Source organism: Oncorhynchus kisutch, linkage group LG6, assembly GCF_002021735.2.
Source record: "Oncorhynchus kisutch isolate 150728-3 linkage group LG6, Okis_V2, whole genome shotgun sequence".
In the NCBI taxonomy this organism is placed as follows: Eukaryota; Metazoa; Chordata; class Actinopteri; order Salmoniformes; family Salmonidae; genus Oncorhynchus; species Oncorhynchus kisutch.
In genome coordinates this window covers 48,333,958-48,478,136 of record NC_034179.2, presented here as the reverse complement: position 1 = coordinate 48,478,136, position 144,179 = coordinate 48,333,958, and the positions used below count along the sequence as shown (strand labels likewise).

General features: G+C 42.2%; 4 protein-coding genes across 17 annotated transcripts in view; 1 reads left to right on the top strand and 3 right to left on the bottom strand.

The window, feature by feature from the left end:
- Window positions 1-31,197: 31,197 nt before the first annotated feature.
- Window positions 31,198-33,292, bottom strand: LOC109892163 (ATP-sensitive inward rectifier potassium channel 1-like). The gene has a single exon (XM_020484599.2). The coding sequence runs from the start codon at window positions 33,290-33,292 to the stop codon at window positions 32,147-32,149; it is 1,146 nt and encodes a 381-aa protein (XP_020340188.1). The 3' UTR covers window positions 31,198-32,146.
- Window positions 33,293-54,330: 21,038 nt separating this feature from the next.
- Window positions 54,331-64,004, bottom strand: LOC109892936 (gastrula zinc finger protein XlCGF64.1-like). Its single transcript, XM_020485843.2, has 2 exons — window positions 63,716-64,004; window positions 54,331-55,632 (listed from the first exon to the last, which is right to left on the bottom strand). Exons 1-2 carry the CDS (start codon window positions 63,906-63,908, stop codon window positions 54,869-54,871), a joined length of 957 nt encoding a protein of 318 aa, XP_020341432.1. The 5' UTR covers window positions 63,909-64,004; the 3' UTR covers window positions 54,331-54,868.
- Window positions 64,005-72,916: 8,912 nt separating this feature from the next.
- LOC109892934 (BRCA2-interacting transcriptional repressor EMSY) lies at window positions 72,917-107,315 on the top strand. Of its 13 annotated transcripts, none has more exons than XM_020485842.2 (21): window positions 72,917-73,510; window positions 74,741-74,814; window positions 76,381-76,477; window positions 76,621-76,720; window positions 76,857-76,931; window positions 77,056-77,231; window positions 77,444-77,599; window positions 77,830-78,089; window positions 78,558-78,801; window positions 84,595-84,813; window positions 85,003-85,152; window positions 85,348-85,521; window positions 89,790-89,926; window positions 93,679-93,852; window positions 94,961-95,165; window positions 95,526-95,693; window positions 103,173-103,331; window positions 103,850-104,013; window positions 104,294-104,857; window positions 105,568-106,002; window positions 106,129-107,315. In XM_020485842.2, the coding sequence occupies exons 3-21, from the start codon at window positions 76,408-76,410 to the stop codon at window positions 106,327-106,329; spliced, it is 3,831 nt and encodes a 1,276-aa protein (XP_020341431.2). In that variant the 5' UTR covers window positions 72,917-73,510; window positions 74,741-74,814; window positions 76,381-76,407; the 3' UTR covers window positions 106,330-107,315. The 13 variants fall into 13 exon arrangements, with proteins under 13 accessions (XP_020341431.2, XP_020341425.2, XP_031682694.1 ...); XM_020485836.2 differs by having other exon boundaries at window positions 76,369-76,477; XM_031826834.1 differs by lacking the exon at window positions 72,917-73,510 and adding an exon at window positions 73,716-73,909 and having other exon boundaries at window positions 76,384-76,477.
- Window positions 107,316-132,220: 24,905 nt separating this feature from the next.
- Window positions 132,221-144,179, bottom strand: part of LOC109892932 (transforming growth factor beta activator LRRC32-like) — a 12,331-nt gene continuing 372 nt past the window's right edge. The window contains exons 1-3 of one of the 2 annotated variants that reach the window (XM_020485828.2): window positions 143,512-144,179; window positions 142,003-142,099; window positions 132,221-137,614 (exon numbers count right to left, since the gene is read on the bottom strand). The exon at window positions 143,512-144,179 is cut by the window's right edge and continues 97 nt beyond it. In XM_020485828.2, the coding sequence (XP_020341417.1) occupies window positions 135,692-137,614; window positions 142,003-142,095 (2,016 nt within the window). In that variant the 5' untranslated portion in view covers window positions 142,096-142,099; window positions 143,512-144,179 and the 3' untranslated portion in view covers window positions 132,221-135,691. The remainder of the gene's footprint in view (window positions 137,615-142,002; window positions 142,100-143,511) is intronic. The other variant, XM_020485829.2, reaches the window with a different exon arrangement.

Here is a 144,179-nt window from a genome sequence, read left to right as displayed (position 1 = left end):
GTAATACTTTTAGCTAATGTAGCTATTCTGTGAGGATCGATGCTGGAGATGAGAAGCAGGTACAGGGAGTTAACATTTAATAAACAACGGACATGAAGCAGAACAGGAACAGCGTCTGGAAAGGGGAAAAATAACAGATATAGAGGGGGTAATCAACAAAGTAATGGAGTCCAGGTGAGTCGAATATCGCGCAGCTGCGCGTAATGATGGTGACAGGTGTGCGTAATGAAGGGCAGCCTGGAGCACCAGAGAGGAAGAGCGGGAGCAGGAATGGCAGTATCCCCCCCTCTAGGGGCAGCACCCGGGATCCCACCTGGGTGAGCCTGACGGGCCGGTTGAGCCATGGACACTGCACAAGCTGACTGAGGCATAGACGCCCGACAAGCTGGCATAGAAGCCCGACAAGCAGAGCCATAGGAGCCTGGTTAGCCGGCTGAGGCGTGGTAGCCTGACGATCCGGCTGAGGCGTGAAAGCCTGAAGGGCCAGCTGAAGCATTATGTGGGGTGGGTGCCTGCCTAGCCCACAGAGGCAAGAAGGCCTCTCGGGCCAGCTAAGGCATGGAAGCCCGATGAGCAAACTGAGGCACCCCCAGTTCCATCGGCGACAACACCGGGACCCGACGTCACCAATCAAAACAAAAATAAAAAAACTCCCTGATGCTTCCTTTAGGGGTGTCAGCCTTCTGTGATGCTCGACACTGGAGACAAGAAACAGGAACAGAGAGTAACATTTAATTTAACGGACATGAAAAAGAACAGAAACAGAGTCTGGACAGGGGAAAAATAACAACATCCATGCTGACAATGGGAACAAAGTGAGGAGCAGACAGATAGAGGGTTAATCAACAAAGTAATGGAGTCCAGGTGAGTCCAAAATTGTGCAGCTGCGCGTAATGATGGTGACAGGTCTGCGTAATGAAGGGCAGCCTGGTTTCCTCGAGAGCCAGAGAGGGAGAGCGGGAGCAGGCATGACATATTCTCAAATAAGTCCAGCCAATATTGTCTTCCTTTGAATCATCCACTGTCAATCAATATCACTGACTGGGCAACAGCCAAGATTGTATGTGTATGGCATGCTGATGCTGATGCTGACATTACTGCCACCTTGTGAAAAAGGCAAGCCTAATCAAAGTGGGAAGTCTGCACGTTGATCTACAACTGAACAAATTTAACTAAACTGTGCCCTGTGGTAGCAAAACATATCCAGAAAGCAACCTATAGTCTGCTCACTGTAAACCACACATTACATACATTTTTTGGTCATTTAGTAGACACTAATCCAGAGTGATTTACCGTCATTGTATTCAAGTAAGGTAGATAAGCAAACCACATCTCAGTCATTGCAAGTGAAACCTTCCTCAGAAAATTAGCTATCAACCACACCAAGAACGCTGTATCAATGCTTCACCACACAGTCACATACCTGTATTTCAACTGCTACTTTGATAAGAGACAATATGTCAAGATGTCTTCTTTTCAGATGATTCCCCATAAAAAACAATATGTGTGGAGTTGCAAAGAAAGGGCACACAGTTGAAGTTGGAAGTTTACATGCACTTAGATCTTGTTCTTCAACCACTCCACACATTTCTTGTTAACAAACTATAGTTTTGAAAAGTCGGTTAGGACATCTACTTTGTGCATGACATAAGTAATTTTTCCAACAATTGTTTCCTGACAGATTATTTCAGTTATAATTCACTGTATCACAATTCCAGTGGATCAGAAGTTCACATACACTAAATTGACTGTGCCTTTAAACAGCTTGGAAAATGCCAGAAAATTATGTGATGGTTTTAGGAGCTTCTGATGGGTCAATTGGAGGTGTACCTGTGGATGTCAAGACCTACCTTCAAACTCAGTGCATCTTTGCTTGACATCATGGGAAAATCAAAAGAAATCAGCAAAGACCTCAGAAAACAAATTTGTAGACCTCCAAAATTCTGGTTTATCCTTGGGAGCAATTTCCAAACACCTGAAGGTACCACGTTCATCTGTACAAGCAATAGTATGCAAGTATAAACACCATGGGACCACGCAGCCGTCATAACGCTCAGGAAGGAGAAGCGTTCTGTCTCCTAGAGATGAAAGTACTTTGTTGCAAAAAGTGCAAATCAATCCCAGAACAACAGCAAAGGACATTGTGAAGATGCTGGAGGAAAAAGGTGCAAAAGTATCTATATCCACAGTAAAAAGAGTCCTATATCGTCATAACCTGAAAGGCCGCTCAGCAAGGTAGAAGCCACTGCTCCAAAGCCGCCATAAAAAAGCCAGACTACGGTTTTCAACTGCACATGGGGACAAAGATTATACTTTTTGGAGAAATGTCATCTGGTCTGATGAAACAAAAATAGAACTGCTTGGCCATAAAGACCATCGTTATGTTTGGAGGAAAAGGGGGGAGGCTTGCAAGCCAAAAAACACCATCCCAACCATGAAGCCCTGGGGGGGCAGCATCATGTTGTGGGGGTGAATCGCTGCAGGAGGAACTGGTGCACTTCACAAAATAGATGGCATCATGAGACGGGGAAAATATGGATATATTGAAGCAACAACTAAAGATGTCAGTCAGAAAGTTAAAGCTTGGTCGCAAATGGGGCTTCCAAATGCACAATGACCCAAAGCATACTTCCAAAGTTGTGGCAAAATGGCTTAAGTAAGGACAACAAAGTCAAGGTATTGGAGTGGCCAATACAAAGAGCTGACCTCAATTCTATAGAAAATATGTGGGCAGAACTGAAAAAGTGTGTGCGAGCAAGGAGGACTACAAACCTGACTCAGTTACACCAGCTCTGTCAGGAGGAATGGGCCCGAATTCACCCAACTCATTGAGGCGGAGGTGTTGCTCAACATTTACGATAACAAATTTCAATTTACAAAAAAAAAAAAGACGTTTTTGTCTTTTGAGCATCTAGTCATGAAATCTATGCAGCCTACTCAATCACTGTTTACAGGCCACCTGGGTCGTATACAGCGTTCCTCATTGAGTTCCCTGAATTCCCTTCGGACCTTGTTGTCATAGTAGATAATATTCACATTTTTGGTGACTTTAATATTCACATGGAAAAGTCCACAGACCCAGTCCAAAAGGCTTTCGGAGCCATCATCGACTCAGTGGGTTTTGTCCAGCATGTCTCCAGCAACTGATCCTAGCCCCCCGACACATAAACTACTGCAGCATAAATACTGGAGGATGAGACAGGAGGGGTCAGGAGACACTGTGGCCCCATCCGAGGACACCCCCGGACAGGGCCAAACAGGAAGGATATAACCCCACCCACTTTGCCAAAGCACAGCCCCCACACCACTAGAGGGATATCTTCAACCACCAACTTACCATCCTGAGACAAGGCAGAGTATAGCCCACAAAGATCTATACTCGGCCTTGTCTCAGGATGGTAAGTTGGTGGTTGAAGATATCCCTCTAGTGGTGTGGGGGCTGTGGTTTGGCAAGGTGGGTGGGTTTATATCCTTCCTGTTTTGCCCTGTCCGGGGGTATCATCGGATGGGGCCATAGTGTCTCCTGACCCCTCCTGTCTCAGCCTCCAGTATTTATGCTGCAGTAGTTTGTGTCGGGGGGCTAGGGTCAGTTTGTTATATCTGGAGTACTTCTCCTGTCCTATTCGGTGTCCTGTGTGAATTTAAGTGTGCTCTCTCTAATTCTCTCTTTCTCTTTCTTTCTCTCTCTCGGAGGACCTGAGCCCTAGGACCATGCCTCAGGACTACCTGACATGATGACTCCTTGCTGTCCCCAGTCCACCTGGCCATGCTGCTGTTTTCAACTCTCTTGAGACAGCAGGAGTGGTAGAGATACTCTTAATGATCTATATAAATACATTTGATTCGATTTGATTTGACAAAATAAATCAAAGCTGAAATAAATCACTCTCCACTATTATTCTGACATTTCACATTCTTAAAATAAAGTGGTGATCCTAACTGACCTAAAACAGGGAATTTTTACTAGGATTAAATGTCAGGAATTGTGTAAAACTGAGTTTAAATGTATTTGGCTAATGTGTACGTAAACTTCCGACAGCCTTCTAAACTTACTGGTAATTGAGGACATTTTTAGGAGTTTGGGGATTTTTATTTACATGTAAAACATATAGAATCATAAAAGAAGAATGTGTGAGATGTATTACATCTGCATATGCTAGATTTGTTTTGCACATTGCACCACAGACGCCTCCAGCCAATTCCTCCACACCTCCTTTCTCACGAAATCTCTGATCTCGCCCTGCAGTTAGAATCCTGTTAATAAATGATAAGAGAACAGTGATTATGGGCCTAGTGATAAAATGTAGTTTACTAAAGTTCAATCAGGAAGGCTGGTCTGAATGCTCATTTAACTTCATCATAACATAATTCACTCTCTTTACTATTACACAGGCATAGTGGGAATTAATATAAATATATAATCATCAACATAGCGTCTCGCTCTTCTCCTCTTCCTATTAGCCATGTGGGAAATGCCATTCATCTGTTTACCTTTAGCCTATTAATAAAACGGCACAATAATACACATTCTGCATGCTTGCTGTTTAACCTATGGGCTCACTCTTGCAATTATCACTTTCCCACCTCTATCAATAGGTGTAAATCTTGGGATGTATTTAAACATCCACTTACCCATGTTCGCTCACTTGCTGTTTTTCAGCAAAAGTCTTCGACAACCATCCACCTCCCCAGCACCACCAATTATAATAACCTTAAGGCCCGTCATTGGAACTCCTTTCGATGCCAGCTGCCCAGCAAAGGACTGCCTGTCATCAGCTTCTGGCTCTAAGGAGCATACCCCAAACTATTTAATAAAATTCCATATTGCATCCTGTCTCTGTTGTTCATTCCATTAACCTCTCTGAGCACGGAACCCGGTAGCGGGCTGAAATTCCACAACATACGGTGATTGCTACATAAATAGTCATATTAAACATTCATGAAAATACAAGTGTCTCAAATGTATCGAAAGCCTAGAATCGTGCTAATCCAACTGCGTTGTCAGATTTAAAGAAGGATTTACTGCGAAAGAATACGATGCGATTATCTGAGGATAGAGCCCCATAAAAAATAAAAAATAAATCAACCAGCACAGGCGTAACATAATCACAAACTGCATTCAAATAAATTGTTTACCTTTGACGATCTTCGTCTGTTTGCAATCCCAATGCTCATTGTTACACAATGAATGATCTTTTGTTTGATAAAATCCGTTTTTATAGCCTAACACGAAACATTTTGTGAACGGCTTGTGTCGTGAATTCCGTCTCATTCCATTTTTGACGACAAATTTGAGGGTAAATACCCACACAAAACGTGACTTTTCCAGTCATGTTTAGTTTAATTGCAATCAAGTGGTTTGTTTGCAACACAACCAAACCTGATGGGCCATTTCGCGGGACGTATTGACTGAAAGAAACCGATTTGAAGACAACAAGTAAGGACAGCACTGTGCACCAATGATAAGACCACTGTTGATTGACTGTCTTTTAACCCAATGACCACTGACCATCTTTAAATCTAGCTGGGTAGATAGCCAATGAGCTGAGGTAAACGGCAATATGCAATGGTTATGTGTTGCAAGACCAACCCATGTAGTAAACTCCGGCATAATGAGAGTCATTCGCTAATGAAGTTTTATACCGGAAGGAGCTACACAGATTACGCACAGCATTGTTTGGTAAACGCTCAGATTCAGCTGTTTATATATCAATCAGTATGGCGACTAAGTCAGGGAAAGCAAAATCGAAGTCTAGATATACAGGTGTACACACAATTTTAGAAGAAATTGATCGGAAAAGTGAGACAGAGATTGTTGTAGGACGATTAATTTAGCGATTCCCAAGTGGATGAATATTTTTTGAAAGGAGAGGACAAGTTTTGGATTGGTAAGTTCTTCTCATGCTAATGCCCTTGTTTGAAATTAATAATATAAAATATTATTTGTGATTTTTTTTCAATTTTAGAAGCAATATAGAAAAATGTAATGTAATGAAATGTGAGATGCGTGTTTCTGCCGCCCCACCCCAACCCACATGAAATAGCCTATTTGAGGCTGTTGAGGGGAGGGCAGGCCCACAACAATGGCCAAAGTGAAATCGAGACAGGTAGATACAGCTGGTCTGTTGTAATATAATAAAGACAGTAGATCTAGCTGGTGTCATAATATAATAGAGACAGTAGATCTAGCTGAAATGTCAATATATAAAAGAGACAGTAGATCTTGCAGGTCTATAATAATATATTCAACCTTATGTTCCCTGTACTCTATATACCTGTTGATACTCATTTTACAGCAAAAACTGCAAAGAAATTGACAAAGAAATGTACTTGTGTCCTGAACACAAAGCGTTGTGTTGGATTTGCCCCAAACATAACACAACACATCATTGAGTACCACTCTTAATACTTTCAAGCATGGTGGTGGCTGCATCATGTTATGGGTATGCTTGTCCTTGGCAAGGACTAAGGTTTTTTTTAAGGATAAAAAGAAACGGAATAGAGCTAAGCACAGGGAAAATCCTAGAGGAAAATCTTGTTCAGTCTGCAGTCTACAAATTCACCTTTCATCAGGACCAAAAACTAAAACAAGGCCAAGAATTCACTGGAATTGCTTACCAAGATGACATTGAATGTTGCTGAGTGGCCTAGTTACAGTTTTGACTTAAATCGGCTTGAAAATCTATGGCAATCAGGGCTGTCCATGACAACAACAAAAAACGGCTATGGGATGAGGTCCTCCACGTTATTCAACGCCTTGACATTACCCAAGGGGCGTCACCTCCAACTAGCGGAGAATTCTCTAACACGAGTTGACCCAGCACCCTAGCTCATCCAGCAGTCCACCCAGGTCAGCGATGCCCTGTTGTCCCTCCCGGACAAATATGATGGGACTCTATCTAAATACCGTGGTTTCCTACTCCACTGCTCCCTTTATTTCACCAATCAGATGGAAGCCCCCACCCCCAAGAGGTCCATGGTTATTTCCCTGCTGACGGATGGGCGTTGGAGTGGGCCACGGCTGTCTAGGAGAGAGGAGAGCTGGGTTCCACAGGAGGGCAGAGAGGGGGGTGAGCGCCTACTCCGATTACAGTAGGTAGGCCAGACTGCTGCGGAGTACGCCCTCACCTTCCGGATAGTGGCAGTGCTTCTATATCTGCATTGCTTGCTGTTTGGGGATTTAGGCTGGGTTTCTGTACAGCACTTTGTGACATCAGATGATTTAAGAAGGGCTTTATATATTAGCTGTGAGGGCCAAGATACCTATGCATTTACTTCTGTTCGCTATACATATCGGGGGATGCTATCACAAGGACATATTGTTCTTTCTCACGATTCCTGAGCATGAAACGGCACAGAGGATGTTTAGTGTGCTGTGTGGCTATATTGACGAAAAACTGATTCCCTAGGATCGAATTGTGGGCTCCATCTATGGTGGGATGGTGGGCAGGCCTCTGCACTCTAGTTAAAGAATGTGTCTCCCTCTGCTATGTGGATGTATTGTATGAAACAACGAGAGCAACTGAGCTGAGCACAGAACTCTGAGATATACTGCAGCAGGTAAATTTGAATGTAAACTACATTAAAACACATCCAATGCATGCAAGCCTGTTTGCAAAACAATGTGGACATATGGAATCAGAGCAGGACAATGTTTTATTTGATGGTTATCGAGGGGGAAAGATGTTGGTAAGACTTTTTGCACTGAGAGAGGAACTGTTGTCATTAACAATAGATGGAAAAAAAATATATTTACAGATTTACAGACAAAACAGACTTAGGTGACTTTTTGTGTAATGAAAGGAAAATATGTCTCTTTGCCTATATAACAGACATATTTGGGAAACTGAACAAATGCAAATAGGCAGGGGAAAAACAAAAACATTCTACAGATGAGTGACCAAAACAGTCGATTCATAGGAAATAATTTTTATTGGAGAGAGTCTTTCAAAAGAGATCCATGCCCCCTTCCCTCAGCTATGTATGTTTCTAAAACAAAACAACATCTGTAAGTGAAACTGAACAGCTGTCGAGCTGTCATGTGACCGAATGCATTCACAGGTCACAACAGAGGAGTTGTAGATGTTCCAAAAGTCTGCATCAGTGGCTTCCCACTGTGCTCAGACATCAGTTCAACATCTAGATTTTATTTACATTTGATTGAGTTGTCAACCAACCATGAATTCATCTTTTTGAAAATCCAATCATTTTCCCACGTTGATGTAACGTCATAACTTTATAAATTTTTGTTGTTGAAATTATGTTGATTCAACCTGTCTTTGCCAACCGGATTGTAGGCTGCACGTGGAAGCCCGGAAATGCTAAAAGTGTTATCTTATTGAAGTTACCGGATGAATAAATGTAATGACCGCCACAGCCCTACTACTGACCACAACCAAAAAACTAATGACCATAACTACTGACCACAAAAAGTACTGACCAACACTACTGACCACAACTATACCCCACAACCACCAAACTATTGAACCACAACCACACAACTACTGACAGCAAACTCCCAATTACTAACCACAACCACACCAATACTGACCACACAACTACAGATCACAACTACTGACCAAAACTACTGACTACAACCAAACAACTACTGACCACTACTAGGCTACTGACCACACGACTACTTTCTCTGTCTTTTACCAAATATAGACTAACTAGCTAGCATGCCATCCTTCAATCTAATCTACAAATATATCTAAGTAGGTAACTAGCAAGACAGGAATACAGGAATGTTTTCACTGTGGGTCAATAAGAAAAACTCACAATTTCGCCCAGTGCTGTCTCAATCCACCATTTTAGAATGTCAAAACTCAAGTCTCAATGGCTTGATGGTAATGAAAATGGCTTTCACCCCAATGGTGTATTCAGAAAGTATTCATACTCATTCCTTTTTTCCACATTTTTTTACAGTACATTACACTCTTATTCTAAAATTAATGAAATGATTATTTTTTCATCAAAACCCCATAATGACGAAGCGAAAACAGGTTTTTAGAAATTTTAGCAAATGTATAAAACAGAAATACGTTATTTACATAATAATTCAGACCCTTTCCTTTGAGACTTGAAATTGTCACGCCCTGACCTTAGAGATCCTTTCATTCTCTATCTTTGTTTGGTCAGTGTGTGACTTGGGTGGGAAAGTCTATGCTTTCTGATTCTTTGTTTTAGGCCGGGTATGATTCTCAATCAGGGACAGCTGTCTATCGTTGTCTCTAATTGGGAATCATACTTAGTCAGCCTTTTTTCCTTTTCTCATTTGTGGGTTGTTGTCTTTGTTAGTGGGCATGTATAGCCTTACAGAGCTTCACGTTCATTTTGTTGTTTATTGTTTTGTTGGCGACATTTAAAATAAAATAATATACGCTTACCATGCTGCGTGAATCAATAAGGTAGAAACTGATCCGCTCCCTAAGACCCGCCCTGACCAGCCCTGAACCTAACGGTCGGCGATCTAAGGAGTGCACGGGGAAAGGTGTGTCTATCTGCACCAACGGAATACCCAACTTATGGGCGAGTCCGTGATCCATAAAACTCCCAGCTGCGCCTGTCTCGACTAGCGCCTTATGCTGGAGAGAGGGAAAAAACGCAGGGAAAAAATCTAATAAAAACATGTGACCAACAGGGAGCTCTGGGTGAGTTTGGTGCCTACTCACCTGGGGTGGCCGAGAAATGTTCTGCCTGCCATCTCGACTCCCAGACGGACTCCTCCAGCACCGGTCCGAAGTGTGTCCTCTCCGGCCGCAGTAGGTGCAGGAGGAGCCTCCTCTCCGGTCCCCCTAGATGCAGCTCCTCCCAACTCCATCGGAGTTGGAGCGGGAGGGCTGGGAGGTGGAACTGACAGGACCCCCTCTGAACACCCGCGGGCAGCTAGCAGGTTGTCCAGTCGGATCGACATGTCTATAAGCTAGGGAGGGAGAGTGTGGTGTCCCGACAAGCTAGCTCCCTGCGGACGTCCTCCCGGAGGCTGCATCGGTAATGGTCCATCAGGGCCCTGTCATTCCACCCTGCACCAGCAGCCAAGGTCCGGAACTCCAAGGCGAAGTCCTGCGCGCTCCTCGTCTCTTGTCTGAGGTGGAACAGTCGCTCACCCTCCGCTCAGCCCTCCTGAGGGTGGTCGAACACGGCCCGAAAACGGCGGGAGAACTCCGGGTAATGGTCCCGAGCCGAGTCTGGGCCGTTCCAGACAGCGTTGGCCTATTCCAGGGCTCTACAGGAGCTCAAACAGGAGACGAGAAGTCTCACACTCTCCTCACCCGAGGGAGTTGGACGAACGGTAGCCAGGTAGAGCTCAAGCTGGAGCAAAAAACCCTGGCACCCAGCCGCCGCTCCATCGTACTCCCTCGGGGGCGCGAGACGCAACGTGCCAGAACCAGACGATGACGTTGGAGGAGTGGGTTGCGTCGTCTGTGGGGGAGCTGGGGTGGATGTCAGGAGACCACTCCTCTCCCATCGCTCCCATCCTCTCCATCATTAGGTCCATCGCCAAACCAATCCGATGGAGGACAGTTGTGTGATGGAGGCCGCTCTCCTCCATCGATGGAAGAGTGGTGGTCGCTGCTCCTGCTGACTCCATTGCTGGTGCGGGCTTCTGTCACGGCTTCTATAAGTAGTGGGTGGAGGAGTCAGGCGCAGAGAGCAGGGTAGTTCAAAAGATGTGGATCTTTTGAACTAAAAAACAGAGACGGTCACGACACACACACAAGGGCGCTTAAAGACCCAGTCCAAACAAACAGGACGAAACTGATCGGAAAAATGAATACCACAATACCACAAAATAATCACACACCATAAACAGAAAAACAAGCCCGCACAAAAGCCGGCGGGCCTACTGGGTTTAAATAGCCCACAACCAAAACCTAAACATGAAATAATCTGTCTGTAAACAATTGTTGGAAACATGAGTTGTGTCATGCACAAAGTAGATGTCCTAAAGTGACTATGCATAGATAATGCCGTAGCAGAGAGAACAGTCTATGACTTGCGTGACAGGAATCTTTGGAAATTTGGGCCTTCCTCTGACATCGCCTAGTATATAGTTCCTGGATGGCAGGAAGCTTGGCCCCAGTGATGTACTGGGATGTACGCAATACCCTTTGTAGCGCTGAGCAGTTGCCATACCAGGCGGTGATGCGATCTGGGGACTCAGATTGGGTTCAAGTCTGAGCAGGACATTCAGAAACTTGTCCCGAAGCTACTCCTGCGTTGTCTTGGCTGTGTGTTTAGGGTCGTTGTCCTTTTGGAAGGTGAACCTTCCGCCCAGTCTGAGGTCCTGACAGCTTTGGAGCAGGATCTTTACATCAACGTTCTCTCTATACTTTGCTCCGTTCGTCTTTCCCTTGATCCTGACTAGTCTCCCAGTCCCTGCCGCTGATAAACATCCCCACAGCATGATGTTGCCACCACCATGCTTCACTGTAGGGATGGTGCCAGGTTTCCTCCAGACGTGACGCTTGGTGTTCAGGCCAAAGAGTTCAATATTGGTTTCATCAGACCAGAGAATGTTATTTCTCATGGTCTGAGTCCTTTAGGTGCCTTTTTGGCAAACTTCAAATGAGCTGTCGTGCCTTTTATTGAGGAGAGGCTTCCATCTGGCCACTACCATAAAAGCCTGATTGGTGGAGTGCTTGGTGGTTCCAAACTTCTTCCATTTAAGAATGATTGAGACCACTTCTTGGGGACCTTTAATGTTGCAGAAATGTTTTGGTACCCTTCCCCAGATCTGTGCCACGACACAATCCTGTCTCGGAGCTCTACGGACAATTCATTCAACCTCATGGCTTGGTTTTTGCTCTGACATGCCCTGTCAATTGACAGGTTTGTACCTTTCCAAATCAACTCCAATCAATTTAATTTACCACAGACTCCAATCAAGTTGAAGAAACATCCCAAGGATGATCAATGGAAACAGGATGCACCTGAGCTCAATTCTCATTGCATAGGTTCTAAATACTTATGTAAATAAGGTATATCTCATTTTTATTTTTAATACATTTGCAAAAAAATCTAAACCTGTTTTTGCTTTGTCATTATGGGGTATTGTGTTTAAATTGATGATGAAAGAAATGTAGTTAATACATTTTAGAATAAGTATGTAACATAAACAAATGTGGAAAAAGTCAAAGGGTCTGAATACTTTCCGAATGTGCTATAGCTCCTAATAATGACTTAACCTTAAACCAACTAAATTGTAGATATTCATATACAAAGATTGAAAGCGTTTAATGAGAGAACTAAAAGGTGTGAAACATTAAAATATTGTCTCAATTACATTGTGTAATTTGTTGACGGTTCCTAACTAGCCCCGGAGATACATAAAGTCAATGTCAGGTCGCACACCAGCCGTCTGAAGCTAACTGGGCAAATAATTTGACTAACTCTTCCCACTCGCTAACACACATGAGACACCCACATCAAACCACACCCCGGAACCAGGAAAGATGAGAGCAGCAGGCCAGAGGAGCACTTAGAGCAGCAGCAGCCAGGGAAAAATGGTAGGGAAGAGGATGATTTAGGTGACCCAGACACAGGCCCAAAACAAGTTAAGCTAGTCCAGTATCCCACTGACTGTTTTGGATTTCAAAACTAAAGACAAGACTCAGAGAAAGAGTCAGACACAAGAGTAGATGATGGAGAGAGACACCAGACAAGACAGAGACGGAAACAGAAGAATAGGATATCAAATCAAATTGTGTTAGTCACATGTGCCGAATACAACATAAAAAATACAGATAAGAATAAGAAATAAAAGTAACAAATAATTAAAGATCAGCAGTAAAATAGCAATAGCGAGACTATATACAGGGGGGTACTGGTACATAGTCAATGTGAAGGGGCACCGGTAAGTTGGGGTAGTATGTACATGTGGGTAGAGTTATTAAAGTGACTATGCATAGATGATAATAACAGAGAGTAGCAGCGGTGTAAAAGGAGGGCGATGCAAATATTCTGGGTAGCCATGATTAGGTGTTCAGGAGTCTTATGGATTGGGGGTAGAAGCTGTTTAGAAGCCTCTTGGACCTAGACTTGACGCTCCGGTACCGCTTGCCGTGTGGTAGCAGAGAAAACAGACTATGACGAGGGTGGCTGGTGTCTTTGACACATTTTAGGGCCTTCCTCTGACACAGCCTGGTATAGAGGTCCTGGATGGCAAGAAGCTTGGCATCCAGTGATGAACTGGGCTGTTCGCACTAACCCTCTGTAGTGCCTTGCAGTCGGAGGCCGAGCAGTTGCCATACCAGGCAGTGATGAAACCAGTCAGGATGCTCTCGATGGTGCAACTGTTGAACCTTTTGAGGATCTGAGGACCCATGCCAAATCTTTTCAGTCTCCTAAGGGGGAATAGGTTATGTCGTGCCCTCTTCACGACTGTCTTGGTATGCTTGGACCATGTTAGTATGTTGGTGATGTGGACACCAAGGATCTTGAAGCTCTTAACCTGCTCCACTGCAGCTCTGTCGATGAGAATGGGGGCGTGCTTGGTCCTCTTTTTCCTGTAGTCTACAATCTTCTCCTTTGTCTTGATCACATTGAGGGAGAGGTTGTTCTTCTGGCACCACATGGTCAGGTCTCTGACCTCCTCCCTATAGGCTCTCTCATTGTTGTCGGTGATCAGGCCTACCACTGTTGTATCATCGGCAAACTTAATGATGGTGTTGGAGTTGTGCCTGGCCATGCAGTCATGAGTGAACAGGAAGTACAGGAGGGGGCTGAGCACGCACCCCTGGGGGGCTCCAGTGTTGAAGATCAGCGTGGGAGATGTGTTGCTACCTACCCTCACCACCTGGGAGCGGCCCGTCAGGAAGTCCAAGATCCGGTTGCAGAGGGAGGTGTTTAGTCCCAGGACCCTCAGCTTAGTGATGAGCTTAGTGGGCACTATGGTGTTGAACACTGAGCTGTAGTCAATGAATAGCATTCTCACATATGTGTTCCTTTTGTCCAGGAGAGAAAGGGCAGTGTGGAGTGCAATAGAGATTGCATCATCTGTGGATCTATTGTGGCGGTATGCAAATTGGAATGGGTCTAGGCTTTCCTGGATAATGGTGTTGATGTGAGCAATGCCCAGCCTTTTAAAGCACTTCATGACTACAGACATGAGTGCTACGGGTCGGTAGTCATTTAGGCAGGTTACTTTAGTGTTGTTGGGCACAGGCTCTATTATGGTCTGCTTTAAACATATTGGTATTACGGACTCGGACAGGGAGAGGTTGAAAATGTCAGTGAAGACACTTGCCAGTTGGTCAGCGCATGCACGCAGTACACATCCTGGTAATCCATCTGGCCCTGCGGCCTTGTGAATGTTGACATGTTTAAAGGTCTTACTTACATCGGCTGCAGAGTTCGTGATCACACAGTCTTCCGGAACAGCTGGTTCTCTCATGCATGTTTCACTGTTATTTGCTTACTAGGGCGTATAGATGTAGTTTAGCTCGTCTGGTAAGCTCGTGTCACTGGGTAGCTCTTGGCTGTGCTTCCCTTTGTAGTCTGTAATGGTTGGCAAGCCCTGCCACATCCGACGAGCATCAGAGACGGTGTAGTACAATTCGATCTTAGTCCTGTATTGACGCTTTGCCTGTTTGATGGTTAGTCGGAGGGCATAGCGGGATTTCTTATAAGCTTCCGGGTTAGAGTCCCGCTCCTTGAAAGCGGCAGCTCTAGCCTTTAGCTCAGTGCAGATGTTGCCTGTAATCCATGGCTGTTGGGTGTGGTATGTACATACGGTCAATGTGGGGGGACGACTTCATCGATGCACTTATTGATGAAGCCAATGATTGATGTGGTGTACTCCTCAATGCCATCAAATGAATCCTGGAATATATTCCAATCTGTGCTAGCAAAACAGTCCTGGCTTGGCATTTGCTTCATCTGAGCACTTTTTTATTGATCTAGTCACTGCTTTAATTTTTGCTTGTAAGCAGGTATCAGAAGGATAGAATTATGGTCAGATTTGCCAAATGAAGGGCGAGGGAGAGGTTTGTATGTGTCTCTGTGTGTGGAGTAAAGGTGGTCCAGAGTTTTTCCCCTCTGGTTGCACATTTAACATGCTGATAGAAATTTGGGTAAACGGATTTAAGTTTCCCTGCATTCAATTCTCCTGCTACTTGGAGCGCCGCTGGTTGAGCGTTTTCTTGTTTGCTTTTGGTGGAATACAGCTCATTCAATTCTGTCTTAGTGCCGGCCTCTGACTGTGATGGTATGTAAGCAGCTACGAAAAATACAGATTAAATCTCTCTAGGTAGATAGTGTGGTCTACAGCTTATCATGAGATACTCTACCTCAGGCGAGCAATAGCTCGAGACTTCCTTAGATATTGTGCACCAGCTATTATTTACAAAAATACATAGCCCGCCTCCCCTTGTCTTACCAGACGCAGCTGTTCTATCCTGCCGATAGAGCGCATAACCAGCCAGCTGTTTGGTGATCGTGTCGTCGTTCAGCCACAACTCCGTGAAGCTTAAGATATTACAGTTTTGATTGCACATTTGCTAGCAGAATGGAAGAAAGTTGGTGTTTATTCGATCGCCTACGAATTCTCAGATGGCAGCCCACCCTTTGACCCCTTTTTCTCCACCTCCTCTTCACACAAATGAGGGGGATCTGGGCCTGTTCCCAAGAAAGCAGTATATATTTCGAGTCGGGCTCGTCAGACTCGTTAAAGGAAAAAAAGGATTCTGCCAGTCCGTTGTGAGTAATCGCAGTCCTGATGTCCAGACCTTATTTTTGGTCATACGAGATGGTAGCGGCAACATTATGTACAAAATCAGTTTAAAAAACGAGTTACAAAAAATGCAAATAAACTAACAAAAAAACACAATCGGTTGGGGACACCTAAAATGTCTGCCTTCTTCTCCGGTGCCATATGATGGAGAGAGACACCAGTAGAACAGAACAGGCCATAACAGGAGACGATAGACAAAGAAGATAGTGACAAACAAGAGCCTGAGACAGCAACAAGCAAGACACAGAGAAAGTGACAGAAGAGGGCAGATGGAGAGAGAACAGAGGTGGGTTGAGCACACAGTAGACTAACACTTCAAGCTCTATAGATTCTAATTGATTTATTTGCACATATTATTACAGGTGAAATACAGACAGTGGAAAAAGTAATAGTTTACAAATAATTTGCAGGTGAGGTGAAAAAGCCAGTGAAATTGCTATTAAAACAATTGTTCACTTTGACACTTTTTACAACCGGCACAGGATGAGGGTAGACGAGAGACAGCAACATAGAATACTAAGATACAGCAACAGAAGAAGACAGACAAAGAGACTGCATCAGACGACACAGAGAAAGCTATGGAGAGGAGGGGTGAGCACATAGTCTACTATCACTTAAAGCGTCGGGCCATGCAAAACGAACTCGCCCAATGTTGCAAATGATAGGGAATAAGCAATCACGATGAGGCATCGCCAGCTGTGAACTCTATAGCACGTTTCAGACAACCACAGTGAATGTGACTGTACATCAAATGTTGCAATGTTAAAACATTTGATACAATTTTTTTCCTACACGATCACTTTTCTAACTCTTAATTATTGTCTACTATGTTGGTATGCATAACCTTTTCATTTTATCAACACACTCGTCACTCCCATTTAACAACTTAAATCACTTTGGCACAGTAAGCATCCAGTCACTCATTGATAATGTTGCATTGCATACAATGTTGCATACAATGTTTTGAAAGGGCGATCATTTTCATCGAATACAATCAAAGTTAACATAAGCCCTAGAAATGTATAGACATGCTCAATTTAGGCATATTTTCTTAACAACGAGATGTTGCACTCCAAAGAGAACTTGAAATAACATGATAAATTAATAATCAAAAGAAAACAGTGTTTATTAGGCTTGTGGTTATAAGTATTTACGCATATCATGTGAAATAGGCCTCGTGAAATCATTGTCAAAAGTGCAAGAGATACTGTTGCATGTAGGTCTAGATTATTTCTGGATTGATCATATAGAAATATCAAAACATTCTACTCCAAAGCCATTGTATGCGGCACAGGAAACACTGACTTGCTGCTTTTTTCTATTATTAAGGACAGTTCATGAGGTCTCCTAAATATCTATCGACTAGGTGGGACTCTTGTGACTAAAGAGGCGTCATGTATTGCTTGTATTTGAGTAGGAGTAAAATGTCTCTATTCTCAGCATTTACGACCAATTTGCTGCTTTGTGGGACGCTTTGTGGATACAGGTCCTGTCCTTGGACTGAATGGTGTTTAACAATGATATTTCCACAAGAGGGCAATGTTGACTATTAATTTTTTATCCTGAATGCCCTTGACTCTCTTATGCCAGGTAGTGGGATAGATAACATTTAAAAATTCAATAAATTATTTATATTTATTTTGGCGGGTTTCTATGAGACCAGATTTATCAAAGTTAACTTCCTGTGAACCACTACTGTGTCTATAGAAAAATATTGTCAAGCCAGGTGTGAGAGCCGTCACCGATCCAGAGAACTGGGTGATCTCGCTCTCCGAAGCCGATGTGAGAAGGGTCTTTTATCAGGTCAATACCCGCAAGGCCACAGGCCCAGACGGTATTCTAGGGTGCATTCTCAGAGCATGTGCAGAACAGCTGGCAGGCATATTCACGGCAATTTTCAACCTCTCCTTGTCCCAGTATGTAATCTCCACGTTTTAAGATTACCACAATCATTCCTGTTCCTAAGAACTAAGGCTTCATGCCGACAATGATTACCACCGTAATCATGAAGTGCTTTGAGAGGATGGTTATGGCACACATTAACTCCACAATCCCAGCCACCCTAGACCCACTCCAATTTGCATAGCACCCTAATAGAGCTATAGATGACGCAATCTCAATTGCTCTCCACACTGCCCTCACCCAACAAGATAAGAGGAATACCTATGTTAGAATGCTGTTGAGTACAGCTCAGTATTCAACACCATTATCCCCTCCAAGCTCGTCACTAAGCTTAGGACTCTGGGTCTGAACACCTCACTCTGCAACTGGATCCTGGACTTCCTGACGGGCCGACCCCAGGTGGTGAGGGTAGGCAACATCATCTCCACCACGCTGACACTTAACACAGGGGCCCCACAGGGGTGTGTGCTTAGTTCCATATTTTACTCCCTGTTCACCCACGACTGTGTGGCCACGCACAACTCAAATCAAATCCAATTTTATTTGTCACAAATTTTATTTGTCACATACACATGGTTAGCAGATGTTAATGCGAGTGTAGCGAAATGCTTGTGCTTCTAGTTCCGACAATGCAGTAATAACCAACAAGTAATCTAGCTAACAATTCCAAAACTACTACCTTATAGACACAAGTGTAAGGGGATAAAGAATATGTACATAAAGATATATGAATGAGTGATGGTACAGAGCGGCATAGGCAAGATACAGTAGATGGTATTGAGTGCAGTGATGGCCTTCTGGATGATAGCGGGGTGAACAGGCAGTGGCTCGGGTGGTTGTTGTCCTTGATGATCTTTATAGCCTTCCTGTGACATCGGGTGGTGTAGGTGTCCTGGAGGGTAGGTAGTTTGCCCCCGGTGATGCGTTGTGCAGACCTCACTACCCTCTGGAGAGCCTTACGGTTGTGGGCGGAGCAGTTGCCGTACCAGGCGGTGATACAGCCCGACAGGATGCTCTCGATTGTGCATCTGTAGAAGTTTGTGAGTGCTTTTGGGGACAAGCCGAATTTCTTCAGCCTTCTGCTGTCTGTGTGGGTGGACCAATTCAGTTTGTCTGTGATGTGTACGCCGAGGAACTTAAAACTTACTACCCTCTCCACTACTGTTCCATCAATGTGGATAGGGGGGTGCTCCCTCTGCTGTTTCCTGAAGTCCACAATCATCTCCTTAGTTTTGTTGACTTTGAGTGTGAGGTTATTTTCCTGACACCACACTCCGAGGGCCCTCACCTCCTCCCTGTAGGCCGTCTCGTCGTTGTTGGTAATCAAGGCTACCACTGTTGTGTCGTCCGCAAACTTGATGATTGAGTTGGAGGCGTGCGTGGCCACGCAGTCGTGGGTGAACAGGGAGTACAGGAGAGGGCTCAGAACACACCCTTGTGGGGCCCCAGTGTTGAGGATCAGCGGGGTGGAAATGTTGTTGCCTACCCTCACCATCAGTGACCTATGTTACATAACAACAAAGGGAGACCAGGCATTACTTAAATAATTGCACCTATTCGGTGCATTTTGAGAAGTGTAACTTGGAAAAACTTGATGTCATAATGGGTACATGTTCATTGTCATAAAAAACATGTTTTCCCACCTAGTAAGTGCCTATTAAGTGCCAAATGAAGTAGTATGGTTAACGATTTCATCCTAAATCAGCCAAAAATCCCCTTGTGACAGGGGGAATGGAAGATTGTTGTATGCAACAGGGAGGAGCAACTGAATGTGAGCTTAATGATAAACAAATTGTGTTTAATAAAACATTTCTAGCCTGTCTATCTATGGGTAATAGGGTTGACGTGTCATGCTTGACACGCTCAGTTATCCACCACAAAACACCAGAAAAGAGTAGAACCGGCTCACCTGCTTTTACACTATGATTTGACAATACGATTTATAATGTTTCTTTAAAATGAAAAAATGAATAGTTTTACCATATTAGTAAAACAAGAGTTCAGTTCACATAACAGGGATGACCTTAAAATGAGGGACAGATGTAAATGAATCACAAATCGCATGAAATAAATAATAATATTCAACAAAAGAACTTGGGCTTTACAATGATGGCAAATCTTTTTTTGAAATGTTGTGGTTAAGTGTGTTCAAATCTTCCTAGAAATAACAGACGGTGCATTACTACCGGAGGTTTATCCGGGGTTTTGGCCAGGTGGCGGCGCCTATTACCTCACTGCTGAAGGGCTGGCCGGTGCGTTTACGGTGGTCCGCCAAGGCAGATGGAGCTTTCAACCATTTGAAGGCGCTGTTTACGGACACGCCCGTGTTGGCGCATCCGGACCCTTCGTTAGCATTCATAGTGGAGGTGGATGCGTCCGAGGCTGGGGTTGGAGCCGTGCTGTCTCAGCGCTCGGGCATGCCACAGAAGCTCCGTCCCTGCGCTTTCTTTTCTAATAACCTGGGTCCGGCGGAGCGGATCTATGATGTGGGGGACCGGGAGTTGCTGGCTATGGTAAAAGCCCTGAAGGTGTGGAGACACTGGCTTGAGGGGCCTAAGCACCCTTTCCTCATCTGGACTGACCACCGCAATCTGGAGAATATCCGGGCGGCAAGGAGACTGAATCCGCGTCAGGCTAGGTGGGCCATGTTCTTTATCCGATTTAGATTTACGATCTCTTATAGACCAGGTTCCCTCAACACTAAGGCCGACGCGCTGTCCCGTCTCTGACACTGAGGACCGGTCCATCGATCCTACTCCCATCCTTCCAGCTTCTAGGCTGGTGGCTCCGGTGGCATGGGAGGTGGACGCAGACATTGAGCGGGCATTGCGGTTGGAACCTGTGCCTTCACAGTGTCCGACTGGTCTCAGGTACTTGGTGTCCGTGATCAATTGTGTCGGTGGGCTCACACACTACCTTCTTCAGGTCATCCGGGGATTGCGAGGACAGTGCAGGGTCTTAGGGGGAAATACTGGTGGCCCACCTTAGCCAAGGATGTGAGGCTCTATATCTCCTCCTGTTCGGTGTGCGCCCAGAGTAAGGCTCCTAGGCACCTTCCTAAAGGGAAGTTACAGCCCTCCCGCTTCCACAACGGCCCTGGTCTCATCTATCGGTGGACATTCTTACTGATCTTCCCCCATCTCAGGGGAACACTACCATTCTGGTCGTTGTGGATCGAAGTCCTGCCATCTCCTCCCATTACCTGGTCTCCCTACGGCCCTACAGACTGCGGAGTCTATTTACCCACGTCTTCCGGCACTACGGGGTGCCGGAGGACATCGTATCTGATCGAGGTCCCCAGTTCACATCCCGTGTTTGGAGGGCGTTTATGGAGCGCCTGGTGTCTCGGTCAGCCTGACCTCTGGTTATCACCCCGAGAGTAATGGGCAGGTGGAGAGTGTGAACCAGGAAGTGGGTAGGTTTCTGTGGTCGTATTGCCAGGACCAGCCAGTAGAATGGGTGAGGTACGTCCCATGGGGGGAGTTGGCCCAGAACTCACTCCATCACTCCTCCACGAACATGTTGCCATTCCAATGTGTGCTGGGCTACCAGCCGGTCCTGGCTCCGTGGCATCAGAGTCAGACCGAAGCTCCTGCTGTGGAGGAGTGGGTACAGCGCTCTAGGGAGACCTGGCGGGCAGTCCAAGACACTCTCAAGCAGGCTGGTGGATGGCAGAAGAAGAGCGCTGACCGCCACCGCAGTGAGGCCCCTGTGTTCGCACCAGGGGACAGGGTCTGGCTCTCAACCTGAAACCTGCCCCTCCGCCTGCCCTGCCGGAAGCTGGGGCCGCAGTGTGTGGGGCCATTTAAAGTCCTGAGGAGGATAAACGAGGTGTGTTATAGATTGCAACTTCCCTCTTACTATCGCATTAACCCCTCGCTTCATGTGTCTCTCCTCAGGCCGGTGGTAGCTGGTCCCCTACAAGAAGGAGAGGTGCCGGAGGTCCCTCCGCCCCCTCTGAGTACCTTGAGGACTGCGAGGGGTACGGTCCGGAGGAGAGGTGCTGGGTACCGATGGGGGACATTTTGGATCCTAACCTCTTGAATGACTTCCACCGCCTCCACCCGGATCGCCCTCTGGATCGCCCTCCGGTTCGCCCTGGAGGCCGGGAATCGGCGCACTGCGAGACCCGCGCGTCGGGGGGGGGGGTTCTGTCACGAGTCCCGCCGAAGATGGTGCGGGCGGCGCACGGTGGTCGTCGTCGCCGGCCTACTAGCTGCCAGCGATCCCCTTTTCTGTTTCATTTAGTTGTGTCAGATTAGTTGCACCTGTTTCGTGATTAGGTTTTGGTTGTGGGCTATTTAAACCCAGTAGGCCTGCCGGCTTTTGTGCGGGCTTGTTTTTCTGTTTATGTTGTGCGATTATTTTGTGGTATTGTGGTATTCATTTTTCCGATCAGTTTTGTCCTGTTTGTTTGGACTGAGTCTTTACGCACCCTTGTGTGTGTGGCGTGACCGTCTCTGTTTTTTTGGGAAAATAAAGATCCACATCTTTTGAACTACCCTGCTGTCTGCGCCTGACTCCTCCACCCACTACTTATAGTAGCCGTGACAATACCGCTCAGGAAGGAGACGCGTTCTGTCTCCTAGAGATCAAATCAATCCCAGAACAACAGCAAAGGACCCTGTGAAGATGCTGGAGGAAACAGGTACAAAACAAATCAAATCAAATCATCAAATCAAATTTTATTTGTCACATACACATGGTTAGCAGATGTTAATGCAAGTGTAGCGAAATGCTTGTGCTTCTAGTTCCGACAATGCAGTAATAACCAACAAGTAATCTAACTAACAATTCCAAAAAAAACTACTGTCTTATACACAGTGTAAGGGGATAAGGAATATGTACATAAAGATATATGAATGAGTGATGGTACAGAGCAGCATAGGCAAGATACAGTAGATGGTATCGAGTACAGTATATACATATGAGATGAGTATGTAAACAAAGTGGCATAGTTAAAGTGGCTAGTGATACATGTATTACATAAGGATGCAGTAGATGATATAGAGTACAGTATATATGTATACATATGAGATGAATAATGTAGGGTATGTAAACATTATATTAGGTAGCATTGTTTAAAGTGGCTAGTGATATATTTTACATCATTTCCCATCAATTCCCATTATTAAAGTGGCTGGAGTTGAGTCAATAGAAAATTTGTTGACAGAGGTGAAAAAGCTTGTGCGAGTAAGGAGGCCTACAAACCTGACTCAGTTACACCAGCTCTGTCATGAGGAATGGGACAAAATTCTACTTATTGTGGGAAGCTTGTGGAAGACTACCCAAAATGTTTGACCCAAGTTAAACAATTTGAAGGCAATGATACCAAATACTAATTGAGTGTATGTAAAATTCTGACCCACTGTGAATGTGATAAAATAAATAAAAGCTGAAATAAATAAATAATTCTCTACTATTATTCTGACATTTCACATTCTTAAAATAAAGTGGTGATCCTAACTGACCTTAGACAGGGAATTTTTACTTTGATTAAATGTCACAACATGTGACAAACAGAGTTTGTGACAAACTGAGTTTAAATGTATTTGGCTAAGGTGTATTACCTCAATTACCTCGACTAACCTGTTCCCCAGCACATTGACTCGGTATCTGTACCCCCTGTATATACTGTAGCCTCGTTATTGTTATTTTATTGTGTTACTTTAGTAAATATTTTCTTAACTGCATTGTTGGTTAAGGGTTTGTAAGGAAGCATTTCCCGGTAAGGTCTGCACCTGTTTTATTCGGTGCATGTGACAGATACATTTGATTTGATTAATATAAGGAATTTTAAAAGATGTATACTTTTTATTTTGATACTTAAGTATATTTAAAAACAAATACTTTTAGACTTTTCCTCAAGTAGTATTTTACTGGCTGACTTTCACTTTTACTCTAGTAACTTTCTATTAAAAGGTATCAATACTTTTACTCAAGTATGACATTTGGTACTTTTCCACCTCTGTGTAAATGTGATATTTCAATTATTATTTTTATTTTTTACATTTAATAAACTTTCTATAAATCTGTTTTTATTGTGCCATTATGGTGTATTGTGTGTAGATTGATGATGGGGAAAAATATTCAATACATTTTAGAATAAGGCTGTAACCCAAACAAAATGTGGAGAAAGTGAAGGGGTCTGAATACTTTCCGACTGCACTGTATTTTAACAAATCAAATTGTATTGGTCACGTACACATATTTAGCAGATGGGATTGAGGGTGCAGAAATATCTAACAATTCACAACAATACACACAAATCTAAAAGTAAAAGAAAGGAATGAAGAAATATATCAATATTAGGACGAGCAATGTCAGAGTCCGGAGTATGTACAGTATATATAATATATAACATGCTGTGCCTTGAGGAACTCTCAGGTACATAGCTGTGGGAAGTAGGGGTGCTGAGGGTGCTGAACAACATAAATATATTTCTCTGTCAAATAATTCATGCTAAGATAGCAAGAGTCAGTGTCTAGAATGTGTTTCATAAGACACCTGTTCTACAACACCTTGGGAGTGGCACGTAGCCTAGTGGTTAGAGCGTTGGCCCAGTAATGGAAAGGTTGCTGGATTGAATCCCAGACGGGAGGGTAAAAATCTGTCGTTCTGCCCCTGAACAAGGCAGTTCATTAACCCACTGTTCCCTGGTAGGCTGTCATTGTAAATAAGAATTTGTTCTTAACTGACTTAGTTAGTTAAAAAAATCTTGCTACGAAAATAGCTTGCAACTCAGTTTAAAAGTTTAATTATGTAAATACATGTTACCATGGAAATGGTATCATCTGTGAATTGAAAGCCTGGTCTTGAGTCAGCTCAGCTGTCCTAAAACAAAATATTCTATAACTTTCCAGTCTCGTCTCTCCTTATGTTCGCTGTTAGAGCATTTCTGGAGACAAACCCCAGAATTTGCTCCTGAGTGGCGCAGTGGTCTAATGCACTGAATGTCAGTGCAAGAGGTGTCACTACAGTCCCTGGTTCGAATCCAGGCTGTATCACATCCGGCCGTGATTGGGAGTCCCATAGGGCGCTGAACAATTGGCCCAGCGTCGTCCGGGTTTTGACTGGGATAGGCCGTCATTGTATAAGAATTTGTTCTTATCTGACTTGCCTAGTTAAATAAAGGTCAAACTAATAATAACCCTACAACAGGTATAGGCTACATGTGGACATTGCACAAACAATGCCCAGCTTGAGTGTAGATACATCACAAAAAAATTTATGAGTGTGTTACAAAGACCAATTTCTTTGCTGTAAATATCATATTGAGGTGCTTATAAAGACAGCATGCCTACACGTACCTAGTAAATACAAATAAGTTGTCTGTAGAGTATAACTTCAACTGTCTAACCAGAACTGGAACGCATTCTATTTGTCTATTTTGCCAAATCTAAGGACTTGGCTGTCTAACCACACATTGACATGCACAGCCCTCTGAGTGAGGTTCTGTCTTCAAGTTTCGAGTGGGTGATGAAGTCCCTTCCATCTATGTAATGGTTTACAGGTTGTGGACAGGTGCAGTCAGGTTGCAGGAAGGGTGGAGTGAATAACACTTCATCCTGGATATGACAGAGTTTGCCTCATGGGTCCAGCAGGCAGTGTTCAATAACTACAGGCAGATGTGAGATGCAGTTGGCTGGCACTCTTATCATACCACTCTGTAGGTTACTGAAAAATGGAAAGCTTCCTCCAGGAGTCAGTAGCATACAGAGTAATATTGCTATTGAATGTAATTGCTGAACTTATTAGGAATAGTTGATGTGTGACATATATTGAAAGGGTGATATTACTAAACACTTGTAGTGTCTTATTAGTAATCACCTTTCGTCACTTCTGAGGTGTTTACCAATGCCTGATTGCATTGCAGCATAGATCAGCGCCTATATTGGACCCAGCTTCAATACCACAGAGAAGGACTGTTACCATACAGTGGTTACCATACAGTCATGGAAGCCAACAATAAATGCATGGTTGAACAGCCAATCAGAGATCCTGATTTACAGCTAATCACAAGGGATACATGCCAGCAGAGTACTGACTGGCAGACACTACTCAATTGGGCCCATGAGTAGTCCATTGGCACAGTGGAAGGGGGCACCTCCTTACAACATACAAGACACACATCACAGATTACATTATCAATGGTGCTTAGGTGTATTCCAGGACATAAAGTAGTTTGACTGTTGAGCAGATCAAATGTGACCAAGTTGATTCAAGTGTCTTCCATTACTCTGAAGCAGGACTGGGGTCTGGCCTCAGCCTTCTGTAACAGCACCTGATATGGTAGTCAGTGGCATATACTCATGGATGCCAAGGGAAGCCAGGCTTCTCCAAAAATGTTATCAATAAAAAAAGATTCATGTATCTTTCGTCTCTCTGTGTTTCATAATTTCCCTTCAATTCGCAAGAGCCTGAACGTACACCACATGACCAAAAGTATGTGGATTGCTCGTCGAACATCTTATTCCAAAATCATGGGCATTAATATGGAGTTGGTCCCCCCTTTGATGCTCTAACAGCCTTCAATCTTCTGGGAAGGCTTTCCACTAGATGTTGGAACATTGCTGCAGGGACTTGCTTCCATTCAGCCACGAGAATCAGTGAGGTCGGGCACTGATGTTGGGTGATTAGGCCTGAGTTCCAATTCATCCCAAAGGTGTCCGATTGAGTTGAGGTCAGGGCTCTGTGCAGGCCAGTCAAGTTCTTCCACAACGATCTCGACAAACCATTTCTGTATGGACCTCGCTTTGTGCACGGGGGAATTGTCATGCTGAAACAGAAGAGGGCCTTCCACAAACTGTTTGCATAAAGATGGAAGTACAGAATTGTCTAGAATGTCATTGTATGCTGTAGTGTTAAGATGTCCCTTCACTGGAACTAAGAGGCCCAGCCCGAACAATGAAACAGCCCCAGACTATTATTCCTCCTCCACTAAACTTTACAGTTGGCACTATTTATTCGGGCAGGTAGTGTTCTCCTGGCATCCGCCAAACCCAGATTCGGCAGTCAGACGGTTAAGCGTGATTCATCACTCCAGAGGACGCTCCAATGGCGGCAAGCTTTAAACCACTCCAGCTGAAGCTCGGCATGCGCATTCTGATCTTAGGCTTGTGTGCAGCTAATTGGCTATGGAAACCCATTTCATGAAGTTCCTACCGAACAGTTCTTGTACTGACATTGCTTCGAGAAGCACTTCAGAATTTGGTAGGGAGTGTTGCAATCAAGGACAGATGATTTTTACGTGCCATATGCTCCAGCACTCGGACGTCCCATATTGTGAGCTTGTGTGGCCTACCACTTTGCGGCTAAGATTTTGTTGCTTCTAGACGTTTCCAATTCATTACAAACAGTTGACTGGACAGCTCTATCAGCGCTGAAATGTTATGAACTGAATTGTTGGCATTCTTTGTTTAAAGTCACTAAGCTCCACAGTAAGGCCATTCTACTGCCAATGTTTGTCTATGGAGATTGCATGGCTGTGTCCTCGATTTCATACACATGTTAGCAACAGGTGTGGCTGAAATAGCCAAATCCACTCATTTGAATGGATGTCCACATACACTGTATATACAAAAGTATCTCACCGGAGAAAGCATCCGAGCAAGTAAAACAGCGCCCCTCTTTCTCAGGATGTGTAGACCATTTATCTGAAAAATAATATGACATTGTTGCCACCCAAAGATTTAATGCAACGGAAGCCAGCTAGCATTTGGCCTCTCTTGATAAACATAAATAAATAAAATAATAGCAAATCAGCATTGAGCTAAACTGCATGAGGTCAACTGTGAATGGTCCTGGCGCACCAAAAAAAAAGTGTTAAGAGAAGCCAGTTTGGATTTGGCTTCACACTAATCACATCACATTAAAAGAAGAATGTAATTTACAGAAAAAAATTGAATTGTTGAATCTCATTGGGTCGTTGTCCTCTGATGGCTAGTTAGCTAACTTATATCGTCCCTTTCCATGGATGGAAATAGGGATTTGGACTGGTTTTACTTAATTCTCCGTACTGGCCAGTAATTATAATGGTGATTCTAATCCAACCATAAATTCATACATTATGCCTCTGGCTTGAGAGGATGGAAGTTCAATATGTAGCTAGATATAGTAGGCTAATGTTAACTAGCTGGCTTGGCGCATTGTTGCCCATGAAAGGAAGTTAGGCTAGTGTGCAAGCATTTTAGCTAGGTAGCCTAGGACAATAAAAACTAAAAGCGTGTACTGTATGACAGAGTCATAGACCGTTTCGGCTATATGAAAGCGAGGAGGATGTCATTGGCGTTTCTCTACAAGTAGGGTGAGTCAACATGTTTTTTCTACTTGCACGCAAGCAGACAGACACGCACACACATCAGTACCATGGACAGCCACATCATATTTAGCTTACGTTGACTGGTTGTTTTTGGTATCTTTTAGTTTCTTAAACTACTTTATTAAACAAAGCATAGGTGATTTGATGACATTGAAATATTGAAGTTGAAATGATTGGCATTCTATGTTGGAATAGTGGAATAGTGGAGTCAGAAACTTTTTTTAAACAATGGTTGTTTAGTAGTCGGAAAATGTCATTAACTATGCTGAAGGTTATGTAACTGTTTGTTACATGCAAAATGCTTTGTGGACTTCACTGGGCAGATTTTGCTTTCCCCGGTTTTGTGATGAAACAAAGGCGTGGTTGAATTTATTCTGCCAATGTGTCTTCTTATTGTCTCGTCCTTAGGCCTCTACTGTATATCACGGTGGCAAGGCATATGAACAAACACGTTATAGAGCCAGCCACGCAATCATCACAACACATAGGTTGTATGGCTTCTTATTTTTTTACCTGGCTTGGCTTCCCCAGTGATTTTACCCACTCACCGCTACTGATGGTAGGGGGGTTCCCACAACACTGCTGATCAACAAATCCACCAGGTTTTGTAAGTAGCCTGTGAATTAAATTAAATTTCATAGCTCAATAAACACATAGTGAGAAAAATAACTTCCTCTAGTTTATAAGTGATTTATTTGCTAATAGAGGGACTGTAACTACAGAATACATTCAGGCCGGTGACGCTGACACTGTTACTATGCAACCAGTTGTGTACGTTGCTGAATGCTTGCTCATAACATTTGGCTATTTGCTGCCAGAGCCATAGCAATAAAATCAACCATTTATCGGATCATCAAGAACTTCAAGGAGAGCGGATCAATTGTTGTGAAGAAGGCTTCAGGGCGCCCAAGAAAGTCCAGCAAGCGCCAGGACTGTCTCCTAAAGTTGATTCAGCTGCGGGATCGGGACACCACCAGTATAGAGCTTGCTCAGGAATGGCAGCAAGCAGGTGTGAGTGCATCTGCACGCACAGTGAGGCAAAGACCTTTGGAGGATGGCCTGGTGTCAAGAAGGGCAGAAAAGAAGCCACTTCTCTCCAGGAAAAACATCAGAGACAGACTGATATTCTGCAAAAGGTACAGGGATTGGACTGCTGAGGACTGGGGTAAAGTTATTTTCTCTGAGGAATCGCCTTTCCGATTGTTTGGGGCATCCGGAAAAAAGCTTGTCCAGAGAAGACAAAGGTGAGCCCTACCATCAGTCCTTTGTCATGCCAACAGTAAAGCATCCTGAGACCGTTCATGTGTGGGGTTGCTTCTCAGCCAAGGGAGTGGGCTAACTCACAATTTTGCCTAAGAACACAGCCATGAATAAAGAATGGTACCAACACATCCTCTGAGAGCATCTTCTCCCAATCATCTAGGAACAGTTTGGTGATGAACAATGCCTTTTCCAGCATGATGGAGCACCTTGCCATAAGGCAAAAGTGATAACTAAGTGTCTCGGGGAACAAAACATCAATATTTTGGGTCCATGGCCAGGAAACTCCCCAGACCTTAATCCCATTGAGAACTTGTGGTCAATCCTCAAGAGGCAGGTGGACAAACAAAAACCCACAAATTCTGACAAACTCCAAGCATTGATTATGCAAGAAGGGGCTGCCATCAATGTGGCCCAGAAGTTAATTGACAGCATGCCAGGGCGGATTGCAGAGATCTTGAAAAAGAAGGGTCAACACTGCAAATATTGACTCTTTGCATCAACTTCATGTAATTGTCAATAAAATTCTTTGACACTTATGAAATGCTTGTAATTCTACTTCAGTATTCCATAGTAACATCTGACAAAAATATCTAAAGACACTGAGCAGCAAACCTTGTGAAAATTAATGTTTGCGTCATCCTCAAAACTTTTGGCCACGACTGTAGTCTTTGTTAGACTACGTTTAGTTGTTGGTCTGAGCTTTCCTGGGCACGTAAGTCGCCTGATATTTGGAGTAGAGAGAACATGTTGGTCTCATTAGAAAGCTAGGATTCATTACTATAAAACTCTAAATGTGTTTTTGGGGTCAATGTGACTGATTATGTTAGAGCAAGTCACAAATAAATAATCCATACCCAACCCTCCAGTAAGTCGTGATGAACTCACTTACAAAACTCAATTTTGGACGAGACTGACTATGAACAAAATTATCTTCATTTTACACTATGTAGTACACTTTAACACTAGAATGAATGTTTCTGACTCATATCAATGCACAAAGGCCACTTAAACCCAGATAAATTGGTTCTAAGGGGCAGTTACCTTTTTAAATGGCACATGGTTACATCTGTGTCTTTGTTTTAAGTCCAGTGCCTCAGGCTATTGTTACATTTGTATCATTTGAGGCATGTGCATCAAGAGCAAAGTAATTTGTATCATTTTACTTTTTCTGTGAAAACCATTAGCACAGACAAGTCTGATTAGGCTAAGCCAGAGTCATTTATTTCTTAATATAGGTCTCTGGTAGGGCTTACCTATGCCACAGCCTCTGTCATAGAAACAAACAGAGCATGGCTTTGTGTCCGCGGTTTCACTTTTACATTGCAGAAAACACTCGTCTGTAGCCCAATCATTCAAAACTAAAGACCTAATTTACCTGACCTACATGTTTCTACTTTCTGGCTCAGACTCCCAGGACGCTCTTAACGGGTACACACAAATTAATCATCATAAGTAAGGAACTATCAAAACTATGAAAACATTTCAAATAATCCCTATTTAATCTATAAATAACGTGTCTCACAGAAAATACATGATTAGCATTACTGATCAGATGGAGGTCTTTACCACTAAATTAATTAATTTTAGGTGTGCCGAAGAATTTTCTATCCCATCATGGTGTGCCACGGTTTGGAAACCACTGTTTTAGTCCATTCCATTGGTCCTGAAGTGAAATCTCCACTCAATCGGGGCCCTGTGCCATGCAAAACGAACTCGCCCATGGTCAATGAGCATCATCACTATCTTTCCTTTGTGGTACATCAAGCAATTATTATTACCAGCTGAGATAAATGTTGATGAGTTGATTTTACTCCTGGCTCAGAGTTTGTCTGGGCATTGTCTTAACATCATTTTAAAATCTACTCTGAGCTGTGTTTTTTTGTTGTCTTAAAACAGGATTCATAGGACCTTTTCTGAGATGCTTTGTGGGATACAGGCCCATGTGTCAGAAAGGATAATACTCAAGGCATTGTCAAAAAACATTTATTTATTCTAACCAGGAATGCTGCTTTCCCTGAGAACAAGTAACTCAATATTACAAAATAAGACATCTACACAATGTAGATTAGTCACATTAATATTCCCAGTCAGTGCAATTAGCAGCTATTCACAGTATTCTAAAGGAATTAAGGCATACATGATGAATCTGTTATGGCACATAATATGTACTTTGTCATTCCAGTTAAGAAAAAGACTATGTAATGACTCTAGGGAAGCAAGTTCTACCCTATTGTTATTCCCCCCATCTCTGACATATTTCATTAAAACAGGCTCAGGTCATAAGCTTCTCATGAATACCCCCTGTGCTTTACTCTCTCTCCCACTCTCTCCTTCAGGTCATGACCAAAGCCCTTTTTAATAGTTACTGTACCTAGTACAATAGTTACTGTTTGTATGTCACAAAGGTGCTTTGAGTGTAATGAGCTGTTCTTACCAAGAGTTTAGCTCCTACCAGAGCTTGAAAACACCAGTTCAACATTGACAAGAGCGAACCTCTCAACACATAGCAATGTTTCCAGGGATCATTGATTTCTTCGGTCTTTTGCATTGTATGTCATTTTTTTAAACAACACATAAAGGCTGATATTTTGTCTTTTAAAGGCATAGACATAAATAATACTGAGTTGTTCAATCTTAACTCAAGTGTAATACCCAATGCTCACATGAAGCAAAGTAAAGATTTGCACCATATCCAAGGTGTACATTATTCTTTGGCTCACTGGTTATTAGAACTGGGGCTACCTGCTCATTCTCTATGACTCACTATGAGCCCCTGACCCCAATATGAGCTTTCTGTCAATCACATCGGACTATAGAGAGGACATGAATACTCTCATAAACAAGTGCTTAATCCATATCTCTCTCGGCGAGCCACGTCCCACATCCAGGGGGCTGCTGTCTGTTAGTCTGTGGTTTCCTCCGGCTCACATTTCTGTGATATCCATTGTGTCTTGAATGTCAATCACCTCGAATCCGGGGTTGTCAATACCTAGCTTCCTGTGGTGGTTGTTTTGGTTATTGTTGTGATTGGTTTGGTCTGGATCACTCTGAAAGCATTGGACACAGTGTGGGGTCGTCACCGGCACGGTTCTGGAGAAGTTGGAGAAGTCCACATGGTACTTGCCTGTCTTGGTGCGGGAGATGATGGGCAGGAAGCTGTATCCCCATTGGACCTCCTGGGGAATGAAGGAGGTACGTACCTGGCAGGCGGAGCTGGTGGACTCTGCCATCCCGTCCAGGAAGACCACCAGCTCAAAGTCCTGCTGCTGGAGGGTGTCCGCTGACATGTCGTAAAATGGACTGGCCTTGTCGATGATGTGGTACAATGTCAGCGGGCAGACAAAAAACAGGTTGTCCTTGCCAGCGTCCACTGCAAAGTCAATGCCTACCTGGTCGAGAATTATAGTCTCACCTTCCGGCGTGACAGTTGTCCTAAGCAGCTTGCCGTAGATTTGGCTCCCAATTAGCAAGGTCTTGCGGAGGTTGGCCACTCGGATAAGCAGGCACAGGCTGCCCTTCTTCAGGCAGATGACAGCTGTGTTACTGAAGGTCACTGTCTTTGCCCTCTTCTTGGGAAGGGAGATCTTGGCCAGGATCACTCCACACATGAAGCAGTTGACAAAGACACCAATGAGGGATTGGACGACAATGAGGGCCACGGTGCCAGGGCAGTGCCCAGTGAGTGCCCGTCCACCATAACCAATTGTTGTCTGGGTCTCCAAGGAGTACAGGAAAGCCGTGGTGAGTCCATTGACATTGTCTATACAACGAACGTGGCTGTCTGTGCGGTTCTGTCCAATCAGATCACCATTGCTCTTGGCAATCCAGTACCACAGAAGGCTGAAGACGAACCAGCTGCCTGTGAAGGAGGCGACGAAGAGGAGGAGGACGAAACGCCAGCGGATCTCCACAACTGTCGTCCAGAAATCCCCCAGGTAGGCAAATTGGTTGTGGTACTCGATGTTGCCAAACTCAATGTTGCAGCGGCCATCTTTGGTCACCAGACGAGTCCGGCGGATTATGCGCTCCATCACGTGGTCGTGGATGTGCCTCTGGACGAACTGGAACATCCTGGAGCTTTGGGAAAAAGTGTATAAGACCGGGATAAACCACAATGGAGAAACCACAACTAGCAAACACTAATTTAAGTTGGTTATAGAAAATGAACATCAATAAAATGAATATATATATATATATATATATAAATTATTATTATAACTTAAGTGTTGTTTATCTCAGTTGTTTCATAAAACACCTCGTCAGCAATAGATTTGAAAATGTATCTTTGATATTCCACTCATTTATATTCCTAACAACACATATTACATTGGTCTTAGACATATTAGAAAAAAACAAAACATTTTGAGTGTCTCGGAGATTAAATAATTGATTTCACAGTTACTCACCCTACAAAGTGGTGAGGGTACATTTGTGGTTCTAATTGTACCACTTTTGTTCCACAAAACTAATCCCTGGCAGCAGTTCCACTGAAGGGAAACCAGGCAATAGTAATGACCTTGCACTTTAAAACTTGCTGGCCTACATGACTATGGCAACACAATTAAATGTTTAACATAGGTCACTCATCCTCTAATAAAACTCAATGAGGCAACACTATTCCTGCCATTAAAAGACCATAGCCTTTTTTCAAAATTAGAAAAGTGAAAACGTTCACCCTCCTCTCCTATTCAGCAAACAAAAACATCTCACTTGATGAAAAATCCCATAACAATACTTAAGAAATAGATCACTGTCACACTGTCGGTCTGTCTGAACAGCAGAAAATCCATTTCACGTACCTGCTAAGTGAAACCATGGGCCAAACTGCAGAGACGGGATCGGTCTGGGACCTCACACTCCTCAGAGTGAGTTGCAATGTAGGCGTTGCAAAGGTTTTAATCCACATGGAAATGTCCTAATCCCAGCCACATGCCACGGTGTACAGCCCTCATACAGACAGACAAGAGAGGCAAGTCGGAATGTTACGACAGTGCGTCACTTTTTTAGCTCTTAGACCCAAGTCAACATCCCACCACACTCTCCTCCAGAGTCCCCAGTATAGCCACTCATCCCCAGTCAGTGTTGTGGTTGGCTGTGGCTCCCTCCCCCTGACCTGGTGGCTCATTGTACATGGTATCCACCACCACCACCACCACAAGTGAAGGCTCAACACCAAAAATGTAGTATTCTGGATTCCATGGCGCACAGTTTGCCAGAAGGCACACAATAACTATGGCAGACAGACGGTGCACTCATGCTGTTGTTGTTTTCAACTCCACTGAGAACATTAGAGCTTTGCGTTGAGGCCCACACATTTTTTTTCCACTAGTCCCCAACCACCCCTCCTCCTCAAAACTTCAGCCCTCTTAGTATTTGCATCAGAATGAAGTATGCTGGAGTGGCAGGGAGCAGTGGGCGATATTCCAGTGGCAGAATGAGTTTGGAAAAAAACATCTCTCAACTGTGGAACACATAGTCGGATTGGCCATCTGGCAATTCTGGCAAATGCCAGAAAGGCCAGACCATCTTTTATTGGGGTGGGCTGGTCAAATCTTTTTTATAAATAAATAAGACTGATTTTTAGGATGTCTCATGGTCACCACAGATGCAAAAGTGTGACATAAGCGGATGCATCCAATGAAAAAAACGGATTCATCAAATTGTATTAGTCACATGCGCCGAATATAACAGAATATAACACCTTACAGTGAAATGCTTACTTACGAGCCCCTAACCAACAATGCAGTTTAAAAAATATATAAAAATATGAATAAGAAAAATAAATACATTTTGAAGTAACAAGTAATTAAAGAGCAGCAGCAAAATAACAATATCGAGACCATATACAGGGGGGTACCGATACACAGTAAATGTGCGGGGGCACCGGTTAGTCGAGGTAATATGTACATGTAGGTAGAGTTATTGTGAATATGTGAATATGCATAGATGATAACAACAGAGTAACAACAGAGTAGCAGCGGTGTAAAATAGAGAGGGGGGGTGTAAATAGTCTGGGTAGCCATTTGATTAGATGTTCCACCTGGTATAGAGGTCCTGGATGGCAGGAAGCTTTGCCCCAGTGATGTACTGGGCCTGTACGCACTACCCTCTGTAGTGCCTTGCAGTCAGAGGCCGAGCAGTTGCCATACCAGGCAGTGATGCAACCAGTCAGGATGCTCTCGATGATGCAGCTGTCGAACCTTTTGAGAATCTGAGAACCCATGCCAAATCTTTTCAGTCACATGAGGGGCAATAGGTTTTGTCGTGCCCTCTTCACGACTGTCTTGGTATGCTTGGACCATGTTAGTTTGTTGGTGATGTGGACCCCAAGAAACTTGAAGCTCTCAACCTGCTCCACTGCAGCCCCGTTGATGAGAATGGGGGCGTGCTCGGTCCTCTTTCCTGTAGTCCACAATCATCTCCAGTGTCTTGATCACGTTGAGGGAGAGGTTGTTGTCCTGGCACCACATGGCCAGGTCTCTGACCTCCTCCCCATAGGCTGTCTCGTCGGTGATCAGACCTACCACTGTTGTGTCATCTGCAAACTTAATGATGGTGTTGGAGTCGTGCCTGGCCGTGCAGTCATGAGTGAACAGGGAGTACAGGAGGGGACTGAGCATGCACCCCTGAGGGGCCCCTGTGTTGAGGATCAGCATGGCGGATGTGTTGTTACCTACCCTTACCATCTAGGGACACCCAATCAGGAAGTCCAGGATCCAGTTGCAGAGGGAGGTGTTTAGTCCGAGGGTCCTTAGCTTATTGATGAGCTTTGAGGGCACTATGGTGTTGAACACTAAGCTGTAGTCAATGAATAGCATTCTCACATAGGTGTTCCGTTTGTCCAGGTGGGAAAGGGCAGTGTGGAGTGCAAGAGAGATTGCATCATCTGTGGATCTGTTAGGGCAGTATGAAAATTGGAGTGGGTCTAAGGTTTCTGGGATAATGGTGTTGATGTGAGCCATGACCAGCCTTTCAAAGCACTTCATGGCTACACACATGAGTGCTACAGGTCGGTAGTAATTTATGCAGGCTACCTTGGTGGTCTGCTTAAAACATGTTGGTATTACAGACTCGGACAGGAAGAGGTTGAAAATGTCAGTGAAGACACTTGTCATTTGGTGAGTGCATGCTCACAGGACACGTCCTGGTAATCCGTCTGGCCTTGCGGCCTTGTGAATGTTGATCTGTTTAAAGGTCTTACTCACATTAGCTGCAGAGAGTGTGATCACACAGTCTTCCAGAACAGCTGGTGCTCTCATGCATGTTTCAGTGTTATTTTTGCTTACTAGGGCGTATAGATGTAGTTTAGCTCGTGTCACTGGGCAGCTCTCGGCTGTGCTTCCCTTTGTCGCCTGTAATGGTTTGCAAGCCCTGCCACATCCGACGAGGGTCGGAGATGGTGTAGTGCAATTAGATCTTAGTCCTGTATTGATGCTATGCCTGTTTGATGGTTCGTCGGAGGAAATAGCGGGATTTCTCATTATCTTCCGGGTTAGAGTCCTGCTCCTTGAAACCCGCAGCTCTAGCCTTTAGCTCAATGCGGATGTTGCCTGTGATCCATAGCTTCTGGTTGTGGTGTGTACGTACGGTCACTGTGAGGACGACGTCATCAATGCACTTATTGATTAAGCCAATGACTGAAGTGGTGTACTCCTCAATGCCATCGGAGGAATCCCGGAACATATTCCAGTCTGTGCTAGCAAAACAGTCCTGTAGCTTAGCATCTGCTTCATCTGACCACTTTTTTATTGATCTAGTCACTGGTGCTTCCTGCTTTACTTTTTGCTTGTAAGCGGGAATCAGGAGGATAGATTTATGGTCAGATTTGCCAAATGTAGAGTGAGGGAGAGCTTTGTATGCGTCTCTGTGTGTGGAGTAAAGGTGGTCCCTCTGGTTGCACATTTAACATGCTGATAGAAATTTGGTAAGACCGATTTAAGGTTCCCTGCATTAAAGTCCCTGGCCCCTAGGAGTGCCACCTCTGGTTGAGCCTTTTCCTGTTTGCTTATGGTGGAATACAGCTCATTTAGTGTGATCTTAGGGCCAGCATCAGTCTGTGGTGGTATGTTAACAGCTACGAAAAATACAGATGAAAACTCTCTAGGTAGATGGTGTGGTCTACAGCTTATCATGATATACTCAACCTCAGGCAAGCAAAACCTCAAGACTTCCTTAGATATTGTGAAAAAGCTGTTATTTACAAAAATACAAAGTCCCCCACCCTTGTCTTAACAGACGCCTCTGTTTTATCCTGCCGATATAGCGTATAACCAGCCAGCTGTATGTTGATAATGTCATTGTTCAGCCACGACTCCGTGAAGCATAAGATATTACAGTTTTGAATGTCCCGTTGGTAGTTTAACCTTCGCGTAGGTCATCGATTTTATTTTCCAAAAATTGCACGTTTGCTGGGCAGAATGGAAGGCAGTGTGGGTTTATTCGATCGCCTACGAACTCTCAGAAGGCAGCCCGCAATCCGGCCCCTTTTTCTCTGCCTTCTCTTCACGCAAACGAGGGGGATCTGGGCCTGTTCCCGGGAAAGCAGTATGTCATTCACGTCGGGCTCGTCAGATTCGTTAACGTAAAAAAGGATTCTTCCAATTCGTGGTGAGTAATCGCAGTTCCAAAGTTATTTTTGGTCAAAAGAGACGGTAGCAGCAACATTATGTACAAAATCATTTTAAAAATAAATTACAAACAACGCAAAGAAACAAACTAAAAACACAACTGGACAGAATCACGTAAAACATCAGCTTGAAAGATTGTGGATTTTTTTTTTTATGCTAATTATATTTCTGCGACGGCGCGGACTTCAACCTTAATAGAAAAACAACAGCATTTGGTTTTCTGTGTTCACAACAATGCTTAAACCACATCAGAGGACAACTTTTGAGATCGGGGAAAAATGTAAGAGACTTTGATTCTTGTTTCTCGAGTGTCGTTGCCCTTTAATTCAGGGTGCATGCCCTACACTCATCACAGTTTGCAATTCAAATGCCCACTTGTAGTGCCACTGGACAGAAAAAAACAAGTCAGTTAACCTTTATTTATTGTAATTTAAATTAGGATTGTAGTAGTTAAGTGTTGCGTTAGCTAACTCAATCTTTATTTCAAATAATTTTGGTGACTTCATAGAAATTGCTAGCTAGCACGCTCAGCAAAATAAAATCTATATAAATATACAGCCTCGTGTCATATACTGTCTCGTGTCATAGTCACATCATGAGATTTGTAAATGAAAGAGGAATATAATAATATGAATCTAATGGAGTTTCCCCATCTAGAGTATTTCTGGGCAGCTGTCGTGGAAATTTCCTGTATTTACCAAATCATGAGAGCAAACCACGCATAATTTATTGTTCAGCTTTGTCTCCTAAACTATGTTATTTTCTCAAACTCAGAACCATGAATCAATCCTCCATATCAACAGGCATATATCAAATCCATCCTATCTTGACAAGATCACAGAGACACATTGACTGGCACACAGACATTGTGGAGCCAAGAGATACACGCTTGACCTCTCCCCTCTCTCCGGCCCAAATAACTTAGTCTTGACAGAGAACAGATACTGCAACCCCGCCACAGTATTATACAAACACATTCTGATGAGAAGTAACTTACAAACATATGATGAATATAAAACATCTTACCTATGTTACCAACTAATTCTGATTATTCCCCAACACAGCACAAAAATGTCCTTATCCAGATGGTGTGACAAAGGCATTTCCTAACAGACCTGCTAACTTTCTTTGTTGTTACTTTTAGGGTTGGAACCAACATGCAGTACCTCCAGCAGGCAAAGAGGCAAGAACATTCGTCCGCCAGCTCAGGGAAAAATTACACTATTCACAGCCCTGTGTAATGTTCAATGTAATTACATTGCTGAACTTTTTGAAACTTTATGTATTTGTATTGTTGTGAAAATGTAAAAATCAAAGGAAATGTATGGTTTAAACATGTCTTTAATGTTTATTCGTATTAGCTCTTAGTGATCATTCCAAGTGTTATTACATTTGTGTTTACATCATAATGACCAAAGATGTGTGACTTTATATGATATAAGGCATTTATGTATGTGTTTTGTCATTCATAAGGGGTCTGATTTTAAAGTAAGTACAGCATCATGCGATATAGTGTCTTTATGGATGTGTTATAAAAGACCGAAGGTGTCTCACTTCAAACAAAGTATTACAGGGGATTATATAGGTTACTAACATCTGCTGATTTATTAAGGACAGCCACAAAGTCCTAAATAATTTGACGTGTTGGTGCACCAGATCTTCCGTGCATTTGGGCGGAATTGTCTGGGAATGAGATTAGGTTTAATGTGACTAAGATGACCTCACTTTAGTGTGTGTGCCATCCTTCATCACAACATGGCACCCTTTATAAAGCACATGTTTATGTCATATTTAACATAAGTGGGTTATGTCACTTTTGACATTGGTGATTAATGTAACACAGTTATGCCACATTTATGAACCCTTTATAAAGCATGACATACAGTTATAGATGCTTTGTAATACATTAATGTAGTGCTTATGAAGGCTTTATAAACTGAACGTCATTTAAAGCTGGACTGAATGTGCCACTATAAACAATAACATGATAATTAAAACATGATAAATTACTCATAAAATGTAGTTAGGTAACACTAAATGGCTTCACTGAATTATCTGCTGATGTTGAAGAAATACTCAAATAAATTATACTTTTTTTTACTAAGAGCTTGTGAAAACTACAGAGACAAGTATGGTAATTATCAGTTGATGTACAAAAGTATATGGACACCCCTTCAAATTAGTGGATTTGGCTATTTCAGCCACACCATTTGCTGACCGGTGTTTTAAAATCGAGCACACAGCCATGCAATCTCCATAGACAAACATTGGCAGTACTGAAGGGCTCAGTGACTTTCAACGTAGCTTCGTCATAGGATGCCACCTTTCCGACAAGTCAGTCTGTCATATTTCTGCGCAGCTAGAGCTGCCTTTTTTTTGTCCTTGAATGCACTGAAGTCAGAAGTCAGATATTTCCCAGCTCCGAGTTCCCAGTTGTTTTTAACACGCATTAAACAAGATTATGCCAAAGTCTCCAGCCATAAAATGACTAGAATTGTATGAAATCCGTTTATAAAAGGCCCAAAAAAGTGCCTCTACTCAACTGCTCAATGCCACTACGCAAATGATATGATATGCATGCAATGCTTTATTATAAAGGTGTTTTGTTTTATCTCTTGCATTCCGGTACCTCAGAACTCTCCAGGTCACCCCCTCTCGTGCTCACTTTTTGTTCAGGCACATTAAGCACTGAGAGTATACCATTAAAAGTGAAAGAAGTGAGTGAGGGAAAATAGTTTCCACAGACTAGACTAGACAGTATTGAGTTTGTGGTTGAACCGTTAAGAAGAAGGTCAGGTGGAGATTTTCAAATGGGTGTGACAGCATAGTACAGTTGGAAGTTTGCATACACTTAGGTTGGAGTCATTAAAACTCGCTTTTCAACAACTCCACAAATGTATATGTTAACAAACTATAGTTTTGGCAAGTCAGTTAGGACATCTACTTTGAGCATGACACAAGTAATTTTTCCAACAATTGTTTACAGACAAATTATTTCACTTATAATTCACTGTAGAAGTTTACATACACTAAGTTGACTGTGCCTTTAAACAGCTTGGGAAATTCCAGAAAATTATGTCATGGCTTTAGAAGCTTCTCATAGGCTATTTGACATAATTTGATACATTTGGAGGTGTACCTGTGGATGTAATTCAAGGCCTACCTTCCAAATCAATGCCTCATTGCTTGACATCATGGAAAAATCAAAAGAAATCAGCCAAGACCTCAGAAAATAATTGTAGACCTCCACAAGTCTGGTCCATCCTTGGGAGCAATTTCCAAATGCCTGAAGGTACCACGTTCATCTGTACAAACAATAGTACGCAAGTATAAAAACCATGGGACCACGCAGCTGTCATACTGCTCAGGAAGGAGAACCGTTCTGTCTCCTAGAAATGAACGTACTTTGGTGTGAAAAGTGCAAATCAATCCCAGAACAACAGCAAAGGACCTTGTGAAGATGCTGGAGGAAACGGGTACAAAAGTATCTATATCCTCAGTAAAACAAGACCTATATCGACATAACTTGAAAGGACGCTCAGCAAGGAAGAAGACATGGCTCCAAAACTGCCATAAAGAAGCCAGACTACGGTTTGCAACTGCACATGGGGAAAAATATTGTACTTTTTGGAGAAATGTCCTCTGGTCTGATGAAACAAAAATAGAACTGTTTGGCCATAATGACCATCCTTATGTTTGGAGGGAAAAGGGTGAGGCTTGCAAGCCAAAGCCACCATCCCAACCGTGAAGCATGTGGTGGCAGCATCATGTTGTGGGAATGCTTCGCTGCAGGAGGGACTGGTGCACTTCACAAAATAGATGGCATCATGAGACAGGATAATTATGTGGATATACTGAAGCAACATCTCAAGACATCAGTCAGGAAGTTAAAGCTTGGTCGCAAATGGGTCTTCCAAATGAGCAATGACTCAATTATACTTCCAAAGTTGTGGCAAAATGGCTTAAAGACAACAAAGTCAAGGTATTGGAGTGTCCATCACAAAGCCCTGACCTCAATCTTATAGAAAATGTGTGGGCAGAACTGAAAAAACATGTGCGAGCAAGGAGGCCTACAAACCTGGCTCAGTTACACCAGCTCTGTCAGGAGGAATGGGCCAAAATTCTCCCACCTTATTATGGAAAGCTTGTGGAAGGCTACCCGAAACGTTTGACCCAAGTTAAACAATTTAAAGGCAATGCCATCAAATACTTATTGAATGTATGTAAACTTCTGTCCCACTGGGAATGTGATGAAAGAAATAAAAGCTGAAATAAATCCTTCTCTCTAATATTATTCTGACATTTCACATTCTTAAAATAAAGTGGTGATCCTAACTGACCTAAGATAGGGATTTTTTACTAGGATTAAATGTCAGGAATTGTGAAAAAGTGAGTTTAAATGTATTTGGCTAAGGTGTATGTAAACTTCTGACTTCAACTGTATGTGTTAACACCTGCTATGGACGTTTGAGACAGCAGATAGGCTCTTGGCCCCAGGAAGTGGTGTAGGGTGAAGTTGCCTGTAGATGCAGAACTGCAGATTTTTACCTTGTCAGCTTGGGGATTTGATCTAGCAACTTTTCGGTTACTGGTCCAACACTCTAACCACTAGGCTACCTGAGCTCAAACCTTACTGTTGGGATGTCATAAGAATGCCCCTGCTTCGTTTCCAATGGGAAAAATTCAGAGGAAAAGCAGATTGAAGTTTCCTCGCCTGTCTGTGTGTTATTTTAAAAAACAAGGGTCATTTTAAGATGTCAGGCCTGAAATTCCGTTTAGCCAACTCCACACAGTAAGTCACTACCCAAACCAGATCAAACCAGACGCATCTGGTTTCAAGGGGCCAAGATGCATCATGTGATCTTCTACTGCAATCTAGTGGACGAACTGGGAAATTGCATGAGCTCTGATTACGTCAGTGAAAAGGTTATGACTTCAGCTTTCTCCTCATATGTATATCAATCCTGTAAGTTGAAAAATTAAAGCCATGCACAAGTGTGTACATGTGACCGTGTGTGTGCGTGCGTCCCTGCATGTTTGTGTGTGTCTAATCCTGGAACACCCCAAATGTTGTGAACTCCATCTACACAGTGGGTATACCAATGTAGGATTAATTTAAATCACCCGATTGTTGCAGGAAATATCCTGCACAGAAGTTAATACAAACTTGTAGTGTATTTGAGGAATAAAGGCTTCTAAAGTACGTCATTTCCACTTTAACATTCAGACTTGATTTGCCCTAGCAAAAAAATGTATCAACCCCCACAAAAATGTCCATAAATTATAATCCACATGATAATTCACATTTCCTGTGGCTGCATGGTTATTTTCCTGCTGTGAGAAAATGCTCAAATTAAGATCCTACATCAGTAGATAGACCTCCTATATAGCAAATGTGTAATCCTTTTCCCGGTCTGCAGCAGATACACCCACCTAGAATATGATTGCCAATACAGTGCCTTGCAAAAGTACACACCACCATTGGAATTTTTCCTATTTTGTTGCATTATAACCTGTAATTTAAATCTATTTTTATTTGGATTTCATATAATGGACATACAAAAAAAAAAGAGGAAAAAAAAGAAAAGAAAAGTGGTGCGTGTATATGTATTCAACCCCTTTGCTATGAAGCCCCTAAAGAAGATCTGGTGCCACCAATTACCTTCAGAAGTCATATAATTAGTTAAATAAAGTCCACCTGTGTGCAATCTAAGTGTCACATGATCTCAGTAGCAATACACCTGTTCTGAAAGGCCCCAGAGCAACACCACTAAGCAACACCACTAAGCAACACCACTAAGCAACACCAAGATTGGCAAAATCGCCACTGGCGCCATGTGCTCTTCACAGATGAAAGCAGGTTCATACTGAGCACATGTGACAGACGTGACAGTCTGGAGACGCCGTGGAGAACGTTCTGCTGCCTGCAACATCCTCCAGCATGACCGGTTTGGTGTGGGTCAGTCATGGTGTGGGGTGGCATTTCTTTGGGGGGCCGCACAGCCCTCCATGTGCTCGCCAGAGGTACCCTGACTGCCATTAGGTACCCAGATGAGATCCTCAGACCCCTTGTGAGACCATATGCTGGTGCGGTTGGCCCTGGGTTCCTCCTAATGCAAGACAATACTAGACCTCATGTGGCTGGAGTGTGTCAGCAGTTCCTGCAAGAGGAAGGCATTGATGCTATGGACTGGCCCGTCCGTTCCCCAGACCTGAATCCAATTGAGCACATCTGAAACATCATGTCTCACTCCATCCACCAACACCACATTGCACCACAGACTGTCCAGGAGTTGGCGGATGCTTTAGTCCAGGTCTGGGAGGAGATCCCTCAGGAGACCATCCGCCACCTCATCAGGAGCATGCCCAGGCGTTGTAGGGAGGTCATACAGGCACGTGGAGGCCACACACACTACTGAGCCTCATTTTGACTTGTTTTAAGGACATTACATCAAAGTTGGATCAGCCTGTAGTGTGGTTTTCCAATTTAATTTTGAGTGTGACTCCAAATCCAGACCTCCATGGGTTGAAAAATTTGATTTCCATTGATCATTTTTGTGTGATTTTGTTGTCAGCACATTCAACTATGTAAAGAAAAAAGTATTTAATAAGAATATTGCATTCATCCAGATCTAGGATGTGTTATTTTAGTGTTCCCTTTATTTTTTTGAGCAGTGTATTTGCAGTCAGTATATTCAGCTGGTAGAACATTATGGCACGATTGAATATCGTTACAGATCTATCCAGAAAGATGCTTGTTTGGATCTGGTACTAACTGCATTATAGTTACACCCACTTATCAGAAATGTCATCATTCACTTTTCGTATCACAGATGTGCACTTTCCCAATTGCTGAAACTTAAAAGGAGACGATTGCTCAAGACCAGACAATTTAGCATTTGTTTTGCCATTCAAAAAGGACAGCTGTCATGGAAGAAGCTAACACAAGATTAGGCCACAATGTAAATCAAATACAGATTGCAAATGCTGATGAGACCAATTGTCAACCTACTGAGGCTCATGAACATTTGCTCCATATTGATGGAAAAAGTACACTGAATTGCACTAGACAACACTGCCTTATCTGTCAGAATTCAAAAGTGTTGGAATAAACATGAATGCAGGTATGAATGCATATAGTGCATTCGGAAAGTATTCACACCCCTTGACTTTTTCCACATTTTGTTACGTTACAGCTTTGTTCTAAAATGGATTAAATACACATTTTTCCTCCTCAATCTACACACAATACCCTATAATGACGCAGTGGTCTAAGACACTGCATCCCAGTACAAGAGGCGTCACTGGCCGTGATTGGGAGTCCCATAGGGCGGCGCACAATTTGGCCCAGCATCGTCCAGGTTTGGCCGGGGTAGGCTGTCATTATAAATAGGAATTTGTTCTTAACTGACTTGCCTAGTTAAATAAAGTTAAATAAATAAAAAATGACAAAGTGAAAATAGATTTTATTTTATTTTTTAAGCAATTGTTAAAAATGTAAAAAAACGAAATACCTTATTTACATAGGTATTCAGACCCTTGCTATGAGACACAAAATTGAGCTCAGATGCATCCTGTTTCCATTAATCATCCTTGAGATGTTTCTACAACTTAGGTACAAACCTGTCAATTGCAGGTTTGCAAGCCTCCCCCTTTTCCTCCAAATATAACAATGGTCATTATGGCCAAACAGTTATAGTTTTGTTTCATCAGACCAGAGGACATTTCTCCAAAAAGTACAATCTTTGTCCCCATGTGCAGTTGCAAACTGTAGTCAGGCTTTTTTATGGCGCTTTTGGAGCAGTGGCTTCTTCCTTGCTGAGCAGCCTTTCCAGTTATGTCGAAATAGGACTTGTTTTACTGTGGATATAGATACTTCTGTACCCATCTTCACAAGGTCCTTTGCTGTTGTTCTGGGATTGATTTGCACCTTTAGCAACCAAAGTACATTCATCTCTAGGAGATAGAATGCATCTCCTTCCTGAGCGATATGACAGCTGCGTGGTCCCATGCGGCTTATACTTGCCTACTATTGTTTGTGCAGATGAACATGGTACCTTCAGGCATTTGGAAATTGCTCCCAAGGATGGACCAGACTTGTGGAGGTTTTGGCAGAGTTCTTATGATTTTCCTGTGATGTCAAGCAAATAGGCACTTAGTTTGAAGTTAGGCCTTGAAATACATCCACAGGTACACCTCCAATTGACTCAAAATATGTCAATCAGCCTATCAAAAGCTTCTAAAGCCATGACATCATTTTCTGGAATTTTCCAAGCTGTTTTAAGGCACAGTCAACTTAGTGTATGTAAACTTCTGACCCACTGGAATTGTGATACAGTGAATGACGCAGTGGTCTAAGTGAAATAATCTGTCTGTAAACAATTGTTGGAAAACTGAGTTCTGTCATGCACAAAGTAGACGTCCTAACCGACTTGCCAAAACTATAGTTTGTTAACAAGACATTTGTGGAGTGGTTGAAAAACGAGTTTTAATGACTCCAACCATAAGTGAAATAATCTGTCTGTAAACAATTGTTGGAAAACTGAGTTCTGTCATGCACAAAGTAGACGTCCTAACCGACTTGCCAAAACTATAGTTTGTTAACAAGAAATTTGTGGAGTGGTTGAAAAACGAGTTTTAATGACTCCAACCTAAGTGTATATAAACCTCCGACTTCAATATATATAGAATTTATGCTTTTTAATAACAATGGAGAAAAAAAGTATGACAATCCGGTTGGAGAAGGTATACAGCCAACCGTATCCTGCATAGTAAACTAGATTGATCAGTGTCAATAAAATGACACACTAATATTATATGATGACTTCATGGAATTTTATGATGATTCATGCAGGAAAGTTAGGGGTGATACCTCTAGTTTTGGACTAACTCTAACTGTTTTGGATCTTTGTTAGGATATAGATTGTCATTTGTTTAGAAATGTATGAATAAATCTCAAGACATTAAATACATTGGGTTATTTATTATGTGCATATTTGCTTAATTCAACATATCAAACATTTGAATTGTAATAAAGGACATTCATCCAAATATACATTCTGAGTACAGATGTGAACAAAAATGACCAAGAATAACCATTAGACATAAGGTCCAGTCAATACCAAACAAATAAAATGTTGTTGGGGCGGCAGGTAGGTATTTACACTGCCAATATGAAAAGAGTAGGAGAGAGAGTACCACTACCAGACACACACATCAGCAGAAGAGACTGCCTAGAGTGTAGCCTGTTTGCCAGATAGCTAGTAGAGAGGATGGATAAGACACACCAATGTGAACACAGCACAGGGGGTAACCCAACTAACAATATCTCATGCAATAACGGTTAGAGCAACTCCGAGACAACTTCATAGAAGCAGTAAAAGAACCCGTGTGTGTATGTGTGTTTGTCCCAAAGTATTTTAGGCCATACACATTAGTCCCACAATAAATCCATTAATTCAGTTCAAACTATATCCCACATTCATAGCCACTGCAAACATTATGGCTTAGGCCTAGATTCAATCAGACCATTATGAGCAAAACCACACGATCTGGTTTTGTTTTTATGTTGTTTTAACTGGAATGATGTGGTAAAGCCTTTATTGCACAAAGAACATCTATATGGTCTTTCCCCTGTGTGATTCCTCATATGCACTCGCAGATGTCCAATATGACCGTAGCATTTCCCACATACAGTGCAGAAATAAGATTTCTTCCCTGTATGGGTCCTCATATGCCTTTTCAAAGAAGATTCCCAATTGAACCATTTGCCACAAACATGACACCTGTATGGTTTCTCCCGGTTGTGAGAAACCATATGCACCTTCCTCATATGCCGCTTTAGATGTCTGATCTGACGATAGAATTTGCCGCAGTCATTACAGCGAAAAGGTTTCTCCCATGTATATGGGTCTTTATGTGCCTTTTATAATCCCAGTTACATTTGAAACATTTGGATCAGAAAACAAGTCAGTATCTGGTGTGACCACCATTTCAAATCAAAGTTTGTCACGTGCACTGAATACAACAGGTGTGGACCTTACAGTGAAATGCTTACTTACAGGCTCTAACCAATAGCGCAAAAAAGGTATTAGGTGAACAATAGGTAGGTAAAGAAATAAAACAACAGTAAAGAGACAGGCTATATACAGCAGCGAGGCTATAAACGTAGTGAGGCTACATACAGACACCGGTTAGTCAGGCTGATTGAGGTATTATGTACATGTAGATATGGTTAAAGTGACTATGCATTTATGATGAACAGAGTAGCGTAAGAGGGGTTGGCGGGTGGTGGGTGGGACACAATGCAGATAGCCTCATGCAGCACGACACCTCTCCTTCACATAGAGTTGATCAGGCTGTTGATTGTGGCCTGCGGAATGTTGTCCCACTCCTCTTCAATGCTTGTGCAAAGTTGAGCGATATTGGCAGGAACTGAAACGCGCTGTTGTACACATTACCCAGAGTACACCAAAAATGCTCAATGGGTGACATGTCTGGTGAGTATGCAGGCCATGCAAGAACTGGGACATTTCCAGCTTCCAGGAATTGTGTACAGATTCTTGCGACATGGGGCCATGCATTACTATGCTGAAACATGAGATGGCGGTGGATGAATGGCATGACAATAGGCCTCACGATCTCTTCATGGTATCTCTGTGCATTCAAATTGCTATCGATAAAATGCAATTGTGTTCGTTTTCTGCAGCTTATGCCTGCCCATACAATAACCCCATTACCAATGAGGAACTCTGTTTACAACTTTGACATCAGCAAACCACTCTCCCACACAACACCATACACGTGGTCCGCGGTTGGATGCACTGCAGAATTCGCTAAAACGACATTGGAGGTGGCTTATGGTAGAGAAATTAACTTTCAATTGTCTGTAAATAGCTCTGGTGGACATTCCTGCAGTCAGCATGCCAATTGCACGCTCCTTCAAAACTTAAGACATCTGTGGCACTGTGTTGTATGACAAAACTCCCCGTTTTAGAGTATACTTTTATTGTCCCCAGCACAAGGTGTACCTATGTAATGATCATGCTGTTTAATCAGTTTCTTGATATACCATACCTGTCAGGTGGATGGAGTATATTGGCAAAACAAAAATGCTCTCTGACAGGGATTTAAACAAATTTGTGCACAAAATTTTAGAAAAATTTACTTTCTACACATCAAATCAAAATCAAATCTATTTATATAGCCCTTCGTACATCAGCTGATATCTCAAAGTGCTGTACAGAAACCCAGCCTAAAACCCCAAACAGCAAGCAATGCAGGTGTAGAAGCACGGTGGCTAAGAAAAACTCCATGGAAAGGCCAAAACCTAGGAAGAAACCTAGAGAGGAACCAGGCTATGTGGGGTGGCCAATCCTCTTCTGGCTGTGCCGGGTGGAGATAACAGAACATGGCCAAGATGTTCAAATGTTCATAAATGACCAGCATGGTCCAATAATAATAAGGCAGAACAGTTGAAACTGGAGCAGCAGCACAGCCAGGTGGACTGGGGACAGCAAGGAGTCATCATGTCAGGTAGTCCTGAGGCATGGTCCTAGGGCTAAGGTCCTCCGAGAGAGAGAAAGAAAGAGAGAAAGAGAGAATTAGAGAGCACACTTAAATTCACACAGGACACAGAATAGGACAGGAGAAGTACTCCAGATATAACAAACTGACCCTAGTCCCCCGACACAAACTACTGCAGCATAAATACTGGAGGCTGAGACAGAAGGGGTCAGGAGACACTGTGGCCCCATCCGAGGACACCCCCGGACAGGGCCAAACAGAAAGGATATAACCACACCCACTTTGCCAAAGCACAGCCCCCACACCACTAGAGGGATATCTTCAACCACCAACTTACCATCCTGAGACAAGGCTGAGTATAGCCCACAAAGATCTCCGCCACGGCACAACCCAAGGGACACATGGAACATTTCTTGGATCTTTATTTCAGCTTATGAAACATGGGACCAAACACTTTACATGTTGTGTTTATATTTGTGTTCAGTGTGCATTTATTTTTGCTCGTCGAACATCTCATTCCAAAATCTTGTGCATTAATATGGAGTTGGTCTCGCCTTTTTTGGAAAGGTTTTCCACTTGATTTTGGAACATTGCTGCAGGGTCTTGCTTCCATTCAGCCACAAGCATCCGTGAGGTCGTGCACTGATGTTGGGCGATTAGGCCTGGCTCTCAGTCACCATTCCAATTCATCCCAAAGGTGTTTGATCGGGTTGAGATCAGGGATCTGTGCAGGCCAGTCGAGTTCTTCCACACCGATCTTGACAAACCATTTCTGTATGGACCTTGCTTTGTGAAATGCTTTGTGCATTTCCCTTCACTGAAACTAAGGGGCCTAGCCCGAACCATGAAAACCCCAGACCATTATTCCTCCTTGACCAAACTTTACAGTTGGCACTATGCATTGGTGCCGGTAACGTTCTCCTGGCATCCACCAAATCCAGATTAGTCTGCCGGACTGCCAGATGGTGAAGTGCGATTTATCACTTCCACTGCTCCAGAGTCCAATGGTGGCGATCTTAGGCTTGTGTATGGCTGATCGGCCACGGAAACACATTTCATGAAGTTCCTGACTAACAGTTATTGTGCTAACGCTGCTTCCAGAGGCAGTTTGGAAGTTGGTAGTGAGTGTTGCAACCAAGGACAGACGATTTTTAAGTGCTGAAGCACTCAGAAGTCCCATTCTGTCTGTGAGCTTGTGTGGTCCACCACTTCACGTCTGAGCAGTTGTTGCTCCTAGACGTTTCCACTTCACAATAACAGCACTTACAGTTGACAGCTCTAGCAGGGCAGAAATTTGACAAACTGACTTGTTGGAAAGGTGGCATCCTATTAAGGTACCACATTGAAAGTCATTGAGCTCTTTAAGGGCATTCTACTGCCAATGTTTGTCTATGGAGATTGCATGGCTGTGTGCTTGATTTTATACACCTGTCAACAACGGGTGTTGTTGAAATAGCCAAATCCACTATTCTGAAGGGGTGTCCACATACTTTTTATATATACACACTACAGTTGAAAAGTTTGGGGTCACGTAGTAAGGTCCTTGTTTTTGAATGATAAAATAATTTTTGTCCATTAAAATAACATCAAATTGATCAGAAAGACATTGTTAATGTTGTAAATGACTCAACTGGCAGCTTCATTAAATAGTACCCGCAAAACACCAGTCTCAACGTTAACAGTGAAGAGGCGACTCCGGGATGCTGATCTTTTAGGCAGAGTTCCTCTGTCCAGTGTCTGTGTTCTTTTGCCCATCTTAATCTTTTATTTTTATTGACCAGTCTGAGATATGGCTTTTTCTTTGCAACTCTGACTAGAAGGCCAGCATCCCGGAGTTGCTTCTCCACTGTTGACGTTGAGACTGGTGTTTGCGGGTACTATTTAATGAAGCTGCCAGTTGAGTCATTTACAACATTAACAATGTCTTTCTGATCAATTTGATGTTATTTTAATGGACAAAAATTATTTTATCATTCAAAAACAAGGACCCCAAACTTTTCAATGGTAGTGTATATATAAAAAGTATGTGGACACCCCTTCAAATTAGTGGATTTGGCTATTTCAACAACACCCGTTGTTGACAGGTGTATAAAATCGAGCACACAGCCATGCAATCTCCATAGACAAAAATTGACAGTTGAGGACTTTTGAGGCGTCTGACTGTTTCTCAAACTAGACACTAATGTACTTGTCCTCTTGCTCAGTTGTGCAACGAGGCCTCCCACTCTTTCTATTCTGGATAGAGCCAGTTTGCTCTGTTCTGTGAAGGGAGTCGTACACAGCGTTGTAAGAGATCTTCAGCCTTTTAACATTAAATTTTTTAAACCAGGTAGGCCAGTTGAGAACAAGTTAAAAAGAAATATTAACTTGGATAAGCTAACACAACGTGCCATTGGAACACAAGAGTGATGGTTGCTGATAATGGACCTCTGTACGCCTATGTAGATATTCCAGTAAAAAAAATCTGCTGGTTCCAGCTACAATAGTAAGTTATATTAACAATGTCTACAGTATATTTCTAATCAATTTGAGGTTATTTTTATTAACTTTTTTTTTGCTTATCTTTCAAAAACACTGACATTTCGAAGAGACCCCAAACTTTTGAACGGTAGTATATACAGTTGAATTCAGAAGTTTACATACACTTAGGTTGGAGTCATTAAAACATGTTTTTCAACCACTCCACAAATTTCTTGCTAACAAACTATAGTCTTGGCAAGTCGGTTAGGACAACTACTTTGTGCATGACAAGTCATTTTTTAAACAATTGTTTACAGACAGATTATTTCACTTATAATGCACTGTATCACAATTCCAGTAGGTCAGAAGTTCATATACACTAAATTGACAGCCTTTAAACAGCTTGGAAAATTCCAGAAAATGATGCCATGGCTTTAGAAGCTTCTGATAGTTTAGTAGACATGATTTGAGTCAATTGGAGGTGTGCCTGTGGATGTATTTCAAGGCCTACTTTCAAACTCAGTGCCTTTTGCTTGACATCATAGGAAAATCAAAAGAAATCAGCCAAGACCTCAGAAAATAATTGTAGACCTCCACAAGTCTGGTTCATCCTTGAGAGCAATTTCCAAATGCCTGAAGGTACCACGTTCATCTGTACAAACAATAGTACGCAAGTATAAACACCATGGGACCACGCAGCTGTCATACCGCTCAGGAAGGAGACGCATTCTGTCTCCTAGAGATGAACGTACTTTGGTGCGAAAAGTGCAAATCAATCCCAGAACAACAGCAAAGGAGCTTGTGAAGATGCTGGAGGAAACAGGTGCAAAAGTATCTATATCCACAGTAAAACAAGTCCTATATCGACATAACCTGAAAGGCCACTCAGCAAGGAAGAAGCCACTGCTCCAAAACCGCCATAAAAAAGTTTGCCATGCGGGTAAACTTGTGCAACTGCACATGGTTACAAAGATCGTACTTTTTGGAGAAATGTCCTCTGGTCTGATGAAACAAAAATAGAACCGTTTGGCCATAATGACCATCCTTATGTTTGGAGGAAAAAGGGGGACGCTTGCAAGCCGAAGAAAACCATCCCAACCGTGAAGCACGGGGCGGCAGCATCATGTTGCGGGGGTGCTTTGCTGCAGGAGGGACTGGTGCACTTCACAAAATAGATGGCATCATGAGGCAGGAAAATTATGTGGATATATTGAAGCAACATCTCAAGACATCAGTCAGGAAGTTAAAGCTTGGTCGAAAATGTGTCTTCCAAATGGACAATGACACCGCACACTTTCAAAGTAGGGGCAAAATGGCTTAAGAACAACAAAGACAAGGTATTAGAGTGGCCATCACAAGGCCCTGACCTCAATCCTATAGAAGATTTGTGAGCAGAACTGAAAAAGTGTGTGCGAGCAAGGAGGCCTACAATCCTGACTCCGTTACACCAGCTCTGTCAGGAGGAATGGGCCAAAATTCAACCAACTTATTGCGAGAAGCTTTTGGAAGGCTACCTGAAACGTTTTAACCAAGTGAAACAATTTAAAGGCAATGCTACCAAATACTAATTGAGTGCATGTAAACTTCTGGCCCACTGGGAATGTGATAAAATAAATAAAAGCTGAAATAAATCCCTCTACTATTATTCTGAAATTTCACATTCTTCAAATAAAGTGGTGATCCTAACTGACCGAAGACAATTTTTACTAGGATTAAATGTCAGGAATTGTGAAAAACTGAGTTTAAATGTATTTGGCTAAGGTGTATGTAAACTTCTGACTTCAACTATATGTATGTATGTAATATATATATATTTTTTAAATACATTTTATTCAAAACTTTAATAGATCATTAAATAGTTTGAAAACCCTGTTTGTAATCTTTCAAATTATATAAAACTCAACCGTTTATCTTTATAGTGTTAAAGACATGGATGTCTTAAGCCAACTTTGAATGGCAGATAGCTTAGTGGTTAGAGCGTTGGGCTAGTAACCGAAAGGTTGCAAGATCGAATCCCCGAGCTGACAAGGTAAAAATGTGCCGCTCTGCCCCTGAACAAGGCAGTTAACCCACTGTTCCTAGGCCGTCAATGGAAAATTAGAATTTGTTCTTAACAGACATGCCTGGTAAATAAAAAATAAACAATTGTTTTGGGATTCAGGTCCCAAAAAATAATAAATAAATAAACACTGATCATTTCTACCATGGGCAAACATGTTTGGAAGGTTTTGTTCAAATCTACTTCAAAGGGGTGCAGCCATAACGTTTTTGAAGTCATATGGAACGACCCTTTGGTAATGCTAAGACAACTAAATATAGAGTAGATATTAAGTATTTGAGTAGGGAAACTAAAGACACAAACATTGTCTTGGTGAATTGACTACAGCCAAGGTATTTGTAGTAAGTAGAAGAAGGGATTGTGAGATTAAACTAGGAAATGGAAAACAGACTATAGGCATATACATAAGCAAAATAAAATTTTCTTTAAAATTAGATCTATTTAAAACACATCTTTATTAAAATATACATTTGCTTTTAACACAGTAATGTTTGTCCCAGAAAAGACTGTTGTATGCCGGTCATGTTTAAGAGCATCTATAAAAACATCTACCTCCCAACCTGCAGAGGATAATAGAGTTTGCAGAAACGCATTATCAATGTGATCCTCCCCAGGTTCAAAATGTTAGATTCAATGGTCAATTTTAACACACCATATTCTAGAATACAGCTGTACAACTTTTATTCATAAAAGTTTGAGACTGCTTACAAATCCTAAATATCTTCGCCAAAAACAACAAATGTGATAATGTAATTAAATAATTTGATGTTCTACATGTCCATTAGTCAACTCCTACTGATCCAAATGACACGTTCATGTTTCCTCCCATGTTTCCATCTCCTTTAATTTTCAAGATATCCGAATCCAAACTTTCTAAACCATTTTCTGAAGTCCTTGCACTGATGTGGATTTCACTTGTTTGAATTCGTTGCTGGAGCATTAGGACACAAAATAAATGTTCTCCTCTGTGTAAATCATGTAATAAAAAAATGTTCCACTCCAGTTGAAGCATTTGCTGCATTAATTGCTCCTGTGTGATTTCTCATATGCCGTAACAGGTTCCTCTTCTGCCTGAAGGATTTAACACATTCCTTGCACTGATACGGTCCCTCCCTAGTCTCACGACTGTTACCAGCATACAAACGAGATTTGCTTTTGGATGTCCCCAGGATTATATTACTCCCCTGCGTGTGAGTGATTTTATGTGATTTTAATTGGGATGCTGTGATGAAGTATTCTCCACACAAAAAGCATCTGTATGATCGCTCCCCTGTGTGCCCCCTCATATGCACTTTCAGATTTCCTATCTGACTATAGCATTTGCCACATTCACTGCAGCAATAAGGTTTTTCGCCAGTATGAGCCCTCATATGCCTTTCCAGACCAGATTTACAGTCAAAACATTTACCACAAACATGACAAGAAGAGTTTTCACCAATGTGACATGATTTCATCTTGATCTCTTCAGTTGTACTGGTGGGTGAGACCACAATTTGCATTTGGAAAAGATGTGAGGTCTGAGGTAGTTCCAGATTTTCCACAGAGGGAGTGAATATGAACTCCTTGGTATCAGACTCTAGCTCTTTAAGCTGTTCTCCCCCCTGACTAGTCCAGACTTCATGTTCCTCTTTAATCTGTGAGGGCTCTGGGTCCTCTTGCTTCAGACTGGGGCTCCACTCCTGCTCACAGTGCTGCTGCTCAGGAGAAACCTCATCTGGGAGATAGAGCTGATATAGGTCTGGAGAAAAGGAAAGAAGAATCTTTCAAAAACGATTAACTCCTTAACCATTGTCTTACATGGTTAGTTGGTACACTTATGTTCAATTTACACTGAGTGAACAAAACATTAAGAACACCTACCTAATATTGAGTTGCACCCCCTCCCCCCCTTTTGCCCTCAGAACAGACTCAATTGGTTTGGGCATGGACTCTGCAAGGTGTCGAAAGCGTTCCACAGGGATGTTGGCTCATGTTGATGCCAATGCGTCCCAGTTGTGTCAAGTTGGCTGGATGTCCTTTGGGCGGTGGACCATTCTTGGTACACACAGGAAACTGTTGAGCGTGAAAAACTCAGCAGTGTTACAGTTTGACACAAAGCGGTGCGCCTGGCACCTACTACCATACCCCATTCAAAGGCACTTAAATATTTTGTCTTGCCCACTCACCCTCTGAATGGCACACATACACAATCCATGTCTCAATTGTCTCAAGGCATCTCTAACCAGTGTCCTCCACTTCATCTACACTGATTGATGTCACTTGTTTAATCTACTTCAATAAGGGATCATAGCTTTCACTTGGATTCACCTGGTCAATCTACAGCGCATTTGGAAAGTATTCAGACACCTTGACTTATCACATTTTGTTACATTACAGACTTACTCTAAAATGAATAAACAAAATGTTTTCCCTCAATCCACACACAATACCCCATAATGACAAACAAAAAGTGTTTTTCATTTTTCTGCCAATTTAAAAATATAAAAACTGAAAGATCTTATTTACATAAAAATTCAGACCCTTTGCTCTGAGACTCAGAACTGAGCTCAGGTGCATCCTGTTTCCATTGCTCATCCTTGATATGTTTCTACAACTTGATTGGACCTAATTTGGACCTGTCTATATATATAGGTCCCACAGTTGACAGTGCATTTCAGCAGCAGGGACTGGGAGACTCGTCAGGATCGAGGGAAAGATGAACGGAGCAAAGTACAGACATCTTCAAACTGGGGCGAAGGTTCACCTTCCAACAGGACAACGAACCTAAGCGCACAGCCAAGCTAAGACAACGTAGGAGTGGCTTCAGAACAATTCTCTATGTCCTTGAGTGTCCTAGCCAGAGCCCGGACTTGAACCCGATCTAGCATCTCTGGAGAGACCTGAAAATAGCTGTGCAGTGACACTCTCCATCTAACCTGACAGAGCTTGAGAGCATCTGCAGAGAAGAAATGGGAATAACTCACCAAATACAGGTGTGCCACGCTTGTATCATACCCAAAAATAATTGAGGCTGTAATTGCTGCCAAAGGTGCTTCAACAAAGTACTGAGTAAAGGGTCTGAATACTTAAGTATTTAATCCAATTTCAAATAAGGCTGTAATGTAACAAAATTTGGAAAAAATCAAGGGGTCTGAATAATTTCCGAATGCACTGTATGTCATGGAAAGAGCAGGTGGTCTTAACGTTCTGTAAACTCAGTGTATATTGGATAAACGCTTGGCAGTGTAGTACTGTCGCTTATGTGCATTTGAGTTTGGAGCAGTCTAACCGGATGCCTATTTATCCGATTCTCCCAAAGAATCTTAAAGCCTCATACGCCTGACCTGCTGTCATGCTACACTAAAAACGTCAAATTCCTATGATTTACGATGTTAAGTAACACTAATATGTGAATGAACATTGTGAACGAATGTTTCATTTCGTCGCTAGGAAGGAACGTGAAAATAGCTTAGAATATCTGTTGGGGATCAAGTCTACCTCAAAACCCACAAAATAGGCCTTATGGTCTTTCTGGGCAGGGCCACAGGCCAGCTGTCACCAGCCTAGATGGCGGCTGAAAGATGGCTAGCTAACATTACTGTCAGCATCCAAATTTTAAACAAACTAAAAAAGTACTGTCATTTTTTTATGTTCCCGGATGCAGGCATCCACAAGTTCTATTTTATAATTAGCTAGCTAGGTTGTCTAGAGTTAGCTAAACTAGCCATGTCCCTCGATCAACCCGTCTAAATTACACAGATACAGTTGAAGTTGGAAGTTTACATACACCTTACCCAAAAATATTTAAAAAATTCAGTTTCACAATTCCTGACATTTAATCCTAGTAAAAAGTCCCTGTATTAGGTCAGTTATGATCACCACTTTATTTGAAGAATGTGTAATGTCAGAATAATAGTGGAGTGATTTATTTAAGCTTATATTTCTTTCATCACATTCCCAGTGGTCAGAAGTTTACATACACGCAATTAGTTTTTGGTAGCATTGCCTTTAAATTGTTTAACTTGGGTCAAACGTTTCAGGTAGCCTTCCAAAAGCTTCCCACAATAAGTTGGGTGAATTTTGGTCCATTCCTCCTGACAGAGCTGGTGTAACTGAGTCAGGATTGTAGGCCTCCTTGCTCGCACACACCTTTAAAATTCTGCCCACACATTTTCTATAGGATTGAGGTCAGGGCTTTGTGATGGCCACTCCAATAGCTTGACTTATTTGTCCTTATACCATTTTGCAACAACTTTGGAAGTATGCTTGGGGTCATTGTCCATTTGTGACCAAGCTTTAACTTCCTGACTGATGTCTTGAGATGTTGCTTCAATATATCCACATAATTTTCCTGCCTCATGATGCCATCTATTTTGTGAAGTGCACCAGTCCCTCCTGCAGCAAAGCACCCCCACAACATGATGCTGCCACCCGTGCTTCACGGATGGGATGGTGTTCTTCGGCTTGCAAGCCTCCCCCTTTTCCTCCAAACATAACAATGGTCATTATGGCCAAACAGTTCTATTTTTGTTTCATCAGACCAGAGGACATTTCTCCAAAAAGTACAATCTTTGTCCCCATGTGCAGTTGCAAACAGTAGTCTGGCATTTTTATGGTGGGTTTGGAGCAGTGGCTTCTTCCTTGCTGAGCGACCTTTCAGGTTATGTCGATATAGGACTCGTTTTACTGTGGATATAGATACTTTCGTACCGGTTTCCTCCAGCATCTTCCAAGGTTTTTTGGTGTTGTTATGGGATTGATTTGCACTTTTCGCACCAAAGTACATTAATCTCTAGGAGACAGAACGTGTGTCCTTCCTGAGTGGTATGACGGCTGCGTGGTCCCATGGTGTTTATACTTGCGTACTATCGTTTGAACAGATGAACGTGGTACCTTCAGGCGCTTGGAAATTGCTCTCAAGGATGAACCAGACTTGGAGGTCTACAATTTCTTCTGAGGTCTTGACTGAATTCTTTTGATTTTCCCATGATGTCAAGCAAAGAGGCACTGAGCTTGAAGGTAGGCCTACATCCAGGTACACCTCCAAATGACTCAAATGATGTCAATTAGCATATCAGAAGCTTCTAAAGCCATGACATCATTTTCTGGAATTTTCCAAGCTGTTTAAAGGCACAGTCAACTTAGAGTATGTAAACTTCTGACCCACTGGAATTGTGATACAGTGAATTATAAGTGAAATAATCTGTCTGTAAACAATTGTTGGAAAAATGACTTGTGTCATGCAAAGTAGATGTCCTAACCGACTTGCCAAAAATATCATTTGTTAACCAGAAATGTGTGGAGTGGTTGAAAAACGAGTTTAATGACTACAACCTAAATGTATGTAAACTTCCGACTTGAACGGTTGCTACCTACTTATTATTATTTTCTGACCATTTGGAACACTGTAAACACCAAATAAATGATAAGCAATACCAGAGGCTGTCCTAACAAACAAAAAAGTGTTAAACCTTTATTACACCACAGCAACGATTACAGCCAAATTTGTTTATCAGACATTGTGGTTGCTTGAGGCTTGGTGTTCACAGAATCAGTAGAAAATTAAACAAATACTCAAACAGGCAACACAAAAGCAGGATCTGTCTTATTTGTGTAGCTATATAAACATTGCATTCGCTAAGAATTCAGACCCCTTGACTTTTACCACATTGTTCCATTACAGAATTATTCTAAAATTGAGTAAATAGCCCCCCCACAATCAATCTACACACAATACCTGATTATGACAAAGCAAAAACTGGTTTTTAGAAATGTTTGCAAATGACTAGTATCAATCAACTCAAGAGACAAACAAAATCATTTTGCAATGACAAAACATAGCTAGTCCAATAACTTTTCACATAGTTCCTTTGGGAGACCCAGAATTACTGAGGCTTTGGCTAGTTGTTATGCAAAGACACATAAACACTCCCATCCACAGAATTTATGAGTTGGCCCTACTTGTTTGTAGCGAGCCCTTCTCTGATGACGACTTCTGTAAACCACCAACAAGAAAAATTGGTAAAAGCACACTAAGAAAACAGCTATACCAACCATTGAAGGATGCCGCTGCGCCTGACTAGGACCAGCAGAAATGTAGATGAGATATGCTATAAAGTTAGCTAGCAACTAAAGTAGCATCACTGACGAAAGGGGGGACACTGAATCTGTTATTTAGTTTGTCAGCTAAAAGTTTGCTTTATACCTAGCCAGCCTCACAAGTGTTTTTATATAAAGTAAACATCTAGCTATTTTCATGTTGTGCTTCGCTAATATTGTTATATAATTCTGCAAAACACAATTTGCCAACGTTAGATTACTTAGGCAGTTTTCACATATCCCCTGTAGGATTCAGACCCTGTAGCTTTTGTTTGATTGGCTAGGTCTACAAAGCATGAGTGAAATGCAATATCAGGTGAGTCACGTGGAACTTTTTTTTTGTCTGATGTAAACAAGCTAGCTATCTAGCTAGCTTACACGTATGTGCATCTCACATCACATCCTGAAACAGTTATGTATAGGTCTTGTGAAAGCACAACATTTTCTGTATAAAATGTCACCAATGCTCCCTGGAACAGAATTTCAAATGTGAAAACACCCCTAAATTGAACATGAGCTGGAGGTAGACACGAAGCCACTGTAAAGAGTAATGCCATGGTTCTATTATTGGGTAGGCTAATGTGTGGAATACATAGTATGGGATCCTGGATAGGGTGGATCCAGTTCTATTTATCCATGATATGCAGGCTCATGTCAGTGGCAGCACAGAAATTAGTGGGTTGCCCATGGCTGCTGAGATATCCAGTTTACCAAAATCAACAACTCACCTAGCAAAAGCCAAACCTGGAACCCATGGAACAACTGCATCAGAATCTGTAGATATCACAGACCTGAGATTGCTGCTCTCCAGTTCACAGCAGGCAAACCCACGCACAACGCGTTCCACCTCAGGGATCTACCGTGCGTTACCCTTACCACCCGGGCAAGTGCAATGACAAATATTTTTTTTTAGATATATAGTTAACATAAATAATACTGCTGATCAAAACATTTACCAATAATGTTTTCACTTATATGTATAAATAACTGATTTGGCAGTCTTTTTTTTTGTCACAAGAAACCTCAAGTGGGGATTTTTCAAGGCTATGTTACATGTATTGTAAGGACTATTTGATTTTCTACACATTTGCAGCGTAAAGTAGAATTGCAGAATAAACAAAAAAATAATTAATGCAAAAAGGAGAATAGAAAGGGGAGGAAAAGGTAATGAGCCATCGGTGGAAGGTTGTTCAAAAGGATACTGAAAGCACTTATCTGCCTCCTTGAATCCAGTGTAGACACCGGTGGGTGAGGGGTACTTGTTGCGGATGGTGACAACACAACTGGGTAACACTCGTCTCTAACCACATCCAAGTCGTTCGCTTTTCAATTCCCATTCCAAGACCACTCTGTAAGCCACAAATCTACAGCCACAGCTCGCTGTGCGGAAGCAGAATAAAACTAGGTTGATCTACTGATGACCATATGGGTGACTCATGACATATAGCCTATAATACTGTAATGCTGTGAAGTCTATTTATCACACACAAACTATCTGTACTTACTTTATTGACAGCTGACCATTAGCTCCCTATGGCCAAGGTCTCTTCTTCCAGTTCATTTTCAGTACACAGAAAAACATTTCTACAACTGCTCGGTTTATTAGGTTTGGAAAAGTGATTGTCAATGATTACACAGTATGGTGGGCTCGCGGGACAACGTTTTCTCGTCACCGGACAATTCTAGATTTTCCTAGGCTGGCATAAGCAGGTCCCAATCCGCACAGTAAAGACACTCGAAGTGGGCTTCACTTAGCATTGCAGGTACACCACCAGTTCCCAGATGGTGAGTCGAGCCTCAGCTGCTAGTTGAATATCTGCCTGAGCCTCTCTGCTCCGTCTCTCTCCCTCATCCTCGATCTGTTAAAGATCCTCGTCTGTGTATTCTGATTCAAATAAATAAGCCTCGCCTCCTTGTATTCGTAGTCAGACAAGTTGGTAGCGTAGTAGTTTGAAAAAAAAATATATTAGCTTGCTTGGTAGATTAGAAGCTCTGTAATTACCGTAGGGCTGGGCGATATATCAAATTAATTTGAATGTATGTTTTTCGTGTATTGATCTAAATACATGTAACCCAATTTTTTTATTTGTTTTAAATGAGAGTTTCCCGTCTCTTTTTAGTGTAGTCTCCTTCGCTCCTCCTATGCTGTGTGCACTTTCCCACTTGCACAGACATCAAGACCCTCCCCATGCCACTCACAACAAAGATGAAAGATTCACTGCTGACACAAAGCAGTTTAACTCACTATTGGCATTTGCGGTTTGATTCAACAGAATCAGTCAAATGGACACTGAAACGCTTAAGAGACATTCTTTTACTGTAATAGATGAGAACTTACCCTTTTAATGTCCCAACTCAGAAAATGTAGAACAAAGCAGACCCAACTAAAATGAGAATATCAATGAACATGTAGAAAATGTATGCTCAGTTTGTCGTGCTCTGAATTGTGATACCGCAATAACTATTTTAGCCACAGACTTGTGTGAGCTGTCTGTTTTATAAATGTGCAATGATCATAAAAATATACATTTATATAAGGAATTGGCAAACTCGATCCCACTACTTTGATAAAATAATTAAATTATTAGTGGGTCTTATGGTTGTCAAAGGCTTATATTTAGCCTAGGTATAATTCTCCATTCCCTGAATTCATTTGATTATTCCTGACTGTTTGAAATGCAGTGTATTGAACAACAAAGCTTTTTGATATCATGAATCGGCTATAAATCTGAAAGAAATCAAGATGAGTTTTAGTCCTTATTGCCCAGCCCTAGTTTACATTGGACACTTTGTGAACCTGGCTAGTACGCTTCTGATCAAACTTACACGCTGGAAAATATTGTTAGAGTTTAACAAAATGGATTATAACCTTGCAGTACAAGTAAGGTATGACACAATTTCATGTGTACAACATTAAAGACCTGCAAAATGAGACAAATTAAGTACATTTCTTCAGTTTGGGACCTTCTATAACCGGGCTTTCCAAACCTGTTCCTGGAGTGCTAGCATCTTGTAGGTTTACTACAAACCTAATATAGTACACCTGATTCTAATAATTAGCTGGTTGATAAGCTGAACTGGGCTAACTACAACTAGAGGGTAAGCTCTCCAGTTTCAGGGTTGGAGACCCTTATTCTACAACATTTCATTTACATAATATATACAGATTAGGGTCCTAAATAGTGAAATTCTCATTTAAGGTGTTTGTAATAGACTAAACGTCGCAAAAACAAATGCAGATATGAATACATGCATTTATATTGCTTCCAAAATATAATTTTTACAATATGGGGGAGTTCCAAGATGAGGCGATGTGGCTTCAAAACATCACCCCATGTCAGTCATCCAGCATAAACCATTCGATGCACATGCGTTGACACATGTTCGTTACGACTGAGTATTCACAAACCCCAGGTAGGAGATGACCTAGTTCGAATACTTTTCCTTTCATATGAGCAAAAGACGTTAAATACGTATTTTTTGTTGAAAAGACGTATTCGCAACGTCTTGTGCTCACCAAATCCCTTTCTTACATAAAGTAGGTAATCAGTGCTCTGCAAATCTGCAGCTCAAAAATGTTTATAAATTAATATTTTGCTTGGGAAACTCAGTGACGCCTTGCATAGAAGAAGCTGTGGGCCGTGGCCGTGGCCTAAAACATAGATCCTATTAAATTACCGTTAGTATTCTAATTCAATGTTACACGTTTCAAATCGTGACTCTGCACAGTAGTTGCTACAAACCTGCCCGATGTAATTTTATCTCGGGATTGAAAACCAAATCCAGTAGCCGCCGTAAACGCTTGATCTCCTCCTTCGAACTGGAAATTTCGTTCTCGTATTCTGTTATGGTTTTTTCCACTTCCACATATATCTCCACAGCAGCCGCGGTTAGTCGCTTGGTAAGAAACACATTCAACAACTGTAGTTTGGACATTTTGCAGGAGGTAAAGTAAAAAGTCGGACAGCCCGAAAAGACTAGCTAACGTTACTCAGCAAGATATGATGGAACCCAAATGTATCCACGTGACCTCAAAATGTGCCGCAAACATCGTCATGTGATCAAAATAGGGAGGTGTGGTTGTCACTAGTTACCACAGCCACAATGTCAAAATTGGCAATGTAAACATGAATGAAAAAATCTATATATATATATTTGGTCTTAATTTAAGGCTGGACATAAGGTTAACAGTATGGTTAGGGTTAGGTTTAAAATATGATTTCATGAAGATAAATTCCAGAAAGCCAAGTTGATTGGAAGGGCCTTGAGATATTTGATTATTAATCTTCAAGGTTCCCCATGAAAAGACAAAATAAGTTGTGTTTGATAGTGACAACAATGGGGACACTTTTTCTGCTTATGGTGGTATTATATGGTACCATCAATTCAGTATGTATCTCCTTTCGTTGTCCTTCATGCATTTACATTCACATCTAAGTGCTTTAACCCATGCAAGGCTGCCGGCCCAGAAGGCATCCCCTAGCCGTGTCCTCGGAGCATGTGTAAACCAGCTTGCTGGAGTGTTTAGAGACATATTCAATCTCTCCCTATCCCAGTCTGTTGACCCACTCGCTTCAAGATGTCAACACGGGGCCCCACAAGGGTGGTTGCTCAGCCCCCTCCTGTACTCCCTGTTCACCCATGACTGCGTGGCCACACACATCTCCAACTCAATCATCAAGTTTGCAGACGATGCAACAGTAGTGAGCCTGATTACCAACAATGACGAGGCCCCGGCATATGCAGTTCAGCCCATACTGGACTCGAGGCGTCGGGTGAGTGGCCTTCAGTACCTCGTGGATTGGGAGGGGTACGGCCTGGAGGAGAGATGCTGGGTGCCGGTGGAGGACGTATTAGACCCATCAATGCTGAGGGAGTTTCACCGCCTATATCCGGATCGCCCTGCGCCTCGTCCTCCGGGTCGTCCTCGAGGCCAGCGTCGGCGCGCTGCGGAGGCCGCGCGTCAGGGGGTGGGGTACTGTCATAACTTCCACCGAAGGGGGTTCCTCTCCCTGTTCGGCGGTGCTCGGGGTCGGTGTCGCCGGCCTACTAGCCATCACCGATCCATTTTTCCATTTGTTTTGTCTTGGGTTCTTTCACACCTGGTTTCATTTGCTTTAATTTCTGTGTGTTCTGTTGCCTGCTCAGGTTTGTGCGGGATTATTCGTGTCATGTTGCTCGTTGAGGTTGTGCCTCAGTTATTTTCACGTATATACCAATTGTGTATACGTTTTAAGGAGCGTTGTTTTTCCTCCTTCCGTGGGTAACTGTGTTCTCTTTTGTCATGGGCGTTTATTTGGTATTGTACTTGACCCTATTGTTGTGGACTTGCCTATTAAAAAACACTACTTGGACATCTCTGCTCTCCTGCGCTTGACTCCTTCACCTACAGTGCCTTGCGAAAGTATTCGGCCCCCTTGAACTTTGCGACCTTTTGCCACATTTCAAGCTTCAAACATAAAGATATAAAACTGTATTTTTTTGTGAAGAATCAACAACAAGTGGGACACAATCATGAAGTGGAACGACATTTATTGGATATTTCAAACTTTTTTAACAAATCAAAAACAAAAAATTGGGCGTGCAAAATTATTCAGCCCCTTTACTTTCAGTGCAGCAAACTCTCTCCAGAAGTTCAGTGAGGATCTCTGAATGATCCAATGCTGACCTAAATGACTAATGATGATAAATACAATCCACCTGTGTGTAATCAAGTCTCCGTATAAATGCACCTGCACTGTGATAGTCTCAGAGGTCCGTTAAAAGCGCAGAGAGCATCATGTAGAACAAGGAACACACCAGGCAGGTCCGAGATACTGTTGTGAAGAAGTTTAAAGCCGGATTTGGATACAAAAAGATTTCCCAAGCTTTAAACATCCCAAGGAGCACTGTGCAAGCGATAATATTGAAATGGAAGGCGTATCAGACCACTGCAAATCTACCAAGACCTGGCCGTCCCTCTAAACTTTCAGCTCATACAAGAAGACTGATCAGAGATGCAGCCAAGAGGCCCATGATCACTCTGGATGAACTGCAGAGATCTACAGCTGAGGTGGGAGACTCTGTCCATAGGACAACAATCAGTCGTGTATTGCACAAATCTGGCCTTTATGGAAGAGTGGCAAGAAGAAAGCTATTTCTTAAAGATATCCATAAAAAGTGTCATTTAAAGTTTGCCACAAGCCACCTGGGAGACACACCAAACATGTGGAAGAAGGTCAGATGAAACCTCTGGTCTGGAAAGCTCTGGTCAGATGAAACCAAAATTGAACTTTTTGGCAACAATGCAAAACGTTATGTTTGGCGTTAAAGCAACACAGCTCATCACCCTGAACACCCTATCCCCACTGTCAAACATGGTGGTGGCAGCATCATGGTTTGGGCCTGCTTTTCTTCAGCAGGGACAGGGAAGATGGTTAAAATTGATGGGAAGATGGATGGAGCCAAATACAGGACCATTCTGGAAGAAAACCTGATGGAGACTGGGACGGAGATTTGTCTTCCAACAAGACAATGATCCAAAACATAAAGCAAAATCTACAATGGAATGGTTCAAAAATAAACATATCCAGGTGTTAGATTGGCCAAGTCAAAGTCCAGACCTGAATCCAATCGAGAATCTGTGGAAAGAACTGAAAACTGCTGTTCACAAATGCTCTCCATCCAACCTCACTGAGCTCGAGCTGTTTTGCAAGGAGGAATGGAAAAAAATTCAGTCTCTCGATGTGCAAAAGTGATAGAGACACCCCAAGCGACTTACAGCTGTAATCGCAGCAAAAGGTGGCGCTACAAAGTATTAACTTAAGGGGGCTGAATAATTTTGCACGCCCAATTTTTCAGTTTTTGATTTGTTAAAAAAGTTTGAAATATCCAATAAATGTCGTTCCACTTCATGATTGTGTCCCACTTGTTGTTGATTCTTCACAAAAAAAATACAGTTTTATATCTTTATGTTTGAAGCCTGAAATGTGGCAAAAGGTCGCAAAGTTCAAGGGGGCCGAATACTTTCGCAAGGCACTGTACCTCTAAATACAATATTGCAACACTCTTTTTGTTTTCTTGAGTAAGGTGTCTCCATAATGCAGGTGTTTCATCCTAGCTCAGTGCTTTCTGTGGTGGTGGGGCAAGCCAGCAGACAATACGGAGCGTTGAACAGTGATTGGCTCAGTGTTCTGTCACTCATGGGGACACTATGTCACCACCAACTCTAAGGGTAGAGCTAGAAAATTCTAGCCCCTTGGGTGCTGCCATAGGGTTACATTAGAAGTGCCCATCCAAGAAGGCTCAAGGTCATTTGCCACAGATAAAATCTCACATCACATTTTATATACAGTGGGGCAAAAAAAGTATTTAGTCAGCCACCAATTGTGCAAGTTCTCCCACTTAAAAAGATGAGAGAGGCCTATAAATCCAGAAAATCACATTGTAGGATTTTTAATGAATTTATTAGCAAATTATGGTGGACTACAGGAAAAGGAGGACCGAGCACTCCCCCGTTGTCATTGACGGGGCTGTAGTGGAACAAACTAGAATGGATGTCACACATGCAGCTAACACAGACATATGGAAATGTCTGCTCTACCCAAAATTACAACCAATTAATTGCAGCATTACCACAAAAATGGAAGAGGCAAGTAGAAGGGGGAAAAAGTAAGGAACTTGTATGTCGGCCATCTATTAAAGAACATAAATTGTTAAAGAAAAGTGAGATAAATAAAAACATATACCAATTTTTTTCAGAGTTCCCAGTTGTTTTGAAAGCACCATAAATCCAGAGAATATCAGACTTTGATGGAAAAATTTGCCCACAAAGGATCGCCGTGCAACCTTTCTGGTGAAGTGAGTACAGCACAACAAGGTGAGTCCAAAAATGTATTGTATGCTGCTGCATAAATGATGTAATATGCCAGGGAGATATGTATACTGTAGCTAAGAAAGTAATACTAAGTGTACTGTATGTTGTGTAGTAAGGTGTTAGTAGCCCATGTGCCTCACCTTAATAATTTGGTCTATTTACCACCCTCTTAATTTAGTCTACTGTTCGGACTTGGTGGTGTACATGTAGCCTATAACCTGTTATTAGAGAAATATAATCATTGAATAATGTAAGAACTTTCATTGTCTGCTTATATACCCCCTTTATTTATCCTACGGTTCTGACTTGGTGTACAGTGAGAACACTAAGAACCGCCGATGTTCTGAATTCTGTCGCTGTACATTTTCAAAAGTGCTAAACAAATAGTTACATTGACTACGTCTGTCCTAGCTTGCTCGTTAATGTCTTAATCGAAATTAGAAACCACATTTCTTTAAGCAAGTCAGCCATATCAGCTATGTTTTTTGAGGCTAAATGAACTGTTTTGCTGCCAGACATGGCTTCGGTTATAGTCAGGTGTAGCAGTGGTAAGATGTTTGGACTGCTGTTGGGACAGCTTTATATAGGCCCTTACAATTTGTTGGGACAGCTTTATGTAGGCCCTTACCATTTGTGGGCACCGCTTGTCACCATTATAGTGCAATTAATGTATTGTTTAGTGTTGTAGCTTTGCTGGCGTACATCCCCCGGGATTTTTTTTTTTTGGGGGGGGGCCCACCAAGATTTACATGCTAAAATCGCCACTAGCTATAGCCATGGTGTGATCCATATTATATAACCTCTATATGGTTTCTCTATAGACCTGGAGGTGCAATGGATGCACGGAGAGAAGGGCCAGGGCATTGGACAGTTCTACATCCCCCATAGTGTGGCAGTAGATAACTATCAAATGAATCAAAATAGGTACTGCAATTCTCAATTAAACCATAAGGTGGGAGCACGACCACAAATGAGTTTCTGATGTTTCCTTGAGATTTACTTTGTGAATGTGCTATCTTGTGGAAAGCAGATTTCAGACTCTTGCTACTGACAATAGAATGCTAATCTATCTCATTTACATATTTCACGAGATATCAATAACCTTGAAATGGTATGCCATTGCCTGAAATCTCATGTAAAAGGCTTAAAAAAATGTATTAAAAAACTTGCTGCATGCAAGATTCGAACTCGTGAAGTAAGTATCACGAGTCAAGTAAGCAAGTCCACTACGGTACAAATGATTATCTTTACACTAATGTGCAGGTGACTTAAATTATTGGCACTTTCAAGAGGGCACGGTTAGCTGCTCTGCCTTCTCACACAAGTAGCCAACACAACAAGCCACGCCACACTCAAATTTTGTGCACAAATCTGTTTATATTAGTGAGCACAACACCACAGATGTCTCAAGTTTTGAGGGAGTGTGGAATTGGTATGCTGACTGCAGGAATGGCCACCAGATCTGTTGCCAGAGAAGTGAATGTTCCTTTCTCTATCATAAGCTACCTCCGTTGTTTTAGAGAATTTGGCAGTATGTCAAACCGGCCTCACAGGAATGGCCGTAGACCACGTGTTTGGCGTTGTGTGGACGAGCGGTTTCAGTGCCCCATGGTGATGGTGGGGTTATAGTATGGACCAGCATGAGCTACGAATAATGAACACAATTGCATTTTATCGATGGCAATTTGAATGCACAGAGATAGCGTGAAGGTATTGTTGTGCCATTCATCCGCACCCTTTGACTCGTGTTTGAGCATGATAATGCACAGCCCCATGTCGCAAGGGTCTGTACACAATTCCTAGAGGCTGAAAATGTCCCAGTTCTTCCATGGCCTGCATACACACCAGACATGTCACCCATTGAGCATGTTTGGGATGCTCTAGATCAACATGTACGACAGCGTGTTCCAGTTCCCACCAATATCCAGCAACTTCTCACAGCCATTAAAGAGCAGTGAGACAACATTCCACAGGCCACAATCAAAAGCCTGATCAACTTTACACGAAGCATATGTGTCGTGTTGCATGAGGCGGTATCTGTGATGCATATCTGTGTTCCCAGTCACATGAAATCCATATATTAGGGCCTAATGCATTTATTTCAATTGATGTAACTCAGTAAAATCGTTGAAATTGTTGCATGTTGCTTTTATATTTTCATTCAGTATAATTTGCTAGCAGAGAGGGTTGCATGATGTAATCTCTTTCCGGGCTATGGAAGATGCACTCTCTTGAGACTTTTCTACTCCGAGGCTGTTTATTCACACTGGCATATGAGATATAGTAGTGTGAGTGTGAGGTATATGTAGTGTGAGGTTAGCGCATCTGAACAGTAATAATTTGGACGGAGTTCTCAATAACTGCTATAGTTTTTTTTTGCGCTCAAAAGCAACACAGGCCTAATAAGGTAGATATATAGATGCATGCTATTTTATGTCAATCATATTGCTGTTTGAAGCCTATAACTAACTTAAAGATAATCTTCTGAAAATGGTCTTATGGTTTGTGGTCTTATGCTACCATCTATTGGAAATATATTTAGCAATTTCAGTATATTTTACCTTTTTGTAAAGTCCCTAGTGTCGATGTCTTCGCCTGCATGGAAATCGAATTAGCATTTTTTTTAAATACCTATGAAAATCCGTCAGTTTTTGATAGAGCTATTTGTTTTTAGCGTGGGGTTTGTCTCAATCCACTGCATCTGCCGATGTTGCCCTTCTGCATCTGTGGTTAAAGGTGGCAGAGCTAGAGCAGTGTTTGTCAGACCATGAGACATAGCCGGTTTGGCCTACAGAAATCTCACAAACACAACACTAATCTGAAGGTAGCCAGGCACCAGTTTAGAAAACGACATAATCTGTTTCAGTAGCTATAGTTAGCTAGCTAACAATATAGCTAGGTGTCATCATCTCAAACAACCCTACTTTTTATTTGATTAAGTCTCTACTAGGTAAAGCCCCGCCTTATCTCAGCTTACTGGTCACCATAGCAGCACCCACCCGTAGCACGTGCTCCAGCAGGTATATCTCACTGGTCACCCCCCAAAGCCAATTCTTCCTTTGGCCACCTCTCCTTCCAGTCCTCTGCTGCCAATGACTGGAAGGAACTGCAAAAATATCTGAAGCTGGAGACTTTTACCTCCCTCACTAGCTTTAAGCACCAGCTGTCAAGGCAGCGCACAGATCACTGCACCTTCCATAGCCCGGAAAGAGATTACATCATGCAACCCTCTCTGCTAGCAAATTATACTGAATGAAAATATAAAAGCAACATGCAACAATTTCACTATAGCTCATCTAATCTACCTCATCCCCATACTGTATTTATCTATCTTGCTCCTTTGCACCACAGTATCTGTACTTGCACATTCATCTTCTGCACACCCTACCATTCCAGTGTTTAATTGCTATATTGTAATTTCTTCACCACCATGGCCTATTTATTGCCTTACCTCATTTGCACATGCTGTTTATAGAATTTTCTACTGTATTATATGTTTGTTTTTCCATTTTTATTTTTAACCTTTTATTTTTCTAGGCAAGTCAGTTAAGAACAAATACTTATTTTCAATGACGGCCTAGGAACAGTGGGTTAACTGCCTGTTCAGGAGCAGAACGACAGATTTGTACCATGTCAGCTCGGGGATTCGAACTTGCAACCTTTCGGTTACTAGTCCAACGCTCTAACCACTAGGCTACCCTGCCGCCCCGTGTAGGTCGCATTTGCAAATGAGAACTTGTTCTCAACTACCAGGTTAAATAAAGGTAAAATAAATGTAGGTCGAACCCATCTATGTGAAGCTAGCCACAATAAGGATTAGCCACAGTAGTGGACTTTACTGTTAGCCTTCAAAATACAAGTATGTCATTGACAATGATGCAAATTAATACAAATCGTAGAATTATGCCATAATTGAATAGATCACACTAGAAGAGGTTGGAATGTTATATAAAATCAACAAAAGACAATAATTTGTTAATTTTATAAAACTTTGTTCAAATCACAATGGATGTATTAGACTTTAGAATTGCATTGGGGGCATACTTATTTCACTGTACAGCCTTACCTATGGAGTGTGGATCAATGGCGTGGGGTATCAGTCTACTCAGTGACACCCAGAGAACATTAGCATCGTACACTGTCGTGAATGCAAGGTCCGATCACTTCTGACACCAATGAAACAGCAGGGAGCAGGTCTCGAACCCACGACCTTCTAGCCCGAAGTCCAGCGCGCTATCGGCTGTGCTGCAAAAGCATGCTCAAGCAGCAGTCGATATCCGGGCTTATAAACCCAGGGTCGTTACAGTACCCACGCAGTCTATTGTGTGTATTGACATGCATATTGCACTGTACAGCTTTACCTAAGGATTGGGGATCAATGAAATGGGGTATCAGTCTACTCAATACCCAATATATTTTTTTCCCCAACGTCCTCCTCAAAGTTATCAGACTCAAAAACATCCACGCAGTATTGTTTCCCCTCTGGAGTAGTGTTCAATACACATTGGTTGACAAATGTGGCTCACTTCATAGTTGTTTCAGTGTCCCACAATAAGAGCTGCTCAGTGTGTGTGCTTGGCCAGTGATAACGTTCCTATAAGACGTAGAGTCGCAAGCTAGCGCGAGGACACACTCTTTGAAAGGGGGGAGTAGTGTAACGACCCTGGGTTTATAAGCGCCGATATCAACTCTGCCGCCCGAGCATGCTTTTGCGGCACAGTGGATAGCGCGCTGGACTTCGGGCGAGGGTTGGAGACCCTTCCGTTTAATTTACAGTACTTTTATTTTGAAAGCAACCCGCAAATTCCATTATTATTGCCTAATCCTTATTGTGGCTAGCGTCACAACACATAACCCGGTCCGGTCGAGCCTCATGAAGCTAACGCTGCTTATAACGTTAGCTTTGGGCAACAGGGTTTAGTAGCTGGCTAGCTATTTATTTTCAAGAACTGAAGTTGAATTTCAATAGGCGAACAAGTGGTTACCTAGATAATACTTACTCACAAGGATTCCTACATCATTGTTAAGAATAATGAAAATGACTGCAGTTTCTACTGGTCATTGTTTTCAGGCTGGTTGTATTCGTGCTAGCTAGGTACCAAGTTAAATCTAGCTACCCAACACAACATTCTATTAAACTGTGTTATTTGACGTGTATCTTTCTGACACCCAAAGACCCAAAACGGCATTCCATAAAAAGATACGTCAAATAACACTTTGATATGTTACATAAAGCTTTTAATTTTACTTGAAGTATATTTTTTGACACGCAAAGACCAAACGGCGTTTCATAGGAAAGTCGGAGCTCTATGTCGAGTTCAAAGCAACTTCGAGCTTTGGAACTCTGTTTCCAACTTCAGTTGTTCAGGACAACTGGGAACTCGGACCAAAACGAGCTCGGAATTCCAAGCCGTGAATCGGTTTTTCCGATCATAAGATCATTGACGTCAATTTTTGACCTAGTTTCTTTCCCCGAGTTCCCAGTTGTCTTGAACCCATCAATTGGAATTCCGAGTTGGATGACCGTTTTCCCAGTCGGGGCTCGTTTTTTTTTGTTTCCAGTTGTTTGAACGCATTGAAGTAAGCGATTTCTCAATTCCAGTTGTTTTGAACGCGGCAATTATACCCGAAGATGGTGGTACGAAGAACGTCAACAGTGACGTAAATGGTCCTAAAACTAGAGGTAGAAAAATCGCCTATTTGGATTGATGTCTGTGCATAACTTTATGAGTTTATTTTTAGAGGTCTTTAAATTATTATGTGTGTAATAAAAAATATTGGCGAAGGCGATTCCTAACTGGATCCATATTTGTTCGAAACAATGGTGATAATTTCCAGTTATGTGTCAATCAAATCCAGGCTTATGTTTAGACAGCATTACTTCAGGCCCAAGTGTTTTGGCGTCGTTCAATCATGGCGGAATGGAAGGTCTATTGAACTGAGGTGGATCCTCAGTAAAGAAAAACATGTATCTGCCATGTTTTGGCGGGTGCAACTGATTTTGGATTCATATGTAGCGAATCGCATGATCCTGTAATTCAGGACTGTCATAACGACGTTGTACTTGTCTCAACACTGCATGGTAAATTGGAAGACGGGAAGTTCCCTCCGAGCTAGCTGAATAACTTCGGTAACGAATCTAGCTAGCTTACTTGCTAGATTTTTTTCTGAGGGATGCTTGGACAATTTTAAATCGTTCATAACAGCAGATATGCAAACACAGTTTAACAAGATATTATACGAATATATACTGAGTTACACCCTTTAACCTGTAACTTTTCGTTCTTCTGCACTGATTGAAGTGGATTTAATAAGTGACATCAGTAAGGGATCATAGACTGACCAGGTGAAAACTGTCATGGAAAGAGCAGTTGTTCCTAATATTTTGTACACCGTGTATATTTGCTGTAATGTTTAAAGTTGGTAAGTTATATATGGCACCCTTTGGATTCGGACCGCAACTTGGATCTAGACTAGGTAGATAGCTACAGTCGTATCGGGATGTGTGAGTCTCCATATTGCAATTACAGCTTCGCTAGTGTAAAGTTTAGCAAGGAATGTTTCAACTAATCTATTCTTGGCGATATTTCTTTCGTTCTTGATTTGGAAGAAATTTGTATTTTTATAAATGTCAGTCCAGTTGCATGTGGTTCTAAAAAAAAAAACAGAAATTCAGAAATATTTTAAATCCAAGTGAGGAATGTCTCATGCATATGTGTCGGTCTTTGTTTTGGTTGCACTGTGACACGCTGTCACTTCTACGTGCGGCGGTGTCTCATAGAAACGAATAATTTCGGCAAAGATGTTGAGAAATGCGAGATGTCTGGCAGCCAAAATGACGAGGGAACTCTTGTCAGTGCAAAAGGTGGATTTAATATCTTTCTATATTATTATTGTTTCATTTTTTTTTTAGAGCCACCTGCAACTGGACACGACATTTATGGTAACATTTTCTTCAGACTCGAGATACGACAAAAGCGTTGCCAAGTAAGTTTCAAGTTAATGTCACATGCACAAGTACAGTGAAATGCCTATCTTGCAAACTCAAAACCCAACAATTCAATAATCAATAGCAATGCATTACTAGAAAAAAAGTGTATCTCCTTATTGCAGTCAAACAGCAGCCTATGTACAACCTTATATTTCTCACGGGCTTCTCCTTCTTCATTAACAAACAATGGCTCCCTTGACAGAGGTCACTTTTTAAAATGATACTTTTATCAAAAACTACAGTTTTTAGCACCCAAAGTAAAGCTTGCAGTTACACGGGACAAACCATAGGTACAAGGAAAGCATGAAATAATGGACATCGACTGGTAGACTCCACTGACACTCATCGCAACTAAACTCTGTTGGAAGGAGTTGAGTTAACTAAGCTAAGAGATCCTGAACCCAATGTCCTGTCGATCCTATTTGTGGTCCGAAGCTAGGCACTTGTAAGCTAGACCCATAGGCAAAGTTCAACCATAAATCTATGCACAAGGATGACATTTAACAATTTCCATTGAACACTTTACAAAACACATTTACTTGAATAACAGTGCAGATGCAAAGGTTGGTAACAGAATGACTGCACATACTGTCAAACTTTGCATCTGTTATTCAAGTTAATGTGTTTTTGTAAAATGTTCTGTGGAAATTGTTAAAAGTAGTCAATGTGCATAGAGTTGTATGGTTTGTTAACTTTGCAATCCTTGGATTTTGTTTGGCATACATTTTAATGGGGGAAATCAGAAGCTCACCATCATTCTGTTACTGTGTAATTGCCCCTAGGCTACTGAAAGAGCTAGCCAACTAGCTATGTCATTGATGTCTAGATGGTAACATAGCTAACCCTAATTTTTGGCTTATTTAAGCCTCTTACTGAAAGCATGGTCAGCAGGTTCCAACTCAGGGAATAAGCGTACTCATAAAATACCTTTAGGTTAATTGGCTTGTTTCAATCTAGTTTCGGACAGCAACTAGGATCTTGACGGGACATTATGTGCCCAATATCCTGTCAAGATGCTAGTTGCATTCCGAAGCTAGTATCAATCCTGATTTGGAAGCCGCTGGCCGTGCTTGTTTATAGTAACATCCAGAATTGAAGAAACTCATTCATTTTGCGGCAGGGTAGCCTAGTGGTTAGAGAGTTGGACTAGGAACCGGAAGGTTGCAAGTTCAAACCCCCGAGCTGACAAGGTACCAATCTGTCGTTCTGCCCCTGAACAGGCAGTTAACCCACTGTTCCTAGGCCGTCATTGAAAATAAGAATTTGTTCATAACTGACTTGCCTGGTTAAATAAAGGTAAAATAAAATATTTCAAATTAAGGATTTGTATTGTATGGATAATCTGGAACACATTTTTATTGTAACCCTGGACAAGCACACCTGATTCAACTTGTCAACTAATCGTCAAGCCCTGAATGAGATGGGTTTTTCCAGGGCTACAACAAAAATGTGTACCGTTTGGGATACTTGAGGATGAGGGTTGGGAAACACTGATCTAGAAGATGACATATGTGCCATGTCCTCTCCTCTTCTGCTCACTCTAAATGTAGTTGATGATTCAGCAGGTGAAACCGCATCTGACCGGCACCATGCCTGTGGTGTGGCCCACCCTCCTTGACCTGGGCAGGGATGAGTGTAAGAGAATTCTCCGTAAACTTGGTAAGACCCTTTCAACTTCTCCGGCCTCTCTGGCTTGCCTCATGCATTAAGTGACTTGTCACTTTCAAAGGACCCAAAATGTTACTGATGTTTCAGAGTGAAAGCAAAGTTGTTTTTAATGATAGCCTGTATTGCTTCAACAGAGCTGGAGGCGTACGCCGGCGTAATCAGTGCTTTGCGAGCCCAAGGCGACCTCACCAAGGACAAGAAGGACCTCCTCGGAGAACTCACTAAAGTCCTCAGGTAAACCCGCAAAGTCACTATTTTCTTTCCATTGCTAGAGGAACATAGGAAATATGGGTCTCTTTGTAAAAACAAACTTTGCCTGTGACTTAATTGCTCATTCATACTTAGCTAATTGTATGGTTGTCTCCCACAGCATTTCAACAGAGCGTCATCGTGCCGAGGTCCGTAGGGCCGTCAACGATGAGCGCCTTACCACCATTGCCTATCAGTAAGTCATGTTACCCCCCCCAAGATGATCAATACTAAAACTACATACACATTATGACTTACTACCAAATACTAGTACACTCATCAGTCCATCAATTTACCATGACAATTCTCTTTTGTCACAGCATGTCGGGTCCCAACAGCTCCTCAGAGTGGTCAATCGAGGGACGTCGGCTGGTCCCCTTGATGCCCAGACTGGTCCCCCAGACGGCATTCACCGTGACTGCCAACTCAGTGGCCAGCGCCACAGCCAATCAGAATGCTTCTCTCTTGCTGCCTGCGGAAACAGGAAATAAAGAAGGTAAGATCACCGACAGCTCAAGGTGGAAATTGCCCTTATCCACAGGTTTAGGATCAGATTACTTTACTCCTAATCATAACTGGAGGGTTATTGGAGATACAAAAATATACCTGCAGGATCAACGGAAGGGGGAGGAAGACTATAAATGATCAATGACTTATCTCTCCTTATAGTGTATTTTTATATGAAGTATGGTTGTTTGTTGTTTGCAGTGGTTGTTTGCTACTCCTACACAACCACCACGTCCACCCCCACCAGTGCCACGGCGCCCAGCGGCAGTGCAACAGCCACGGTGAAATCGCCCCGTCCGGCCAGCCCTGCCTCCAACGTGGTGGTGCTGCCCAGCGGGAGCACTGTCTATGTGAAAAGTGAGTGTCAGAACAGAGATTCCATGTTAGTTTATTCCTTTACTTTGGAAAGAACTGTTTAAGAGCATTGCATTGGTTAAGGGTTCTCTGGTGTAACACTCCTTAAACAGAACCTGCAAATCAGAACAATGCAGAACCTCTTAATGTATCAATACATTTTTTTTGTCTCAAATTCCATTTGTCTCTGTATGTTTAGTTTTTCTCTCCCTCTGTCAAACTCTCACTCCCAGGCGTTAGCTGCTCTGACGAGGACGAGAAGCCACGCAAGCGGAGGCGGACCAACTCCTCGAGCTCCTCCCCTGTGGTGCTGAAGGAGCTGGCCAAGGTTTCCCCTCCCTTGTCCAAGACCATCACCGTGCCAGTAAGCGGCAGCCCCAAGATGAGCAACATCATGCAGAGCATCGCCAACTCGCTGCCACCGCACATGTCCCCCGTCAAGATCACCTTCAGCAAGCCCACCACCCAGACTACCAACACCACCACGCAGAAGGTGAGCAGGAGAGAACTGTCTGTAATTTGTAAGAAAGCCTCTTGTTCTATAATCAGAGTCAATATAGTGAGTTGTGAGACAAATACTATAGGAAAGTTTGAATATGTTTTGTATGATCGTAATTATTGCATAATGTCTGCGAACTGGATGTGCAAGAGATTTTGTACATACACTGAACAAAAATATAAAGCAACAATTTTCAAAGATTTTACTACGTTACTGTTCATATAAGGAAATCGGTCAATTGAAATTAATTCATTAGGCCCTATGTATTTTAATTGACTGAGCTGGGGCCCCACAAAAGGGCTTCATTATAGATAGAAATACTCCTCAGCACCCCCCCCCCTCCAGACAATCCCATTTTTTATTTCAGCCTACACTTTACATGATGCGTTACTATTTTTGGTCAGTATATGAACTTGATTGTACGTGGCTGTATAACTTACTGTATAATATATGATTTGTCAGGTAATCATTGTGACGACCTCCCCAAGCTCCAACTTCGTTCCCAACATCCTGTCCAAGTCTCATTCGCACAACTACGCGGCGGCCATGTCAAAGCTGGTTTCCACCTCCATGCTGACCTCGGCCAGCCAGAAACAGACGGTGTTCATCCCGGCCAGCTCAAGTCCCTCCTTGGCCCCCAACACGATCGCTGTGACCACCGTGGTCTCCTCCAGCCCGCCTGTGCTCATGTCGACCATAGCGCAGAGTAGGTTTGAGTGTCCCGCAATATCAAATTTTACTAGTCATGTTATTGCATTTCGGGTGCAGAGAAATGCTTGTGCTCCAACAGTACAGTAGTATCTGAGTGCCTTAGTATCTAAAAACGATTCACAACAATAAATCTAAAAGTAAAAGAATGGAATATATACAGTTGAAGTCGAAAGTTTACATACACTTAGGTTGGAGTCATTAAAACTCGTTTTTCAACCACTCTACAAATGTCTTGTTAACAAACTATAGTTTTGGCATGTCAGTTAGGACATCTACTTTGTGCATGACACAAGTAATTTTTCCAACAATTGTTTACAGACAGATTATTTCACTTATAATTCACTGTATCACAATTCCAGTGGGTCAGAAGTTTACATACACTAAATTGACTCTGCCTTTAAACAGCTTGGGAAATTCCAGAAAATGATGGCATGGCTTTAGAAGCTTCTGATAGGCTAATTGACATAATTTTTGTCAATTGGAGGGGTACCCGTGAATCAAAACAAATCAGCCAAGACATCAGAAAGAAAATTGTAGACCACCACAAGTCTGGTTCATCCTTGGGAGCAATTTCCAAACACCTGAAGGGACCACGTTCATCTGTACAAACAATAGTACGCAAGTATAAACACCATGGGACCACACAGCCGTCATACCGCTCAGGAAGGAGACGTATTCTGTCTCCTAGAGATGAACGTACTTTAGTGCGGAAAGTGCAAATCAATTCCAGAACAACATCAAAGGACCCTGTGAAGATGTTGGAGGAAACGGGTACAAAAGTATTTATATCCACAGTAAAACAAGTCCTATATCCACATAACCTGAAAGGCCGCTCAGCAAGGAAGAAGCCACTGCTCCAAATCCGCCATAAAAAGCCAGACTACGGTTTGTAACTGCACATGGGGACAAAGTCCATACTTTTTGGAGAAATGTCCTCTGGTCTGATGAAACAAAAATAGAACTGTTTGGCCATATTGACCATGCTTATGTTTGGAGGAAAGAAGGGGAGGCTTGCAAGTCGAAGAACGTTATCCAAACTGAAGTACGGGGGTGGCAGCATCATGTTGTGGGGGTGCTTTGCTGCAGGAGGGACTTATGCACTTCACAAAATAGATGGTTTCATGCGGTGGGAAAATGATGTGATTATATTGAAGCAACATCTCAAGACATCAGTCAGGAAGTTAAAGCTTGGTCGCAAATGGGTCTTCCAAATGGACAATGACCCCAAGCATACTTCCAAAGTTGTGGCAAAATGGCTTAAGGACAACAAAGTCAAGGTATTGGAGTGGCCATCACAAAGCCCTGACCTCAATCCTATAGAAAATTTGTGGACAGAACTGAAAAAGCGTGTGTGAGCAAGGAGGCCTACAAACCTGACTCAGTTACACCAGCTCTGTCAGGAGGAATGGGACAAAATTCAACTTATTGTGAGAAGCTTGTGGAATGCTTCCCAAAACGCTTGACCCAAGTTAAACAATTTAAAGGAAATGCTACCAAATACTAATTGAGTGTAAACTTCTGACCAACTGGGAATGTGATGAAAGTAATAAAAGCTGAAAGAAATCACTCTACTATTATTCTGACATTTCACATTCTTAAAATAAAGTGATCATAACTGACCTAAGACAGGGATTTTTTACTAGGATTTAATGTCAGGTGTTGTGAAACTGAGTTTAAATGTATTTGGCTAAGGTGTATGTAAACTTCCGACTTCATATATATATATATATATTAGATCGAGCAAAATACAGTAGAATGGAATATATTAAATATGAGGTGAGTAAACCAGTATGTAAACATTATTAACGTGGCCAGTAATTCAATGTATATTTTAATTGAACCTTTATTTAACAAGGCAAGTCAGTTAAGAACAAATTATTATTTACAAACCCTAACCCGGAAGACGCTGGGCCAATTGTGCGCCGCTCTATGGGACTCCCAATCACGGCTGGTTGTGCTACAGCCTGGAATCGAATCAGGGTCTGTAGTGACTCCTCTAGCAATAAGATGCAGTGCCTTAGACCGCTGCACCACTCGGCAGCAGCCTCTAAGGTGCAGAGTTGCTTAACTGGGTGGAAGCTGGCGAGTGATGGCTATTTAACCATCTGATAGCCGTAAGATAGAAGCTGTTTTTCAGTCTCTTGGTCGCAGCTTTGATGTACCTGTACTGACCTCGCCTTCTGAATGATAGCAGGGGTGAACATCTTTCATATCGGATGCTGTAGGTGGGCAGGTGGTTTGTCCCCGGTGATGCGTTGGGCAGACCAAACCACCCTCTGGAGAGCTCTGCAGTTGCATGCGATGCAGTTGCCGTACCAGGCTACGCTCTCAGTTATGCATCTGTAAAAGTTTGAGGGTTTTGTGGGCCAAGCCAAATTTCTTCAGCCTCCTGAGGTTGAAGAGGCACTGTTGATTTCAATACAGAAATGGGGCTTCTCAAACATAATATATACTGATTTAAAAAGAGCGGTCCTATAAACACACCTACCCACTAACACATTTTGTTTTTGTAAATGGCAAGTTAAATGGTCAAAGACTGTCCAAATATGGCTGGACCATTTCAGATCGTCAGTGATGTGTATGCCGAGGAACTTAAAAGGTTTCCGCCTTCTCCACTGTGGTCCTTTCGACGTGGATAGGGGCGTGCTCCTTCTGCTCCTTCAGCTCTTTTGTTGACGTTGAGTGAGAGGTTATATTCCTGGCACCACTCTCCCAGGGCCCTCACCTCCTCCCTGTAGGCTGTCTCGTCATTGTTGGTAATCAGCCCTACTACTGTTGTGTCGTCTGCAAACTTGCTTGATGATTGAGTGACAGGCCTGCGTGGCCATGCAGTCATGGGTGAACAGGAAGTACAGGAGGGGGCTGAGCACCCACCCTCGTGAGGCCCCAGTATTGAGGATCAGCGAAGTGGAGGTGTTGTTTCCTACCTTCACCACCTGACGGTGGCATGTCAGGATGTCCAGGATCCAGTTACACAGGGCAGGGTTCAGACCCAGAGCCCCTGGCTGATGAGCTTGGAGGGTACTATGGTGTTGAATGTTGAGCTGTAGTCAATGAACAGCATTCTTACATAGGTATTTCTCTTGTCCAGATGGGATAGGGCAGTGCGATGGTAATTGCATCGTCTGTGGCTTTATTGGGGTGGTAAGCAAATTGAAGTGGTTCTAGTGTCAGGTAAGGTAGAGGTGATATGATCCTTAAACTAGCCTCACAAAGCACTTCGTGATGACAGAAGTGAGTGCTACGTGGTGATATTCCAATAGATGTTAAATGTGTTCCTTCCAGCATTGTACAACAGATGTCAGTTGAATTGAAGAGTTTTACTCAGGATATATTAACAGCCTTCGCCAAATTAGGGAAAGCGTTTGTTGTTGTAGCTACCAAGACCGTTTTATATACAGTACCATTCAAGGGTTGGTCAAATAGCCCTTACACAGCCTCGAGGTGTGTTTGGTCATTGTCCTGATGAAGTACAAATTGTAGTCCTACTAAGCCCAAACCAGATGGGATGGCATATCGCTGCAGAATGCTGTGGTAGCCATGCTGGATAGGTGTGCCTTGTATTTTAAATAAATCACTGACAGTGGCACCAGCAAAGCACCATCACACCTCCCCTCCATGCTTCATGGTGGGAACCACACATGCGGAGATCATCCGTTCACCTGCTCTGTATCTCACAAAGACACGGTGGTTGGAACCAAAAATCTCACATTTGGCCTCATCGGAGCAAAGGACAGATGTCTACCGGTCTAATGTCCATTGCTCATGTTTCCTGGACCAAGCCACTCTCTTCTTCTTGTTGGTGTCCTTTAGTAGTGGTTTATTTGCAGCAATTTGACAATGAAGGCCTGATTCACGCAGTCTCTGAACAGTTGATGATGAGATGTTTTTTACTTGATCTTTGAATCATTTATTTGGCCTGCAATTTCTGAGGCTGGTAAATCTAATGAACTTAGCCTCTACATCAGACGTAACTCTGGGTCTTGCTTTCCTTTGGCGGTCCTCATGAGAGCCAGTTTCATCATAGTGCTTAATGGTTTTTGCGACTGCACTTGAAGAAACGTTCGAAGTTCTTAATTGACTGACCATGTCTTAAAGTAATGATGGATTGTCATTTTCTTTTGCATATTTGAGCTGTCCTTGCAATATGTTCTTGGTCTTTAACCTTGTGGTAATCTTCTGTATGCCACCCCAACCTTGTCACAAAACATCTGATATGCTCAAACACATTAAGAAGGAAATCAAGGCACACCGGTTATTAAGGCACACTGGTTAATTGAAATGCTTTCAAGGTGACTACCTCATGAAGGAGAGATTGCCAAGTGCGTGCAAAGCTGCTCTCAAGGCAAAGGGTGGCTACTTTGAAGAATCTCAAATATAAAATATACTTTGATTTTACACTTTTGGTTACTACATGATTCCATGTGTGTTATTTCATTGGTTGGATGTCTTTACTATTATTCTACAATGTAGAAAATTATAAAAAAGAATGGGGAAAAACCCTGGAATGAGTTGGTGTCCAAACTTTGGACTGGTGCTCGTTGAACATCTAATTCCAAAATCATAGGCATTAATATGGAATTGGGCCCCCCCTTTGCTGCCGTAACAGCCTCCACTCTTTTGGGAAGGCTTTCCACTAGATGTTGGAATGTTGCTGCAGGGACTTGCTTCCATTCAGCCACAACCATTAATGAGGTTGGGCAATTAGACTTGGCTCGCGGTCAGTGTTCCAATTCATCCAAAATGTTTTTGATGGGGTTGAGGTCAGGGCTTTGTGCAGGCCAATCAAGTTCTTCCACACTGATCTCAACAAACCATTTCTGTGTGGACCTCGTTTTGTGCTCGGGGGCATTGTCATGCTGAAACAAGAGAGGGCCTTCCCCAAACTTGCCACAAAGTTGAAGAACAGAATTGTCTAGAATGTCATTGTATGCTGTAGCGTTAAGATTTCCTTCCACTGGAACTAAGGGGCCTAGCCTGAACCATGAAAAACAGCCCCAGACCATTATTCCTCTTCCACCAAACTTTACAGTTGGCACTAAGCATTGGTGTAGGTGGTGTTCTCCTGGCATCAGTCAAACCCAGATTTTTCTGTCTGACTGCCAGACGGTGAAACGTAATTCATCACTTCAGAGATCATGTATCCACTGCTCCAGAGTCCAATGGCGGTGAGCTTTACGCCACTCCATCCGATGCTTTGCATTGCGCATAGTGATCTTATGCTTGTGTGCGGCTACTCGGCCACGGAAAGCCATTTCATGAAGCTCCTGACGAACAGTTCTTGTGCTGACTTTGCTTCCAGAGGCAGTTTGGAACTCAGTAGTGAGTGTTGCAACCAAGGACAGACGATTTTGACATCCTTCAGCACGCAGCGGTCCCGTTCTGTGAGCTTGTGTCCTACCACTTTGCAGCTGAGCCGTTGTTACTCCTAGACATTTCCACATACTACACAATAACTACATTTACAGTTGACCGGGGCAGTTCTAGCACTGCAGAAATGTAACAAACTGAATTGTTGAAAAGGTGGCATCCTATGACTTTGCCACTTTGAAAGTTGCTGAGCTCTTCAGTAAAGGTATTCTACTGCCAATGTTCGTCTTTGGAGTTGCATGATTGTGCTCGATTTTATACACCTGTCAGCAACGGTGTGTGGCTGATATAGCTGATTCCATAAATTTGAGGAGATGTCCACATACTTTTGTATCCATCTATCTATTAAATACACATTTTAAACTGGAATTGTGCATCTCTGATTGGGACACTATTTCCTTTCCTCTCCCTGTACCAGGTGGCTCATCGGCAGGCGTGAAGGTGGCCTCTGCCAGGCTCCCCTCTCCTAAGACCATGGTGAGCTCTCCCACCCAGATTCTGTCCCAGTTCCCCAAGCAGCACCCGCAGTCCCCCAAGCAGCTGCAGCAGGGCTCCCCCATGGGGGCTGGCGCCATGGGCCAGGTCTCCAACACTCCCCCTAGCTCCAAGCCCATCATCCAGATCAAGCAGGAGTCAGGCGAGTACAGGGCGTAAACCCCAAACCCACTGGCGTTAGTACTCTACACTGAGTTTCCCATCTTTCTAATGAGTGTGCAATGTTTCACTTTCTGGATCTTCTCGCCTGAACTTTAAGTGTACAGAAAATCTGGGGTGAGGACAAATATGTGACCTATGTAATTACTTACTTGTCTAATTGTTCCTATAGGTGTAAAAATCATCACCCAGCAAATGCAGCCCAGTAAGATCCTGCCCAAGCCCTCCTCTGCAGGCATGCCCAGCAGCAGCTCCTCCCCCATCATGGTCGTCAGTAGCAACGGGGCCATCATGACCACCAAGCTGGTGTCCCAGCCCACAGGTGTAATTTCTCATAGAAAACTCACTAAACAGACAGAACTCTCGTCCAAACATGTATATAATACTCAATTAAGTTAATTCGTTAGAATATAAAAGCACACAGAACAACACCTATCTATAGATATTGATGTGGTGAAAGAAGACTGTGCTAAGCAAGGCCCTACTTAAATTGAGGAAAAACATTGTTTTTGTTCAGGCACCCAGGCCTCTTACTCAAGGCCCGCCATGAGCTCCACGATTGGAGCCAGGATGGCGACGTCGGCCAGTGGTGCCACCTATGTCAAGACCACCAGTGGCAGTATCATCACGGTGGTCCCGAAGACTCTAGCCACACTGGGCGGCAAGATCATCAGCAGCAACATTGTGTCTGGTGAGACTGGTATTATTATTTTTATACAGTTTAGGGGTGTGAAAGTTTAAACATTTAAACACAATTGTCATATTTCATTTAAAGACAAAATCCCAACTGAAAAACATATAAAATTCTATTCACAGTGCAGTTATCACAAAACTATCATAAAACAGGTCCCGATCAACATCATAGGAAAAAAAGTTAAATAAACAAATACTTAAAACTAGTTAGGGATAGGCGGGACGCAAATGTCTCAACTGGCCAATTGTCAGGGAAAATGCAGAGCGCCAGATTCAAATAAAGTACTATAAAACTTTCATTAAATCACACATGTAAGATAATCAATTAAAGCTACACTCGTTGTGAATCCAGCCAACATGTCAAATTTTAAAAAATGCTTTTCGGCGAAAGCATAAGAAGCTATTATCTATAGCCTGCACCATCTGCACCAGCAGTAAACAAAGGAGTTAGCATATTTCAACCCTGCAGGCGCTACACAAAACGCTGAAATAAAATATAAAACATGCATTACCTTTGACGAGCTTCTTTTGTTGGCACTCCAATATGTTCCATAAACATCACAATTGGTCCTTTTGTTCGATTAATTCCGTCCATACATATCCAAAATATCCATTTATAAAGTGCGTTTGATGCAGAAAAAAACGGCTTACAAAAAACGCAACGTCACTACAAAATATTTCAAAAGTTGCCTATAAACTTTGACAAAATATTTCAAACTACTTTTGTAATACAACTTTAGGTATTTTTAAACGTTAATAATCGATCAAATTGTAGACGGGGCAATCTGTGTTCAATACAGGAATGAAAACAAACCAGCGCCACTGTTCCTAGTTGGCCTACTTCTTCATTGCACAAAGGAATAACCTCAACCAAATTCCAAAGTCTGGTGACATCCAGTGGAAGTGGTAGGAACTGAGAACAGGTTCCTAAGAAATATCCCTTGGCAATAACAAGTCAGGGAACAGAGAGAGGCAAAAAAAACATGAACAGTTAGTCCTCAGGGTTTTGCCTGCTACATTAAGTTCTGTTATACTCACAGACATGATTCAAACAGTTTTAGAAACTTCAGAGTGTTTTCTATCCAAATCAAATATTCTTGGCATGAGTAACAGGAAGTTGAAATTGGGCACGCTATTTATCCAAAAGTGAAAATTCTGCCCCCTAGCCCCGAGGTTAAATTAACCCAACAAAGCTGTAACTTTAGGAGGAGAATATGTATATTTTTCTACTTTATTAACCGGAGCTATAATGCACGAGGGAGAGAAGCAGCAGAGTTACTCACACCATGTGGTGAGTAGCGAGGGGTGCCGGGAGGGGCAACTAAGCCGACTCGTGCTGGCAGACTAACTTATTGCTAGTTAGTTATCTCATCTGATTACATAGTGTCTGTCTTGACTGCATCAAACCGAGATAATTTAGCTAGCTTGCACTAGCTAGGCTTATTTAGACAGTACCAGTCAAAGGTTTGGACACACCGACTCATTCCAGGGTTTTTATGGAATCCTGTAGTAACCAAAACATTGTTCAATCAAAATATATTTGAGATTATTCAAAGTAGCCACCCTTTGCCTTGATGACAGCTTTGCACACTCTTGGCATTGTCTCAACCAGCTTCATGAGGGAGTCACCCGTAATGCATTTCAATTAACCTGTCTAAGACTCAACCCGTTTCGCTAGCGGAACCCCTCGCCAACAGCCAATGAAATTGCAGGGCGCCAAATATAAATCAACAGAAATCTCATAAATCAAATTTCTCAAACATACAAGAATTAGGCACCATTTTAAAGATACAATTCTCGTTAATTAGTCTGATTTCAAAAATGCTTTACAGCGAAAGCTCCACAAACGATAATGTTAGGTCACCACCAACTTCCAGCCAAAGAGAGGAGTCACAAAAAGTACAAATAGAGAGAAAATGAATCACTAACCTTTTGATGATCTTCAGGAATCCCAGGAATCGCAGTTCTACAATAAATGCTTGTTTTGTTCACTAATGTCCATTTATGTTCAAATAGCTTATTTTGTTAGGGCGTTTGGTAAACAAATCCAAAAGCGAGTTCTGGTCCAGCCGGACAAAAAGTTCAAAACGTTATATTACTGGTCGAACAAACTTGTCAAAAAAGTATAGAATCAATCTTTAGGATGTTTTTATCATAAATGTTCAATGTTCCAACCAGAGAATTCCATTGTCTGTAGCAATGGAACGAGAGATACCTCGTGAAAGCGCGTGACTGAGAATGAGGCTGCAGGCAGACCCCTTAGTCAAACAGCTCTCATCCGGCCCCCATTCACAGGAGCAGCCTGAAACAACGTTCTAAAGACGGTTGACATCTAGTGGAAGCCTTAGGAAGTGCAAAATAACCCATATCCCACTGTGTATTTGATAGGGGTGAGTTCAAAAACTACAAACCTCAGATTTCCCACTTCCTGTTTGGATTTTTTTCTCAGGTATTTGCCTGCCATATGAGTTCTGTTATACTCAGACATCATTCAAACAGTTTTAGAAAATTCAGTGTTTTCTATCCAATACTACTAATAATATGCATATACTAGCATGTGGGACTGAGTAGGAGGCAGTTCACTCTGGACACGCTATTCATCCAAAAGTGAAAATGCTGCCCCCTATCCCAAAGAAGTTTTAACAGGTGTGCCTGTTAAAAGTTAATTTGTGGAATTTCTTTCCTTCTTATCTTAGAACTACCCATCCCGGATCCGGTATATTTGTTATCAGCAACCGCTGAATAGCATAGCACAACAGTCATAACAGTCATTCATTCAATCACTAGTGAAACACAGCTTAGCCTTTTGTTAATCACCCTGTCGTCTCAGATTTTGAAATTATGCTTTACAGCGAAAACAATACAAGCGTTTAAGTTTATCGATAGCCTAGCATAGCATTATGTACACTTAGCATCAGGAAGCTTGGTCACGAAAATCAGAAAAGCAATCAAATTAACCGTTTACCTTTGATCTTCGGATGTTTTCACTCACGAGACTCACATTTAGACAGCAAATGTTCCTTTTGTTCCATAAAGATTATTTTTATACCCAAATGCGACAAACGTCGGTATTTATGTTCAGAAATCCACAGGAAAGAGCGGTCACGACAACGCAGACGTATATTCCAAATAATATCCATAATGTCCACAGAAACATGTCAAACGTTTTTTATAATCATTCCTCAGGTAGTTTTTAAAATATATATTCGATAATATATCAAGCGAGTGTGTAGGTTTTTCAATAACAACGGGAGGAACAATGGCGGCTTCACTCTGTAGCGCAAAAACTCACTCTGAGAGCCCCCACCTATCCACTTGCGCAATGTGATCTTTCACGCTCATTTTTTCAAAATAAAAGCCTGAAACTGTCTTCAGACTGACACCTTAGGGAAGCCAGAGAAAAGGGAATCTGGTTGATATCCCTTTAAATGGAGGATAGGCATGCAAACGAACAGAAGGGTTTCAAAATAAAAGGGCACTTCCTGATTGGATTTTCCTCAGGGTTTCGCCTGCAATATCAGTTCTGTTATACTCACAGACAGTATTTTGACAGTTTTGGAAACTTTAGAGTACTTGCTATCCTAATCTGTCAATTATATGCATATTCTAGCATCTGGTCCTGAGAAATAGGCGGTTTACTTTGGGAACGTTGTTTTTTCAAACATAAAAATAGTGCCCCCTAGCTTCAAGAGGTTAAAGGAACATAACGTTTTTAAAAAATATTGGGATTTACCTTAGTAGTGTTACTACTAAGTGTTGCAAAGAGAAGTAATATAACCAGTAACGTTTACAGGATTTTGGAAGCTTTCAAGGATTTTGGATAATTGTCATAACATGTAAAATATATTTTTTTATATGAAAAATAGAATCACAAAGCTGTGAAACATTATCTTATGTATAACCCATTACCATTGCTGTTTAATACAAATATTTCTGTGTGTGTTATTTTAGTACATAATATCTTTGTTGTAAATGCTTTGGGCCCTAACTAGTGAAGAAACTCATGGACACAGATATAGAAAAATATATTATTACATATTTTAAGAAGTTATGTAATTTACCAACGTTTACATAGGTTACCAATATTATCTGTTAATCACCAAAAAAGTATTAAAATTCTGATAATATTGATAAATTACCTGGTGTTTTGCAACCCTAAGTGTTACCAATTCTGACAGACAATTCTGCAACTGAATGTTCAAATTATAGTGACCTTAAAAGGTTGTGTTTTGGCAAACCTTTTAGATCTTTGCCCCTCCATTGCAGGTACAACAACTAAGATCACCACCATTCCCATGACGTCCAAGCCCAATGTTATCGTGGTGCAGAAGACTACTGGCAAAGGAACGACCATCCAGGGTCTGCCTGGCAAGAATGTGGTCACCACATTATTGAACACAGGGGTCAGTTCAACATATTTTTTATTATTAATTAAGCCATTTTGTGATGTTACATTTTTATCTAGATTGTAATGATTTATTTCAGAATCTTTCAACTGTATTGACCCGACAACTTATTTTAGGTTTACAGGTAGTTCTAGTTTAGCCTTTCCGTCTGATCAGTCTATTGCTTTAAGCTTCATATTATACGTGAATGTTTTTCATTTTAGTCATTTAGCAGACACTATTATTAATATCGACTTAGATTAAGACAAACACATCAGTCATAGTAAATCAGTGCTATTATCTTCTTGACGCTACCCATCCCGGTACCGGGATAATTGTCATCAGTAACCGCTGAATAGCATAGCGCCACATTCAAATAATATTACTAAAAAATATTCATATTCATGAAATCACAAGTGCAATATTGCAAAACACAGCTTAGCTTTTTGTTAATCCACCTGTCGTCTCAGATTTTGAAATTATGCTTTACAGCGAATGCAATCCGAGCGTTTGTGTAAATTTATCGATAGCCTCGCATAACATTATGTACACTAATCATTAAGTAGCTAGGTCACGAAAATCAGAGAAGCAATAAAAAAATATAGTTTACCTTTGATCTTCGGATGTTTTCACTCACGAGACTCCCAGTTACACAACAAATGTTCCTTTTGTTCCATAAAGATTATTTTTATACCCAAAATACCGATGTTTGTTTGTCGCATTATGTTCAGAAATACACAGGAAAGAGCGGTCACAACAACGCAGACGTATATTCCAAATAATATCCATAATGTCCACAGAAACATGTCAAACGTTTTTTATAATCAATCCTCAAGTTGTTTTAAAAATATATATTCGATAATATATCAACCGAGTGTGTAGCTTTTTCGATAACAGCGGGAGAAACAATGACCGCTTTACTCAGTTGGGCAAAACTCACTCTGAGAGCCCTCACCTATCCACTTACTCACAGACAATATTTTTACAGTTTTGGAAACTTTTGTGTTTTCTATCCTAATCTGACAATTATATGCATATTCTAGTTTCTGGGGCTGAGAAATAGGCAGTTTCAAATGGGTATGTTTTTTTTAGCCAAAAATGAGAATACTGCCCCCTACACGCAAAAGGTTAAGAAAAGACCAGTGAAAGTGTTGGTGCAAGAAAGGCAAATGACTATGGTAGCGTCAAATGTCACCCTATTCCTGATATAGTGCACTACTTTTGACCAAGGCCCATAGGGCTCTGGTCAAAAGTAGTCCACTATATAGGGAAAAGGGTGCCATTTGGTACGTATGCTAATTATGGCTGTCAAAGTAAATTTTAGCTTTAATGTATTACAATTTTAATGTCTTTCATTTTGTTGACGCCATTAATGCATTTTTCTTAGTTTGAACCCCTGAACCATCCTTATTTCAAATTCAAGCCCCGGCAGTCGATGCGCTAGTTTGACAACTAGTTTACTAGCTAGCTACTTGTTTGACTGAATGATGGATAATGCTAGTAAATGGCCAATTCTATTTTAAAACCCTACCAGATGGCTCTCTGGATAAAAAAAACAAATTAATTTGTATCTACTGCAAGGCTGAATTTGTTTAGCACCGAAGTACATTGAGTCTTTGTTATAATTTACAACCGAAACAGACGCCAGAAATACAAGTAACGTGACTAGTAGCAATGTAGGACATCTTCAGCAGGCTAAGCTAGAAGAGTATGCACGCAGGAGGCTTGTGGACAAGTCGACGAGCAGCACATAAGCAATATCCAAGTGGATAGCTACAGCTTGCAGGCCAGTCGACATTGTGGAGGATGAAGGCTTGAGGGATATCATTTGGATCTCATCGAATGACTCAACATATGAGTTACCCTCGAGCCACAAGAATTCACAAGCTGTATGAAAGCGAGAGGACTATGAAAGGAGTTGAAACATGCAGCGGCTGCTGTTCTCACTTGAGACCAATGGACTTTTTATTTATTTTTATTCTACCTTTATTTAACTAGTCAGTCAAGAATAAATTCTTATTTTCAATGGCAGCCTAGGAACAATGCCTTGTTCAGGGGCAAAACAACAGATTTGTACCTTGTCAGCTCAGGGATTTGATCTTGCAACCTTTCGGTTACAAGTCCAACGCTCTAATCACTAGGCTACCTGCCACCTACTTTGGTGAGTAACCACAACTACCTTGGGGTTACTGCCCATCACATCAGTGAAAACTGGACGCTGCATTCACACCCTCTGGCCATAATGAAGACAGAAGAGGCACAATGCTGAAACGTATGCCAAGTATTTAATGGATGTGGGAATCAGTGGGAACATTGAAAACAAAGTTACCACACTTTGCACAGACAGTGTATGGAACATGATTGCAGCTGCGAGACATCTTCCTTTTGAACACCTGCCCTGCACCATGCACAGTCTCCAAAGGGCCATCAGTGTCCCTACAGAACAGCGGGTTTGACAATGCCCTAGCCAAATGCTGAATTATTTTTGGGCATTTCAAACACAACCCACCAAACTTTGCAGAACTAGGACAACAGCAAGTTGCAAATGGGCAAAAGGAGTCGTCACTTGCACAAGATGTCACAACAAGATGGAATTCCACTTTGCAAATGGTAAAGCGTGTCCACAGAAGCCAACAACCACTGAGAGATGCTCTGGCCGAACAGAAAACGAACGTCACCATGCCAACCACAGCTGAACTGGACAAACTGCAGAAGCTGGATCCACTACTGGAGCCCTGCCGGTTATCTTTATCTCACTGTTATTGTTATAATAATATTTTGTGTGTGAGAGAGCTAGTGTGTAAATTGCGTGTGCGAGAAAGTGAGTGGTGTGCCTGTATTAGTCTCACAATTGACTGAAGTGATTTTGAATGATCTTCCATTTCAGGCATTTGACTGAACTACATTTCCTGCTCAGTGGTGTTGCCTGCTTTGTGCCTGCTTTGTGCCATCTCCTTCGGGTGATGGAGAGCTCTGATGATGTCTCTGCCTAAGTGGTAAGATTCATGCTGACATTCACAACAGACCTGGAGAAATGCAAGGAAAACACCAACCTCACATGGATGAAGATCACCACAGCACTCGACCCAAGGTTTAAGGACCTGAAGTGCCTTCCCAGCCTGACATGGGTGAGGTGTGGGCTTTGGTCAGCAACTTGCTAGAGGAAGAGAGGCCTGCACAGCAACCTGATAAAGCAACAGAGTCAGAGCCTCCAAAGAATAAAGCTGCCCTTTTCTTGAGTTATTCTGAGCCTGATGAAGAGGAGTCAATTGAGAAATATATGGGGTGTTTCAAAGCAGAATGTCCACTACAGTGGTGGTCATAGTATGCAGGTGCACACACCAGGCTGGCCTGCATTGCACCCAGGTACCTAGCAATGCCTGCCACATCAGTGCCTTGTTGTTTTCACTCTCTGGTCATATCGTACAAAAGAAGAGAGCAGCTTTATCATCATGTCAACAGGCTTGTTTGACTTTGTAACTGGCTCAGTCAAAATAAATATGAGGATGTCCGAAATGTATAGTCACAGGTTTATGTTCTGTGGAATTCATGACGTTCTTGGACAGGTTTTTGCTCTTAGTGTCCATAGAGACAGGTTTTTTTCTTAGAGCCAACCCACAATTTTTTGTGTTCGTCCCTTACATGCCTATAACTTTTTTTTTGATGGAAAAATCTTTATTTAGCACCAAATATGAGCAGAAATTAATCGCTATTCATTATTTTAATCGTTTGACAGCCCTAATCCTAATATGAATTCTTCTGTGCCTTAGGGTGAGAAGACCCTACAGGGTGTTCCGGGGTCCAAGCCAGCCATCATCACAGCCTCCAGACCCATCACCAAGATGATTGTGACACAGCCCAAAGGCATGGGTTCCGGGGTGCAGCCCACCACCACCAAGATCATCCCCACCAAGATAGTGTACGGCCAGCAGGGCAAGACCCAGGTCAGTACCAGACCAGCGACATCTCAGCCGGTGTAGGGGGAGGTTGCCCCTTGGTGCTGGGTCTTGGGTCTGTTTTGTCTTTCCCTCGACTAATGGTTAGGACTGGGGAAGGGGAAACTGATCTTATATCTGTTTGTACCCAGGGGAAACTTCACCCCGTAGAGTTTCAGCCACCCAACAAGTAGTGTCAACAAGTGTGGAGTTTGCACTCAAAGCTCCTTTGTCTTGGATATATTTAAATCTCTGTCTTGAATTACCAATACATCAAGTCAGTGGAGCTATAATTCAACAAATCATTGCTGTAGCTTTAAGATACTAAGTCCCAACTACTTTATATAGGCACATTAATTAACTGTATGATGTAAAAAAGGAACACCAGCCAGGACACTTGACGATGTTTTCATTTCTACTTTAAATTACGGAAAAAGTACAATTAAAAAAAACAATTTCCCTGGTGCCATTCTCTGATTCCAAGAACACAGGATGAGATGTTACTATCCTTTGTGCAAGCACTTCCAAGAGTTAATGAACAGTGAGCCTGGTGAAATTTGGGGAGCGCATCATCAGTAGTGTACCTTTGGTTCCTAGGGTGTTTCGGCCTTTCACACTATACACCCTCCCCAAAGGCGGCCAGCGACAGGGTGATCAATCCTACGCTTGCGTCCCATTCCCAATTAGTCATAGGAGTTGCCTTGTTGATGATAGCCAACATCCCATGGGACTATGCATGGCAGGGGCGTCCTCCTCCCTGAGTCAAGCATTGTTGACCGCATACCTCCTGGCCCTCTCACTTCGGGGCCCAGCTGGGGTCTTTCCTCTTCATCCAGAGCCACTGACTGCTGCCTTCTGCCGCCTCCGATACAGCTTTGATTGCCGAACGCTGGCTCTGGCCCTTAATTCCAAGGTCTCTAAGCAGTCTGGTTGTAGATGTTGCCACAAAACCTCTGCAGCCCACCTCCACTGGTCGGACTTCTGTGTTCCAGCCATGATGCCGTGCTTCGGCAGCTAGATCGGCATAGCGCAGATGTTTTCGCTCATAAGCCTCATCTGAGACTATTCTACGTGTGTAATATTGAATGATGTTTATTAACCTTTTATGCCTCTCCAGGTGCTGATCAAGCCCAAGCCCATCTTCCAAACAGCGGTTGTGAGCGAGCAGACCAGGCAGCTGGTGAGCGAGAACCTGCAGCAGGCGTCCCGAGTGGCCGATGTGGGTCCTGCTTACGCACAGGAGAGGGCACTCAAGGATGAGTCGGGTGCCATCGCTGAGGGCAGGTCCCCGCCTGCCGAGGACTCCCACGGAAGCGGTCACGGTACGTTGCGTCACTCTACATCACAGAGTAAGAAATCCGTAATCTAGTCTGCAGGCTAATTACGGGAACATCAGTCATGGTCAAGTTAAAACTGCTGTGTATAGCTCTTGCATTGTGGTCTCACACAGCCGTTACTACTTCAGCCGTAGTATGAATGTGTATCTATTCTCACTAGTATTCAGCTGTTCAACATTTCCCTTCACTTTCAAGTTTTAAATGGTGAAAGGTCCACTCACATAATATAATTGTTTCAGTTCTTTCCTTCTACTTGAATGCCATGTCCAAATCATCTGGAATCTAAATGGAATTAACCCAATTTGATATAAAACATGAATTGTAATGGTTGTCATCTTCGATCAGACTCCCAGTCCGTAGTGCACATCTCCAGGGGGCAGGATTGGGCTGAGCAGCACGAGGTGTCGGTGGAGTCCAGCCCAACCATCATCTACCAGGACGTGTCTACGGGTGACATGTCCCAGTCGGCCACCTCGACCATCAAGGCCCTGCTGGAACTGCAGCAGACCACAGGTGACTGACCGTCGTCATCATGACAACTATCACGCCACTTACCAGGGTTGGGGTCAATTCCATTTAACTTCAGAAACTGAATTTATTGAATTGGAATTGGCCCTGCCACTAACTCTTCTCTCTCTCATGTGAACATTACATTTTAGTCATTAAGCATACACTCTACAGGGCACGAAATTATGACTTGTGCGGGGCAAGTAAATCAAATTGTATTTATTTATTTATTTTACCTTTATTTAACCAGGTAGGCAAGTTGAGAACAAGTTCTCATTTACAATTGCGACCTGGCCAAGATAAAGCAAAGCAGTTCGACAGATAAAACGACACAGAGTTACACATGGAGTAAAACAAACATACAGTCAATAATACAGTATAAACAAGTCTATATACAATGTGAGCAAATGTGGTGAGAAGGGAGGTAAAGTCAAAAAAGGCCATGATGGCAAAGTAAATACAATATAGCAAGTAAAACACTGGAATGGTAGTTTTGCAATGGAAGAATGTGCAAAGTAGAAATAAAAATAATGGGGTGCAAAGGAGCAAAATAAATAAATAAAAATTAAATACAGTTGGGAAAGAGGTAGTTGTTTGGGCTAAATTATAGGTGGGCTATGTACAGGTGCAGTAATCTGTGAGCTGCTCTGACAGTTGGTGCTTAAAGCTAGTGAGGGAGATAAGTGTTTCCAGTTTCAGAGATTTTTGTAGTTCGTTCCAGTCATTGGCAGCAGAGAACTGGAAGGAGAGGCGGCCAAAGAAAGAATTGGTTTTGGGGGTGACTAGAGAGATATACCTGCTGGAGCGTGTGCTACAAGTGGGAGATGCTATGGTGATCAGCGAGCTGAGATAAGGGGGGACTTTACCTAGCAGGGTCTTGTAGATGACATGGAGCCAGTGGGTTTGGCGACGAGTATGAAGCGAGGGCCAGCCAACGAGAGCGTACAGGTTGCAATGGTGGGTAGTATATGGGGCTTTGGTGATAAAACGGATTGCACTGTGATAGACTGCATCCAATTTGTTGAGTAGGGTATTGGAGGCTATTTTGTAAATGACATCGCCAGAGTCGAGGATTGGTAGGATGGTCAGTTTTACAAGGGTATGTTTGGCAGCATGAGTGAAGGATGCTTTGTTGCAAAATAGGAAGCCAATTCTAGATTTAACTTTGGATTGGAGATGTTTGATATGGGTCTGGAAGGAGAGTTTACAGTCTAACCAGACACCTAAGTATTTGTAGTTGTCCACGTATTCTAAGTCAGAGCCATCCAGAGTAGTGATGTTGGACAGGCGGGTAGGTGCAGGTAGCGATCGGTTGAAGAGCATGCATTTAGTTTTACTTGTATTTAAGAGCAATTGGAGGCCACGGAAGGAGAGTTGTATGGCATTGAAGCTTGCCTGGAGGGTTGTTAACACAGTGTCCAAAGAAGGGCCGGAAGTATACAGAATGGTGTCGTCTGCGTAGAGGTGGATCAGGGACTCACCAGCAGCAAGAGCGACCTCATTGATGTATACAGAGAAGAGAGTCGGTCCAAGAATTGAACCCTGTGGCACCCCCATAGAGACTGCCAGAGGTCCGGACAGCAGACCCTCCGATTTGACACACTGAACTCTATCTGAGAAGTAGTTGGTGAACCAGGCGAGGCAATCATTTGAGAAACCAAGGCTCTCGAGTCTGCCGATGAGGATGTGGTGATTGACAGAGTCGAAAGCCTTGGCCAGATCAATGAATACGGCTGCACAGTAATGTTTCTTATCGATGGCGGTTAAGATATCGTTTAGGACCTTGAGCGTGGCTGAGGTGCACCCATGACCAGCTCTGAAACCAGATTGCATAGCAGAGAAGGTATGGTGAGATTCGAAATGGTCGGTAATCTGTTTGTTGACTTGGCTTTCGAAGACCTTAGAAAGGCACGGTAGGATAGATATAGGTCTGTAGCAGTTTGGGTCAAGAGTGTCCCCCCCTTTGAAGAGGGGGATGACCGCAGCTGCTTTCCAATCTTTGGGAATCTCAGACGACACGAAAGAGAGGTTGAACAGGCTAGTAATAGGGGTGGCAACAATTTCGGCAGATCATTTTAGAAAGAAAGGGTCCAGATTGTCTAGCCCGGCTGATTTGTAGGGGTCCAGATTTTGCAGCTCTTTCAGAACATCAGCTGAATGGATTTGGGAGAAGGAGAAATGGGGAAGGCTTGGGCGAGTTGCTGTTGGGGGTGCAGTGCTGTTGTCCGGGGTAGGAGTAGCCAGGTGGAAAGCATGGCCAGCCGTAGAAAAATGCTTATTGAAATTCTCAATTATGGTGGATTTATCAGTGGTGACAGTGTTTCCTATCTTCAGTGCAGTGGGCAGCTGGGAGGAGGTGTTCTTATTCTCCATGGACTTTACAGTGTCCCAGAACTTTTTTGAGTTAGTGTTGCAGGAAGCAAATTTCTGCTTGAAAAAGCTAGCCTTGGCTTTTCTAACTGCCTGTGTATAATGGTTTCTAGCTTCCCTGAACAGCTGCATATCACGGGGGCTGTTCGATGCTAATGCAGAACGCCATAGGATGTTTTTGTGTTGGTTAAGGGCAGTCAGGTCTGGGGAGAACCAAGGGCTATATCTGTTCCTGGTTCTAAATTTCTTGAATGGGGCATGTTTATTTAAGATGGTTAGGAAGGCATTTAAAAAAAATAACCAGGCATCCTCTACTGACGGGATGAGATCAATATCCTTCCAGGATACCCCGGCCAGGTCGATTAGAAAGGCCTGCTCGCAGAAGTGTTTCAGGGAGCGTTTTACAGTGATGAGTGGAGGTCGTTTGACCGCTGACCCATTACGGATGCAGGCAATGAGGCAGTGATCGCTGAGATCTTGGTTGAAGACAGCAGAGGTGTATTTAGAGGGGAAGTTGGTTAGGATGATATCTATGAGGGTGCCCGTGTTTAAGGCTTTGGGGAGGTACCTGGTAGGTTCATTGATAATTTGTGTGAGATTGAGGGCATCAAGTTTAGATTATAGGATGGCTGAAGATAGATGGGGGGCAATCAGTTCACATATGGTGTCCAGAGCACAGCTGGGGGCAGAGGGTGGTCTATAGCAGGCGGCAACGGTGAGAGACTTGTTTTTAGAGAGGTGGATTTTTAAAAGTAGAAGTTCAAATTGTTTGGGTACAGACCTGGATAGTAGGACAGAACTCTGCAGGCTATCTTTGCAGTAGATTGCAACACCGCCCCCTTTGGCAGTTCTATCTTGTCTGAAAATGTTGTTCAAATAATTGAAGGAGATCCAGAATATAGATTAAAAAAAGAATCACCCCAAAATCACTATCAAACAATTACTCCGATCAGATTGCAATGTCCGTACTGTGAGACGCCTAAGACAGCGCTACAGGGAGACAGGACGGACAGCTGATCGTCCTCACAGTGACAGACCACGTGTAACAACACCTGCACAGGATCGGTACATCCGAACATCACACCTGAGGGACAGGTACAGGATGGCAACAACTGCCCAAGTTACACCAGGAACGCACAATCCCTCCGTCAGTGCTCAGACTGTCCTCAATGGGCTGAGAGAGACTGGATGGAGGACTTGTAGGCCTGTTGTAAGGAAGGTCCTCACCAGACAACAACGTCAACTATGGGCACAAACCCACCGTCGCTGGACCAGACGGGACTGGCAAAAAGTGCTCTTCACTGACGAGTCGCGTTTTTGTCTCACCAGGGGTGATGGTCGGATTCGCCTTTTATCGTTGAAGGACTGAGTGTTACACGGAGGCCTGTACTCTGGAGCGGAATCGATTTGGAGATGGAGGGCCCGTCATGGTCTGGGGCAGTGTGTCACAGCATCATTGGACTGTCATTGCAGACAATCTCAACGCTTGCTTTACAGGGAAGACATCCTCCTCCCTCATGTGGTACCCTTCCTGCAGGCTCATCCTGACATGACCCTCCAGCATGACAATGCCACCAGCCATGCTGCTCGTTCTGTGTGTGATTTCCTGCAAGACAGGAATGTCCGTGTTCTGCCATGGCCAGCGAGAGCCCAGATCTCAATCCCATTGAGCACGTCTGGGACCTGTTGGATTTTTTTCAATTTCACATTTATATAGTTATTCAGACCCTTTACTCAGTACTTGGTTGAAGCATCTTTGGCAGTGATTACAGCCTCAAGTCTTCTTGGGTATGACGCTACAAGCTTGCCACACCTGTATTTTGGGAGTTTCTCCCATTCTTCTCTGCAGATCCTCTCAAGCTCTGTCGGGTTGGATGGGGAGTGTTTCTGCAATGCTATTTTCAGGTCTCAAGTCTGGGATCTGGCTGGGTCACTCAAGGACATTCAGAGACTTGTCCCAAAACCACTCCTGCATTGTCTTGGCTGTGTGCTTAGGGTCGTTGGAATGTGAGCCTTCACCCCAGTCTGAGGACCTGAGCACTCAGGAGCATGTTTTCATCAAGGATCTCTCTGTACTTTGCAATGTTCATCTGTGCCTTGATCCTGACTAGTGTCCCAGTCCCTGCCGCTGAAAAACATCCCCACAGCATGATGCTGCCACCACCATGCTTCACCGTAGGGATGGTGCCAGGTTTCCTCCAGACGTGACGCTTGGCATTCAGGCCAAAGTGTTCAATCTTGGTTTCATCAGATAAGAGAATCTTGTTTGTCATGTTCTTAGTCTTTAGGTGCCTTTTGGCTAAATCCAAGCAGGCTGGCATGTGCCCTTTACTGAGGAGTGGTTTCTATCTGGTCACTCAACCATAAAAGCCTTATTGGTGTAGTGCTGCTGAGAAGGTTGTCCTTCTGTAAGGTTCTCCCATCTCCACAGAGGAGCTCTGTCAGAGTGAACATCAGGGTCACCTCCCTGACCTGACCAGGGCCCTTCTCCCCCGATTGCTCAGTTTGGCCGGGCTCGAGGAAGAGTCTTGGTGGTTCCAAACTTCTTCCATTGATGTAGGCCACTGTGTTCTTGTGGAACTTCAATGCTGCAGAAATGTTTTGGTACCCTTCCCCAGATCTGTGCCTTGACACAATCTTGTCTCTGAGCTCTACGGACAATTCCTTCTACCTCATGGCTTGGTTTTTGCTATGACATGCACTGTCAACTGTGGGACCTTATATAGACAGGTGTGTGCCTTTCCAAATCATGTCCAATCAATTGAATTTACCACAGGTGGATTCCAATCAAGTTATAGAAACATCTCAAGGATGATCAATGGAAACAGGATGCACCTGAGCACAATTTCGAGTCTCATAGCGAATGGTCTGAATACTTACATAAATACGTTGTTGTTTTTTTAAATGTATAGATTTTTTAAATAAATATTTTACTAACAAATAAAATCAATCGATCAATATACATTTTGTAGCAGCAATTTGATGACTGGAAAGAGACATCTGTTTCAAAACACAAACGTTTTTAATGACATTCAGATTTTGTGAAGCCAAGCCTTTAATACTGGGTAAGCTTAAGGTAGGGACGGATGTGTTTTCTGTTTGTTGAGGTTGACAGAGTTAATGTATTGTGGTGTTAAACGCAAACCAGGATATTTTTGTGCACAAAGTCTGTATGTTTTTGTTAGGTGGTTGTGTGGTGCATTGGCACAGGAACCTGTTGGTGGAAAATGTGTTGCATATATAATTTTTTATTTTAAATATGAATATGAACATTTTTAATATGGCATCAAAATGTTTTCAGATCCATGTTTATAAACACAGGTTCGCTACAGTTATTGTTATTTGTGATCTTAAACATTTACCTTTATTCATTATATGAATATTTTTTCAGTTGGAGGGGGGTGCATTTCTTTTTATGAAACGAGTTGGAATTCGAATGCCATAGAATGTTTTGTGCTTGCCCAGCAATAACTCACCTGATTCAATTAACCACCTGAATCAATGAATGTGGATCTTTAGTTTATACACCATGATTAGTTTAATTAAGTTTGATCTAATGTAGATCTAGCGTTCGTCTGCCAGTCGTTCATTGCGATGTGTTTTAGGGACCACCCGCCGTAGACGTCTGACTGCCATTTTTTTTTAAAGCACTTCATGTAAAATTGATACACGCTCGGTTCGCAAATTACGTTCAGAGGTGCTAAGTACTCTCGGCCAGCAAACGCTATTGGTGTGTCTGAGCCCTAAAGCTGAATTGTAATACAAACGACTGTTAAATGGCTAACATCTACTCACACCTACACCGCTGCAAAAATGATTATTGATTAAATCTATTACTACCACTATGCTGCTGTTTATTGATTGCCATTAGTATCTCTCTTTATCCTGCTACTGATCACTATTACTCCTGTTTGCATGTATATATTACCATTAGTGTATTACCATAAGTATTTATATATTACTGCTACCAGTCACTTTCCAACCATGAAGGGCCGCCTATCACGCCTACACTGTCACTCTTGCACACACTCACACCAACACTTACACTTACATACACACACTCACCACCACGTACACACCCACCACTTATGCTTTCTGCATATGTATTATTATATATCCTGCTAACAGTCACTTTCTCCTAATGCCTTCCTATATATACAATACAAAGTGGGATAAAAATATATATATATTTTTTTTTACAACTGTCTACACAAAATACTCATATCAAAGTGGAAGAAGATTTTTAACATTTGTAATACATTGGTTTAAAAATAAAACACGATCTTGGTTAGATAAGTATTCAACCCCCCTGAGTCAATACATGATGTAATCCTGCCAAAGGTGACTCCATCTGGGAGTCTTTCTGGGTAAGTCTTGTCGTGGAAATTCAACACAGGGACACCTGAAGTCCAGTATTAAATGTATCATTCTTTATTATCAGAGGGCTGGAGAGGTTCCAACCAACTTAATGCATCATAGTAGTACCCGTCTGTCAGGAGCTCCGCCGGGGCAGACCAGTTATTTCTCTTATATACTGCTGACACAGACAAGTTATACTTGCATGATTTTAACTTATTCATGATATATTCATCATTAACGTTTGGTTCATGCATGTTACTCTCACTGTCTCCTATCTCCTATCATAACGTATACAGTCTCCCCCTCATATCTCTTCCCAGCCCCTACAGGAACCAATGATTTGAATTGTACATCTTGTCTCATTCAATCTCTTCAGACATCAACATTTCCCTCCTCTTATCACTTATGATAATTATTTATATGTTGTTAATTTGGTTATTACATAAACTATCAAAGGAGGTTCCATCAAAATATATTATATCAACACATAAAACATGTATTAGTTATACTATTTCGATATTGATTACTGCACTGTTGGATTAGAGTATGCAATTTAAGCATTTCACTGTACTTGTGCATGTGACAATTAAACTTCAACTTGGGACGAAAGTCCCAGCTCCCGACACCTGAGTTTTCAGACTGCTCCGAACTCTAATTCACCTATAAGCAACAGTCCTTTGTCGCCCCACTTCCCGCCAATATAAATGGAGTCGGTTATGAGATGATTGTCACTATCAATCTCTGTTGCCCACACAGTGAAGGAGAAAGGTGAGGCCAAGCCCAGGCAGCAAACCATAGACCTGAGCCAGATGGCTGTTCCCCTTCAGATGGCCCAGGAGAAGAAGCAGCAGGCCCTAGGCTCCCCCGAGATGTCCACTGTAGAGACTGAACCACCCATTAAATATATCACTGCCGGTACGTGACCTGACCACTCAGTATTTCCCAAATGGCACCCTATTCCCTATACAGTAGTGCACTATATCGAGCGGGGCTGTTCAATTCCGGTCCTGGAGTGCCGAACACTTCTGTTTTTTGTTTATACCTAGTAGTGAATTGCACTCACTAGGTGTCCCAGGTCTGAATTAGTCCCTTATTAGGAGAGGATGAAAACCAGAAGTGTTTCGGCCCTAAATGGATGTTGTTCACTGCCTTTTCATAATGTGTTGTTAAATACATTGAAGTATATCATACTTAGTCACCACTTAATAATGGTATTACACCATGGATGTAAAATAATGCACTTTTCTGCTAATTTATTCTTCAGGGGTATACACACAATTGTTGCTTCCGCCCTAACCCGGCTAAAATTATCTAAGTGAAAAAACAACAGGCTGTTCGGTACTTCCCCATGCTCACTAAGGAATGGCTCGAAGTGATGCAGTTCACGTCGATTAGTTTTGTTCCATGTGTATGACTGTCTTAACTTTGTGCAGGTAAAGCCAGCAGGGCCGGACCATCCTCTGGAGGCTTGGGGGACGTGGTCATGACCGCTAGCCAGCAGCAGGGGGCGCCCTCGCAAAACACCAGTCACTCCCCCGTGGTCGTTAATTCCATCCCTACCTCCTCTACAGTCACCGTCACACGCATTGTCCAACTGGTGAGAGAAATACCTACCTAGAATGCATGACCTTGTCAGTCTTTGTATTCTTCTTCACCTATGTTTTTTTTTTTTTCATCAAATGTTGTTTTCTCCAAATTATATAGTTTATAGATAGTGGATGTAATACTCATTATCTCACTGTCATATGATCCCACTGTTCACTGGGGAAGTGTTCCAGTGTATCAATCTATCCATCTACCAGTATTACATGTTCTGGTATGCATTATTTTCTTTGACTTGTGACACTAGTCTCAATGATAGTACATTGTTATTCCAGGCTTCAGCGGGCCAGCTGATCCACAGTAAGCAGGTGGAAGAAACTGGGATGGAGGAGGGCGAACTGGAGGGGGACACCCTGGACCCCCAGACGGGCCTGTTCTACCGCTCCATCCAACCCGCTGTAGCCCAGCCCCCCACCCCCCAGCCCCACACACACCCCCACCACCAAAGCCAGTCACACCTGGCGCCCCAGTTGGAGCAGGGCAGACACATACCCCACTCCACCCAAACCCCACCCCCACAGCTACACAGCAAGCCCCAGAATAGCCTGCCTTCCACCGCCACCGTGGCGAAGAAGCCACCCCAGCTCCAAGAGCAGTACCAGCCCAAGCCTCAGGCTCCAGGGCAGAGCCTGAAGGAGAGGCCCTCCTCTGCCTCAGGATCCCCCCAGCTGGCAAGCCTGGGCACCCCCACCAAGCCTCCCTCACTTACCCCCCAGCTCCCCAAGTTGCAGCAGGCGCCTACCTCCCACCACAGGCCCATCCACACACAGCTGTCCCAGCCACCGCCATTACAGGCCCACCACCCGGTGGGTGCAGACAAGACTCCTGCCACAAGCCAGGTGAGTACCCTCCCTCTTTGATGCACATCCAGGGTCATGTGCCCATTTGATTTATTTTGACATTTTATTTGTCCGGGACAGATCCGGTTGACACAGTGAATCATCAATAGTCAGATGCATTGTGCCATAATGCTTTAGAATAGAACTTCATTTAAACTTTATTTGCCCTCGAGATGGATTTTGTCCTGCTCATTTAAAAGCATTTGCAATACACAGATGTACATAGTTCCCATTCCATACAGAAATAAGACGTGTTAATCCTGTGCTTATTCACAGCACCTGTCCCTTGATATGTCTTTAAGATAAAAAAAAGATAAGACGGAGCTCTGAGCACCGTGCCTCAATGCTCAATTCCCTTCCAATCACATCATCGTTATTTGTACAGCAGGGCAGGGAGCCTGACAAAACCTTCAAAGCCCTCCACTTATGACCACCTGAAAAGAAATTCCCATTGTTTTTCTTTCAAAAGGAGCACCTGGGTTTTAGAGTTTTCCCATGCCCTACTCTAGTTTCAACCATAGAAATATAATTACTAGAATGGTAAAAAGCCCTTTCAGACCATGGCAATTTGACTAACACTCATGGGTACATTCAATATGGCTGCATGTCCACTCATTATAAAATGTTGACTTGAATGTCAATATCTGTTTTAGTAATTATATTTCTATGGTTCCAACCACATCTGTTTTTGCCTCTGTCTCCGAACACAGGCGCCAATCATCACCCAGGGCGCCAGCGTCACCAAGATCACCTTCGGCAGTAGCAGCAGCCACCAGTCCCCGCCGGTATCCAGCAGCGGTGAGGCCACTGCCAAGCTCGTCCCTGCCGAGCCCAGCAGCTCAAGCTCGTCCGGTGGCGAGAAGCCCTCTGTCTCGGACATCCTTAAGATCTCCATGATGGAGGCGGAGATCGACCCCAGCGCCGAGCCCATGGTGGTGGACTCGTCCAGTGACTGCAGCCCCTACATAAAGGCCCTGGGCATGGCGGCAGGGGGAGGCTCAGGGGCGCTTGGGGGCTCAGGCCCGATCATAAGCAGCTCAGGGGCCTCCCTGCATCACTCGTCCCACTCCAAGCCCCTGCATGACCAGTTTAGCCACATCCAGGGCCTAGCAGCCAAGAGCAAAGAGAACATGGACGTCATTGAGGTAAATTGCTGTGAGCCATATGATAAACATTTCTGAAACATATATTTTTATAGAACACCACTCATCATCTCAGCTTTAAACATCTATCAACAATAAAAGCTAAACATGTGTTACTCCACTCCCCAGGTGATCCCTCAGTACTCCATCATGCCAGACTCCAGTCAGTCCAACGTGGTGGTGGAGCCCAGCGGCTTCCTGGAGATCACAGACTACACCAGCCAGCGGCTGGACGAGGAGAGCGCCATGGAGCAGGAGGTGGACAGCAGCAACGACGAGGCCACCGCTATCAGCCCCATGGAGGAGGGCTGCCCCGACCAGTCCCAGTGACACCAACACTTGTGACGGGAATGACGTTGTGGCTTTGGTGTGCAGGGGATGATCTTGGTGTGACAGGGAAGATTTGGAAATGGTCATGACTGTGTCATCGTGGTTACCTCTTCATGCAGCTGGACTTAACAGCAAGCGGACACAAATGTGTGATATCTGCGTAAGGACTTTTCAGTTTTTTTATTTTTTATTTAATTGAGCAGCAACTTCATAAATATGCCTGGATGATTTCAGATAAGGCTTTGTGAAGAACTTAAAGACCTGGAATGGGGGGAAAAATGAAAGAGTCAAAGGGAGACCTAAGTTAACCCTAGCTAAGCTGAACGGCTGCCGTGTGTACAGGTGAAGTTGGCCAGGAACTGCATCCAGGAAACACAGGACAATGTTTTTCGATAATTTCGAAGTGTACATTTTGTATTCACTGAATTGGCATTTTAGTAAAGCAATGCTGTGCTCAGGAGCTTAAAAAGTTGATGTGGCTCTTCTGGTCATTTTATTTTATATTTTATTTAACACTTTTATAGCAAGGCAATATTGAAAACTGGAAATAGGACCTAGCCTGAAACATGACCACATTTTAAGAACCTCATTTACTTAACTCAGCAAAATAAGTTGAGGAGATTGGACTGAACTTGCTGTAATTATGCTGATTCATCATGCTTGCATAGCGGTATTTGTTGAACACCATTTTTGATTTGCAAAGCCTTTTGTTGTTTTTTAAGGTACATTTTAATACATGACATAATTGTACACAAACAGTTTGTTTATAGTGGGCACGTGCATGCTAAATAACACAAATGTAAATGATAAAGTGCTTGTAGTTAGCCTTGAGGAATTAGCACTTTGTAGTTGATACTGTTGGTAAGGACATTGTTGGAAGAAAAAAAAATTCACCCATGTTCCTTTTAATGGCGTTTCTGTTTTGTGTTTTCTCTTGGTGTAACGTTTAGAATTTTAACTGCATAAACTTTTATACAAAAACGGAACTGTTTTTCTGTTCTGTCATTTACCTTTACTGCACACAATTTTGCGTTCCCTTGATGAATTTAGTTGTGTACATAACCCGGGGACCTGCAGTCCATATTAATGAAACAACCTGTCAACATGAGGAAATCACCCATGTTTAAGCGAAACATTTTCTTTTGGCTGAATTAAAAAATGTAAATGTCACTGTTTGCCGTAGTAGATGCTGCGTCATATCATAGGGGTACAAATAAAGCATCAACTGAGAACTTTGTGGCAAGTGGTGGAGGCTAGATGTAAGCCATACAGTTTCTAGCCTAAGGTATGTGTATGTTTGGAAGTTTCGGTGGATACCAGCATCCTTATGATAGTGCCATAATAGTGTGGATTGTATAATGGCAAGCTATATAGGTTTTGTGAGTGTTTACACCACATAGTTGGGCTAAGTGCTATGTAATCAGTAATTTGGGTTAGAGGCTTGCCATTGTGCTAACTAGCACACAGAGCACCAGTGTACAACTGGTTCATAGGGTGATTTTGCGCTCTCTCACTGGGCTTCTGCAAATCTTCCCATGTAAAGTCTGGGGACTTTCCATATCCGGATATCACTGAAGCGTATTCCACAGGGAGTATACCCAAGGCAGGATGACGTAGGCCTACAACTAGCTCACCCCTCATTGACTTTGTTAAGGAGAGGTCAGCATTGTGTGCTAACAAATGACATCAGTAGTCAAAAGGTGGTTCTGGTTGAACATGTGACATGTGCCTGTTTTGTAAATAAAAAATGTAAATGATACCCCAAAATTCACTTGAATCCTAGCAGCATGCTAATCATGCCTCAAAGCCTTTGGAAAACTAAGTATGTAAGTACATGTAACTGATGTGAAATGGCTAGCTAGTTAGCGGGATGCGCGCTAATAGCGTTTCGATTGGTGACCTTCGAGCCCAGGGAGGAGCGGGACGGAAGCTATACGGTTACATTGATGCTGTTGACCCGGATCACTGGTTGCTGCGGAAAAGGAGGAGATCAAAAGAGGGGTGAGTGTAACCGATGTGAAATGGCTAGCTAGTTAGCGGTGATGCGCGCTAATAGCGTTTCAAGCGGTGACTTCACTCGCTCTGAGACCTTGAAGTAGTTGTTCCCCTTGCTCTGCAAGGGCCGCGGCTTTCTTGGAGCGATGGGTAACAATATTTCGTGGGAGGCAGCTGTAGATGTGTGCAGAGGGTCCCTGGTTCAAATCCAGGTAGGGGCGAGGAGAGGGACAGAAGCTAAACTGTTACACATACTAATAAAACAAGGGTGTTTTGTAAGATTGGTGAACCACAGACATAATCATCATTGTCTTTTTATTTAGGAATAAAATGAACTTCGGTGATTTTGAATCTGTTTTACAGAAAGAGCACAGTTCATCCAGGATTAATTACAAAGTGGATATTTGTCAAATCTGTCATGGTTGATGTGTTGTAACAGGCCCGCAATGTGGTTGCTAAAATACAATTTGGATATATTTGGCTGTTTTTTGCTGCATAACATTTAAAAGTAGTCCCTTAACAGGTTTAGAAGAAGTGACCGCTAAATGCTAACTCCCATTCGTATAAGTTGGTAGCATAGACAAATCGGTGGTCGTAATCAGTCATTTTGAACTGTAATGCAGTTGATTGGTGACGATGACATAAACATGTATTGGGGTTTACACCCATACAAGCATTATACTCCGATTTTTACATCAACAGTGTGAAATGCACATTTAAACAATTTTGTTGAGGGATAATGAGGAGATTCGGGATCTTTCCCCCACGCATTTCAAGTTAAACAGCTACCTAGCTAGCTAGTTGATTGCTGTGGCTAGCCAAAAATGAGGCTTTTTTGAGGCTTTAAAAGTGTTTATTACACTAGGATTTTGAACACTCAAAGCAACTGAGAAACATCCATGGCAGGAACCTTAGCTTGGCAGGCACCACCACCACCAATCAGCCTACACCACTGTGCACACACCTGTCATTACTATTAGCGTAGCCATGTCAGCAAATGACTGCTGTCTGAACACACACATCCGATTTGGTCACATGTAACTTGCTGTTTGGACAGTCAGTATTCCAAAACGGATATGAAAAACCAAACGTAATTGAGCATTAAGGCCTGCAGTGTGAACAAGGCTTAAGAGAGATAAAGAAGGGAGGTCACACGGGAAGCCCCTTGTGGGATGTCATAGCAAAAGCTGATTGAACTATTTGTTTGGTCATGATGAATGTCATTTAGTATCCACTCTATCTGAACCCTGTTCCAATTTATTCCATTGAATACCATTTTTCCATTGAATACAAAGTTATATTCAGCAGTCTCAACTGCTGAATATAACTTCATAAAAGAGGAACTGAGAGCACTTTCACTGCCATGCTTGTGGTTCAGGCTCCCAAACCTCTGTGTATTAGAAGACTTTGCCACCACATATCGACTAGTGTGACCACAACTTTAACACAACCACTCAACTCCGCTCCCTACCTCAGCATTGGGGCAAGCAAGCCTTCTTGGCAGCCTAAAGGTGTGCCTCAATATTTTACCTAACCGCGCTGACCTTAAACTGTAGTGTACTGGGTCAGATATTTTCATTTCACTTTGTCCTTTCCAGTATGATTCCAGCAACTCTGGTGGATGCGTAACCAGGCCAGCCCAATACAGTGTGGCTTGTTCGGTTTGGCTTAGCTCAGTAGTGTGCATTTATTTCACTCGCACATAGATAATTTTTCCTTAGGTTCAGATCATTTAGCTTCGGTTCACTACAAGATACAATGAGATCCAAAAGTATTTGGACAGTGACACATTATTATTATTACTTTTGGTTCTGTACTCCAGCACTTTGGATTTGAAATTATACCAGGACTATGAGGTTAAAGTGCAGACTCCATATCGGGTGAACCGCTTTATTTTAGGGGACCAAAAGTTTTAGGAAATTTCACCTGTGTGTACTAAAGTAGTCAAAAGTTTAGTATTTGTCCCATAGCATGCAGTGATTACATCAAGCTTGTCCTTCTAAGACATCCACTGGCAGCTCTAGAACAAGAATTCACATAGTACAAAATCCACCAGCTGGGTATTCATTAAGGGAGTGAGTTCAGTTTATCCTGCTCTGGTTTGCTCCTCAATGGCCTCGTATACACATTCAGGTTGTACATCTGATGTACAATGCATTTGATACAATGGTTGTGATACAATAGTTTGTGTGCACAAACAAGTTTACACAAACATTGTCCTGTCTCTCCACAATGTTTGTGTCATTGCTTTTGTGCAGAAACACTCCATTGTATCACAACCATTGTGCCAAATGCATTGTACCTCAGTTGTATAACTTCAGTGTATATGGGTAATCTAGAATCTGGTTTGTGGTAAGACTTCTGGTTAACCTTATCCCAGGGCTTTAACACTTTCACTGTGGTGTCTGTGGAGGGAGATGACTGGGCATCTGGGGCTGTATGTATCAAGCGTCTCAGAGTTGGAATGCTGATTTAGGGTCAGATTTTCTTTTTAAATCACAACTAATAAGACCACATGGACAGGGTGGACCTGATCCTAGATCAGTACCTCTACTCTGAGACTCTTGATGTATACAGACCCGGATATGATATCCCACCCTGTATTCATCTGCTGTGGCTCTCTCCCTGGTAGATTCGGGAGTGTCACCGTTTTTGTACCCTCATATCGATGTTTGTCCAGGCTTAGAGGAGCGTCTTTCTTTGGGTATCCTTGTATGCACTGACCTGGCCTGCTTTTGGTCTGCCTCACCCCTGCTTTGGAAGTGATATCCTGGGTTGAGGGTTGAGCATGTCCTCCTGGGGCTGAGATCCAGCCGGCAGCCCAGACATGGTTCGAAGTGGCCCTTATGAAGTGTGGCTCTATTGAGCGGCAAGCTGACTTACCGTTCCCCCTCTTGCCCCCCGCGGTCACTCCTCAAGCTGTGATGAATGTGCCAAGTCCCAGTGTGTGACACGGCTTTCCTCGCTTCGCTGACTCACCCGGGTGAAAGAGACACACTAAACCCTCATCTGGCCCTCTCTTTTTCTCTTTCTTTCTTTCTTTCTTCCTCTCCCACTCTCTCCTCCACTCCCTTTATTTGCATGGTATAACAGGGATAGGAATGATTTTAAATGGAAATGAATCCCAGACCTTGTGTGTGTTTGTGTGTGTGTGTGTGTGTGTGTCCATGCGTGTGTCCGTGTGTGTGTGATAAACCAAGGGCCTGCCTGTGTTCAATGTAGATTAAGATTTCGCTGGGGTCAACAGATTAATTTATGTTCCCTCTTCGAAGGAATTTCCAGCTGTAACTCATAGCTTTGTAGTAGTTGTGTAAATATTATTGATTTGGTTTAGTGTGTGTGTGTGTGTGTGTGTGTGTGTGTGTGTGTGTGTGTGTGTGTGTGTGTGTGTGTGTGTGTGTGTGTGTGTGTGTGTGTGTGTGTGTGTGTGTGTGTGTGTGTGTGTGTGTGTGTGTGTGTATTTGAATATTTGTGTATTACTGTGAGCATGCTGCTAGGTGGCAACTCCCATCTTCTCCGATATATCATTAAAAAAAGGAACACCACCAAGGTTCTTGTCAACATGTGAAGTGTATGCCAACATCTGTGACCGACATGTACTGGGCTGGTGAGGTAAACATATCTACAGGGCATTTTAAAAGCCTTTTTCTGTTTTTTTTTATCACTTTACTGCTCCAATTGAAATATTATTGTTATAACACGTCCTGATTCATGGTGATTCCAAGTAAATGAGACACGTTTCCGGACAGAGCAACCAAAGCCATCCACACTTAAGATAAAGTTAAACGTTTTCTACCTCATCAGCGTGGACAGCTAGTGTAGCGCCCATTTTATAACACAATCTATCAACGGCTAACCATTATCAGACAGTGTGTCAATGCCTATAATGTTTAAAGGCCTCAAACCCACATTGATCCAACATTGAGGCTCTCTGTAGCAAACTCTTTTAGTCTACTTTCAGTAAGCAAACGTTGTGGAATTTCACAGTTAGAAATGTTAGAAATAAGGTGACAGGATTCTTTATACTACATGTCAGAGAAGCATGTTTGTTCAATATAATATTTTTCTAACTGAATAAGTTTTGACCCGCTGAACACAGACTGCCCTGGACTGGTCGGAGAGAGAGCATGCTGTTTTACCGGAATGAGGCTGTGCTATACTGCACTCCCACAGTGAACAGAGAGGGGGAGGGAGAGAGAAGGAGGACAGGGAGAGGAGGAGGGTAAGGGGTCAGTAGCAGGAGGGGAGAGGAAGAGGAGGAAGGGAGATAAAGTCAAGGAGAGGGAGGAGTTGGAGGGAAAGTAAGGGAAGGATGAGGAGGAGGAGGAAAGGAAGATGGAGGGGGGGGGGGGGTGGAATGACCTCTGGAAAGCATTTGTTGAAGAACGGCAAAAAAAAGGGCCAAAGCGAGTTTGCCTGGGAAGGGAAACAGCAGAGGGCATAAATAACTCTGTCTGAAGGTCACCTTTGACCTCTTGGTTTCTCATGTTCCCTCCCAGAGACAGACTCAGCTCCTCACTGTCATATATTCTGAGGTTGTAAGAGGTCAGACAGTCAGCAGTGTTTGATAAATGTGAATGGACATTTTCCATGTATTTTGTTTGGATTCTGCCATCATATCTCTATTGTCTCTTGTTTTACAGCGACATTGTATGGTCATATCTTTATTTTGCCTTATGTCATAATTCGATAAAATGCCATAGCATGTTAGCGGGTCTTTGACAGAATGGAACCTTGAATTTTTGAGAAACATGATCTTGAATGATTTCCTACGTCTCTGGTAGTGTGTGTTTGTGCTATTTACTATCTGTCTTATGTCAGAAGGATTATATTGTAGCAACTTCCTCAACTATCTCAAGTGTCCCATTATTGTTTTGAGGGGGAGGTGGGAGATCTCTGCCAAAGAGGTAGCAATTGTTAGCAAGTTAGTTCATTCAGCTTAGGTAGAGTACCCTTTGTCTGCACCCCAAATGTCACCTTATTCCCTATATAGTTTTTATTGTATTCATTATTGTTATTATTATTTTGTTTGTTTATTTGGATCCCCATTAGCTTTTGCAAAGGCAGCATCTTTTCTTTCTGCTGTCCAGAAAAATAAAGAAAAAAAACATGACAATTAACAAAACACTGATAAGGTTGTGTGTATGTCCTTGTCTATGGGCCCTGGTCAAAAGTCGTGCACTATGTGGGGAATAGGGTGCCATTGACTTTTAACAATAAGGAAGTCCCCTCATAGCATTTGCTGTCCTTCCCTATGTGAGAAATGCCATCAGGTTCCACCTCTCCCACACACTCAATAAAGGCCACAGACATAGGGTCGGTACATTCTACATAGACAGATAGTGGGTGTAACATTTACTTCTAGTGAATAGCATAGTAGAACAAAGTTAGGGACTGTACGAGTGAAAGAAAAGCAAAATGGCAATGGCACAGCGCTTCAGTGAACTATGACAGAGCAAGAAGTGTGTTCAAAATATTTCCGTGTTGGTCTTTGTATGCCTCAAGACCGCTGTCAAATACATTAAGGAGCCACTTCATGGTACAATATTTATTTGTTGCACATTTATTCAAGTATTTTCTTAAGAGCAAGTTGTTTTGTGTATGTTTCTTTCATCAGTCATTTACCAAACCATCCAGTTCCTAGTACTTTTCCACCCATTCAAGCATTGCAGTCATGTGTGTAATTATTTGAGTGTTCTGATTGGTCAGCTAATTTTGTCTTAATTGACTGGTGTTTTAGCAATGTTTTTACCTCAGCCATTTCTTTACAGCCTTTTTAAGTGTTACAGTAAGCAGTGGCGATTTTAGCATGTAAATCTTGGTGGGGCAAACTCCCCAAACATGTTTTAGATGCATGCCAGCAAAGCCACTACACAACATTAAACAATACATTAATTGCACTATAACGGTGCCCACAAACTGTTAGGGCAACAGATGTAACAGATGCTAATCGTACTCTCCTTGCTTTGTGTTCAAAGAAATCACCCCAGCCGGAGGTCCCAGTTGAGCATTATTTATTATCTGTAGTTGAATAGGAAACAGCGCATTAGTTGTGCAGGTCTTAATGGTGTTGATGGCTGTCGATGGTAAAATCCCTTGCATCACATTTTCATACTGGGCATAAACAAAATACAATACAAAATATACCTTGTAAATACTTGTAGTTAAATAGGAAACAGCACATTAGTTGTGCAGAGCTTAATGATGTTGATGGCTGTCAATGGTAAAATTAGCAGTGAGCTTATGTGACCATTACATCAGTGCATGCTAGCTAACACACTTATATACAGCAATCATATACTGAAATTACACCCCAGAAAGCCCCTCAATCCCTAACAGGTACCATATACCCACACATGTATGAATCAGGAATGTACAGCAAACTTGTACTGTACACATTGTAAAATATAAAAATAGAATACAGTATTCAGATTGTGACCTACCCCTTGCATCACATTTTCATACTGGAGAGACCTGACGTTTGCCATCTCCCCCTATCTGCAAGCGGGGCCAATAACAACACGCCTTATTGTCATCGGAATTGAACTAACCAATAAGAATGCTTGAACATGAAATACACATTTCTTTAGAGGCAAGTGGAAACATAACCAACCCTGTTACACCTACATAAATCTGTCTCAACAGCAGAGCTTTCTTTTCAGCACCATGGAGCGAATCCTTACCACTGCTATACCTGGCTATCAGCGAGCCTTGTTTCGCAGCGAAACAATTCATTCAGCCTAATTTTCGAGTTGGATGACCGTTCAAAGTGTATTTTCCCAGTCTGAGCTTATTTTTTTCCCCAAGTTCCCAGTTGAACTCACTGAAGTCTGAGATTTCCCAGTTCTGAGTTTCTAGTTGGTTTGAACACGGCATAAATCATGCTGGATTGACAGCATGGCCAATGTTGAATGTTTATCCATTTAAGCTTGGAAAAACCCAGACTTGGACCACACACCCACTCCACTGAATAGCAGGCGAGAGATTGCTTTGCAACGCTTGCAGTTAGCCACTGATTCCTTCCAAATCACTCATTGTTGAATTTGCAATTTCCCGTTTGTTGTGTAATGTTTATGTCCAATGGCCAATGAGCACCGATACGTTTTATCTATAATTTCTCTTCATATGACAAGGATTGAAAAGGATTTGCCAGTAGATTGTCGACTTGATTCATGATGATGACTGTTAGCTTGCTAGCTAAGATTTTGAAAGTATGATGTTGACATGATCAGTGTAATCAAAGCTACGGTAGATCTAACGTGATTTTATGTCATTTTATCTGTGGCTTCATGACAGCACCCAAGGCGCTTGAATTTTCGAGCTCTCCCGTACATTTTGCAGTGACCTAGTGTCCCCAAGAGTGACAGAACACTGAGCCAATCACGGCGCAACTAGAGAACATTACCAACCCCAACGCTCCGTTTTTTCCGTTGGCTGCCCCACCACCACAGAAAGCACTGAGGTTAGCTGAAACGCCTGCATTTTGGAGCTGCCTTACCAAGAAAGAGAAGAAGAGACCATGTTTGTTTTAACTGAATTATTATTATTTTACATTGTTTGCAAACTGATATGTGACACGTATTATTGCCAAAATATAATGCAAAACAGGCAACAAAAAAAGCCTGTGGGAACCCTGAATGTATACAATAAGGGGTTAACCACGTGTCCTTGGTTTTGATATTGCATGCCTCTCCCTTATGTCCAAGGTCTTATGGACACCTGCTAGAGGGAGGGTACAGTATGGGCCAACTGTTTGGTCTCTATCTGCTCCTCAACCCATCTGAGCTGCCTAACTAATCTATGAACTGCTAGCAGGGTCCTGTACATGTCAGCTACCAATTTGTAAAAACAATCCAGCTTTCTAGCACACTGCACTTCACAGAGTTTTGTAAGTGTATCTAATTAGCACCCTTCCTCACTGTTTCATAAGTGTGTGACAATACTGCCCACAAACGATCTCTAAATTGCTAAATCTGGGTATTGTTGCTCTCGGTGACATATCCACATCCATTTAGCCTTAAACCCAAATCCAGCGTGTGCATGCTGGATTTAGAATGCACAACTCCGCTGCGGGTGTCTGCTATGGCATCGTAGTGTATGAAATGAAAAAGCAAGTCTGTTTTTCACAGCGGAGCAATGCTGGTAAAATAAGCTGATCAATTGCGTGGATCGTTTGTATAAACGGAGTTGGAGGAATTGTTATGATCTTCCCTATGTTAATTAAGTAGACTAAAGATGTTTAAAATGTATTAGGCTGTAAACTAAGGTTTGTCAGTCAAATAGGCTGCATATTCTAAAACCATTGCAGCCTACCTGTATAACCTAGGCAGGCTACGGCAGAGAAACTAGAGGAACTCTGATTTCAAGAGAGAATACTGTCATGTAAACAAACGAGACTAGCTAAATTCTTTATAAACTGCTCAGCTGTACTAGCTACAACTCTCACGTTCGTAAGCGAACAAAATAACTGTTTAGCGCAGGCAGGTACGCTGGCTCTCGTAGGACATAGGCAGGTGATTACCTGCGCAGGCAGGTAATCAAGGAGGTGATGGAGTCCATGTGAGTGTCACTATGCGCTGATGCGCGTAACGATGGTGACAGGTGTGCGCCATAACGAACAGCCCGGGGACCTAGAGGCCGGAGAGGGAGCACACGTGACACAGCTAGACTAATTTACCAATCTAAACTGACATGGGCTAATTAAGTGACTGCTGATGCACAACCAAATTTCAAAATTGCACCTTGTGTAATTCTATCAATCTAACTCGACAGTAAATTGAGACCCCCCCCCCCCCAAAAAAAAATATATATATATATATATATGTATATATACACACAGTACCCCCGTGGTTATTTGGACAGTGAATAATTTATTCTTCTTTTGGCTCTACACTCCAAAAGGTTGGATTTGAATTCAAACAATGACTATGAGGTTAAAGTGCAGACGGTCAGCTTTAATTTGAGGGTATTTTCATCCATACTGGGTGTACATCACTTTTTGTACATAGAAAAAGTATTGGGAGAAATTCACTTGTGTATTAAAGTAGAAAAGTTAAGTATTTGGTCCCATATTCATAGCACGCAATTTATTGGATGGATTTGCTCTTTTTATTTGGTTGTGTTTCAGATTATTTGTTCCTTATAGAAATGAATGGTAAATAATTTATTGTGTCATTTAGGAGTCACTTATTGTAAATAAGAATATAATGTGTTTCTAAACACCTCTACATTAATGTGGATGGTACCATGATTACGGATCATCCTGAATTAATCGTAATTAATGATGAGTGACAAAGTAACAGACGTACAAATATCATACCTCCAAGACATGCTAACCTCTCCCCATTACAATAACAGGGGAGGTTCGCATTTTTGGGGGGTTATGATATTTGTGCTTCTAACTTATTCATTATTTACCATTCATTTCTATTGGGCACAAAATAATCTGAAACACAACCAAAACAAACAGCAAATGCATCCAACAAGTTTGATGTAGTCATTGTGTGCTATGAATATGGGACCAAATACTTAACTTTTTACTACTCTGCTCTAATTTCTAAACAGTTCACCCGATATGGATCAACCTCAGTCATTGTTTGATTTCAAACATTTGAAGTATAGAGCCAACATAATTAAATGATTCACTGTCCCAATAAATAGGGAGAGCACTGTACATTTTAGGGGGGGGGGGGGGTTGAAATTGATCCACGGGCCTACAGAAAGGAGTTTAGACTGTAATAATGTTTTGTCTGGCTGGCATGACTGTGCAAAAAAGGATGTTGGGCTCTATTTGTTAAGAAATGGTCTAGTAAATGTAATCAGCCAGCGCAACTATGTACTGTAGAGGTTCATGACCTCAAGAGCCAAAAGTGTAGTTTTCGCCTGTAACGCAAAGCAATCGTTAGCGTTGCTGTACTATGGATTACAAGATTCCTTTACACCAACGGCAGACAGTTGGTTACCTTCAGAAAAGCTATTATGCACTTCTTACATGCTGTCACCTACTAAGATCCCTGTTGCACATTTTTTGGAAAACTCCTTGTTTTTTTTAACCATGTAAGGTTACATTTTTCTATGAAACTACTTGTCTTCAGTCGGTTAGTTGTCCGCCCTATTTGGTATTAATTGCCCTTGCGAAATTGTTTTAAGGAGCAGGACAGCATATGTTTCCATTTACAGCTCCAAGTCATCATAATACAGTAAAGGAGGTAGAGTACGAGTTCTGTCCGGAGGTCTGTTTTCAGCATAACATCTCTAATGAGGCCTTCAGTGAATGACAAGCTCTGTCAGTAACAGTCGCAGCCAGTGATTGGAGAGTCCCACTTCCTTTCCTGTCTCTGACTAACTAACACACCACATAACTAAGTCAGTTTGACCTGCAGTATCCGTGCGCGACGTGCAGCCAATGCAGAGTGCAATGCCTCTGACCACTTTTGACGCATCCACATTTCAAGAACAAGGGAAAAATGTACTGAATGAGAAAGTTCAAGGATCCGCCCAAGACCTGGTAGAAAAGTTAATGGGTTTCTGTAGTGGGAGATGATGGCTGCATCTCCAATGGCGCCCTATTATCTATACAGATGTAGGTTCTTAATTTGATCACTCTTTTGTTGCTGAGAATTTTCCTTCATAGCAGGAAATGCAAACTTGTATTGTATTCAAGGTTTAAAAAGGCACCTAAAGCTTAATTTCAGACTTGATTTGCCCTAGTGAAAAATGTATCAACCCCTACAAAAAATGTCCATGAATTATAATCTCCATAATAATTTACATTTCCTGTTACTGTAGGATTATTTACCTGCTGTAGCAAACTGGCTCAAATTAAGATCCTACATCTGTATAGTGCAATGAGAGAGAAAGTGTGTGTGTGAGTGTGCACTGTGGGCATATTAGTGTACTTACGTGACCGGGAGAAGGTTCTGAGTCCGTGACTGATGATGACTCGGTCCACTGCCCATCTGTTTCACGTCAGGAAAGCATGTGTACTTGTGCGTGTGTGCATAGCCTTGGCTGTGCCTGGCTCCTTGCTCTCCGGGCCCCCTGGCTCTGACTCCCTCCCTCATAAGGTTGGCAGACTGAGAGGAGACATATACACATTCATATTATTCATGCAGAGCAAACCTTGCGCTCCTTTACTCATGGCATTATATCATAGAGCTCCCATACTCATCCCTTCTCACCACTCCTCACCCCATCCCTTCTTTATCTCCAAGGAGCATGGGAGAGATCAAGGGTGACCTCATGTATGGTTCAACCCCTATCCGCACTCACTGAAACACACTTTTACAATGAAGTGTTTCATTCTAAACTTCATCTGAAAATGTTTTACCCTAGTATCTTTAAGACTCTAGTTACTAGCAGACAGCTCTTGTGTGTCTCAGGTCCATATTCAAACATTGGGATGGAAGGGTGTGTCACGCCCTGACCTTAGTTATCTTTGTTTTCTTTATTATTTGGTTAGGTCAGGGTGTGACAAGGGTGGTTTGTGTCCGTTTTTGTATTGTCTAGGGGTTTTTGTATGTTTATGGGGGTTTCTAGTCCAGGTGTTTATATGTCTATGGTTGCCTAGATTGGTTCTCAATCAGAGGCAGCTGTTTATCGTTGTCTCAGATTGGGGACCATATTTAGGTAGCCATATCCCTTGGATAGTTTGTAGGTTGTTATTCTGTTTCGTTGCCTTTTCTGCACTAGCCATATTGCTTCAAATCAAATCAAAATCAAATCAAATTTATTTATATAGCCCTTCGTACATCAGCTGATATCTCAAAGTGCTGTACAGAAACCCAGCCTAAAACCCCAAACGGTTTGTTTTGTTGTTTTGTTTAGTTCTGTCCAGTGTTCTCTCTTTAATTAAAGAGTTATGTTCGCTTACAACGCTGCGCCTTGGTCTCCTCATCGTTATGACGAACGTGACAGGGTGGAACACAAATAAGAAGACTCGGGATAATGGAATCAAACCATATGCCGCTTAGCTTTCCTTGATGAATCAGTTGTTTGTTTGCATGAAAAACAAAAAAAACACCATTCCGAACATTTGGTTTGCTCTCTTTGAGGTGTGTCCAAGAACTTGCGCTTTATGAAAACCAGGTTGGATCTGTCTGTTTATTGTTTTGCATGGCATTTTATGGTCATTTACCAGAGTCTGGAAAGTAATGCCTGCTAAAGAATCTAAATATCCTGCCAAATCACATTTGCTAGGATTTAATTTAATAGTCACTATTTGGAAAAACATGACTAATCAACAATGGCCATAATCCACCAGTCTTTCTTAGAGGCTATACAGTACGTTTGCCTCTGTGGGTGGGTGCACCTAAGCCAAAAGGTGTCCCCTAAAATGGATAGAAATATTGTCTAGAAATGACCTCATTGGACAGAAAGGGCACAACCTAAAACTAAGGTTTCATTCATTGATTGTTATATCATATGTCTATAAGTACCATAAAGGAAATATTCTATCCATTTGACGTGAACAATTTGTAACTGAACTTCCCTACAGCCTCTTTAAAGAGTTAACTCGGGTCGTTTCACCTTGTACAGGTTTTATAGATAAATAGGCTTTTTGGGATAATGCACCTCTAAATCTAAACAGATGCTAAGTTTGTTCATAATTACAGTTTTAAACCCAGGCTGACTTCACTAGACAACTTCAGCTTCAGGGGGAAAAGCAGGAAAGGAGTGTCTACCCCTCTTTAACATGGGATCGTTGGATCTTCAAGAGTGAAATAAAACAATTTGGTGGTGTTTTATTCATAACTCAACTCATTATTTGTATATATGAGTGGCTTGCTATTGTCCGTATGATCTTTGTATTTGTACTTCCCTTTTGTAAATAAAAATATCAACTTTGACGTGCTTTTGAAATGTCCTTGTGTCCCACGGAGACCAGGCCCCTTCTGGATAGTTTGTTAATGATGTGTTAACAAACTGTCCAGAGGGAGGTATATGCTTTGAAGCTCACCATTTGAAAGTAAATTGTATCATGAGACATGGTATGTTCAGCGGGCTGCTCACCCTTTGAGATAGGTACACTATAGAGGCAGAGATGGACTGGCCATAGGGCAATTCTGGCCAATGGGCTTGTCGATCTTCAGTGCAGAAATATGATTATTTGGATAATAAGGGGCCTTAAAAAAATGTTATTAAAGGGCTGGTGTGTTAGAAATGCCCAGGACAATTTCAGATCCCAGTCCATCCCTGAATAGAAGGGTGGTGAAGTTTGACATGAACAATACTCCCTCCCCTGACTCAGTGGTGACTGATGTTCAGTGACTCAACATTACTTGAGTCACAGCCAAAGATGAAAGTGATTGAGGTCTGCTTCCAATTAAGAAACTGCAAGCATCTCCTGTACTCCGCTCTTATCTCGGGCCATGTCATAAACAAGTCAAAATACTGCAGGAGAAAAAAAATCCAGACAGGAAATCTGCGTCAAAGGAAATGATGCCTTTAGGGCGGGGTGGCATGGAGTTGCCAAAAACATCTGTCTGGTAAAGGAACAGAAGAAAACAAGGTGCATGAGGGTTGTGTGCTTACATGTGAGAATGCGTGAGTTTCATTTTGGAGCGTTTAAAGAGTTTTTGGTACTTACTTTTAGAGCTTACTTTACTTTTATGTGGAGAATTGCGAGACATAGCCTTAGGTTATTTAACTCACTTTAACAAAAATAGATTTCAGTTAAATAGATAAGCATAGATGACATTCAGTATTGTGCAGCTTTAGATTTGTATGTTTGTTAAGCACTCTGGGAATTCCGAACCCGAGTTAAGTGCGTTTTAAAAGGAGCATAATTCCCTTTTATACGTGTATTCTGCCCATGAACTTAAACCTGATAATAGCATGCTATTCACTCATTGGGGGTGGAGATCAAAGAAATTAAGGCGTGGCAGAGGTGTGTTTACAGATAAACCGTATTCTGACCTTGACTTAATTCCCTCATAATTCCACCACCTCTGTGCGCGATGAAACAATGAATAAGATTAAGTAATCTATCAGGGTTCCAAGTGGAACAACATCTACTTAATTTTTTCAGATAGAAATAACACCATTTGCCATGCCCTGTCATTTACAAATTGATATTGACAGTGATGTAGTGGTACAAAAATAGATGGGTAAACGCTTATCGCTGTTCATGGTGAGTAAAGTATATACAGTTGAAGTCAGAAGTTTACATACACATTAGACAAACACATTTAAGCTTGGTTTTTCACAATTCCTGACATGTAATCCCAGTAAAAATTCCCTGTCTTAGGTCAGTTAGGATCAACACTTTATTTTAAGAATGTGAAATGTCAGAATAATAGTAGCGAGAATGATTTATTTCAGCAATTATTTATTTAATCACATTCCCAGTGGGTCAGAAGTTTACATACACTCAATTAGTATTTGGTAGCATTGCCTTTAAATTCTTTAACTTGAGTCAAATGTTTTGGGTAGCCTTCCACAAACTTCCCACAATAAGTTGGGTGAATTTTGACACATTCCTCCAGCTGGTGTAACACGAGTTAGGTTTGTAGGCCTCCTTTCTCGCACACGCTTTTTCAGTTCTGCCCACAACATTTCTATAGGATTGAGGTCAGGGCTTTGTGATGGCCACTCCAATTGGAGCAGTGGCTTCTTCCTTGCTGAGCGGCCTTTCGGGTTATGTTGATATTAGGACTCGTTTTACTGTGAATATAGATACTTTGTACCTGTTTCCTCCAGCATCTTCACAAGGTCCTTTGATATTGTTCTGAGATTGATTTGCACTTTTTTCACCAAAGTACATTCATCACTAGGAGACAGAACGCGTCTCCTTCCTCAGCGGTATGACGACTGCATGGTTCCCATGGTGTTTATACTTGCGTACTATTGTTTGTACAGATGAACGTGGTACATTCAGGCATTTGGAAATTGCTCCCAAAGATGAAATTTCTTTTTTTTCTGAGGTCTTGGCTGATTTCTTTAGATTTTCCCATGATGTCAAGCAAAGAGGCACTGAGTTTGAAGGTAGGCCTTGAAATACATCTACAGGTACACCTCTGATTGACTCAAATGATGTAAATTAGCCTATCAGAAGCTTCTAAAGCCATGACATCATTTTCTGGAATTTTCCAAGCTGTTTTAAGGCATAGTCAATTTAGTGTATGTAAACTTCTGACCCACTGGAATTGTGATACAGTGAATTATTAGTGAAATAATCTGTCTGTAAGCAATTGTTGGGAATATTACTTGTGTCATGCACAAAGTAGATGTCCTAACCGACTTGCCGAAACTATAGTTTGTTAACAATAAATTTGTGGAGTGGTTGAAAAACAAGTTTTAATGACTCCAACCTAAGTGTATGTAAACTTCCGACTTCAACTGTATATTGTACCTAAATGCCTTCGAGATATGCATTTTTATAGGGTACTTTCCAAAGAACCGTTCTACTCGGTTTGAGAATGGCAGCGGTGAGTGTCTGGGAAGTCTGCAAGTGTTTGTGACATCCGCGTTGATATTAGCCATGAACAGAAGAACAAGATAAAATTCTGATTTTCGGTCTGGAATTTTAGTACAGTCTTTAGCACTGGACACCTGTCAAAACAGAAGGTCCTGAGGAATGTGTTAATCTGAAGGAGGCTATGAGAAAGGGTCCTCTATTGTCTGTCTGGGCTCAGCCCTGGGGACGTCATATCATGGAAGAAAGATAAATCAGGCTGCCTTGGCAAGTAGTCTCCAGTTGATGCCATTTGTAAACTGGCTAACGCCACTCTGTTGTATGCGGCCTTACTGTAATGTAGTGGAGATGGGAGCACAGAAGTACTGGTTCATCTTTTCCATTTTTACAGGACATAGGACACAAAACTATACCAGAGCTTCAGAAAGTGTCCACTGAAATGTCCCCACTGGGCACAGATGTCAGTTCAACGTGTAGTTCTGGTTTACATCCATGTCATTGGATTTAGGTTCAAATTTGGGTGAAGAAAATACTACATACCTTTAAGTTGATGACTTTTTGCAAATCCAATCAGTTTTCCACATTGATTCAATGTCATCACATTTATTTTTTTGGTTGAAATGATGTGGAAACAACATTGATTCAACCAGTTTTTGTGAAGTGGGGCAGCAGGTGGCCTAGTGGTTAGAGTGTTGGGCCAGTAACCTTAAAGGTTGCTAGATCGAATCCCCCAGCTGACAAGGTACAAATCTGTCATTCTGCCCCTGAACAAGGCAGTTAACCCACTGTTCCTAGGCCATCTTAACTGACTTGCCTAGTTAAATAAAAAAGGGGGTTATTGTCTCTAGCCAAAGACTTGATCAGTGTCATTTTGATGGTTATATAGAGCTTCATTGCGTGATGACTGACTGTATCTACTAAGTACATTGAACTTGCTTACACACATACAACTGGTAAGAATAGGTGAAGTCCTCTAGGTAGTTTCAGTGCCTATTTACTGATAGAATTTATGCAATGGTTTCTTGTGAAGTGATACATTGAGTTTATGCCAGTAATTCAACAATTAGATCTCTGTAGTAAAAGCCTATCAAACGTAGACAATTTTATTTTTCAAGCTGTTACATTATTTTCTAGTGGAAATGTTCAAAAGGTCAAATTCAAAATGTATTTGAAGGGGGCCTTCCGAGTGGTAAGCGGTCTAAGCACTGCGTTGCTGTGCTTGAGGCGTCACTACAGACCCGGGTTCAATCCGAGGCTGTATCACAACTGGACATGATCGGGAGTCACATAGGGCGCCACACAATTGGCCCAGCATCGTTCGGGTTATGGGAGGGCTTAGCCAGGGGGACTTTACTTGGCACATCGTGCTCTCCAGCGACTCCTTGTGGAGGGCTGGGCGCCTGCAGGCTGACCTTGGTCTTCAGTTGAACAGTGTTTCCTCTGACACATTGGTGCAGCTGGCTTCTGCCTAAAGTGGGCGGGTGTGAAGAAACGTGGTTTGTTTCAGAGGACGCATGACTCAACCTTCACCTCCTTAGCCTGTTGGGGAGTTGAAGCGATGAGACGATTGAAATTGGAGGTAAAATACAAAAAAAATACATGTAATTATGCTGAAGGTGAATTTTTAAGCTGTGCTTTGAAAGTTATCCACAACCATGGTCTCAGAACATTTCCAGTTAGGGGGAGTGATGCGCTCTACAGCAGAGTCTCACAACTCAATTGCTGGTTGAAAACTGTTTTCTGCCCCTCCCAAAATATAGAATTTGTAGATAATTGGCCCTCTTTTTGGGACTCACCCACAAGCAGGACCAAGCCTGGCCTGCTGAGGAGTGACGTACTCCATCCTAGCTGGAGGGGTGCTCTCATCTTATCTGTGAACATAGGCAGGGCTCTAACTCCTATAGCTCCACAATGAGATCGGGTGCAGACCAGGCAGCAGGCTAAGTGGAGTCTGCCACTAGCATAGTCAGTGTAGTCCGCTCAGCTATCCCCATTGAGACTGTGTCTGTGCCTCGATCTAGGTTGGGAAAAACTAAACATGGCGGTGTTCGCCTTAGCAATCTCACTGGAATAAAGACCTCCTCAATTCCTGTCATTATTGAAAGAGATTGTGATATCTCACATCTCAAAATAGGGCTACTTAATGTTAGATCCCTCACTTCCAAGGCAGTTATAGTCAATGAACTAATCACTGATCATAATCTTGATGTGATTGGCCCTTCCTGAAACATGGTTTAAGCCTGATGAATTTACTGTGGTAAATGAGGCCTCTCCTCCTGGTTACACTAGTGACCATATCCCTGCGCATCCCGCAAAGGCGGAGGTGTTGCTAACATTTACGTTAGCAAATGTCGATTTACAAAAAACTAAATGACTGCGTTTTCATCTTTTGAGCTTCTAGTCATGAAATCTATGCAGCCTACTCAGTCCCTTTTTATAGCTACTGTTTACAGGCCTCCTGGGCCATATACAGCGTTCCTTACTGAGTTCCCTGAATTCCTATTGGACCTTGTGGTCATGGCAGATAATATTCACATTTTTGGTGACTTTAATATTCACATGGAAAAGTCCACAGACCCACTCCAAAAGGCTTTCGGAGCCATCATCAACTCAGTGGGTTTTGTCCAACAAGTCTCTGGACCTACTCACTGCCACGGTCATACTCTGGACTTAGTTTTGTCCCGTGGAATAAATATTGTGGATTTTAATGTTTTTCCTCATAATCCTGGACCACCATTTTATTACGTTTGCAATCGCAACAAACGATCTGCTCAGAACCCAACCAAGGATCATCAAAAGCCATGCTATAAATTCTCAGACAACCCAGAGATTCCTAGATGCCCTTCCAGACTCCCTTCACATACCCAAGGATGTCGGAGTACAACAATTGGTTAACCACCAAACTGAAAAACTACATTTAACTTTGCGTAATGCCCTAGATGCAGTCGCACCCCTAAAAACATAAGAAACTAGCTCCCTGGTATATAGAAAATACCAGAGCCCTGAAGCAAGCTCCAGAAAATTGGAACGGAAATGACATTACACCAAACTGGAAGTCTCCCGACTGGCTTGGAAAGACAGTACCGCGCAGTATCAAAGAGCCCTCAATGATGCTCAATCATCCAATTTTTCAACTTAATTGAGGAGAATAAGAAGAATCTCAAATTAATTTTTGATAATGTCACAAAGCTAACTAAAAAGCAGCATTCCCCAAGAGAGGATGGCTTTCACTTCAGAAATTATAAATTCATGAACTTCTTTGACCAAAAGATCATGATCATTAGAAAGCAAATGATGGACTCCTCTTTAAAGCTCAGTTGTCCTGAGTCTGCACAACACTGCCAGGACCTAGGATCAAGGGGGACACTCAAGTTTTTTAATATTATATCTCTTGACACATTAATGAAAATAGTCTTGGCCTCTAAACCTTCAAGCTACATACTGGATCCTATTCCAACTAAACTACTAAAAGAGCTGCTTCCTGTGCTTGGCCCTTCTATGTTGAACATAATAAACCCTATCCACCGGATGAGTACCAAACTCGCTAAAAGTGGCAGTAATAAAGCCTCTCTTGAAAAAGCCAAACCTTGACCCAGAAAATATAAAAAACGATCGGCCTATATCAAATCTCCCATTCTTCAAAAAAAAAATGAAAAGGCTGTTACGCAGCAACTCACTGCCTTCCTGAAGACATACAATGTATATGAAACGCCTCAGTCTGGTTTTAGACCCCATCATAGTACTGAGACTGCACTCATGAAGGTTGTAAATTACCTTGTCTCTGTGGATGGTTTGTCCTCTGACAAATCAACTGTAAATTTCGGTATTCCTCAAGGTTCCGTTTAGGACCACTATTGTTTTCACTAAATATTTTACCTCTTGGTATTGTCATCCAGAAACATAATGTTAACATTCACTGCTATGCGGACAATACACAGCTGTCAATTTCGATGAAACCAAAATTGCCCTTCCTGGAGGCCTGTGTTTCAGACATAAGGAAGTGGATGGCAGCAAATGTTTACTTTTAAACTCAGACAAAACAGAGATGCCTCTCTGCACTGGCTTCCTGTTTAAGGCTAAGGCTGATTCCAAGGTTTTACTGCTAACCTACAAAGCATTACATGGACTTGCTCCTACCTATCTCTCCAATTTGGTCCTACCGTACATACCTACACGTACGCTACAGTCACAAGATGCAAGCCTCCATACTGTCCCTAGAATTTCTAAGCAAACAGCTGGAGGCAGGGCTTTCTCCTACAGAGCTCAATTTTTATGGAATGGTCTGCCTATCCATGTGAGAGATGCGGACTCGGTCTCAACCTTTAGGTCTTTATTGAAGACTCATCTCTTCAGTAGGTCCTATGATTGAGTGTAGTCTGGCCCAGGGGTGTGAAGGTGAACGGAAAGGCACTGGAGTGACAAACCGCCCTTGCTGTCTATGCCTGGCCGGCTCCCCTCTCTCCACTTGGATTCTCTGCCTATAACCCTATTACGGTGGCTGATTCACTGGCTTACTGGTGCTCTTCCATGCCGTCCCGAGGAGGGAGACTCCCCAAACATATGGAAGAAGGTACTCTGGTGAGATGAGACTAAAATTGAGCTTTTTGTTCATCATGGAAAATGCTGTCTGGCGCAAACCCAACATCTCTCATCACACCGAGGACACCATGGCAGCATCATGCTGTGGGGATGTTTTTCATCGGCAGAGACTGGGAAACTGGTCAGAGTTGAAGGAATGATGGATGGCGTTAAATACAGGGAAATTCTTGGGGGAAACCTGTTTCAGTCTTCCAGAGATTTGACACTGGGACAGTGTTTCACCTTGCAGCAGGACAATGACCCTAAGCATACTGCTAAAGCAACACTCGGGTGGTTTAAAAGGAAACATTCAAATGTCTTGGAATGGCCTAGTCAAAGCCCAGACCTCAATCCAATTGAGAATCTGTTGTATGACTTAAAGATTGCTGTACACCAGCAGAACCCATCCAGCTTGAAGGAGCTGGAGCAGTTTTGACTTGAAGAATGAGCAAAAATCCCAATGGCTAGATGTGCCAAGCTTATAGAGACATACCCCAAGAGACTTGCAGCTGTAATTGCTGCAAAAGGTGGCTCTACTAAGTATTGACTTGTATTTGAATAGTTATGCACGCTCAAGTAATTTTTTTTTGTCTTATTTCATGTTAGTTTCACAATAAAAAATACTTTGCATATTCAAAGTTGTAGGCATGTTGTGTAAATCAAATGATACAAACCCACCAAAAAATCCAGGTTGTAAAGCAACAAAATAGGAAAAATTCCAAGGGAGGTGAATTCCTTCGCAAGCCACTGTATATGTCTAAAAGACACATGGATTCAGAATTTGTCAGGATATATTGTGCATTTCCACAAAACTCAAAACATTAATTGGAGATGGTCTGTAAGCTCTAGAACAGGGTTTCCCAAACAATATCCTTGGGCCACAAGTGATTTTTTTTCTGGAGAGGATTTCAGAACGTGAAATGGGGTCAACTCGTCTGGGGCATGAGAAAGGGCTGCTATCTGTGAGATAGGCATTGGAGGTGGTGCTCACACTGCTCCCGAGCCTCTGCCTCACTGTGTATTTGAACTGGCAAACACAGAGAGGGCCAGAGTGGACCCCCTTTAAATCCAGAAAACAAAATGAGAGAAATGTTGAAGTCATGGAATTGCAAAACGTAAGACATTCTCTCTGCTTTATTAAATCTCAACTAATATAAATGTATGAGTTTTGAGTTTAGGAAATCAATGAGGCGGCTTACACCCTGACCTGCTCTGGACCTTTTATGTAACCCAGGGCACTTTTCAAATGTCTCTCGCTTTTTGAGTGCTCTACAAGAAATCGTTATCCTTTCAGGGTTTGGAATATTATTAAAAGATTAAAAAGGCATGAAGTGTGTGGCTCACAGGAGGCTGGTTGCTCATAATAATGGCTGGAATGGAGTAGATGGAATGGCATCAAACACATGGAAACCATGTGTGAAACCACATGGAAACCATCTATTTAATGTGTTTGATACCATTCCATTAATTATGTTCCAGTCATTACTGTGAACCCATCCTCCCCAATAAGGTGTCACCAGCTGCCTGTGGTGTGGCTGATTGACAGCACTTTGTATTGGCGCCAGGAACATGGATAACGTCAGAGGATAGCAATCCAGTGCCACCACCAATTCCAGAGAGCAGTAAAAACCCTAGGACAAACCTCCAATTGCCATCAAGCAAAGACACTTGAGGGGTACATCTCAAAAGTCTGTCCTGGATTCCTTGATTCTTCGACCTCCTCAAAATGCAATGAAGGAGAAGATATGAGGTTATGAGAAGGAGATCAAGTAGTCAAGGAATCATAGATTCAAGGAATTGAGGAAGGACTTTTAAGATTCACCCGAGGTCTTCCTGATGAAGTGTTGTATTTGTATTTATTATGGATCCCCATTAGCTGCTCTTCCTGGGGTCCAGCAAAATTAAGGCAGTTTATACAATTTTAAAAACATTACAATACATTCACAGATTTCACAACACACTGTGTGCCCTCAGTCCCCCTACTCCACCACTACCACATATCTACAGTACTAAATCCATGTGTATGTATAGTGTGTATGTTATCGTGTGTGTGTGTGTGCCAATGTTTGTGTTGCTTCACAGTGCCCACTGTTCCATAAGGTGTTTTTTAATCAGTTTTTTTAATCTAATTTCACTGCTTGCGTCAGTTACTTGATTTGGAATAGAGTTCCATGTAGTCATGGCTCTGTGTAATACTGTGTGCCTGGATTGTGAGATGCACGTACAGAGTGTTGATTGTCGGTTACTTAACATGGAGTTAACTCCCCAGCGTGGGACTGCTAGACACTTTGGGTGGATGGGAGACACAATTTTCAAACAAATTGAGTCTGGAGCAGTTGTTTGGATCTTCCTGCCAATCAGATTTTGGATTATGAGGATGTAGATTACGTCTGTTAGTTCATGTAAACAGTCTTAGTTTGGGGCTCCTGCGGCACTAAAGCCCACCTTTATGTAACCAAATATATATATATATATATATATATATGTATATATATATATATATATATATATATATATATATATATATATATATATATATATATATATATATATATATATATATATATGTATATATATATATATATATATGTATGTTGAGGTTTCAATGTCATCCCTCACATTGTTTAGGTTAGATGGGGAAAACCACAAAATCCTGGTATTTGCAGAGCGGATAATGACATGACAGTTAGTATAGCAGCAAAGACATAACATGTTCTATTGTGTTTAAGAAATTAGTTGTCTGCTTTGCAGAATAACATTATCCACCTACCTCTGTTATTGAAACAGTACACTACTGTAAGGAAGGCCAAAGAGTTGGAACTATTTTGAGACATTACATCTGACTTCTGAGTAACATCTGAATCAAGGCGCTATTTATCTGTTATATACACACTCACCATTACTTATACATTTGGGGTGACTTGGCAGAAAGTGAAAGCTTTACTGTGGCTTAAATATTTTGATGACACGCCCTTACTAATATGTGAATCGTTTTGCTCATCGACTGTGGGGTCCCTCCTATCGCCATTCATGACACAGATGCACAGGCATTTCCCACCCAACATCAAATACTGCTCCCTCTGATAGGTTCATGGTACATGTACCAAATGCCTGCTCAGACTGTAAATTACCTAACTGCCTGTCCTGCTTATGGGGGATCTTTGAGTCACAGGTCACAGGGGCCTAGGGAAGGAAGCACTCAGTCTGTGATGGTGAGCCTCCCCAGGCCTCACACACACACCCACACAAACAAACAAACAAACAAACAAACAAATATGCTCACACACACTCATGTTTGCACACATGAACATACGAACACACACACACACACAAACACACATACGTTTCTATGTCACTAGTCTATAAAAGTGGCCCTTACTGCGCAATCAATAGGGGCCCTTTGGATTGGGGCCAGCGTGAGTAATGACATAGAACACTCACCCTGCTTACTACTTTAGTAGTAATGATCGCTCCAATAACTTATTTTGGTACTCCGGGATTTCCAGAGTTTGTGATCACCTAAACACACTACCAGACATAGAGCTGTCAAGCCCTTGTGCTCATGTTGAAAGAAAGGTCTAGTTTATTAAAGAAATCGTCAAACGGTTATCGGTGAGGTAATGGTACAGTACATGTAACCAAATAAATAAGAACCAAGTTTGGTTCTTTGTAACTTTCGCTGGCCCTCAGTTTGGAATTTACCTCAGCAATCTAACACAGGAGTTGGGTGAATTTATTTGAATTAAAAAGTGCAGGGCCTAAAGTGCAACATTCAACTCAGGCTTTGAAAGGATGCACAAAATAAGTGTGTGCTCCTTTAGGGTTTCAGGACAAAAGAGTATAATCTTACTAAGATGATCCCTGTGGGTGTCACATCCAATAACACAGGCTTTATTTCACAAATACCTCAGAAACAATGGTTTATTTTAACACACACACACACCCCTGGTTTCTGTGGGTAAGCATGGACACTTTTGACCATGACAGGATCCAAACACACTACTAGAAATGGAATCTTGCAGCACACCTTTTCACCATGCGGCATTAACCACAGTGAGAGGTTAATAAGAACACAACAAAAGAAGGAAGCAACCCAAAACAACACAACAAACCGATAGGGGTTGGTCCATTTGGAAATGAATCAGCCAATAAGACGTCAGTTTATATTTATGTGTCCTGAGGTCTTTCCCATGAGCCTGCATCCTGTTTTGAGGGGTCAGAGGGGACTTGTGTTGCTGTATGACTGCCAGATCAGCAGATCTCAGCCCCTTAGGTTATACAAATAGAGATGATAGGCCACTGTTCTCAGTGGAGAATATAGTACACTGTGCTAACTGTGCCCAGGGAAACAAATCAGAGAAACTTTTACTGGCAACGGTGTCAGTTCTATTATTAAGAGTCTTCCCATAACCATGACAGGGTTTTTAAAAATGTATTTATACAGGTTTTTTCTCATTGAGATAATATCTCTTTTCCAAGAGAGACTTGGTCCAATTGCATTAGAAGCCCCTGTCTCATCTGCTCAGGAAAATGAATCACCTGGTTCATGTTCATTTAGGGCATTCTATGGGAAATGATTTACAACATTAAATAGAAAATACAAATGAGTGTTTCTTATTGGACAAAATCCAGGTAGTCCCTCCTCTTTTTTCGGTTGTTTTGTGCCCAATGAAAATGATTCTGGTTAGTTGCATAGCTCTTAAAGCTCATATAAAAAACTAAGACAATATATTCTGTTACATAGATAATTTACTTAAGAAAATACAAACAATATAAATATATATATTTTACAGTAGTTCATAATATATTCATTGTAATATCCTTCAAATGCTGTACATGTAAAACACAGTGAACAGATAAACACAGAAGCAAGAGTGCAACTTCAATTTAACATTGCATAAAACTGTACGTAACACTGTCACGAAATTGACATAACACCATCAAAACCATTCTCCATTTATGCTAATATTCTTTCTTTATTAGCTGTAACATGCACAGCCGTAGCTTTGACTTGCCTGCATGGCATCCAAACGGCCAACCTAACATGTTGATACACGTGTGACTTATGATATTTTATTATCATTGTAGTGTCAATTTATGTAAAATGTTGGTCATTGACTGTAGTCAATGGTGGATGTCACTTCAAGCAGCAGGTGACTTATCTTGTCATCTCTATACATAAGTTTGACCTTTGTCGATTTCACTTGAAGTTTAGTCATAGGAGCGGGAAAAAAGCAGAACAAGAGGGTTACCCCAAATGCAGTGACTGTGACACAGCATGTCACAGTGAGAAACAGGATGGAACTGCTCTTCTTCTAGTGTTATCTCTGAAATAAATATCTATTAATATAGTTTAGGACATACTTTCCTCACCAGGGATTTCCCGTGGCTTGTTTTTCTTGTTTAAAATAGTCCCTAACATTACAAAATAAAGTAAGGAATCATATCCTACCTTCTATGACATTCAACTTAGAAATGCACTGTAATACAGACTTAATAGGAATGACAACTGTGTGAATTCAGTATGTATGTAACAATGTCCTATATAAAAGGCAGAAAGCTAAAACAAATGTAATTCAATGAACTCTCTACAGGTTGGTCAGTCCTTGTTGTCACTTTGTAACTGCATTGTTCTTGTCACAAGCTCTCTTCATCATTCTCACTGGCCTGCTGGGGCAAGTGTTGGGTAAGGACAATCCATGACTGGGGAATTTCTAGTGTTCATGATTGGTCTTGTGGGCTAGGCCTATGCAGATAATAAGGGCAAGATATCTTTACGAGAACAAATGCAACATGGATAGCTTCCACATGAATAGCAAAGCAATCTATCTTCAAAAACAACATTGATTGTCTCAAATCCTTGCAATTACATGATTTTGATTGATATGAAGTTGATCATGGAGATGGTGGTGGAAAAAGCTGAATGCTTTTCTGGCAGGGGTTCACTACAGCATTGATTAAGCTTTGCCAAATTCTCTGTGAAGAAAGTGTTGGGTTGGTGTTATCTTCTCTCACTCCGCTCTGTCATTCAACTGACATATTGTAGGGAGAAAACCTAAAGAACTAAGGGCCAGATTAGAATGCATTAAAAAGGCTTCTTCTCTCCAGTGAAACAAAACAGGTCCTTGTTTCTGTTAAAGCCTCACTGATCCACTGTATCACTTAACTTATCAAACCGCTCATTTGCCTTCACAGCCTCTCCATGTATGGTAGCAACCAGAGAGGATTTCGGGAGGGGAAATATATTTTATATCAAGGGAAAACCACATTGCTGGAACCCAGCGTGGTAAAATTGCGCGTAATTATTTAGTACAGGCTTTTTCGAGAGTGAGTTCATCAAAAGCAGGAAAAGTATCTGCAGTGGCCTACAAGCTGTTAAAACAAGCTACATTTCTGTTTTTACTGCAGGTGTTCCAACAGTACTGCTTCCTCTGGAGTTATTGCTTCGATCCTGTTTTTGGTCTCCACTTACCACCCCATACCTACTGTACATCTACCAGTGAAAAATACAAACATTCTGTTATGAAAATAATATTCACTGTAACTATCCTACAGAGGGTGAAACAATTCACTTCTATACAGTACTTCCTATTTATGTCCCACAAATAGGAACTGTAAATTCTATAAAACACTAAGTGTATACTATTGTAGTGTCACAGTCATCTAAAGAACTGCAGCCATAACCTTCAAACCCTGTGGTTTCATAATGATGTGCTGATGTTGAAATTAGTTGGCTCTCCACTCTGCCATTACATGGCACATGGCATGTTTGCATTATGTGCTCCCTACTTAGTGTAATTTAGTGGCGTCAAACACACATTCAAAAGCAGGTTAATATTTTTTTTAAATTACAAATACAATCAAATGAAAGTGCAAACTACAGCATTGATAAAGAGAGGCCTTGGTGTTTGGCCATAAATCTGGATCAGCAAATGTAATGCATATTTTCTGACCCTGTGCAGTCATAAAATATTTTGCCCAAGTGGAAATGGCTAAATGTCTATAAACTGTATGTGCACATGATGATGCTAATTATATGAAAAGTGAACACATTCATACTCTTGGGTTTTCACTGTCTGTTATTCCCTAGAAGAAGAGAACAACATCTTCAATTTATGATACTTCTATAAACCACAAATCTGACCCAAAATGAGTCACAGTACTTCCTGGATGATAAAATCTAATAAAGTCATATTGTTGTGGTCATGGTTTTTGTGTATTTTTTTTCCTTTTAACTTGAAGACTTGGCTGCCATGTTCCAGAGTTAAAATTAGGAAATAGTGCACACTTCACATTGAAAATTCTCTGCTTAGTAGTCCCTCTGAGGAGACACATTTCCAGCATCTCTTTCTCCCCAATCACAGGACACATTCTTCAGGCCCTGAAGCTACTGTTGAGGTTACGCCTTCTGAGGTGGCACACCTTGGAGAGCACCACCAGCACCACGATCAGCACCAAAGCCATCACCACAATGACGATGATGCTAGCGCTCTTACTGTCCAGCTTCTGACACTGTTCCTGCGTCACGCTCCTAATGTTCAACTCCACTAGCTCTGAATTCTCCATGTAATGGCAGGTTACTGTGGCGATGTCCAGGACGACCACATTGGAGCGTTGGAGCATGTTGAGGAAGCGGGGGTTGCTACAGCAACTGAGGGGGTTCGAGCCCATGTAAAGGGTTTTGAGCGTCCGCTCCAGGACCACGACTGTGTCGTACTCCAGGGTGACTAGGTTGTTGTTCTGCAGGTTCAGGGACTCTATGGAGGGCTCCTTGTTCCACAAGGGGAGAGTGCTCAGCTTGTTGGTGGACAGGTCCACAAATTTGAGACTGCTTAGCAGGGAAAGGTCTGTGTTCAGTTCTGTTATGTGGTTCTCTCTCAATGACAGGTGAGTTAGGAAGTTCTCCAGACCAGAGAAAGAATTCTGGTGAATATCCAAGCCTGGGTTTAGGGACAGGTCCAGCAACCTGAGCATGGTGCCATTGAAGGCATACGGTGGCAGAACTTCGATACTGTTTCCAGAGAGGTTCAAGAAGTGCAAGCTTGGTATGGATGCAAAGGAGACACAGCCTGATAGATCCTGGGAGTTGTGGTCTGTCTGTGGTGGTTTTCGCTGTGAGGGGCAGACTTTCAGGTAGTTCTGCTGGAGGTGAAGGCCTCTGATGCTGGGCAGTCTTTGGAACGGTCCAGAGTCCATGTTTCTGAGAACATTCCCTTGTAAGAAGAGTTCCTGCAGTAACCTTAGGGTGTTCTCCCCAAACGAGAGTTTCTGTAGGGCATTGTAACTCAGGTCCAGGGTCTTCAGAGAGTTCAGTGGGCTCTCCTGATCTACAGAAAAGGTCCTGATACAATTATTACTGATGTTGAGGTGCTCAAGGGACACCATGCTGCAGAAGAAAGACTGTGGTATGCTATTGATCTGGTTGTAGCTCATGTTGAGGTACATAAGCCTTGAGAGGTCCTGGTGTAGGCTGGTTCCACCTGACTGTGTGTGAGGCACAAACGTGTCTCTGAAGTGCTCCATCTCATCCGCTGTCCCCGTGGTGTTGATGCTCATCAGGCGGTTCCTGGACAAATCCAGGTACATGAGCTTGTTTTTTCTTGGGAGAACAGGGAAGTAGTGGATCTTGTTTTCCCTCAGGTCGAGGTAGAGGAGCTCATACTCTAGGTCTGAGTCTGTGGTTTGGAAGCACTCCATGCTGTTCCTACTGAGGTTCAGCACCTTCAGTTGGGAAAGGTTGAAGTCAGTGATACAAGTGATGGAGTTAATGGACAAATCAAGCTCGGACAGATGGATCAGCGAGTCAAATGCTCCATCATCGATCTCTAAGATGACATTGTTGTGAAGGTCAATGTTTCTCAAGGCCAAAGATCCACAAAAGGTATCCTTGCCCACTTTGGTGATACTATTGCCATTCAGAGAAAGGTTAATGAGTTCTGGGGCTTCACTGAGAAATAAGTCGGTCATCCCTGTGTACAGGCCATTGCCTGAGAGGTCAAGCCTCTTCACGGCCGCAAGAGGCCCAATGCTGGTTTTCAAAACAGCAAAAACATCCAAGTAATTACTGGAGAGGTCCAGCACTTGCAGATTGGTCATGTCTTTGAACAGACCCGGCTGGATGAACTGGATCTTGTTGGAGTGGAGGTTCAGATGATGAACGGTGCTGTAGATTGATAGAACCTCTTGGGTAAGGTTTTGTAGAAGGTTCCGAGATAGATCCAGCTTTTGGATGCCATAAGGAAGCTTGGCCGGAACAGTCCTCAGGTTCAGATCGTTGCAGTACACATCATCCTGTACCTGTGGACAAAACAAGGAGAGATAACTACATGAGCTTTGAACTTCACGGCACCACTGCACACTCCCAAATGACCGCAAGTCACCTTGACACTTTTCACTCTCACAAACCAAATGGTTTGTGCACATGTAGAGAGTTGTTTTATGGGCCATTGTATCTGTGTTTTTCAAGTCAAGGGAGACTGTTAGGCATGTTGTGGGGTTTTCACCTCATAAAACAAGCTCTTGTTACACCCCCTCTTCCACCCAGGGATTTTCAGAACGCCTGGTGGACAAAGAGTCTCTTTCCATTATTATTTCAAACATTCAACTATTAACTTATCAGTGTGGCTGGTAATTTAAACCATATGGCATAAGCCCTCTCTCTAAATACAGCCCATAAAACACACATACACGCACACACACACACACACACACTCAACTCACATAAAACAAAGTGGATTTAGGTTCATGGCATACATTTGAAGTCAGTAGCAGGCCTTCCTTCATTTTTTTGCTAAATGTCAAGCTTTTTGAATGCTTTCTTCTGACTTTTATGAACAAATGTTACCTTATACATTTCTGATTAATAACTTAACTCATATGCAATTGAAATAGCCTGCAAATCATAACAATATATGATTATATTGTTTATATACAATAAACCTATCATGGGTCATATATCATTATAATATCTAAAGATGTTATAACAGAAAGAGAAAGAAAGTGCGGTACAGCACATCCGTAAAACCCCAACTTGATGTTTCCATCTACTTATTATTCTATTTTAATCTCTTTGGTGCAATTTTCACAAGTATGTGGTACATTTTCACAACTCTTAGTACAAAACTCCAAACAGATAATCAAAAAGACAGTTGTTTCAAAACTTAATTGACTAAGTATAACACACAAAATCATACAGTCACTTATTCACCAATCTTAATCAGTGTTTCATCTAGAAATACTGTACATGTTTCACATTGCAATACATGGTCATATACATTTGAAGTCGGAAGTTTACATACACGTAGGTTGGAGTCTTTAAAACTTGTTTTTCAACCACTCCACAAATTTCTTGTTAACAAACTACAGTTTTGGCAAGTCGGTTAGGACATCTACTGTGCATGACACAAGTAATTTTTCCAACAATTGTTTACAGACAGATTATTTCACTTATAATTCACTGTATCACAATTTCAGTGGGTCAGAAGTTTACATTCACTCAATTAGTATTTGGTAGCATTTCCTTTAAATTCTTTAACTTAGGTAAAATGTTCCTGGTAGCCTTCCACAAGCTTCCCACAATAAGTTGGGTGAATTTTGGCCCATTCCTCCTGACAGAGTTGGTGTAACTTAGTCAGGTTTGTAGGCCGCCTCCTTGCTCGCACACGCTTTTCCAGTTCTGCCCACACATTTTTTATAGGATTGAGGTCAGGGCTTGTGATGGCCACTGCAATGCCTTGACTTTGTTGTCCTTAAGCCATTTTGCCACAACTTTGGAAGTATGCTTGGGGTCATTGTCCATTTGTGACCAAGCTTTAACTTCCTGACTGATGTCTTGAGATGTTGCTTCAATATATCCACATAATTTTCCTGCCTCATGATGCCATCTATTTTGTGAAGTGTACGAGTCCCTCCTGCAGCAAAGCACCCCCACAACATGATGTTGCCTCCCCCGTGCTTCACAGTTGGGATGGTATTCTTCGGCTTGCAAGTCTCCCCCTTTTTCCTCCAAACATAACGATGGTCATTATGGTCAACCAGTTCTATTTTTGTTTCATCAGACCAGAGGACATTTCTCCAAAAAGTACAATCTTTGTCCCCATGTGCAGTTGCAAACCGCATTCTGGCTTTTTAATAGCGGTTTTGGAGCAGTGGCTTCTTCCTTGCTGAGCGGCATTTCAGGTTATGTCGACATAGGACTCGTTTTACTGTGGATATAGATACTGTACCTGTCTCCTCCAGCATTTCCACAAGGTCCTTTGCTGTTGTTCTGGGATTGATTTGCACTTTTTGCACCAAAGTACATTCATCTCTAGGAGACAGAAAACGTCTCCTTCCTCAGCGGTATGACGGCTGCGTGGTCCTATGGTGTTTATACTTGCGTACTATTGTTTGTACAGATGAACGTGGTACCTTCAGGCATTTGGAAATTGCTCCCAAGGATGAACCAGACTTGTGGAGGTCTACAATTATCTTCTGGGGTCTTGGCTGATTTCTTTTCATTTTCCCATGATGTCAAGTAAAGAGGCAATGAGTTTGAATGTATGCCTTGAAATACATCCACAGGTGAACCGCCAATTGACTCAAATTATGCCAACTACCCTATCAGAAGCTTCTAAAGCCATTACATAATTTTCTGGAATTTTCCAAGCTGTTTAAAGGCACAGTCAACTTAGTGTTTGTAAACTTCTGCAATTGTGACACAGTGAATTATAAGTGAAATAATCTGACTGTACACAATTGTTGTAAAAATTACTTGTCTCGTGCACAAAGTAGTTGTCCTAACCGACTTGTCAAAACTATAGTTTGTTAACAATACATTTGTGGAGTGGTTGAGAAACAAGTTTTAATGACTCCAACCTCAGTTTACGTAAACGTCCGACTTCAACTGTATGTGTGGTAAAGTAGTCAAAAGTAAAGTATTTGTTCCCATATTCATAGCACACAATGACTACATCAAGCTTGTGACTCTACACATTTGTTGGACGTGTTTCCTCTTTGATTTGGTTGCATTTCAGATTATATTGTACCCAATAGAAATGTATGGTAAATAATGACCTGTCATTTTGGAGGCACTTTTATTGAAAATAAGAATAGAATATGTGTCACGCCCTGGCCTTAGTATTTTGTGTTTTCTTTATTATTTTGGTAAACATTGGTTGTACTGTGAAAGATGTCTACAAACAAAATGTATGCACAATGAAAGCTTTTGTGTTAAAAGTGTCACCAGTTTGTAGTTTTGTTCTAAGAGTTTAGAAAATGCATCACATACTTGTGAAAATAGTACCAAAGCTATGAAATAAAACTTAGAGAATGCATAAACAATGAACACTGCCTCTAAAAATGAAAACATCTCCTTCTAGTCCATTCCATTCAAACTGGCACGCTATGATATCAGTTCTTGCAGTCTAAAGAGCCAATTTCCTGCTCAGCTCCAATTCATCCTGCCTGTTTATACAGTTTAGTCGTTAGTAGTCAGGAATGCAATACATTCCCAGAACTACAGCAATATGAATTTCGTATCAGATATTGTTTTCTTGTGTCTTCGCAGAGGGTGGAAAAATTAGAGAAGGAAAACACCAAAGAACTTTAATGTTCTATGGACTCAGGGCAGAAAGCTACTGTATGCCAGAGCCTCCTTTTAGTTAAAGACTATCAAATAAAATTGTGTAACATCAGGTCCAGATTGATAGTTCCTGAGAGAGGGAAAATTCCCTTATGGAAAGCAGCCCTGGGGCTTTCAGCTCCTTAATATAAGGAGCTGTGGACGTAGAGCCGCTTCATCCAAATACGGAGCTAGACCGAGATGACACATTTGTCACGGCAACCATTTAGACAGAGGAAGTTAGTCAGCCAGTCTACCCAAGGAAGACGCCAAGAGGAGTCCGACTTTATGTCCAGCTATGTCTAAAAACGTACATTAATGTAGGTGCTTGGAGGATGAGAGTTGAACACACTGTCTGAAAGTGATTTGAGATATCACAAGCACAGTGCAGAGCTGTGAGTTAATGGAACATGTGTCTCCTCTATGGCTATAGTTTACTTTCATCTCGCACTCTCACACACACATGCCTATTCTTCTCCATCTCAAAATGAAACAGTGTAGGTGCGACTACATTTGGGTTATGTGGTCAAACTGTGTGTTCTGTTATGTGCTGTTCAGAGCATGAGGAAACAGCATGGCTAGAATAACAACAAGGATCGGTTTCATATCACAAGACTTCAATAGAAACGTTCTCTGCCACCGGAGAATTCAAAAGTAACCAATATATTTTGGATATACAGTACATGAGAGATTTGTGAGAAAACTGCCAAACCTCTCAGATAATAACATCAAGGTACACACAAGCAGTATTGTAGTACTCAGATTTATCAATAAAACATAGGATACTATCAAAACCGATAACAGAAACATCAGTTATCAGCAACTATCAACACTATTCCTCCCCTCTATGTAACTATAATCAGGGGTCCCACATTAAAATAAGTACCCCAATACCTATTTATTGTATTGCACACACTAACACTTTGTGAAAAGTGCATTACAAATGAAATGTATTCATATTTTACACGGCAGTTACATAGTTTACATATTACGTAGTTTCAGCTGACATACTTATTTGTGGTTGACAGCTATGAAAACATTCAAAAAGTCTGCTACTGCGGCAACTCAGTTCAGGGTCACTTACCACTTGGCATTGGGAGAGCTGGCGTGAGGGATGTAACAAGGATTCTGCCACATCACTGACGATAGCCAGGACCAGCCAGAGGTAGGCTGCCATGGTGCTGTGACACACAGAGAGAGGGGAGGAGAGAAGAGACAGAGCAGACATGAGTGCAGGAAACACAATGATGGGGTTATGACATGAAATGAGACCATCCACAGGAGGAATTCCTAACAGGGAAGTTGTTTCTCTGGACACGGTTGCCTTTGTTTGACTTGTCATTGTTCATTTATTCCACTTGTGACGTCAAATCGCTGGTACTTAAAATGCATGACTGATCTTAACTGAGAACGTCTTGGTTCATTTTGGGAAGCCCGCACATACAAGGCTTTGCTTTGAATACTTTGCAGGAATATTAAATCCTGTGAGAGTTAAATTGTGATGATTTCTTAAATCATGAAAATGATTACGCTTGTTACCTCAATGTCTCTGGTGTCTGCTGACCACCAATTACATTTGCAAACTTTTTTTCTATTTATTAAGGATCCCCATTAGCTGCTGCCAAGGCAGCTACTCTTCCTGGGGTCCTGGGGTCCACCAACATTAAAGCAGTTAAACCTAATCAGTCACAATATGACCCTACATGAAAATTTGGAATACTTTACAATATTTCAAGGAATGAGAGTAAGAGAGAGATTGGTTTGCTAAATAAGAGTAAGTGTAGTGGATACGTAAAACATTTTAGCATGCCACTATATATAGTTCTTATTCCTCTCAGGCTTGTTTTTTAGTCTTAAGTGACGCAAAAGGAATCTCCCACTGATCACTCAAGCCGAGATCTAAAAGGTTATTAATTATTATTGGAACAAAGGTAGTCTTTAACCAACAACAATGACTTGTTTTGGTTCTTACAGCTGAAGTGCTGACCTTTTTAAAATCGTAGATATTTACTGCCTCACCAGAAATAGTATAATGTGACTGCTAAAACGAATTCCAGAGATGAAAGTATGATTCTCCCTCCGTGCCCTATGTGTCTTTTGTAGAAAGCCTCAAAGGTCTCAGACTGTTTTTAGGTAGAATGAAAAAGTTGCAGAAATTAATAGAATTGTCGGGTCATACATCTACCGCATAAAGCAAGACTGTCATTGCATGACTTTTCTTTGACATGAGCACGATGCTATCCACATCACTCAGGTAACAGGGAAATACCCTTTGAATCCTCATTGAACAACGCTCGCCTCAGAGACTTCACAATAGCCCATTAGAACATAACTTACACATTCTCTCTCATATATTCACCTGTACACCAATCCACACATTTTCTAATTCTCTCCCTTACTCTTTTACATAGGACATGTCTTTACCTACTCCACAACCGCCACTGCTAAGTATCTCAGTCTCCTGTCCTCTGCCCTCTGTTGCACAGCTGAGGACCCTTCTACCCTTCTCCAAGGCATTCCTACCATTCACCCTAACCAGCAAGTAATAGAAACCACACACGCCAGCATATTATCGTTGTCCATAGGTGTTTACCTCTCTTCGAAATGGTTACTTTCCCCTGCAGTCTTCTGCTCATGCTGCTGCTCCTGTGGGTAATCTTACATCCTCACTGACACACACTCCCACACAAACACTCACACACACAGCCGGCTCTACCCTGCGCCTTTTCAGTGCTGGTCCAGGGCTAACACATCCTGTGAGAATATCCGGCATCATTGTTGCTTTCCCCCTTCCCTTTTTTAGGGAAATACCTTATATGGGATTGGGAAGTCCATTCTCGCCGTAATTCCTCCAATATCATACTAATTTTTCTCTCTATTTCTTCCTTTCTTTCTCTCTCTCTCTCACACACCTTCTCGCTATCTCCATTAAGTCACTTCTCTCTTCCTTTCTCTCTCATGCTATCTTTCTCTTCTCTCTTTCTTCTCCCTCTCTTCATCTATTGTTAATCAATCAGAACAACTGGGTCCTACTTCTTTGTGGCTTGTCATTCCCACATGTTGGCAGTTGCTCATTTTGGAATAGCTGTACACATAGTGAGGTTATAAATTCCTTGTACCTTTCTGTAAACAATTAGGCATGCAAACACATAAACTTCTGAAAGCGCTCGGTTGAGAGGTTATTTATTATGTGGTCTCTGTGGCCAGCCAAGTTATCATACGCTAACCAGATTGTTATTCTAGTCTTCGGAGAATGATAAA

Excerpts from the sequence above, each read along its gene's own strand:
- LOC109892163 (XM_020484599.2), bottom strand. The coding sequence starts at position 33,292 with ATGTTCCAGTTCGTCCAGAGGCACATCCACGACCACGTGATGGAGCGC.
- LOC109892936 (XM_020485843.2), bottom strand. The coding sequence starts at position 63,908 with ATGTCCAAACTACAGTTGTTGAATGTGTTTCTTACCAAGCGACTAACC. Across the intron at positions 55,633-63,715 it reads GATAAAATTACATCGGGCAG|ACCTATATCAGCTCTATCTC; the intron begins GTTTGTAGCAAC and ends CCTTTTCTCCAG.
- LOC109892934 (XM_020485831.2), top strand. Across the intron at positions 85,153-85,347 it reads GCTGGTGTCCCAGCCCACAG|GCACCCAGGCCTCTTACTCA; the intron begins GTGTAATTTCTC and ends GTTTTTGTTCAG. Across the intron at positions 104,858-105,567 it reads AGACTCCTGCCACAAGCCAG|GCGCCAATCATCACCCAGGG; the intron begins GTGAGTACCCTC and ends CTCCGAACACAG.